General features: G+C 45.9%; 3 protein-coding genes across 4 annotated transcripts; all 3 read left to right on the top strand.

Annotated features, from left to right (window-relative positions):
• The first annotated feature begins 4,311 nt into the window (after positions 1–4,311).
• On the top strand, positions 4,312–33,286 carry KANK1 (KN motif and ankyrin repeat domains 1). Of its 2 annotated transcripts, none has more exons than XM_082497764.1 (10): positions 4,312–6,884; positions 16,741–16,959; positions 17,783–17,891; positions 20,134–20,343; positions 22,415–22,502; positions 25,284–25,503; positions 28,159–28,301; positions 28,846–29,046; positions 31,556–31,654; positions 32,306–33,286. In XM_082497764.1, exons 1-10 carry the CDS (start codon positions 4,661–4,663, stop codon positions 32,366–32,368), a joined length of 3,576 nt encoding a protein of 1,191 aa, XP_082353890.1. In that variant the 5' UTR covers positions 4,312–4,660; the 3' UTR covers positions 32,369–33,286. The 2 variants fall into 2 exon arrangements, with proteins under 2 accessions (XP_082353890.1, XP_082353889.1); XM_082497763.1 differs by having other exon boundaries at positions 4,586–6,884; positions 31,849–32,366.
• Positions 33,287–50,718: 17,432 nt separating this feature from the next.
• Positions 50,719–110,650, top strand: DMRT1 (doublesex and mab-3 related transcription factor 1; the record flags this gene model as incomplete). Its single annotated transcript, XM_082497445.1, has 5 exons — positions 50,719–51,012; positions 53,703–53,883; positions 74,435–74,718; positions 84,261–84,423; positions 110,511–110,650. The coding sequence occupies 5 exons, from the start codon at positions 50,719–50,721 to the stop codon at positions 110,648–110,650; spliced, it is 1,062 nt and encodes a 353-aa protein (XP_082353571.1).
• A 5,491-nt stretch (positions 110,651–116,141) lies between these two features.
• On the top strand, positions 116,142–124,457 carry DMRT3 (doublesex and mab-3 related transcription factor 3; the record flags this gene model as incomplete). Its single annotated transcript, XM_082497051.1, has 2 exons — positions 116,142–116,580; positions 123,493–124,457. 2 exons carry the CDS (start codon positions 116,142–116,144, stop codon positions 124,455–124,457), a joined length of 1,404 nt encoding a protein of 467 aa, XP_082353177.1.
• Between the last annotated feature and the right edge of the window lie 18,466 nt (positions 124,458–142,923).

Genomic DNA, 142,923 nt, shown 5'->3' with positions numbered 1-142,923 from the left:
ATTTTCAGTGCTTTTCCATCCCTCAGAAGTCTTGAAGCACATCAACTAATTGGTCAATTTTTTTCCAGTTCTCCTTGTCTGGGAGCAGTCATGATTAGTGTGGACTCGAATAGGGCTGACTCAATATTTTAATATACTGATGTTCTTGTGTAGTGCATCAGATAGCATATAATTTAATAGAAATTGGCAAGACTGGAATATTTGGGCAGAGCCAGTCCCAGCAGTGCAGGAGGTGAGAACTGAAGAATGCATTTTTTAAATGCTGCTTGTGTCCTGCCTGTGGTTATCCTGCAGCAGGGAGAGGGAAATGAAGTCTTTGCATACTTCTGGAGAAGTGCATTAATAACGATACAATGGGGCCTCTGTGCTTCACAGAGTGTTTTACTTCACCGGTACTGGCCTATCGGCATGATCTGTTTGTGTCTTGTTGCATTTAAAGACATTGCAGAAGAAAACAGGAGTGTCCGCAGCGTCTTCACAGAAAAAAAAAGTGGATGAGTTTATGCGTCTGCACATACTGTCTTAGTGTAACTCAATGACGTGATTAATATTTGCCTGAGCTACTACAGAGACGGGAGAATAGTTCTTCTAATTTTGGCAGTGCCCATGATCAGCTGGCCAAGGATGAGACAAGATGCCTACCACGAGTGTTTGTACCGCCCAGTGTTTGCTGCAGTACTTCTCTGTGTGTTGGGATGAATGGGGTAGGAATCTTTTGCTCAGTGGAGGTCTCTGGGCACAAAGGCTTGCCTTTCTGGCTGAAGGGCAAATAGATACAGCTTCCTCCAAGGTTAACCCGAGGTACCTGCTTGTGTAGCACTTGGTACTCACCCACCAAAGCTAGGGAGGAAGGGCATCCATGGTTCATCCAGGACCTAAGGGCCGAAAGGATGAAGGGCTGCACTCTTATCAGGTGTTTGTCCGTTTCCTTTTTATTAGATTTTTTTTTTCCTTTGCAACAAACAAAACCATTTTTATTGCTTGAAAACAGCCACCCATTTTGCTTTGTTCCATGCTTAACAGGCACACCCATTTTGGCCCTTTCTCTGAGACAGCAAAATGCACAAAGGCTTGGCGCAGCTCCTGCACGCAGCATCGCAGTGCTGTGTTGTTGTTGGTAGATTGCATGCCTGATCCTCATTTGTCTTAAAGTTTGTAGAAACGTCTCCAGAGATCAACTCATAATACTGGGATTGTGTTGGTGGAGCGCTCACTGTGCTGTTTTAAGGAGACGTAACAGGCAGTCAGCTCTGCACACAGTCTCATGCTTGTGGAGTGGCAGATGCGAACGGTGTCCTGGTAGTGCTGCCAGGTTAAGCTGAGGACCAGATGGGGTTCATTGTGAAGACACTGAGCTGCCCACAGGTGTTGTGGAGAGGTTTAGTGAGGGATTCAGTGTCAGTGTGGTTATTTTTTTATTATTTATTTTTGATAGGTTTCTGTTGAGCAATCTTAATACCATTCCATGAAGAAGAAAATGTATCTGAGATTCCGGTTTGGCTCTCATGACTTAACATGAGATTTGCATGTCTTTTTAGAGGTTTTATGAATATTTTTCCAAAGATGCATTAATTCTTAAGTGCTGGGACTTCCAAAGAGTCTGTTCCTCCCTCCCCTATCCAACACTTATGCATTGTGCCCAAGGACAGCTTAGAGGAGCTGCCTGACTTCACTGGTGTAGTGATGGGAGAATCGGAGATGTTGCTGGGTAGGAAGACAAGGACCAAGACAAGCAGAGGAAAGGAACTGGGAAAAATGGGAGAACAGGTAAAATTGGTGGAGCTTGAATTTAAATGGGCTGGGTGAAGTGATTAGAACCAAGCTTAGGACGAGGGGCCACAGCATAACCAGATTTTGGCTTAGATTTGGTGGAGCAAAAAAACGGAGGTAAGCAAGGAAAATGGGTGAGCAATCCAAAGTGTGGGAAGAAGACAGAAAGAGACCAGAAGACTACGGGGGATGAGGGCCAGTGTGAGAGTAGGGACACAGCCTAGGGCGCAGGCGGAAAGGAAGGGTGACCAACCTAGGGTGAGGAGCTGTGGGGTGTGAAAAGGAGAGTTGTCTGTCTGCGGGGAACGGAGCCAGGATGAGAATCTGGGAACAGAGCACTGAATTTGGGGAGGAAGAGGAGTAATTCGGAGAGTATGCTCTGTCTCATCCTCTCCCTGTCAGTGGGAGTCCTGGAGACTTTTTCTTCCCCTGACATTGAGGCAATCCTGCTGGAAGGAGCTGTGTGTGCTTATGTGTTTAAAGTATGTGTGTATGCGTGTATTTTTGCTTCCACTCTGGTATTTAGATGGCTATTTTGGGTGCATCTATAAGTAAATACCACAGCATACTGAGACTCTGGTCTTTCAGCACAGAAACATGTGGGCTGGGGGGTTGTTTGTGTCTGCCGAACAGTCTGTCCACACTGCAGGACCGAGATACCGATGTGCTCAGGTCAGCCCCACTTTTGTCGTTCTCACATGTGCCTGGCTATGTCCCCGTCTCCGTCCGTTTCTTTTCCCGTGCTGGGGAACGTAGGTTTTTTTTGGGGTTGTTTTTTTTTTTTTTTTTTTTACCCTGAGCAGCATCCTCCTACTGTCTACTGCTTGGTGTCCTGTGGTAGCCACAAGCATAAAGCAGTTACACTGTCTGTAGACACAGCTTTTCTTAGGCATGCCAAGGAAACTGGAAAAACTGGAGTGTTTTTAGTTTGGTGTTGTTTGGTGTTGTTTGGTTTTTTTTTTTTTTTTCTTTTTTTTTTTCCCTAAAACCTTTTCAGTACATTAAGTCACTTCCTGTAGTTGCAGTTAAGTAGACAGTTTCTCTCGTGTGTTTTTTAACTCCCTCCGCGCTCCCCTCCCCCCGCCCCCCGCCCCCCCCCCCCCCCCCCCCTTCGTCTCCCTCCTGAGGCTTATATTCCTTTAAGAGGACGCGGCTTCCAAACCTCGCCTTTTAAAAACGAAAACAGCGAGCTTAAAATTCGCTTCCAGCCACGGTAGCAGCCTGGGCCGGGCGGCGGGGAGGGGGCCAGCGGGCAGCGCCGGGGGGCGGTGGGGGGTACGCGGGCGGCGGAGGCGGCGGTGTGCGCGGCCGCGCGGGGCTTGCGCGGGTGCGGGCGGCTCTTCCTTATGGGGTGAAGGAGGAGAAAGCCGCGGAGGGAGGCCGGGCCTGGGCGGGTGACACACGGGGCTGGGGCTGCCCTACGCGGCTGGAAAACTTGCGGTGTGGGGGCAGAGGTAATTCTGTGTGGCTAATTCAGGTAACCGGAAAGCTGGCTTTTGTTATTCCTCCAGCTCATAATTAGCAACAGTTGTTTCTCCCCCCCCCCCCCCCCTTTTTTTTTTTTTCTTTTTCCTTTTCTTACTCCTCCCCCCCTCCCCAAAGTGGGGCGGGAGGAGCAGGTTGTATAGCCGCGCTGCGTACGTATAAATACTCAGCCCAAGGAAAGCCCAGGGGATCGGGTGAAGTTTAATTTAGGTTGCTGTGGGGACGGGCGAGTCCTGCGGCGGGAAAGGCAGGCGGGTGTCGCCTCGCATGCCAGGCGGCAGCGGGGTTCGGGACCCGGCTGGGAGGGGGTCGGTCGCGCTGCCCGTCTCGGTGCTGGGGGGCTCCGCGCGGGTTGGAACGGAAGGGGCACCGCTGGGAGTAACCCTGAGCTGAGGTGGGAGCCAACCGGTGTTGCCGCACTTGCGGCAGCGGTTCCCAAAAGCTGGTTAAAACGGCTGCGGGTCTGCGTGAAGTCTAATGGCACCGGTTGCATAAGGAGCGGGGTCGGAGTTTCCGTCGCCTGCTCAAGTGCGCCCGGCGGAGGAACCGGTCTCCGGAGGATCCGTGCGGTACGTTGTAATCCTCCGGTCTTTACGTGACAGCACCATGTGTGTGAAGGCTCGGTGTGACACGGGAAGGCGGGAGGGATCTGGGGAAGGACAGCTTTGAGCTACTGGCAATGCCGCTTTTGCGCCCCTTTGCCGACAGGCGTTGTCTGTGCGTGTGTACGCATCCATGTGGGTATGCCCTTCTCAGCGTTTGAAAACCTACTGATTAACTTTTTAAAAGTTAATCGGGATTCAGTGTTGAGGGTCAGTCAGCGGAAAGCTGGTCTGCTCGCTGAGCTGCAGCAGCAGTTTCTGCCTCCGGCGTGCTGTGGGCACCCGTCTTTCTGCGCTTGTGTTTCAGCACGTAGTTTACTGAGGCATAGTTTCTTTTCCAATGCTGATTTTTTATTTTTTTTTCTTTTCCAGAAAAAGAGGAAGTTGTTATAAATGGAGAAGATGAAAAAGAACGGAAAGACCCCTATTTTGTGGAAACACCTTACGGCTACCAGCTAGACTTGGATTTTCTGAAGTACGTGGATGATATACAAAAGGGGAATACCATTAAGAAACTAAACATCCGAAAGAAGAGGAAAGCTGTGCCGGCCTTGGCGGGTACCAAGAACTCTGGTGGCCAGTGCAGCGGCTGGACTTCCACAGAGTCTCTCTCTTCGTCGAACAGTGATGAGAACAAGCAGTCTTGTTTGGCAGCGAGGAGTCAAGTAACCTTGTCCGTCGCTGCGAGACCCTCAGTTTCCTTTGAAGCATCTCCTTCCTACTTAACCGTCCCCGAGAGTAAGCACCTTCCTCCTCCCTCCCCTCAGCCTCCTCGGCACAACCTCCATGTAACAAAAACCCTCATGGAAACACGGAGGCGACTTGAGCAGGAGAGGATGATGCAGGTCACATCTGGAGATATCCGCAGGCCCCGGCTTTCCAGCTTTGGAGGCATGGGCTCCACGAGCTCCCTCCCCTCTTTTGTGGGATCCAGCGGGTATGGTCACATGTCTCAGCAGCTGCAGAATGGGTATCAGGGGAATGGCGACTACGGCGCCTGCTTCAGCTCCTCCTTGGGCAGTTCCATTCGTCACAGCCCCATGAGCTCAGGAATATCCACGCCGGTCACCAATGTGAGCCCGGTGCATCTGCAGCACATCAGGGAGCAAATGGCTGTTGCCCTCAAGCGTCTCAAGGAGCTCGAGGAGCAAGTCAAGACCATTCCTGTGCTGCAGGTCAAAATTTCAGTGTTACAGGAAGAGAAGAGGCACATGATGGCCGAACTCAAAAACCAGAGGAAAGCCACTCAAAATGACACGTACGGTTTCAGAAAGAGATCCTACAGTGCAGGAAATGCCGAGCAGTGGGAACACATGTCTCAGGTGAGAAGAGGTGGAGAACTGTATATAGATTGTGAGGAAGAAGTGGAGAGCGTGGAGCAGAGCTCTCAGAGGATAGAGGAGTTCAGGCAGCTGACTGCTGAGATGCAAGCCCTGGAGAAAAAAATCCAGGATAGCAACTATGAAAGTCCAGCAAACCTTCGGGTGAACAGAGAAAGCCTGACCAAAGAAGCCCGATCTGTTGCTGTGGGTGCTGATGAGAACATGAACGATGTGGTTATATACAACAGATCTGCAAGGCAACACAAAGAAGTAGCTGTGGGGACAGAGAAAGAAATGAGAGAGTCTGGGGTTGGGGTGACGGAGGCCATGCTTGGCTTGTCTACAGAGGTCGAGAAAGAGATAGAGCTTCAGCAGCAGACCATCGAAGCCCTCAAGGAGAAAATTTACAGACTAGAGGTTCAGTTAAAGGAAACGACCCATGACAGGGAAATGACCAAATTAAAACAGGAGCTGCAGGCGGCTGGGTCTAGGAAAAAAGTAGATAAAGCCGTGATGGCTCAGCCCCGTGTCATCAGCAGGATGGTGGAGGCCATCATACAAACAAGAGACCAAATGGTGGGAGACCATGTGGACGTCACTGATTCGTCAGTAGGAAACCACCTGCAGACCAGCAGCGTCGGCACCTCCTGCAGACCTGCCATGCGGAGCACGGCTGCGGGCCCTGAGCTGCTGATGAGCCGGTGGCTGGTGAGGGAGAGGGCAGAGGTGCAAGACCAGGGCACAGGGAGGTCCCTTGAGCTGCGTGATAAGGCAGTGGGCACAGAGACAAGCGTCTGTGAGACGGGCATCAACACGGAGGAGCCGGCAGGCGTGCCGAGCCCCTTCCGGACAGCACAGGCGGTCGGAGCAGTGAGGTCTGTGGGCTGCGGGGACTGCTCGGTGGACGTGGTGGTTTGTACCCCTAAAGAACACGTGTCCCGCGAAACGGCCACAGAGGCTGTGCCCAGGGCAGAGGCAACGGTGATGGCCGTGCCTTCTACAGCTAGCAGGCAAACCAGCACCGCTTTGGAGATGGTCAGCCAGTGCACCGGCACGGAGACAGCCTCCCTGGCAGACTGTGGGACAAACACTGCTCTGAGCAGCTGCGATAAACAGACCAATACGGAGAGCGTGGAGACACGGAGTGTGGCAGTGGGAGATGGCCGGGTGAAGGACATACACGCGTCTGCTAAAACGCGCTCGGTTGGGGTGGGCACCGTGCTCTCCAGCCACCCTGGCTTGGAAAAACCCTCTGCAATAAAAACCAAAGACTGTGGCGTTGGGCAGATAAACGTTCATGAGAACTACCTGGTTGGTCTTAAAATGAGGAGCATTGCCTGCGGACCTCCTCCGTTACCGGTTGTGCCAGCTGGCACCAGGAGCATTGGTGTTGGTGGAGAGTCTGTGTGCGAGCCGGTGAGTGGTCTGTTGGAAAGCCCTCTGCCGCCATCTGAGCTGAGGACGGGCTTGGATCACTACATCGAGCGCGTGCAGAAGCTGCTGCAGGAACAGCAGATGCTGCTTGCTGAAAATTACAGTGAATTGGCAGAAGCCTTTGGGGAGCCCCATTCCCAGATTGGATCTCTCAATTCGCAGCTCATCAGCACGCTCACCTCCATCAACTCCGTCATGAAATACGCCAGCACAGAGGAGCTGCGGAGCCTGGATCTTCAGAAGCAGTGCGTGGAGAGAAGCACCACGTCAGGTAAGCCCAGCGTCCGGGCACACGCTTGGTTGGTCTCCTCCTTGCCAGAGCTGCAGGTCAGGCACCTGTCAGGCTCTCGCTTGGTCTGGAAGCAAGCATGTAATACTCCTGGATGAAATGCAGAACATAACGCTGTTGCTGGATGTGCCCGTTGGGTATTGTCTCCAGCCCACTGCCGGGAACTGAAAAATACAGAGGTGGTTTTATATCTCCCAGTTCAGCAGACCCCGAAGTGCCTGATGGTGATGGCTCTGACCATGCAAGAACGGTATCTAAAAAGCATGCAGGGTTTGACTGCCGTGCAAGATCTTGACTCCGTTTTATAACTTTAAAAGAGCGTTCGAGGGTAATGCCAGTGGGTTTGGAATTTTGTCCTTCCTTTAAACGTGGCGTGCAATTTTTGAAAGCTAATGTGTCAGATTTGTCAAGAGTGGAAAGTCACATTCAACGTCTGTATCAAACCGACTTGTTTCCACAGACGTTTCCCTGGATTTCGTAGTGTTTCTTCCATTGCCTTCGTTCCTTGTGCCTCTCAGCCAGAGAGCTGCAGGGTGCTTTCCCCATTCCAGCAGGGCTGATGGCTTTATAATAGGCATCTCCAGAGCGCTTCACAGAAACCACATCTTGCATCTTCCCTGTTCCAATAACTGTTTGTCCTAATCCCTAATTGCAGCCTCATGTTTGAAAGGCGTAAGTTGTAATTACTGCTGGAGGTTCTGGTGAAACTCGGGAAAGGCAAGAACTGAGATTTAAATACTCCTCGTGTTTTATTTAATAACTTTAAAATCTGTACAATTAATTGGAGGGATTTCTTTATTCCCTGGGATAAAGTTGCTTACTTTTTTTTAATTATTATTGTTATTGGGTGTCTGATAGTCTAGTTTAAAACTTAGCCATTTTTTTCTAATACCTTATTGGTGAATCCAACCACACTACTACCACATTTATAAATGTTGGCTTACTGGAAACCAATATGTAATGCCTAGCAGTGACTGTTAGATATCGCCTTCTTGGTCCTGCCATACAGTGACTAAAACAGGAGGTTAAGGAAATGGGAAAAAAATGTGCAAATTCATCTGTATCGTGGGTGCTGAATTGGAAAAAAAATCCTGAGTAAATACCATTTAAGGTCGGCATAATATTATTGGCTAATGCACTGCTATATAAAGCTCTTGCTCTTATTTACCGTCTCTTCAAATTTACCTATTTTTGTTAAAAGACAGCTTGGTAAATCTGATTCTTTTCAATGTTCATGCACTAAATGGAACCATCCATTAAATGAGCTGAAGTAAAAATTTTAGCTTCCCATAGTAAAGCAATAAACAACATTTATGTAGTGGTAAAGAAAATGTATGATATCCTGTCTGCATACATGCAATATGATACTTTATATGCAATATTATTATCTTTCTGGTAGGCACTTTATATTTTGGGCTTCTTACAAGTAATGATACTATAATAATAAGAGTATCTAGCAGACGCCAGAAGTGTCCTTAAAAACAGCGAACCAGAAATTTTTACTAGCTACAAATCCTCAATTGCTTTCCCTGCTTTTACTGCACGGTATCAAATGTGTAGTCTAGAGACTTGAAATTATTTAGACACAGGTGGAGCAGTGGATCATATTTTATTAAAGATGTTCTTGCTCGGATTCAGATTTCACATTCTTCACAAAATTATTCTGGAATAATTTTATTTTAACTCCTAATGCCATTATCTTTAGCTGTGGATGCAGAGTGTAAAATCTTTTTATTTTTAGTCCCTGGTGAGAACTATGTGCCAGGACTGCATGCATAAATCAAGTTCTGGGCAATAACAGTTTAGACCCATGGAGAATTGGAGTGGGAAGGAGGTCATAAGCCTGAAGTGTTTCCCCTTCTCTTTCTATTAATTTCAAAAATACTGTCTTTACTACATTCATCTGCTGATCCTGCTGCCTGTTCCTGTGGTTTTACAGATTGTAACTTCTTTCTGTAGAAGGATTTTTTGCTGAATGAAGCACACAAATAAATCTGTAAGCACTGGAACTAATCAAGCCTTTTTTTTTTTTTTTTCCATGCGTCAGTATCACATGATAGCTTGTGAGCTCTTAATAAGTCTTGTCTCACATTTAGGTCTCTTGAATGTAGCTTTTCAAGTGTCTTCTGTGTGAACTCAACCAGCACCACTTACTCCAGGCCTGGCATCTCAGCCTGGTTTCTCTAAAGCTTCTATAGGTACGAAAATCCTTCAGAGCACTGAGTCTCTAGTCCGTTTTGGTTAAAATGAGCAATCAGGTTTTCAGTTATTGAAAGAACTATGACCTCGCGAGCCTCGGTTTCTTAGAAAAACAGGCTGAAAATAGAGGCAGAAGTGTACGGTTTCAGATTAGCAGCAGTAGTGCCGTCTTTAATATTTTATTCAAAGAGCATCCTTAGGAAGCGCCTCTTAGAGGCCAGGTACTTTGGCTTTGAGGCGTGTGTGATTTGGGTACCAGTTTGCCATGTTTTAAAGGGTCCATACTGTTTCCGACACCTGAGGTAGCATGTCGGTCAAGTTCTCAGCTTCACAGATTTTTCTCCCTGCCAGTGTTGGGGAGACGGGGGTGTGCTGTGGGGGCGTCTGCCGTTGACACAGCCCCCAACACAGCCTGTGGCAGGCGATGGAGATGCAGGCGTGAGAGCTGGAGCCCGCTGAGGGGGACACGGACTGACTCTGCAGCTGGCATCCCTAGACGCGAGCCAAGCGGACCTCTGAGATGATCTCTGAACCAGGTCTGTTAGCAATTAGTATATTGCTTGTTGCAAAATAAACACCTTCACTTCCGTAACTAAGCAACTCCTGTTTACATAGGCACTGTCTTTCAGAAGCCCTAGTGACATCGTGGAAATCAAACCCTCTGGCCAGACAAGCCAATTTCCGCTCCGCGGTCACATTAGCCAGTGTTGGCACCCTGTCTGCGTCCAGCGTGTTTGTATGGACTTGGGTGACAAACCTAGACGCTAACTGATCCTTATTCTCGGACCAGACAGCACATAGGAGAACTAAGAGAGGCGAGCGCCTTCAGGTTGGCCATTTATTGTGACAGAATCTTTGAGAGGTTTCAGAAAGTTACATTTGAGTGCGCATGCAGTGTCTTTTGCAAAGTGTCGGCCAGAGGCCTGATGTCACTTGTAGGGGTTTTAATTACATGGGCTTTTCACAAGTCTTGTAGATGGATGCCTTTCACAGGCAAGGAGTTTGCAAGGGAGGTATTTAGAAACAACAGCTTTACTGTTGCCCTGAAAAATTACCTGGGCATATTTGACCTGAAAATGCATGGTTATTTTGCCTCAGTGATCTTTGGAGTATCAGTTTTATGGTCACTTTTTGGAGCAATCCTGACTGAGCACTCTGGTTGGAAGCACTACACTAATCATCCCGAGGAAGGAGGCAACTTCTTGAATTAAGGCTTGAAGGAGCAAAAGGAAGCGGAAGCAAGTGGTGTCGGAAAGTCTCAGGGGTTGGGAAAACATGATGTGCCATCTGGTGGAAAGATCTTTTAAGGTTTTTCTACTCTTCACTTTAATCCAGGGCTGGGGAGGCAGGCTGAGGGATGATGGAAAGACCGAAGGAATGATGGTGGTGCGAGATGCCCCTGGTTGTCCAAAGCTGGTGTGTAGGACTAAGGAGGTATTGTGACCATGATTGTCTCTCTCTGTGTTGTCATTCATGATGAAAAACCAGCAGGGAGTTGGAGAAAGCTGTTTTCTCTTTGCAGCTCTTCTGTTTGACACAGTTTGTAGCCTTTTCTCTCAAACACTGTGTAGCTTGATGGGTTGGTAGCCCCCCTCCTGGCAGCATGGACCACACTAGGGCGGTTGAAGACTTGAGGCTTGCCTGATGCTCAGGAGCTGGTGCTATTCGAGGCACAGGCATGTCGATGGACCCTCCAAAGCTGTGGGCTTCTACAAATTGCACTGGTTGTCTATGTCTAGGCAAGTGAATAAAGGCCTCAGCGTCAACTTTGCCACAGATCCAATCCGTAATCACCAGGTTAAGTTTCTGTACAGATGTGCTTGTTTGTGTAACAGACAGGACCCGTCTGTCCCTCTGCCAGGGAGAGGATGACTGACATTCATGAAGCACTTTTTGTATTCCCTGGATGATGCAAAACGGTCATGCAGATGGTCCCATCTGTGTGCCAGATGAGTGCTGTTTATTCACGTGTGTTTGGCTGGCATCGCACAGAATACAGTGCCTCCTCTGCGCTTTTCATGTGGCAGGTGGTATCTGTTGACCGGCTAGTTGTGATAACATACAAAGCTCAAATGCCTGTGTCGTTCGAAAATGGATACCAGCCTCAGTATTAGGAGCTGAGACATTTTCTGGGGTTTTGTTGTTGTTTTTTTTTCTGTTTTAAATTCGCATCCAATTGTATCAGAAGAAAAGCAGAGACCTGGTCAGAAATTGTCCTATGAAGACATTATTCGAGTGAAACTCCATAAACCTCTTTAAAGAGGCTTGATGTACCTTCCGTGGTCATGTGTTGACAAGCTTATTACTATTGTTGTTATTATCGTTAGAATATTTGCTGGTTTTATGCTGTGACAGCACTACAGAGAGTGTTTGAATCTGAAAGCTGCTCTGTCTCCTCATTTCTGCTTCAGTTAATAAGGAGTATAATTTGCCACGGTATAAATATTTTTTTCTTTCAAATCTTTTACTGCTTAGAGAGTGGCAAGCTCCAGCTGCTAACCTGTTTGTTGGAGTGACTTGGTAAAACCCCAGTTCTGTCATGTCACAGGGACATGATGTTCAGGCACTGAGCTTGGTCCAGAGTTCAACTCCCATGGTAACAGGCACATCTGTGAATAGTTAATGTCGGGAGATTCCCGTTTTTCCAAGGAAATGTTGTCCTATTTCAGCAACAGTAAAGCATCAGCTGAGATCAACTCCTCATAAATGAGAAAGCAGGAAAAGCTCTGGGATGACCTTTCTGCTGTGCCCAGCATCATGAGATGCTTTGATCCGCCACTCATCAGGGAAATTAAGGATGGCTTTCACCGAGCTTCACAGGCATTTGTCTCAGGAAAGAGCATTTCATAAATAAGATGATTAGCTGCTTCACAGACGCGTCATTTTTTGTGTTCAATCTTGTTCAATTAAAGGAGTTGGGTTTGACTTCCAGTTTCAACAGACTGGCTTCACAAGCTAGTTTGGGGATGGAAAGCAGTTTCTGAACGTAAAGAAAATGGTTAAAGCGAGAGTGAAAATGAAATTGAGACTGTTCTTGCAGTCCTATTAAAGGAGTCGTCCTGTTAGAAGGAGCATCTTCCCTGGAGCCAAATGGTAGCTGCAACATTTGCTTACACTGGAGCCCCAAGTGAATCCGGCTTCTGTCAGTTTATCATATTAAAAGTTCACATGTGGCAATTTTTTGTTCTGAAATTTTAAATTCACTGACTTTTAACCTGGAATGGCTCAAAATTACCTTTTAAAGTGAAACTATGCTTAGTCTTCTGAAGGTAACACATTTATGAGGTGGATGGGTTAATAGCAATTGTTAAAATGTTTAAACATAACATGTTTGCTCACCACTGCCTTTTTATTTAACTTAGTAGAATGAGGTTTTTTCTTCAGTACTTCTGATGCGTAGACCAAATGGAAAGTGGTTATTTATATGAAAAAATAACTATTTAAGGATAAAACAAATTAATGAGATTTAAGACCACAGGAGAAGACTTTCTGTTCTTCAGTTACAATAATTTCATAGGGACCTTATTGCTACTGTGAAGAAATCATGCAGTGTGAAAGAGAAGTATTTCCTTGCTGTATATGCTCCACACAACCTTTATGCACTGTCTTTAATAGGGAGTGTATAAGTTGTATCATTGGCTGTTATAAACATATTGGCTGTTACAAACGTATTGTGCACATCAATGTTTGCACTGATCAACAGGTTAAAAATAAAATTACTGTGTGGCTACCACATAGGCAGCAAGCTCGTGCCCTCTTTTTAGCTAGAAGCCTGTGATGTTCCAGCCAGAGAACTACGTTCTCATCCAGATGGCATTTAATTCTCCTGGCCTCGTTTGCACTTCTCTTGATTTCCAGTGGTATGAAAGTATTGTCAAGCTAAATTGTTTTTATAGTAACAGTTAGGTTTGCTTCCATCAGACTAAATAGAATTTTTCAAAAGCAGGTAAAGGCCAGACTTCTGTTATCACAAGTGTGGCACAAATTAAGGGGGGAAAGTAGTGTTTAAAACTGACCCAGTGAGTTCCCTGAACCAGCTTACTACAGGACTACTCATGCTCTCATAAATGGGAGGGAAGGTCTGCGGTTACAAAGGGAAATAACAGCTTAATAACAACAAATAGATTTTATAGGTGCCAGAAATGGCATGGATCATCTGCTGCTGATGTGTAGTAGTTTTACTGTCACCCTGGTTTAAATTGGTGAGATTTTCAAAAGAAGCACAAGTGATTTAGGAAAGGAGGTTCCCTCTAAAAAAGTAAAAGCAGGTTCTCCCATTCCCTCAAACCGCTGGGGCTAAACCAGTGAAGATGCTTCACTCACTTGTACAGCTTTCTGTGGAAGGGTTTATGAACAGTTGAAGTCTGTATGTTTTTTGTTTTGTCTTACCATACTTCTGCTTCTAAAATACTGGTGCACTTTTCCAAGCTCCCCTATTATATTGCAAAAAAACATTTAGAAATTCCTGGTGGCTCTGTGCTGTGGTTAGCCTTGCTATATCGACACTTAGAAACTTATATCAAGGTTGCATTATTTGCCTGCAACAGTAAATTAACAAAAATCAGGAGGGCAAGTCGAGCCAGGTGGCTGTCTGTGGATGATGTACTGTCAGCGTTGTACTACTGTCTCGAGCATACCTGAGATCTGCACGAGTTGAGATGAAGAGCCTTTGCTGAGGTCTGTGTAGAGAGGTGGTGATCTCCAGCCAGGGTTTCTCTTCCACCCATGTGAAGCGTGTGGTGGTGCCTCCAGCCCTGATGGCCACCCTGCGGCCTTGTTGGAGGAGGAGGGAGCTTGGCTCATTCAGCTTGTTGGTTCGGGCAGCAGTTGATTAGTCTGTTAAATCATTGACCGTAGTTGGGTAGCACAGCTGCTCCCTTCATCCATTTTTCCAAGTGATAGGGTGCTGCTCTCCGAGCACCTTTATGTTGGCTGTCTTGTAAAGGGCAAGGCCTGAGAGCTGATGTTAAGTGCTAATTAACGGCTCGCAGCATTAATGCTGTGTTGGGCCCAATGCTGTCTTTCCTTGAATCGTGGGTGCTGTAGATGCAGTAAATGTAGACATGGAACAGCTGTGTTGGGGGAATGGGTGTACTGGCCAGTTTATCTAAGGCACGCTTACTCGTTGCATGTGTGTCCTCAAGCCTGGATGTCACCCTCTTTTGCCAGGTGCTGGGGGCCCATCAGCACACCTTTTCTGCTTCGTTTGAAGGCATGGACAACATGCCCTGGATCCTGAACTCAGTGTGGTGCTTCTCAGCCACTGAGGGATGAACCAGAAGAGGGAACCTACTGAGATCTTGTTGCCTTGGTGGCAGGTTGAGCTGGGAGAGAGGCTGTGAGGTGGCTACTGTCCTTATCCTTTCCCTCTGTCCTACTCTATGGCTCCCTCCCAGCCGTGTCCAGGGCCAGAAGGGAGAGGCCTGAGGAAGTCCAGACTCTGGCGTTGGGGTGGCTGAGCATTGCTGAGGAGGGATGACAGGGTGCACCAAGGTGCTGCTGGTTCACTTCAAGCAGGACCCCTGCTCTGCCCTGCTGGAGCTCTGCTGGCTGCCCTCAGCCCCAGCACGCACAAGCCCACCCATGTCCCCAGGACACGCTGCGGTTGTTGCAGCTGCCTCCGGAGGAGGGCTGTGAAGAGATGGAGAGACTTCAGCTGACAGTAAACCTGGGTGGCTTAGGAGGGTTTGCATATCTCTGCTGCTTCAGAGCAGGTCCCCTCGGCTCCCTCACCGCGTCCTTGGTGGCGAGGCTGGAGCAGAAGGGGAGACCTGGTAAAACCAGCTGAGGCAGCCACCACCAGCTGCAGTTGGAAGCAGTTATTCCATTCGGTGCTCTCTAATTGTAGCTGTCACCACTCCAAGCAAGTGGAGGGAGAGGCGGTTTCCTTGTTTTTCAACTACAGGAGTTTAAAAATCATTGGTTTTGGCTCGGGGCTCCATCGTCTTGGCAGCCCTCTTCTCGCTGGCGGATGAGGGATGATGCTCGCTGTCGGGAAGAGACATGACCGAAGTCGGTCATCATTGCAAAGAAGCCAGGAGAGGTAGGGGAGCAAGGGCAGGACTTCCCTGTTCATTTCCGTGGGTGCCCATTTTGTCCCAAGTATGCAGGCACGTCTCTAGAGGGGTTCCTTCTGCATTGGGGGAGCACTGGGGTGGCTGCCGCCTTCACCTCCCACTTTCCTGAGAGGACAGAAGCTTTTTGGCTATGCCTGAAGTGACATGTCTGCTGATACCCTGCCCTGTGCCTTTCCTGGCAGGCGGCTTCCCCCTGTAGCATGGAGAAACTATAAGCAGTGGTGGGAGTGGGCAGTAGGTCTCCTTGCTGGAGAAGGCGCCTTGGAAATGCATGTGGGCTGAGACTCGGATGGGAACTCTGAGACTTGGGTGAGAACAGGAGCAAGGAGGAAGGAGCTGCTGGGAAGTGACAATGTCTGGAAAAATTCACTTTGTTATGTCCTATTATAGGGGAAAAAAACCCACAACTGAGGTGACGCAAGAAGAGGGGAAGGCAGCCTAGCAAGAGCAATAAAGATGTCAGCTGTATTTCTGAAAGTGAATATTTGGAATTTACGTTACTGCAGTATGTTAGCATCCTGTACAGTGCCACTCATCTGTTTGAATAAGGACGCTGTGGCTTAATTCTTGATAAGTACAAAGGCAAAAAACTGGAGTGATTGAAGCAAGCTTTGAAAGAAAGAAGTGATCATGTTTAAAGTAAATTAAACCCTGTCTTTTTTTTTTTCCCTTGAAATGCTAGCAAGATTATTTAAGGAAGAATGTGTGTGTAAAAAACCAGCGTGTTCCACCAACAAAAGCATTTGTGCAGCTTTATAGAGCAGTCGTAATAGCGCAGCTGGAGGAAATCCAGGGGAATCTGTAAGTCTGTGCGTAATTAGCGCTGCCTTTTAAACACACAAAGGGAAAAAATGAGTGGATGCCAGCAAATCAGGGGAAAAAAAAGTAACCCAAACATTTGGAATTTGATTCTACTAGCTTGATTGTACTACTAGTTCAGTACAATCCTGAAAAGAAAAAGAAAAAATATAGAAAGAATTGCAGTGGGTGGGAGTTTATTGCAGTTGTCTTAGTAACTGGATAAAGTGTATAACTTTCAGAATTAGTGGAATGCTGGCAAAAAGGAAACTTTCCTGAAAAGTTTCTGCTTTCATGGAAAAGGCCGTTTCTTTAAAAAAGTAAGATAAATAGGGCACTGTTCTTGCAGAAGGAACCTGCAAAGCTCATGAGCATGTTCTTCAGGCATGTCAGCAAGGAGCAGCTTGGTGAGACCGCCCTGAGTCAGGGTGGCAGGAGTTGGGGTCACTGCATGTACTGAAGGAGAAGTAAAAGAAAGGAGCACTCCTTTGGTCCATTTTAAAGCCAGTACCTTCATAGTTTGTATTGTATGTTTTCATGGAAAGAAAAACTCAGCTTTTTTTTTTTTTTTTTATTTTCAGAAAGCGATCACACCCTTTTCCTATTGAATCCTCAGAAAAGCATATGGTAGAGCATTAAGTGTTGCCCTTTTTTTTTTTTTTTTTTTTTTCCCCAGTTTGTTTTTTCTTCCCCCTGTTGATCACAGCGTTGACAGAAATGTTTTGGTCTGACTCCTCCTTGATGCCTACTGTCTTCTCTGGCAGGTGCTACTTTGGAGTACATCCCCCATGGCCAGCTTGCAAACACCCACTTAACTTCAAATTTGCGAACACTGAAATTGGAGCAGGACATTGTGCCTGCTCAGGAGGAGAGGAAGACCCCCCTGGTGGAAGCTGTTCGGGGAAGGAAGTCCTTTTCTTCTCAGGACAAAACTCTCGCTCCGATTAACCTGACAGATGACCAGCTTGCCTCTGGCCTGTATGGTAATAACTGGCTCACATTCACCTTTCATCGTACTGATGGAGTTTGAATATGAAATACAGTTAAAGGAGGTTTTCCAGGTTCTCAAAATTGTGAAAGCAGGGGAAGATGCGGCTATGGGGAAAGTCACCCTGTGAGACCCCGTGTCTGCAGATAGTGGATAGTTTTTAAATAGCAGATTGCTGCGCATCAATGAAATGCCATTTAGTGTCTTCATAAGAAGAATGTGCTGAGAAAGAAGGGGTTAATAAAATAATTTTTTTTAAACTTAAATTTGTACGAGTGTTTTACCTGTCTTATGCTTAGAGATTGGCTTAGAAGTTGTTTCAGTGAATACTAAAATTTAAAGAAACAGCCTTGATTGAACCTCCCCACCCTGATGAATAGGTTATTGTTAAATGTGGTGTCTATACTAATGCGTTAGTTCTGGCAATGAGCTGTTGTCATCTGACACCAAGAATTAAGATTTTCGCAACAGAGGAGAGTAACCCATTTCAATGTTGGAAGTCTTTCACAAATAGCAAAATTTTAAAAAAAGTGTCTTTTCTTTAAGTTTCCTAAAGCATCCTAAAGATTAGCAGCACGTTGGAAGATGGGAAAGTTACGTGAAGCTAGTTTTCGGTTTCCAGAGTTGTTTTTAGAAATCTTCTATATTTCCAATGTGTATCTCACACCATGACTGTAGGTATAAAAAGATTAGAAAGCCCAGCTTCAGTTGGTAAATGAAACAGAAAGCTGTTTGTTTTGAAAAATGTGAGTGCTGCTGCAGTCAAAGCTGGTTACAGATTTGTACTGATATGTGTGCTTTTTCTCCCCTTTCAACAGTATGTGCTAATAATGAAAACACACTCAAATCTATCATGAAGAAAAGGGATGGGAAAAAGGATTTGAGCAACACCAAGAAGAACCTGCAGTTTGTCGGCATTAATGGCGGGTAAGAGACCTGTCTACAAAAAATCTGTCATTGTAACACTTTCACTGTGGGAAGGGAAGGAAAGGAGGAACCTGGGACCTTATGCATGGCTTTGGCCTGTCGTAAAATCATAAAATGGTTAGCGTTGGAAGGGACCTTACAGATCATCTAGTTCCGTCCCTTCTGCCATGGGCAGGGACACCTCCCACTAGACCAGGTTGCTCAAAGCCCCATCCAACCTGGCCTTGAACGCTTCCAGGGATGAGTCATCCACAATGTCTCTGGGCAGCCTGTTCCTGTGTCTCACCACCCTCACAGTGAAGAATTTTTTCCTAATATCTAATGTAAATCTACCCTCTTGCAGTTTAAAACTGTTACCCTCCCATCATATCACTACACTCCCTGATACAAAGTCCCTCCCCATCTTTACTGGAGGCCCCTTTAAGTACTGGAAGGCTGCTATAAGTTGAGCTCATCTTAATTTTCTGTGGACCTTTTGTGCTTGCAAGTCATATGTGGCTGTCCCTGGTTTGAGATAGAACAAAACCAATTTTCTTTACAGTAATTTTACTTTTCAGTTAAGTCTCTTCTAACTAACTGCACTCTCTGCAATTAACAGTGTGTTTATCAGGCTGTGTCTGCTTCCAGAATGATAATGTCTGATGTTTATAGGTGATGCCAAGGCATGGTATACAGAGAGGGTCTTGCTTATAACACCCAAGGCCAGATAATTTATTTGCCCCGTTGGAGGGTCAGGAGCGGAAGAGTGTAGAGGGGTCGCACCTGTGGGGAGGAGCGGAGAGGACAGATGACCCAAAGCTGACCAACAGGGTATTCCATGCCATTTCCCTCATTCTCAGTATAAAAGCTGAGGGATCAAAGGGGTCAGCCTCTTTCTTCAATGGCCGGCGTCCATTCTTCTGCCTGTGATCCTGATGCCCGCATTCCTGAATCCAGTTCCCGTCTGCTGCGAAGTCCAGTCTGGGACTTTCCCAGTGCCTACTGGTGACACGATTGTCATCCTGGGAGCTCAATACTGGTTTTGTATATATTGTATATGTTTCATTATTTTCTTATTAATGTTATTATCTTTTCTTTTTATTGTTAATAGTTTTAGTTTCATATTTCATTAAAGTAGTTTAGTATCTTTTCAACCCATAAGTCTCTCCCTTATTCTCTCTCTCAGACAGAGGTTAAGAGAGCATCTGTCATTCATTTAGTGGCCAGCCCAGCCTAGGCCACTAGCATCAGTCTCAAGTAACTGTAGATGAGATTGCTGCCAAATTTAACACAGGAAGATGAAACAAACTCAAAGAGCCATGGCAAAGTCTATCAGGCAATATCTTAGCAAGGAAAGCTTTAATACATATTTGACAGCTGACAAGAGCAGCATTGGGCTATTGAACAATACAGCAAGAGATGGCATTGCCTAAGAATTAAATTTCCTTGCTTTGCACTCGATAAATACAGAAACTTTGCTCCACAAATACGGAAAACACTGTGGAAAACTATCTTCTTCTAAAATACTACTTACTCTTGCAGAAAGTTGCGAAGAACTTGAAAATGGTTTCACTGGATTGTTTTTCTGTAGTTTTTCTAGCCCTTTCCTCAGATTAGTTTTTCTTTAGTACAAATGCCTTGTGTAGTATGTAACCTAGGTATCGCAATTAATTAATTTCATATGTATGTATTGGCTAAAAGTATTATTACTTGTAGTGGGGGAATGTTGTCACTCGTAAATCACTGTTGTACATTGGAAGAATAGGCTTAGTACATTAATTCTTCAGCTGTTGGGGTTGGTGAGATAAGACATTTCATTGGAATCAGCATTATAATTGTCCAAATCACTTATACTCAACTTAAAATGTCAAAATGTTTTGCATTGTCACAGGAAAAAGTGTTAAAATTGTGACTGTTATCCTTAGGTAGGTTTGTTAGCTTCCCTGCTTGTATCTGCCTAGTAAGGCAACAACACAATTTACTGTGAACAAAGTAATCTCATTTTAGGGTGAAAGCAGGGTCTGACAGAGTGTTATGACTTCTGTTTAAAAAAGGTCGTTGTTCTTTTCTTATACACTGTACGCATAATAATCACAGCGTCAGTTGGCAGTGACGCTCAGTTTGGTGAGTAGAAGAGGTCTCTGAGTAGAAAACAGGAGGACGGAGCCTTTGCAAGACATTTTCCAACTTGCACCAGCGCAGGCGAGTACTGACTGCTGCTGAGTGGTGCTGACCCGAGCACCCCTGCCCATTCTCCCTCCAGGTACGAGACGACGTCCAGTGATGAGTCCAGCTCCGAGGAGAGCTCCTCCTCAGATTCAGAGGAAGAGTGCGATGGCCATGAGTACCCCCATGGCCAGCACACAGAGGAGAGGCAGCCTGTGCCCTGTGCCCCAGAGGTCTGCGCCGTCGGGGCAGAGAAGGACAGCCTCCCCCCGGAGTGTGAGGCTGAGGAGGTGGAAATCAGAGAAAGGTAGGCTGCTCACCCTCTCCTCAGCACCTCTGAGGGGGTCACTGCCGCCTCATTGCATGGGGTGAGCTGCATGCTGCTCCTGCACTGTTGGAGAAGGTGCCAGCCCCCATCGCTGCTTGACTGCTGCCTGCTTCCCTCTTCCTCGAGTGGGTAACCAGAGGTGGTTTCATGGCAAAACAACCATGCTTAAGCAGGGAGAAAGCGTTGGAGGGTGTCCTTTCCAGCAGCTGACCTCAGTGGCTTTAAATGGTCTGCTTATAGTGAGACTCAGGTGGCTCCTGTCCACCAGCAGAGGCTCTCCCAGGTCACAATCGGCACTTGTTTGGGAGCAGGCAATGCCTTGTTAACAGCCTGGTCTGTAAAACAATAAGTAAGCAAGCAAATGAGTCCTGAACCGTGCACACCAGGTCAGCAGCCTGCTGGGAGCTCATCTTGCATGTGCACCTTCCACAGCATCTCAGCCGTGGCTGGTACTGCTCGGTAGGAAAACGGGGTGCAGCAGCAAGGAAGTAACCCAGCCCTGAGATCATATCCTTCCTATAAGGTCATATACTATCATACACTTTAAGGCCATTGTCACACGCTTGTTCAGCATTTCACATCTAAGTTATTTTTCAAGTTGCTGGTAATGAGCTATGTAAGGTAGCGTTTGGCAAGCGAGGCTTCTTTTATTTTTTTTGGCACATGGAAAGCAGTAGTGTGGTGAGTTTTTACTGATTCTTGATTAGGGAACGGACAAAAGCAAGTAAAAAATAGACACTGAAGGGGTATTTTATAGCTACAGGGTTTGCCAGATGTTTACAAGTGTGCTAGCTTGGAAAATTATGTAAGTGGAGGAATAACAGTAAAAGAGCTAAGACAAAACTATATGTCGTGTTTCACTGGAGATATAGCTTAGCATCAAACTTATCTGTAATTATCAACTGCTAATTAAAAGAGATGCAGAAATTCATAATTAAGAGCTATTTGCAGGCCTTGGAGCTGTGAGTTTTTAAGTGCCCTGAGCTTTATTCATACAGTAGTGCAGGATGGTCTGTTATTTTACAGGTGGCATAAAAAGATGGGTAATTTCTCAAAGGAGCTCACTTAATTTATATTTACCTTAGCCAGGGGTGATGGTGAAGAGGGGGGGCAGGACAGTGTAGATAGCCACGTGTATTTGAGGAGCATGTTCTTTGCAAGCTGGCTGCCCTGGCAATGCCCTTTGAGGGGAAGGGGCAGGACATGTGACCACGTGGGACCGAGCATGGTCCATGCGACGGTGTGGAGCATTTAATTGCTCTGGAAGCACCAGCAGCTGTCTTGTAACCCTGGAGGGCTGAAATGCCCACCTTACACACAAGTGTGTTAGCCTTGCCACTTTTGGGAAGAATTTTCCTATAAAATTTCTATTATCCTCTGTGGCAGGTTGTAGGCAGAGATGGATGGTGGCCTGGCATGCCATGTGGCACAGGCATGAGCCTTCTGATTTTCAGCTGTTCCCTGAGTTTTGAAATTTGTGATGGAAAGCGGGCAGAAGTGAAAACATGAAGGGGGACTGGAGAAAGAAAGTAAATTTCCAGAGTGGACAGGATGAGAAAGTCTGGTTCTGGTGAACAGGATAAAACGTGAGCCAGCAGGGAGGCACCGCCTGTGCCCTTTCCCACCGGTTAATTCTGTTTCCATCACAACTATCGGCATTTCCTCTTGTTAATCAAGTAATCAAAGCTCAGAGTATGTAATACATGCTCTGCTGTCGTACAGCAGTAGGTGAGAATTTCCACTAGAAGGGCTGCCAAGTCTAAAGCACAGAAGCGATGCATCGCCTGCTCTGTTCCCGCTGCTCCTGCTGCGTGCATCTGGGAAACACATTTTTCCTCCTCGCGGAGATCCCTGGCCCCACCAGCGGCTCCGCTTGCCCCAGAGGGAGTCCCTGCGGAGAAGCGCTGCCAGCGCACCTTCTGGGTTGCAGCAGCTGATGGCTTGTCTGGAAACATTCACTTCCGCGCGACTTTCAGAAAGGTAAATGTTTCTATGCTGAACCATCGAGAGAAAAATTTAAATGTGCCATGTATTCTGCTGTCTCCCTCAGATACGAACTAAGTGAAAAGATGCTTTCTGCCTGTCACCTGCTGAAAAACAACATTGATGACCCCAAGGCATTGACCAACAAAGATGTGGTAAGCAATGCAGGGAAAATGCTCTCTGAGCTGCAACAGAAAAACTTTAGAGAGGGATAACTTCTGGTTTGGCAGGACCAGCGCTGCAGTGGCGAGGCAGAAGAGGATTTCATCTTTCCTGGAAGAGTCACAAAGTGCTTTTCTATCAGGATACTTTTGTCCAGAGAATGTGCTTGTGCTTTGCGTGCTGGGGTGTTGTCTTCCCAAGGCACACACATAAAAATAGTAACATGAAAGCGCAGTTTCAACACATCCATGCATTCCTGTGTTATTTTTGTAAGTGTCGCTTTAGCACTGCTGTGGACGGCTCTCAGGCCTCGCATTAAGAGACAGCACAGGGTGGGGACTCTGTTTCTGCCCGTGGTAAAAGCTCAGAGTCTGTTCTAAAACTGAACATGCTCTGCCTCCTTCTAAGCACAGGAATACTGTTTCTGTCTTGCTTGCTCTGCTGGTAGCGTTTATCAGTGCGGCAGGGAATAAGGAGGGTTCATATTCGGTCTCAATAAAGAAGATTGTATTTACTTCATATAGGAATTGCCTATATGCCTCATATAGGAATTGCCTGTGCTACTTTGTGAGGGCAGTCTGAAAGCAGAGGAACACTGCTTAGTGATAATGAAATTCAATTTTGCATTTGTAACAGTTGTGCGGTGATGTAAAAGGCAACAATCCAGTGCCAGTCTCCTCTACCACAGAGCATCTGCAGCTTCTTAAAGACAATAATATTGTCTGTAAGACACAGACACAAATATTGTCTTGTGTCCCGCTCTGGTATTTGTGATCCAGGGAATGTTTTGAAAGGTTGTTTAATACAGTTGTGAGGGGTAGTTTTTAATCCTTTGTCAGTCCTTAGGGAGTAGTTTAGGCATTCAAACAACTAATTCTTCAGGCCCAGTTGGAGCTGAAAGTATCAAAAACGGCATAACCAGGTGACAACTCTGTCTTGGAAGTGTAATTTGAATTTACATGTTTCTTTCCTGTGCTTAAAGTGTTTGCCAGCACAAGTGGTGCTTTGTATCTGGAAACTGCAGACTAATGAGCTCGTGTTCTCTCTCTGTCTGCTGATAAAGAAGTCTTGTCCAAAAAGGGTAAACTTCAGCACAGCTAGGAATCCGTATAAATTATCTCAACCTCTTACAGCATACTCTGATCTTGTCGCTGCTGTTAATGCCAGAAAGAGATGCAGACTGCTCCTTTTGGGATGTGATGGGTTACTTGAATGAAAAAAGTGGGCCATTTACTTTATAACGTGTGACGCTGTGACTGAAAAAATAATTTCTTAGTTGTATTTTGCCCTCAGTAGTGCCTAAAATAAAAAAAAAAAAATTGTGTCATTTTATGACCACTTTGTGTTCCAACTCTGTATGTTCACGGTACACATGTTCTCTTAATTCAAATGGTTGGACCTTGTAAGTTTTTATTATAGTAGTACTGATGTAGAATATTCTGTATATGTAGCACAGATAAATAGGTAGTACTGACATGTATAAAATATTGTCCCTTTACCAGACATGGACCCACTCTAGCACTACTGGTACAGGTCCTCTGCCTTTTCCTGAGAGGCTAGAGAAGCGTGCTGAGTGTCTTTTCTGCAAAATTGTCCTTGAACTTGCTGGCCACCTTGCAGGTTGGGGTTTATGAGAAGAGAAGGACATGGTAGTCCTTCCAGGTTAGAGAAATTGTCTCAGAAAGTCAGAGCTGGCGGTGACAGCAGGAGCCCGCTTGGCTTACACCTAGATCTGCTAGCTGTTGTTGTCAACAGACAGTTATTTGGCCTAAGAGGCTCCTACCCCTCCATCCCCATTCCATACCAATGGGAAAGTTGATCCTGAATATCTAACCTGCATCTTCTCATTGTAGCTAAAATCTCTTACTACTATAGTGACCCATCCTGCAGGTGAAGAACAGGTTCTTTCTTTGCTCACTGCAACAGCCTTTTGCACTGTGAAAATGTTACGGTGTTCCTTTCCCCAGCTGTTCTTTCAGGAGAGAACCCCCGGTCCTTCCTGTCTGTCCCATAGGTCAGATTTCCTTGACTTCTCATTGTTCTCACTGCTCACCTTTGAAACTGTTTCATCTGGATCTTTTCTGTCATTCCATGATGGGAGCAGACAAGGTAGTCCAGGTGTTGCCTTCACAGTGCTAGGCAGAGAGAAGAGACTGCATCACATGCCGTGCAAGCTACAAATCTGTTTATTCACCCCAAAACAGTATTTGCCTTTTTCATTACAGTGTGATGTCTCAGGTTTAGCTTGTGGTTCTCTGTAATGCCCTGCTTTTCTCCTGCAGAACTGCTGCCCTGCCAGTTCTCCAATACTTCGTACTTTTGATAATTCATGCCTCAAGATTGGACCTACTTGACTTAGCATGCTGTTGTTTTAAGTCCCTGAGAAATGTGCGTTCCACTGCTCTTAGCCTTGGCTTCATCAATGATTTATGAACTTAGTTATGTATTTAATGGAAATGGTTACTCCAACTCTTTTTTCTGTTCACCAGTATTTGATACCCATTAATTCTGGGGGTAATCTCATCCTAAAATTCTGTGCCCTCAGAGGTGAACCGTTCCTGAATTTAGGTGAAATGAGAGGAGGTAAAACAAAGGTTTTAAAGAGGTGTTTAGTCAGAGGGAAGCTTTAGTCCATATATCTTGTTTGTGAGCTGAATACTTTCTTCCCACATTGGACTAAAAAAGGCTTGACCTCCTTCATGGCTAACTTGTGGGATGGAAAATCCTTTAAATAGATTGCCCATATGTAAATTTTTGTGTCTTGGTTTTGGCAGAGGTTTTGTTTAAATACCATCCAGCACGAGTGGTTTCGTGTCTCAAGTCAGAAGTCGGCTGTCCCTGAAATGGTTGGAGACTACATAACTGCTTTCGAAGAGATTTCTCCTGCTGTCCTCAGACATATCATCAATATGGCAGATGGAAATGGAAACACTGCTCTGCATTACAGTGTCTCACATTCTAACTTTGAAATTGTAAAGCTTCTTCTGGATGCAAGTAGGTTGACTTGTTTGCATATTTTTTTTAATTATCTTTGGCTTTTGAAGTCCACAGGTGGAATTCTTGATGAGTGAGAGGTCAAGTTTGGGCTTCCTCAGCAGCTGTTTTAACTTGTTACATGGTGGCTCACTTTGGGTAGTCTAGAATCCATGGTTTTAGTGCTAGCTTCGGAGGTGATGGTGATGGCTCTTGAAGAAGTTACAAAAACACTCAAGTAAATTATATACAGAGTTGACAGGTGTTTGGGACAGGTAGATAGATCCCTGATTCTTGGACTGTAGTTCAGGTTCAGCAGCACCAGCCTCCAGCAGTTTTCTCTGGAGGCGGTGCAGCTGCTGCTCAGCCAAAGGTAGGGTGCTGGTGGAGGAAGATTCATTCAGGTATAAACATCTGTGTTAAACACTTAAGATAGTCTAGCTTTATCTTATTAGAGCAGTACAGAAGCTTTTTCTGGCCACCGCCTTGACAGATCTGTTTCTCTCCTGAGAAACTGGAACAATGTGGCATTCTGCTATACAGGAGCATTTCCCTGATGCATGAGCAATGTGGTGACGCTTCGTTTAGTTGCTTTTGTTGCTGCTTTCTTCTCTCAATCCCCTTGCCACACACATGCAGAGAGGTTAGTGGCAGAGGGGAGACTCCAGAGCATCTGCTCCTTACGTGTGCTAAGCCAGAAGGCAGAAGTTGTCACATGTTGGAGCTGGTCCCAGGCAGGATGTGATGTGTTTAAGCCTAGTTTACTCCCTGACTGAGGTTTCTTTCCATAAACTATTTAAAAAACCTGTCACGGTTGGTTGTGAAGCTTGACTAGGCCAGCGACATGGCTGGCGTGTAAGCCTAGCAATATTTATAAATCCAGAAGGGCAACATCAGATGAACAAGGATATTAATGATACAAATCTCAGCTTTGATAACCTGGCACCTCTGTGACTGCAAAGGCTTCCTCGGCAGGAAAGCGGGTGCTTTGAAATCTCTGGTGCTGTTTGAAGGCAGCCTGTTGGGAAGAGTGAGTCACAGCGGGGGAATGCGGGGAATGTCAGGAGCACAGTGAAATGCAGCAGGCTGGCTCTGCAGCCCAGCGGTGGGAGGAAGCTGCCCCTCCGCTTCCCTGGGTGTCTCAGGGTAGCATGAGCGCGCTCATCTGCTGCTGGAAGTCAGGTGTGTTCCTACAAAGACAGTGGGTTTTGACTGTAAAACCCAACAACCGTGGCTAGTGCCAGGTGTGCGGGAGCGCGCTGCGCGTGCCAGCGCTTGGCAGATATTTGCAAACAGGCAAATTCCTTCAGGTTTAGACAGTCTCCCTCTGGACCGTGTCTAAATGGTCACTACAATCAGCTTTGCGATGTGGTTATATCACAGGCAGATTCTTGGTCCAAGAACTCCATGTCTGTGTGTTTGGTGGGAAGAGCAGATGAGACAAGAGGCTCCTCTTTATCACCGTGCAGTGTTATGAAGAGGACAAATAGGAAAACAGCTCTGCTCGTTAGCCATATAGAAAAGAAGCTAAAGTGTGACCTCAGAAAACACACCTCTGCTGAACTAGTCTAGTCCGCACAGGAGAGCATCACTTCCGATAATTAGTCATTACTCATGAAGTAATGCATGTAGCAGAGTGTCACGGTCTGTGGCTTCCCAGAAGTGACTTCTGAAAGTAAGGTTGGGCTACAGGTAGCTATGAGGTAGCACAGGTGATGTCTATGGAACATGAAAAAATGTATGTTTTCTTACATCTGCACTCGTACTGCTTCTGTAATGTTCGTTTCGCTTAATGAAAAAAAAAAAGCCTTTGGCAACAAATCTGAGAAGAATTTCCTGAAATACTTTTGCTTGTTAAGATATTTGTGGTGCAATTTAACCCCAAATCTAGAGACATTGTTTATGCAAGTCTGAGTCCTTGCTTTCCAATACGATGAGCACACTGAAGGCCCTGCTGCCTGGTAAACTAATAAGCCCAGCTGGATTTCTGCAGAATTTTGGGAACAGAGACAGATTGCAGGTTAGACATGAATGAAAAGGAGAACTCTGGTCAGCTGCTGCACTAGTCAGAGGACTCGACTGTATTTGTTCCCAGAGTACTTTTGTTCACAGTCAGATACTCCAGAGAGCTGGAAACAGTCTTTTAATTGAAAGGGTTTTTTCTGCAGCTCCAAAACATGTCAAAGTACGCTTCAAAATAACACCAATTACAGGAAACTGTGCTGAGGAGAAACAGCTTTTCCACTGTCAGTGTTGCTGAGCCATTTTTGTTTTGCGGGGTGGATTCCCTCAGGAGAGGAGCTTAAAGACTCTCCGGATGGTATTCCTGGGGTTCGGACCCATGACCCCAATGGTCATGTCAAATTTCAGACCGCTTTCCACAAAAGAAAAAAAAAGCGCACAAAGAAGGCCCTAAATGATGACATACAAAATGGCTTTGTGCTCTCCCTTGTGTTGCACGCATAGTAGAAGAGAATCCTTTTCTTCCTCAGGCTCAAGAGCACCCCTGTTTATTTTTTTTTCTTCTCCACTTTCCCTTGAATTGCTTCCATTATGACAGCAATTGCTGCCTTTTCTTTTTATAGGCTGCTCTACTAACAGTTTATTCAGTTCATTAGCACAATTGCTGCTTTTTGGGTTCCTGCTTTCCAAAGAAATTATCTCATCCCTCTGCAGATGTCTGTAATGTAAATCATCAGAACAAGGCCGGCTATACCCCCATCATGCTTGCTGCGCTTGCAGCTGTGGAAGCGGAGAAGGACATGAGGATAGTGGAGGAACTGTTCAGCTGTGGGGACGTGAATGCTAAAGCCAGCCAGGTCAGTCAAACGGTTCATGAGACACCATTCCCACTCCTGTGGCTTTTTATCTTTCCTTCCACATTCCCACCCCTGCTCCGTCGGTTCAGCTTTTCACTCGTTCACTCTCACCCGCTGCGGTCTTTGGTGTTTGTGTGTATGTTTTTGATTGCTGTGCACAAAATGGAGCCGTGGAAGAACAGTTGAGCCTCAGGTCTGAGTCTCTTCTAAAAATGAAGATTGAATATTATATGAAAGAACCGTTACTGAATTTTAGGAGGCATTTACAAATTCTTTACCATTTGGCTCCTTCCAAGGAACTCCAGATGTCTGGAAATAGATCCGTTATCTTCCCTTAATTTAATAAATAGCTATGTGAATGTGGGATGTATTATGCCTAAAAGGTATTTAAGTAATGGCAAGCAGAGCTTTGAGAGTGCTGTATAAAATAACAATCTTTTTTTTTCCCACCCCAGAAGCAGCACAGTGCCAAAAAAATAAGTGTGCATGCCTCGTCACTGATTGTCTGTGTGGTGATTTAGGTTTTCTTCTTCTTTCCATACAGGCTGGTCAGACCGCACTGATGCTAGCTGTGAGTCATGGGCGGATAGACATGGTTAAAGCTTTACTGGCCTGTGGTGCTGACGTCAATATCCAGGATGACGAAGGCTCTACAGCACTGATGTGCGCTAGTGAACACGGACATGTAGAGATTGTCAAACTTCTGCTGGCTCAGCCTGGGTGTAATGGCACCCTGGAGGACAATGTGAGTTGCCTTTCCAAATAGCGTTTCATCCGACACCTTCTCCACTCCGGAATGTTTTTCTAATTTTTTTATTGCAGTGGAAAGCTACTGAAGTCTGCTTACATGAATCTCTGACTCACAGCGCCAAAGTACCAAATGCATGAATCCTCTGCTTAGTGGTACCAAGCGCTGTGATTATTTGGCTAGTATCTCTGCTTTTCTAACAGACGTAGCCAGTAGCTATTTTTGTGGTTAGCTGTAGGTGTGCAGTGGCCAGAAGAGAGAAACCATTTGCTAGCTCATGGTGAAACAACTTCCCTTCTCACATTCCTTCCCCCTTTCCCAGGATTCTTCCAGTTTTCAGTTAGGACCTTGTCAGGTGACTTAACAGCATTGCTGTGTGCATGTCTTTGTCCGTGGCAAACAGCCCCACAGTTCTCTTCACGGGGTGTTCACATGGTATCTACACCAGGACTTTTGAGAGTACAGGTTTGGTCTTGGGCATTAAGCTACGTTGTCCGGACAATAAATGGATACAGGCTGTGACTTCAGTGCCAAGCAAGACACTTGCGTATTTCTTGTTTGCAGGGATTGTTGCAGCCTACGCTGTCAGCAGACAATTCGATCTGTAGACTTCTCAAGCTTGAAAAGGTTGACTTAGCTGGTTTCTTGCCAGTACTGCGTTCTTGTTAACGACATCGGTTATTGGTTACATTCCCTATTCTTGTTGCTTGCACCTACTGAGCACTGAAATGGAGCCTGGGGTTGGGATTTGGGAGGGCAGTGGGTGGTGATTTGTTGAAGCTCTGCAGAAAGGCAGAGACATCATTTCTGTTCATTCGCTCACCTGCTGCAGGAGCCGGCTCCGTTGCCCGATGGTGCCAGCGGTGTGTAACAGCTGGCCTGAGGGGAAAACATAAGAAGGCCTCAGTGTAACAAACCCTTTGGGAGCCAATCTAGGTTACTGCAGCCTGGATGCTGTTAGCGCTATTAATCACCAAGTCAATAATTAAAGTCTTTATGGGGACATGGCACTTAACTGTTCCTGTAGGCACTTTGATATTGTTTGCCAAGCACAGCTTGTCTGCTGCTTACTGATTCTATAACGGGTTTGTCTGTGTTGTGAGATTATGAGATTTTTAGTGTTCCCCTAGTTATTCTGAATGTGACAGTGATGCTTTTCCAGTCAGCATGGTCAGTAGAAGCTGAGCTTCATCCTACTGATACGTGCCACTCTGAGAGTGATTGAGCACCTCTCTTTAAGAACTTGGCTTTTTTTGGTGTTGACCGTGGAGTATTTTTTGTTCATTTGTAGTGCATTATGTTGCACTGTAGTGGACAGCTCTTCTAGCTCCCTGTCTGCTCAGGACAATTAAGATTTATGTCTAATTGCTCTCTGTAGTCTCATAAGAAGACTTTTCACTTGGATGCTGTCCATTGCGTCCCATGCTGGAAAAAGGGTTTACAGTTTCCTTAAACTGGTGCCGATGTCTCTAATACCAGTGCAACAACAGCAGCTGGAAAACGTGCACGATTCAGAGAGCCAACATAAGAGGCGATCCCTATAAGAGGACATATCAAATAACAGCATTATTGTGGAAACTTCTGTGCCTAAGAGCCAAAAGCCAGGCAGTGGACCAGCAAGCCACTGTGAGATTTGTGCCAAGATTGTAGCTGCCTGCCTTGTACTTCAGACACCACCGGAGAGCAGGGCCTTGTAGCCATGTGATGCATCGTTTTCAGGAAAGGAAAGAAGCAAGGAAGGCAGAGTTGGGGATGTGGCAGCTTCACACAAGTGTGCACCTCTGACAGCTCAGAGGTTCGCATCACAGGTTGTCTGACATCTGCGTCTTCCTGGACCAAGCAGAGTCTAAAGGGAAAACAGCAGGTCAATATATTACCCTTTAGGCAAAAGCAGTCTTTGCTTCTAGCAGCCTCTACAGCTATGGTTTCTGAAAGCAGTTATCTTCTGAGAAACGGAGGTGACAGTATTCGACCAGGAAGGTCCCATTTGGTTGTAGTTAGGCTTCCATCAAGGAGCATTTGGAATTATGAATGCAACTGCTCTTAGTGTTAATGGGAGCTATAACACAACAATTATCATTATAACACAGCAATTATCATAATATCTGATTAGCATTTATCCCTCCCTTATGTTCTCTTCCACTCCTTACTGACATTGTAGTTTCTCTCAGACAGACCAATCTTCTGAAATCACTGGTCTTACACAGCACTACATGTAACGTTATAGTGATAACGGCGTGCTCATTCTTCCTCAGCAATAATCAAGACTCCTCATTGAGAGAAATTATGAGGCCTCTGACAATTGGACTGCCTCATAAAACAGCAGTGCAAGGCTTATTGTCACTTAATTATAATAAAAGAAATTAAACAAGACTCTAAATTAACCCAACTGAGCAGTGGGGCCTCCACTTCGTAACTTCCCTTCTCAGTGGGCTGATGGGGCTTTTAAGAGGTCTGTTAATGCTCATAAGCACTAATTCTCTTATTCCTTCCTTTCTCCTCTCAGGATGGCAGCACAGCACTTTCGATAGCCCTGGAAGCTGGACATAAGGACATAGCGGTTCTCCTTTATGCCCATGTCAACTTTTCCAAAACTCAGTCACCGGTTAGTACACAACCTCCTTCATTTTACATTTTAACTTGCTGCTATTTAACATAATATTTAACATAATAGTAAAACATGAAAAAAAAAGATACCACCACCCCTGGCAGCTGTACGGCTGTAGAGCCCATGAATTTTCAAGTTTATTCACGGGATAATTTTTATGCTGATAAGTGGAATGTACATTTTAAATACAGGTTATCTACAGAAGGCTGAAGTCTGGCTGAAGGATATCTCCTCCCTTTTATCTAGGGGTGAAGATAGCACACTAGCAAGGTTCACTGACTGGCTAGTGTGCAGAGGTGCTGTTGCATCATCGTAATGCTAATTATTGACCTGGTCACCAAAACACAGCTGTTTCTGGGGTTACAGCTGTCCTAGGCATTCTGGCAAATATCCACCATCAAGCCCCGACTCACCCTTTTGATAAACTGCTGCTAAACATTTCACTGTCTAAACAACATGCACTCTCAGTAGGCTGTATGATAGCTGGCACTGTTCTTCCTAAAAAGAACAAAAAAAAAAAAAAAAAAAGAAAGATTAATCTGTGCAATTAAAGGCAAGGGATTGAACAGAGTGCCTCTGAGTGCTGTGTTCTCGTTCGGCTGGCTGGAATAATTTCCCTTGGATTAATTGTTCTTTCCTCTATTCTAGGGCACTCCTAGGCTTAGCAGAAAGACATCTCCTGGTCCCACCCACAGAGCCACATTTGAGTAGTAGTGCATGAATATCTGTAAAAATCTCTATGCCATCTTTAAGCTGCTAAATGTTACTGTTTTACTGAGACAGATACTGAATGTAATTGTCTTGTGCCTGAACTCACCAGCAAAGTGAAAGCAGAGATCTAGTGCTAAAGATAGAAAACTGTAAACTTGAAGCAAGCGTATAGTTAAGTAGTGCTCAGCTGAGAACCTTAGCCAGAACTGTTCTTTTGCTCACCTGCTCGTCTTTCCGTACACTGGCATACATCCTGTTTTTCTTTGCTGTAGATTATCCTTTCCTATGTTATGTGCAGCCTCAGACTTCTAAAGCTAGCCATGAAGGGGTGTCCCGGTAGCTTGTTTTTAGTCATTCTAAAACGTACTTATATTTACTGTGCCTAGACTTTATCACAGTAACCTTTTCGTAAATTTCATTCCAACATGATTTTGATGTTTTTAATTACGTTGAAATTCAGAAGTTGCAGTTGCTTTATATAGTCAGCTCCGTGGATCTTGAGCTGGTGGGTGAGTGGGTAGGTATTGGGGATAGAGTCTCTTGTCAGGTCTGACGTTCGCTAAATAAGTTGTTGCTAATTGGGGATAATGTATAACTTTTTATATGAAAGATACTAGTATCTATAAAATTAACTCGCACAGTATTTTCAACATTTTATATTCCTTAATAATTAAAAACTACATGAAGAATTACATGTCCTGTTACCATATTTTTATTAACTGTGTCAGTCTATAAGCTCCATACATGTTTATTGGAGAGTAAAATTAGAGGTACCAGCTGTATATTCCCCTTGAGTGGAACTGAGCGTAGTTCTTGGTGCATATTTATGGAATGCTATTACCTTGTCACATTCACTTTAGTCATGTGTATTGAAATGTTTGAAGTGCCTTAGACTCTTGCCATATTTTCAGAATAAAATTTCATTATGCTGTTTTACTCCTCTCCTGTTTTACGTGTGATTTGTCATCACCCAGATAATGCTGGAGGTTACAACTGCAGAGGCAAAACAGGACAGATTGGTAAGTCAAGGCAGGGAGGACCAAATAGCTCAACCCTTGGGGGCTGCTCATGCAAACAGCATCAGTGCCCAGACTAGCTTTTCCCTGCTGAGTGGCAGAGTAAAAAGCTTTGCCCGGGATGGTCAGCCTTCGCTGGTCTTGCACTTGCTGCAAAGGTTGGACCCTGCTGTGTGGGAGAGAAGTGGCCTCTCCCTCAGCCATGTGCAGCATCACGGGGAGGCACCAAAGGGTGGTGGTTCCAGCAGTCTGACCTACCTCTCTTCAAAGTGGTTACCAACTGAAACACAAAAGCCTTTGAGCTTTATCTTCCAAACAAGCCTGGCAACTTGGTGAAGGGGGTGCTTTTTTAGACAGCACTGTAGCAAGTCCTAAGCTAGTGCCTCTGTGTCCTTGTCAGTTCGAGACCTACCTGATGAGACAGAGAAACACTTCAGTGCCTTCCTTCAAGGGACCTATACACTTCCTTTCCTCTGTGTCCTTCTTCCTTCCCTCCCTAAATCCTTATCAAACAGCTTTTCCTTCATAGTCCCTTGGCCTACGTGGACTTGGTGGCTTGGACTGCGTGAAGTTACTGTAAGCTCTGTCAGGTATGGGGTGATACCAGAGCCAGGCTGGAACCCCAGCACTACGCAGTGTCCCCTGGGCAAAGGGCAGGTGGAGTCTCTGTGCTGGGGCGACACATGTCTTCACATAGCAGTTCTGAAGAAGTCCCCAGCCTTGAGGTCAGTCAGTTTTTACTATTGCACACCTCTGGCCAACTTTTCCTCTCAGTCTTCAGTTGGCATCTAATTTTGTGTGGATGCTGTCTCATCTGGGTCCTACCTACTAGTTTAAGAGGTAAGTCACCAACTTGCCAAATTACTGTGAAAATAAGGTGATACCAGACTGATGGCAAGCAGCAGCAGTAGCTGTAAAAAATTAAACAGAAGGAAAGCGTCACTTTGCCAGCCGTGCTCAGTCAGAGAGGGTGGGTGCAGGCTGTCCTGTGTAGGAGGGAGCAGAGCTGTTACCCACACGCGCATCCACCTGATGACCTGAGACGTAGTCACACGCAGTGCCTGACACCAGCACAGGCTTCCCAATAAATTCCTCATTCACTCAGGAGCTGTGTGGGTTTCTCGCTCAGCAGAATTGGTGCAAGTTGGATCTCCTCACCTTAGGCATGGCAAGAGTGGCTTTTGTTTCATTTTCAGATTTGTTGATTTGCCACCTCTTGCCGCAGTTCAAACAACTGTCTGGAAAGCAAAGTCATGATAATCTGTTCTTGTCTTTATGAGTTTAAAATACGCACAGTGCTGGAGTTAAACAAATCAAGCTGATGAAATGGAGAAAAAGGATGACTGATTTAATCTCCCTCCAGAACTTGTTCTAATTTTACAGGAAATCTGGTTCACTTACTTATACATGCTTGCCTGTATCTAATGGAATAAATTCTTGTCTAGTGGAGAGACATCATATCACCAGCAGAGAATTTGGGCCATGGACATGTTTCTACTTTCAGTTTTACCAAGAATGTAACTTTTATTTAGCACTGGTTTAACCAAAAACAGTCTAGTTGTGCTTTCTTAAGGAAGTTATTAATCATACCTTTAACTCTGGTTTAAATCTCATGGCAGTGGTTTCTGGTAGTCCTGCAAGAAGCAGGGAGTGGTACTTGATGATCATTATGGGTCCTTTCCAACTTGAGATATTGTGTGATTCTATTTAAAACAGCAGTTTTAAAGCCTGTAGATTGTGTTCCAAAGTCTGACTTTTTTAAAGACTATGCTGAGCTGTCTGGTAATGTCCTCTTCAGTACTGCCACTGTATTGCTGTAGGAGATATCTTAATTAGTAACATGTCCAATGGATCTTTGCCCCAAGAATAGTTTTTTAAACAGTGATCTTTGTTGCTGTACTACTGCCTAGCTGCTGTGCTTCATTTGCACACGTGTATTTGTACATACTTGTAGCTTGAGGGGGGAAAAAAAAAAAAGTGAAACGCCTGTGAATTAAGCTTTTCAGAGCAGAGAGCCGTGACTGTTATTTTCTGGGTTGGCACAGGTCCCTGTCTCTCCCTCCACAAATCAATGGGAGTCCTGGGTGCCATGGGAGTCCTGGCTGTGCAACTATTGCAGAAAGGATTAAAAAAACTAGTCCAGTGGTTTAAGTGACTAATGACACATGGAGAGTCACCAAATGTACTTTAATACCTTGTTGGTTTTTGGGGTTTTTTTTGTTTGGTTTTTTTTTTTTTAACCTGGAAAAAAGCATAGGAAGAGGAATGTGGAAATAAACATTCCTTCCTTTTTTTCTTCTTTTTTTTTTTTTTTTTTATTTTCTCCTGTAGGGAATATTAGAAACCAACACATCAGGGGTTAACACTTTCTAAGGGATCGCATTTCTCTCTAGGGGCCTTGACTGGCAGAAGTCTGGGGAGGAACCTGACCCTTCCAACAGCATGCAAGAGTCAGGTTATGCAACTCAGAGTTCATGGATTTATTTAGGTACCATTTTCCTGGTAAGCAAAAGGGTTGACCCAGAACTGGCCTCCTAGAGTTCAGAAAATATTAGATGAAGCTGCGAACTCAGCATTTCTGTGCAATGTTCAGTTTCTTCCCAAAAGCTCATTGTCCTCTGTTAAAATGCCTAATAAAGCAAAGTGCCCCCAGTTTTAGCTGTATGGTGAAGTAGGCCATTGTGGTATGCCATGTCAGGAAGATCGCCAAAAGCAACCAAAACTTTGCATGTGTTAGTGGATGTAGGTGAAAAGTACAGAACAAAGTGACTTTTTTACCCAAGTCAGTGAATGTCATTTCTGGCCTAAAATTCTATTAGGGAAGACTTAATGAATTGAGCAGTTAAAAAAAAAAAAAAAAAAGAAGAAGAATTACTTCCTTAGCATTTAGTTCTCTTGGACAGCCCTCCTGTCTCTGAGAGGTTGACACCTGAAGCAGTTCACACTGGAAGTCAGGCCCTTCCCCAGGAAATAGTTAAGAGGTTCCCAAAAGCGTTTGTACCCACCAATGCCCTCTGCAAGCCAAGTTTAATTCCACCTGCTAATGCTGGATAGCATTTATCACAGGTGCTGGGATTAAGGGGTTTACCATGCATACCAGCTCTGAACTGAGCTCCCCCTACACACTCTCCCCGGCATTTGTTTTTCAGTTCAGATCAGGTAATGATTGACTCTCAGTATATCCGAGCATGATATTGTCGTCACTCTGAACTCCGACTGTCAGTGAATATATAGAAGCTCTGGCACTTTTTCAAGATTGTAAAATACGTCACTGTCTTTTTCCAGTTACGCTGTCATACATTAAGTGAAGCTGCCACTTATGATCACCCTTAAGAGATAAGAGGCGAGGGTTACTGGTACCGAGTTTTAAAATTATGGAAACTAGCCAACACAATATTGATCTAAATGCAATGACTGAAGACGGCATTTTTGCAAGATGTATTTTCAGAGGTTTTATCTTCTTGATACAGCTGGAAGAACTCAAGTTATTCTTGAAATAACTTTTATGTCTGTTTCTCCTGGTGTCTCATGCTTTTGGCTGAGAAGTCTGGCTGCTCTGGGTCCAGTTCAGCCATGGTGTGACTAATGCAAGCCTTGGCGTCGATCCCTGACACATGGGACGGGCTCTGTTTGCTGGGATGGAAGTGGCCCAAAGGCTACAGATGTCCTCCTGCCTTTGAAAGGCAGCAGCAGAGCTGGCTGAAACAGCATTCGCACTCCTGCTGCGGCAGCGAGCAGCCCTCTTCACTGGGCTCTGTGTCTGCATGTGGGTCTGCAAACTTCATCCCTTCCTAGGAGCTCTTGTGCCTGCATCCAAGTCCATCGAATGAAAGATTAAGAGCAAGCATTTCTTCGCTAAAAAGAGAGGCTTTTAGATGTTCAGTTCACACAGGGATGCTTGAGCCCGACGTGGGACAAGGGACAGAGGTAGGAGGTCAAGGAACAACGCTGGAAAACATGCAAGGAGGATTTTGCGTTAAATACGCTCAGAAATGGCCTCAATGAGATTAGAGGAAAGGGGTACCCACATTCATGTTTGTTTCATATTTCAGTTGGGAACTTATTAGTTTATGGTGAAATTATTAGCCTTCACTACTCACAGCCTGATGCAATGGCTAGGGAAGTCAATTAAAAAGTTCCTGCCTGTTGCACTTCATTTTGGCTGCTGTGTCTCTGTGTGTGCATACACTGAACAGAAGTGCCTGGTTAGAGCTGAACGAGCTGGTTGCTCTCTTTTTGCATCAGTTCTCCACTTCCTGTTTGGTTAATATGACATCATCCAACATATCAGTACCTCATCTCTCAACAAGTACCACTCGACAGCAGAGTGCTGTTAAGGAGTTGCAGAACTGCATGCTACCTGCAAGAATATTTGGGAACCTCTGTATAAGATACTATGCAGAAAATGCTACAAGATTATTTTTTTTTTTCCAAAGATGATTGTAACAACTTCTTAAAGTTCATAGAAACATAGAATGGTTTAGGTTGGAAGGGACCTTGACGATCATCTAGTTCCACCCCCCTGCCATGGGCAGGGACATCTCCCACTAGACCAGGTTGCTCAAAGGCCCATCCAGCCTGGCCTTGAACACCTCCAGGGATGGGGCTTCCACAGCTTCTCTGGGCAACCTGTTCTAGTGCCTCACCACCCTCACAGTGAAAAACTTCTTCCTAATATCTAATCTAAATCTCCGCTCTTCCAGTTTGAAGCCAGTTTGAAGTTGTTTGTGGCATGCCTGTTTTCCTGCCAGATTTTTAGGCAATGGGAACAAAGCACGTGAGTAAATCATGCTGGAAGTAGTACTACCTTTCGGCTGTATGTATACATTGGTCAATATATCAGACGGTTCTTTATTATAGGTGATTAATTATTTCAGTGACTCAAAACCTCTGTTGTAAGTGTTCTGCTTCTTTAATGGCATGCACTTTCAGCTTTTCCTGCTAAAAGAAAAAGATAAGCATGTTTCCTCCCACCCACCCACCCCATGCATGATCCCTGAAGAGATCTCAGGAATGAGATAATCAGGGAAAACGGGAACCTTCAGGCAATTGGTACCTCCTGTGGGCACTTCAGCTGGGGCCTTCAATGGGGTGGCAGGGAGCATGGGAGACAAGCGTGATGGACCTTTTTTTTCCCCTTTATCATTTTACCCACCTGTGCTTTGTTTGTTTGCCCTGTGCCACTCGATGTGTGGTAGTCTTTCCGCTTGGCCACTTCTCACTGGGACCCACGTCGGTGCATTTTCTGTTTGGGTAGCCAACATAGCCAGCACCAGCAAAGATAAATTGCCTTTTAAATAATTCTTGCTAAACAACACTGCCCTTCAACGACCTCTACAGTATAGACCTGTAAATAAGGGCATCATTACACTCTTAAGCAGAATATTATTAAATACATTCAGCCATGAATAGATGAAGTCAATGTCCATGTCCTCTGAACGCCACTACAGCCGTTTGCAGGATTATTGCTTAGATAACATACGGGGTAACATTTTTTCAAAGCAGTGTGCGTGCTTTTGTATGATCTGTAAGTGCTAATCTCAATGGAAGTAGCAAAGAGAGATTTCTAGGAGACATACTGGTATTTTTTTTCTTTAGTTTTTCACTTAATGGCTTTAGCCACTGCCGCAGAAACAGCCCTTGCTGCGTTCTTAAGAGCTTCGGCTCGCCGCAGAGCTGAAAGGGGAGCTTATGTTCCCCTAGTCATACTGTCCTTCACCACTCAGCCACATTAACTTCACTGAGATGAAGATATGCCTTTTCTTTTGTGTGCCATAGCGAAGAGGCAGCTTAATAAAGATCCTTCTCTACTTCCTGGCCATGGTATCACACCTTTCTTTGAGGCATGAAAAGCCACCTGCTGTCTCCTGCGGTGCTCCTGCATTGCTCTTGGGCATTTTCTGGGGCCAGAAGAGCAACTTTTCTCCAGTCCCAGGGGTGAGCGAGACTTAGAGCCAGCTAGCCATTAGAAGTGGTGGTGTTTTTATCAGGGTAGGTTAACGGTTGGACTTGATGATCTTAAAGGTCCCTTCCAACCTCACTAATTCTATGATTCTATGATTTACAACCCCTTGTTATTGGGGAGGTGGGAGCAGGCAGGGGCTAGCCCAGGAGATGGCTCCCCCCGCACCGTGTACTTGTTCTTGCAAATTTATCTTGAGAATTTTCCAGTCCAACCACATACATCTGCACAGAAGCCCTTTATTGTGGTGATTTAATCTGCATCACTAGCCTAGCAGGAGGAGCAAGAAGCATGTTAATGCCTTCTGCAGTGGATGCTGATTTGGGAGGAGTGTGAGCGGAACAGCTGCACAAAGAGATTGAGAGAGATTAGAAACACAGGATGATAATAAAATGAGATTTGGTTTAGGAAAATCAGACTGAAACAACTGAGGAAAAATAAGATAAGTTTGTGGGAGTGAGAGAAAGTTAGAAATCCGTAATGTAAGAGAACTTGCTAGAGAGTGAATTAAACAAGAGTTGGCAGTGCAATGAGAGCAAAAACGGACCAGAGCCAGCAGTGTGATGAGAGCAAAAAACGGTCAGTGTATTTCTTTTTCCGTCCGCTTCAGATGGAGCAGAGAGGCACCTGACCCTGAAGATGCAATGCAACTTGATACCATTCACAGTCAGCGTGTCCGCAAGGAGACAGCTCCAAAGACTGCCACCATCAACCTAGCAACAACAGCTCTTCGTAAGCTGGAAGCTGAAGATAAGGAAGAAGTTTAAAAGGATACTTCTGTTTTGCTAAGAGACAAATCCTGTGTATAAGGAATTGAAAAGATCCCACAGTACGTGACTGCTGAAATAATAAGCTGTACAGATGATTTGCAAAGGGGCAGTAAAACAAAGAAATATAGCTGAAGGTGAGAAAGTTCTTCAGGTTAGTTCTGCAAAAAAAATGGGGGTTTAGTTCTCGGGAAGCCTAGGTGAGTTTTTTAAATGCATATGAGCTTGTCACCACCTCTGTGTGTTGTGTCACAAGCTAATTGCCCATTCTGGCCCTCGTACAACAACTCATATTTGGTCAGAATTGGGTCAAGAGTTGGAGACGAGATACACGTAGCTATATGAACAGGTAAGTGTGTGTGTAAGTTTCTGAAAACATGCTACAGATAAGGCTGTGCAAACAAAACCACCCAGTGACTTCCCACCGCGCCCCGTGGATCTGCTGGAGAGCTCAGCCCACCTCAGCAAGGTCCAGGCTCTCCTCCCTCCACTGCTCTGTGGAACGGGGAGACCTCTACAGACAGGATAAACCCAACACAGCTGCGAGCAAGCAGCGCAGAATAACCAGACTCTGACAGAGCAGTTAGTTACTGGGGTTTGTTGTGGTTTTTTTGTTTGGTTGGTTTCGGTTTGTTTTGTTGTTGTTTTTTTTTTTAGTATTCTGGTATTCATTTTCTTCCTCTTTTAATAACCCCCTTCCAGCTGCTGACATTTCAGGGCAGGGCATAGTACAAGCCAACGTATGCAACTCTTGGTCTTAGATAGCTATTTTCTCTAACTAACAACATCGAATTAGTAGCCCACTGCTTTCAACCCAAGTTTTGTGCTTACAAGGAGGCCCAGCAGTATTCTCCTGAGATCTGGGGTCAGGAGATGAAAAACGCTGTGGCCTGTGCCATAGCACTGCCTTTGGAAGAAGTGATGAGCACTGCAAAACAACTGCTGACAGAAATGTAAGCTCCATAGACAGAGAAAGGATCCTCACCATGTAAACCTGTGCTAAACTTCAAAACCCCTACAGGTCTTCTACCACGTCAGCATGGAAGAAGTTCAGGAGCCTGACACTACCTTCTAGGAAATCTCTATGGGTAGCATTTTTTGGCTTGTGAGGAACTGGTCTACCCCAGAGTGAAAGGTATTAGGATGGCCACCCAGGCTCTGAAATCTACCTCTGCTCCAGGAATTAAAGCTTCCTTTGAATTACAGGATGATTTTCTTGAGGATGCTAACAGAGTCACCTGCCATGCATCCTGGCGCAGGAGACATGTTTCAGGTGTCCAGGTGTGCCGTTTCCAGCTAAAGTGTGATACACACACACACACACCAGCAGCCAAATCAAAAGGGACACTTGCCCTAACACACACACACACCCCCCTGCAGCCAAATCAAAAGGGACACTTGCCCTAACTTACAGCAGCTGAGGATTAAGGCCAAAACTCTCTTCCAACTGCAGAAAGGTTTGTGTATTATTTTCTTCAAACCTAAAAGGAAAGGTTCTTCAAAGGCAGGTCCAAACCTGGAAAATACGCTGTCATCTACCATGGGCCTGCCCAGGGGATCCCACAGTCTGCTGCTGGCATGCATTATTACTGAGGGGCATGAAAACAAGCTGGGTTGGACACACTGCTCCAGCACAGAAATACTTGAGCTGAGGAACTAGCTGTCCTGAAGACTTTCACCTGAAAGGTAAGACAGACTGCCTGAAAGTACCTGAAATAGCTGATTGCCTTCCACAGGCAGGAAACTTGATCCTCTTTGTGGCTGAGCAGAGCTGAGTGTGTTGATCTCAATGTTAAACAAAAACACAGCACAAGGACGCCTAAGTTGCCATCCTGAACTGCCGCATGTCTTCTTCTTGAGATGCTGATGGGGCAAAGGTGGAGAGGAGGCTGCATGTGGAAATTTAGCCTTGGCTTTAAATGAAGCTTTGGGGAGTCCACATTTGCAAGGAGAAAGGGCAACTCTTCTATCCTTCTGTCCCCGCTTCCTATACTTCTCTCCAGTGTTTCCGATTGTGAGTAACCTAATGAGTCCCTCACCGTAATGAGGTTGTGTTTCCCACTGCTTTGATTACATCAAAACACACTGCAGTGAGTAGAAGTCACTTTTCCTGCCCCCTGCCAGAAGGAGGGTTGTACTAACCAGCATTTTGAGGTCAGGGCACTCCTAAATCCCAGTGCTGGAACCCACACTGTCTCCCTCTAACCACCACCACCTTCATTGGTCCACTTATAAACTATGATTAACAGTGCAATCTCGTATGACTTGGTCTGGGACATCAGTTATTTTAACCATCTTTCATGAGTGGTCAAGTGGTGCCCCCTAGAACTTAATATTGATAATAGCAATGCTTTGAGAGACCGTCTTTGAATAGGACGAAAAGGTAATTGCAAGATATTCGTTGTAACAACATTGCCAGGGTCCATAACAGCTACTATTTTAAGAAAGGGGGATGTCATGATGTGACCAGGTGAGTACTGGGTTTTCTTTTTTTTTTTTTTTTTTTTTTAAATGGGGGTGTGGGTGTGATTTTCATTTTGTTCCCGAAGTTTGCTTTAAAAAAATGATAATAGGAGGCACCTCACTGAAGCGCGTAAGAGTAAATAGCTACTGGAAGGTATTTAAGGCATGTGTTCTTCACCCAGTGGATGAGAACATCACCAGGGTGATGGGTGATCTGGTAAGTGAGCATCCAAGCAGGTATTTAAGGTATGTATCATTCAGCTGGTAGAACACAGTAAATGCCTACAGAGAGGAGTTGTGGGCTACTGTGTTAATACACCCTTGGGCAATTTTAGAAATGTACGCTGCTTACCTTCAGGTGCCTAATGAACAGTCTTCTAAGACGTCGTCATTATGAATTCACAGAAACTGCCTTCCAGTAGTGAAAAGGCAATCTCCATGCCTTAATTTCTTAAAAACAGATGAGAGAAAATAATAGCTTAAACAACTATGCAGCACAGCTACTCTGTTCTCAACCTTACCGTGTGTTATCTGTTACAATTTCAAACTCTGAGGGTATTTTAAAGGATTTTACTCAGTCAATGTGAATATTTCGCTGGGATGGCTGAGCTGGGCTCAAAACATCTTTATTCTGGCATCTCCACAAGACACTGTTTGCATAGAGATGACAGAAAATTAAGCTGCCTGACTAATTAGTTTCCACACAATGTTCCCATCACCTGACAAGGCATCTCAGTGTCTAGACAAAGCCAGCCTAATTATAATTAACAGCCTGACAGTTTAAATAATTTGCAACAGTGTGTCATCTTCCTTAGCACCTTCTAGCCAATAGAATTCCAGGAACTCAATTACTCCTAATCAACCAATGTGCAAATAAGATGTACAGAGATCATCAACCTGACACTGCTGACCGACGTGCAAGTGAGAGAAGAAAACTGTTACCTAAGGAGGCCAACTAAGTGCTCTAATTATCTGTACCTTGACAGGACTAAGCAAAGCCATATTTGAGAGCTGTAGGTCTCCTGAGACCCAGATCTCCCAGGTCCTTACTCCGAACTGGATTCTTGGCATGAAAAAGGGATGAGCCCATGAAGCCCAGGAAGATGAGGAGACCCAATACTCTGTCTGCAGCATTTGGGGACCACCTCTGGACTACCCAATTACTCTGGGGGCTCCGGGGCACTGGAGGGAAACGGGAGAGCTTTCGGTGGAAGGGAGTCAGGCCAGCAGGGAAAAGAAACCCTCTTTCTCAGCCTAGGAGATGGGAAAGGTCAGCGGCTCACATCAAGTCATTTCACAGCATGGCTGATTAAGTAACAGTCATTTGATTTTGATTAAAACACTTGGAAGAGCTCAGCTGCTGCTGGAGGCAATTCTGACACCCCTGCCCCCCTTGCCCTGCACCTCCTCAGTGGATCTGCAAGACTTCACACGGGAAGGGGGAAGAAATAGGGGAAGAGCAGCACGAAACTTCGCTCTTAGACACGTGTGCTACACTGACTGATTTTAATGGGAAGTCCCACAAAATGAAATGTACACCCCTGGGAGCAGAATATTCTGTACTTTCCATTTATTAGTACTTTCTATTTATTTAGGCTCAAATAAAAAAGAAAAAAATAAATTCAGAAGGAGCTGTTGTAACCATACAATACGTAACAAAACAATATCAAGCATTGGAATTAGGAGTAACAAATAATAATGCACAAATAGCTAAATAAATTGTATAGCCAATAAATCGACACAACAACAACTGCCCCTTCAGTTACCTCAGTCAAAACTGTCCCTTACGATCATGGAGCTCCAGCAGTTTCAGGTTACTGAAGATTAAGAATGTAAAATAATAAAAACTTGCAAAATTTAAAAGACAGCCTAAGTAATAAAACAAGTGCTTTATAATTTGAAATGATCTATTTGTTCCTTTAAATACCAATGGGCTTGCTCAATGAAGTGAGAATTTAACTGTATCCATTAAAAGATTAAAGACCATAAATAAAAAAGTAGCAATTAATTGTGTTGCCTGTTTTTAAGAGGCTGGAGCTTAGTTTTTCACACTCTGGCAGTCTATCAAACTCAGCTCCATTACAGATGTCTTGGAGCTGAATTGATGATGATATTCAAAACTAAGGGCATTCTCTGCAGTAGTCCTACCCTGATGAAGGAGCTCGAACGTATGGATGGCTTATGTGATTCTATCATTCTTACAGTATGAATTACAAATGTTAGAAATGTCAGCTTAATGAGTCATGCAAGAGGCTTCAATGTTCTAAGTCACTGGATCCAATTAATTTTTAAGTGTGCCTAAAATGAACAATGAAGACTGAGAAGAAGCAATCCAGTGGTTTCCCCATACTCACTTTTTTACTTCTATTTTATAAGTCGGGCCTAATAATGCTTCCAAATAGCTATCGAGGTCAATTATTAACAATGATTGAAATTTCTGAGGAGCTGAGAGCGTGTTCTCTTCAGCCTTTAAATCTGTAATGAAATTATTCCGACTTCAGTGAACAAATGAGGAAATGGAGAATGTAGCTGTTAGTGAAAAAATGGTAATTTTTTCTTTTATTTATCCCTGTTACTAGTAAAACTAGTCACAGCGGTGACATGACAAACGCGTTTTTTTTAAATATCTCCATTCTATATGTGCTTCATTGTACTTGAAAACTGCTTTGGTTTTGGACTGTACTTGGCATGACGTAACAGAGTGAATTTTGTTTCCAGTGAATTGTGTTTGTATTGAGCACTGGAGGCCAGCACCAGTGGCTGGGCTTACAACCATGAAGGGGAAGAGCCAACTGTTGTTACAGGCAGGTTTGTCCTGATTTTTACATAATTTTTACCATAACCCAGACATTTGAACCGTTAAACTCTAGATTATGACTAGTTTGTATCTTGCTAACAAACATGCGTTTGCTCAGGCAAGAATCTCTAGTGGCTGTTCTCAGCTGTAGCTCATCTGAAGTTACTGAAGTGGAGGCTCCCGTTCCACACGTCAGGAGAACACCAGCAAGCACAGGGTGAATCAAACTCCCACTTCAATGGCCATTAAGGCGTGTCACTTGCTGTGGCAGGCCTGATCTCTAATTTGGGATACAGCTGACGCTGTTTCCTGCCCCCTGACAACATCCCTTCTTGCACCCTTTAGAGAAGGGTCCCCTGGATGGGTGTCACACTTTAACTTCCCAGCGGGTCTTGATTTGCACCAAGAGAAGCGAATGTGAACTGGGGGTGCTGAAGAGCATACACATTTTGACCCACCTTGCCAACAACCAGTGGCCTTTTCAAGTGGAGCTGGGCACAGCAGCTTTTCAGACTGATGCAGAAAAATGCCCCTGAGCTCAGGTGGGAGGCTGTGGACCCTCTCTCGCCCCAGGGACTCTCCTAACTCTCACTGAGGACTAGCAGCAAGCCAAGTGGTGGCAGTGCTATAAACTGCTTCAGTTGTTCACTCTGAATATGAGCCCCCGAGACCAAGACAGCAAAGGAAAAAGGAGTTTGAGGAGAACAGGAGCAAGTAGCACATCGGGGCTCCCTAAAGGCCCCCATGCCCTAGAAACATTTTTTGCAGCAAGGAAGAATGAAGCACTTGAAATCTTACATCTGAATGAAAGATTTCAGCTTGATTGAATGGACGTTTAGCAAAAGCTGTCAGTGGCTTACCATATTTCATTGATCTTGAGTAATGCTGCTGATGCCAACACTTTATTACAGTATCACAGAGAAGTGTTCAAGACGGCATCACTAGGGCTGATTTTAAACTCTTGTAAATACTGGGCATTTCAAGGCAAGATTTGGGTTCAGATCTGCCCCTCCTAAGAACAAACCCTTACCTTTTGCTGTGGTGCAAGCAGTTCTAGGAGTATAATCCGAAAACAGAAACTGTCAAAGCATGAATACCAAAATAAACAAAAAGAAGCAATCAAGAAAAAAAAGCTATACGCTGCCAGAAAGCGTCAAGAAAATCGCCTAGTTGGAATACAAAACTTTGCCTGTGGAGCTGTGTTTTAAGAGCCGAGGGACAAAACTTCAGCTTTCCTGTAAGTTAAAGGAGGTTTAAAATAAGGAATGAATGAAGGGAAGAGGAGAATGGCATAAGTATACAAGTGAAACTGCAAAAAATGCACGGCTTATTTATGCCACCTACTGGATTTTTCCTGAAATATCTTTTCAATCAGTTTAGCTGTCACGATCATGTCTGTCGTTCCAGGAAACACTTATGTTTGCATGGGGGGCTACTTGCCCAAGTAGACCAGATGATATCAAGACAATGACTCACATAAATAAATGACATGTGTGGACTAGCGTAGCTCCACGCCTGGAGATGGGGGAAGCTTTACAACTGTTTTTTCTGCTAACTTGATGACTGTAGGGCAGCCAAGACACCCAAAGCTGCAGGCAAGCTTCAAAGTCCAGCACTGAGGAGTTTCCCAGCCCCTGCCAGTGCCTCAGGGGAACGCACTGGCACCTTTTCCCTCCTTTGCTTGACTCCAACTGTCTTTGATATTTCATTCTAAATGTCCAGAGTGTTTATGGACACATCGATGTTTTAATAGAATCATAGAATGGTCTGGGTTGGAAGGGACCTTAAAGATCGTCTAGTTCCAACCCCACTGCTGTGGGCAGGGACACATTGTTTTCAAACAATGCAGACTACCAGTGTGAATGCTTTATCTTCTGTCCCTCACCAATCCTGCTGCTGAGGTTCTGTTGGGAATCCACAACCAGCCCTGGTGATACAGTCTGTAAAATGACCTGGGAAAGCCCAAAAGATCTGCTGTGACAGAGGGGGAAAACCCTCCCGCTTGACCCACTGACAGAAAAAAAAAAAGAAAAGAAAAAATTAAACAGAATCAGATCTAGCAGATCTCTAGTATGTACTTACTAAATGCACTCAACCCTGCTGACTTCTGTGAAACTAAATGTCTTCACTTTCCAGGCAATGGTGACAGAATCAAGTCCTCTTTAATTTGTGACCTCTCTACTGAGATGCTCAGACATGCCAAATGTGATGGTGGGGACACAGTTCGTTCACATCTGTCCCTTAAAATAATGATCTTGTTAGCAAATAAACATTTTTTGCAAGGTTGAAGGGATCAGTCAAAAGCATGCACTGGCAAAGGACAGACTGTCACTAACAGATGATGTTTTGTACTTTAAAGACTTATGCAAAAAAGTAAAAGCTAAAGGATAACTATCAGCTACCTATGGGGGAAAAAAGAAAAAAGTAATTTCGGTCTTCTGATGTTTGGTTTGGTTTTGTTTTGTTTTCACCAGAAACATTAATGACAGTTATTTCCAAAGGTGCTGGCAAACTGTAGTAATGTTTAGTCACTGACATCATCACTGGATTCAAATCAGAGACACCCAGACTTACATTAAATGAACGACTACCATTTCCTCAAGACTTGCAGTGAGATTGCTCTGATTCGTGTTAGAACTTCTGGCAGTTTATAACCATCTCTTATTCCTTCAAGACTTCAATGGATGTCAAATCCAGTAATGTGTTGTCATCCTCAGCAGACATCCATTAAAAAAATTTCAGACAAACATTACATGTTAAAGACATACTGCAAAGTGCGACTTAAGTTAGCAAAACCAAAGCAGTTCATCATTAAAGGATTGACCATGTACATGTATTCACTATGCGTCTAGGTATTTCGGGTATTCACCCAGAACTCAAAATACTAGACAGGTACTAACAACATTAATATTTTGTTCCTCACCAGTTGGTTCTGTAACATTATGGATAATACAGACCCTGTGTGGTTAGCCTGAAAAGAAGTAGTAGAAAATAATAGTTACGTGAAAGACAGCTGAATTAATGTTCTTCTTGGAACTGTTGCATTTTTTGCAACTTGTGATTCATCTCTGAGCTTGGCGGTCCCACTTAGTTTCTAGCAAAAAGTCATACATAAGCAGCTGGTGACTGCAATTATTTCTCCTTTGTCTGTCTTAGCCTGCTGTGCTCCTCTTTTCTCTTTTTTCCCTCCTTCCAGTTTTTCTCTTCCTTCTCCTGTCATTACTGATGAGCTTTTTCTTCTACCTTTTCATACCTCAGTTCATTGGGGTTTACTCTATTTTGCCTTTCTTGTTCTTTTGATTTAGCCTTGATTAGATTAAAATTGCCTTTTTAATTTGCATTTTCAATTGATTTCAAGAGAATTTTGCATTTGACCACTGGAAAACATGCCTGCAGGCTGCTCAACCATGCACAGAACTTCACAAACTGGAGTTGCACTTTTAATACTCACTTCTAGACAGCAGCTTTGGAGTCTGGTCAATGCCCCTATGACTTGAGAAGATCTCAACTGATTTTGTTCAGGGAGGAATTTCATACTCCAACACAGGAGGCTAAGCATGCCTGGCTGAATTGTTCACGACCTTAAGTATTAGTGATAGACACCGCTAGGTGTATAGGCAAATCATATTTTTGTTCCGCTTAACACTGTATTCACCTTCTCCTCTTTTGCAGGAAAATGTGCAGTTATTGACGTCAGAAATGCCAATCCCAGCAAGGCGACGCAAGAGAAAAATTCCAGTTTCTGCGAGTCGAATGCTTGTCACATCACAGCACCAAGCTTGTGCTGGTTGCCTCACTTGAGGACCATCTGACTGCTCCAGGTGGGGGCTTAACAGGAGTGTTCTAACGTGGTCTCTCTGGAGGACAGAAAGAGCCATAAATGTCTCCTATGCTGTATCCTGGAGGAAAAAGTTCTTCAAATGTAATTTAGTGAATGCTAATGGAAAGCATCAAGCAGCAAGCATCTGGAGCTTTCTTCAGACTGGGATAGGCACTGATTGTTTCCGGCAGGGAGGCTCAGTCTGAGCAGAATTAGCTGGGAGATAGCTGATCTCAAAGAGGGAGAAGCTTTCCTTGGCTTCTTCTAGCAGAAATAAATTTCTACCTACTGTAACTTATTACCTTCTGATATGCTGAGTCATGAAGCTGGGGTTATAGAAATCTTTATGCAATCTTTATAAATCAGCCTCACATAATCTCAGGCGCTTTCTGCTTCATCTCTGTTGAGTCACTCATTTGACAGTTGTCATTCATCTTAGATTGAGATGTAATTTAATAGTTTCATTTCAGCATGAAGATAGCGTCATCTAAAGTTGAGCCTGGAAAGATTTAAAGGTGTAACAGAGGAAATATTAATACTGTAAATAATATCTGTAGAGCTGCACGGGTCTATAAATCACATAGTGCCACGTTGGAAGGGAAGCCTATGTAAAAAAGAAAAGAAAAAGCATCTTGCCCTGCCTTCCTCCGCAGAGGAGCATACCTGCTTCAGCCACCCAGGCCTGCTGGTCACCGGCTTGTCACTGCAGTGTCACCGCCTGCATTTTTTGGGATCACCTGCCCACGCAGGTACTGACCGAAGTGTGCTCATACCCATTTAGGGGTGTGAAGCATAAGGCGACCGTGCGGCAGGAGGCACAGTCCGGCCGGGTGCCAGCAGCCGCACCGAGGAGGGCGGCCGACCTGCAGCAACGCGGGTGTCCTGTTTGGGGGTCACACCTCTCCCTGGCACATGCCATGTCGGCCGCCAAACCACACCCGGCCCACCCAACCCAGGGCAACGCGGGGCTTAACGACGGCCTCGCTGCCTCCCGCCTCGTTCCCTCACACCAGGGCCGCCCTCACCGCCACGGCCGCCGCCCGGGGCCGGCCCCTGCCCCCGGCAGGGAGGGAGGGCAGAGCGGCCGCCGGGCGGCCGCGGGGCTGCGGGGCGGCCGCGGAACCACCGCGGCCGCCGAGCGGGACGAGGGGCGCGTTGTGGAGCGGGGCCTGCGGGCAGCGCGGCCCGGCGGGCACCGCCAGCACCCAGCCGGGGGCCCGGGCCCGCCCTGGGCCAGCACCCACCGCCCCGCCGACGGCCGGGCTGGGCGGGAGGGAGGGAGGAGCGGGGAGAGAGGGGTGGCCGCTCCCCCACCCCCGACGCCAACCCCGCGGGGGAGCGACGGTTTCGCGGCCCCACGGACCGGCCCGGGGGGTGGGGGGGTGGGGGGGGGGGGTGGAGAGGCCGCGGCGGGAGGGGCGACACCGCCCGCCAAAACGCGCGGGGTGGTGGGACGGGACGGGACGGGACGGGGCAGGGCAGAGCCGCGCCGACGCCTCGCCCGGGAGCCCCCCATCCCGCCGCGATGCCCAGTGACACCCCGGCCTTCAGCAAGCCCCCGGACGCCGCGGGGCCGGGGGACAAGGCGGGCGGCTTCGGGAAGGCGGCGGCCCTTATGGCGGCCGCCCCGGCGGACGGGGTCGCCGCCGGCGGCGGCGCGGTGGGGAAGAAGCCGCCGCGTCTGCCCAAGTGTGCCCGCTGCCGCAACCACGGCTACTCCTCGCCGCTGAAGGGGCACAAGCGGTTCTGCATGTGGCGGGACTGCCAGTGCAAGAAGTGCAGCCTGATCGCCGAGCGGCAGCGGGTGATGGCAGCGCAGGTGAGCCCCGGCGGGGCGGCCGACCCCCGACCGCCGCCGCCGCCGCCTCGACGGGGTTTTGCCCGGGGCCGGGTGTAGGCCGTCGGCCCCGGCGGTGGGGACCCGGAGGGGTCGGGTGCCCGCAGGAGCCCGGTGGTCGCGGGGGCAGTGCGGCCGCGGGGGAGCCTCGCCCCGGGCATGGAGCTACACCGCCGCCTTCCTAAGTAATTCAGGCTTTGCGCTATGTTATATATAATTTATTATTATTATTATTATTATTATTATTTTTGTATCGGAATAGGAGGTGCCCCGGAGGAGTGTAGCGTGCCGGTGGGCTAGCGGCGGGCGGCGGCGAGAAGCGCTGGCCGCGGGGCTGAGAGCCCGTCGGGGGGCACCGCCGCCGGGGCACCGGCGAAGCCCCAACCTGCGGCCCGTCCCGCAGTGCGCGGGTCGGGTTTACAGCCTTCCGGAGGTGAAGACTGCTATTCAACGGCGGAGTGCCGCCTTTTTTTTTTTTTTTTTTTTTTTTATTTTCCCGGTTGTTTTTGACGAGGCGATGGATAATCTAGCCGGCTAGTTGGTTAGTGAGAATATTTTCCACTGGTGGTTTCAGATTCGGTCTGTCTGCTTTTGCTGATGCTCAGTGGTGGCTTTAGTTGAGTGCATTTCTAAAAATACTTTCTTTTTTTTTTTTTTTTAAACGGCGTTGTTCCTGATTTTTTATAGAGCGGCTCTGTAAGTAGCAGGGTCATCTTAAATCTAAACGAGGACTCCGTGGCATTCGCTAAGAAACCAAACTGCAACTGGTTCTGTGTAGGAATAAAATTTTTCCGTTAGAAAGTCCCGCTGAAGTTACAGCTCGTTGGCATGTAAATTACCTCCGCGTTAGCCATTGTGATACTTATCTCTAAAACCTTGTTAAGAGGAGTCCTGGGAGCGGGGTGGGTACGAGCAGCTTGAGCTGTGTGAGTGGGTTCCACCTTCTCGTTCCTGCAAACAGTCTCTGACAGGCAAATTAATTGGAAGACGTTCGGGTACCGGTGCAAGTAGAGGCAGCGATACTGGAACCACCAACCCAGTTTGCAACTAACGTGCACTTAGAGCTTCGAGGTCCTGCATGAAATCAGTGTCCCGCTGACAGACTTTGAACACCATAGCAGCACCGGATTAAATCCTTCCCCACTTTTCGTATTTATTTATTTATTTATTTATTTTTTTATTTATTCAATGCAGGTACACTAAACTTAGTCCTCTGAACCTCATAGGAGCTTTCGTTCATTTAACTAATTCCTCCTTGTTGGTGCCACGGCACTCCAGACGTTGCTATTATGCCCAAGTTATGCGGTACTTTCTCTGCCTGGTGTGAACCACGGAATAATAAATGTGAATCCTTTTGCTGCCTGCCTCGGTGATGGTAGTGTGAAGTGGGGTGTTGCCTGTGCCTTCTGCACAGACTGTGCTTCTGCTGCCCGGCAGCTTCTGTCAGGCGGTGAATGCCTCCTGTTAGCAGGTCCTGGTGGTGGCCCTCCTGGGGGGGGTTTCTCTTCCCTGCCTGGTGTTTGAAAGTGGCTTTGAAAGCCTCCCTGACTGAGCCTTATCTGCGTGGGAGTTACACATTGAAAGTCTGTCTTTACCCCTTTTGATATATTTCTGCAGTGAGCCCCTTGGCGCTGGTGGAATTTTGCAGGTCAAGGTTATTGGCTTGTGAAGTCAAAGTTGCCTGTGGTGTTTGCAAGTCTACAACCCCCTGTTTGGGATGTCTCTATTGCAAGAGCTATTATTATTTTCTCTAACAGTATTAACGTGTTGGTATTAGAAAAATGTTGCTGTTGAGCATGGAAATGGAGGGAAATCCTGCCCAAGTTAACCAGGAGAATTTCCAGCAAGGAAAAGCCCATGGTCGCAGTCTGTAATCTAGGACAGACTCTGTAATCTAGGACAGACTTCCAGGGTGCAAATACAGATGTAAATCAGTCGCTTGGCAAGTTGCAAGGTAAGTAGCTGTAAGGCCCCAGTCTGCATGTTTACTGCCTGGGCAACATGTCATATTTGGCATGGGAGGACGGCTGTGCAAAATTGATCTGCCAGTTCAGGTGAAGCAGAAGGGGCCCTTTGCATCTTCAATAAGCAGGGGATGGGGTTTGTTTGCACCTGTGTGCAGACTGCATTAGTGCCTGTGGGTTTTGCCAGGGATAGATTTCCAGCAAAGAGCCATCAGGGGCGCCTGGCAGGCTTGGACAGAGCAGATTGCGGGTATGAGCCCTCATAAAGAGCTGCTTTATTTTGGTGAGGAGGTGCAGCAGAGACTTGCAAGCAGTTGAATTTCTTATCCCCAGCAGCTGTGCATCAGCAGCAAGGAGGTTAGTGACTCGATGCTTTTCATGGTATGCTTTGCCTAGCGGTAACTGTGTTGGGTGAATACAGTCTGCCTTAACGTCTTCATGTGGCCGTGCTGGAGGGAGGTGTATGTGGCACCAGCATTTCATAGGTTTGTTCCTATATGTTTGGACAGAAAAGGGATTGGTTTTAAATAGCTTTGTCACCTCCTTTATATCGTCCTCTGCCCGCTGGCTGGATCAAGATGTCAACACCATAGAGAGTACCTACCAAGAGGAAAAAAAAATAGCCTTGCATTTGAGTTTTGCACTGTTGCCATTAAAAATTGTGCTCACGCTAGAGAGCGTGCCCGACGTCTGTCGTCTTGTTCACAGGTTGCGCTGAGAAGGCAGCAAGCTCAGGAAGAGGAACTGGGAATCAGCCACCCGGTGCCCCTGCCCAGCGCCCCTGAGACATTCGTGAAGAAGAACAGTGGTGGCAGCTCTTGTCTCTTGTTGGAAAACAGCAGCCCCACGCACTCAAGTACAGCCACAACGGCAGCTAGCACACCATCAGGTAAAGTGGTGGGAGGGGGGTGCGAGCTGCCTGGGGCAAGGGCTGACGTTGCTTACACCTGCCCTGCTGGAGGGTCCCTGCTCCAGGAACTGTGTTGCTCTGTTGGGACGGTTAGCAAAAGGGAAGAGCCTAGCATCAGGTTTTTTTCATATTTTAATTATTATTTTTACTTGAAAATCAAAATTCATTTGGTGTAGACTGGCGCTGTAATTGAATTCAGTAGGGTGTATACCTGCAAGTAGAGATGTATGAGGAGCTTTTCTCCTTTCTCCCAAAATATGTGCTCCTGCCTCAGTCCTGGCAACAGCATGTTGTCTGGCTGCGTATCTTCTTCAAAACTGGAGAGTTTTCAGCATTGTGTAGGAGCCAAGTATGTAGGTAGTGTCATTGACCCCCGCAGCAGAGAGCTGCCCACCTTACGTGACTTGATGTGACTCGATGTGTCTCCTCTGTGTGGCCAGGTGTGATGAGCTACGAAAGGCTGACACAGTCCTTCCACTATACTACACCTTACTGTATTGCATTTAACCCTCATAGAACAAAACAAAACAAAACAAAACAAAACAAAACAAAACAACCAAATCCCAAACAATATGTGTCTGCGGATTCAGTAAAACCAGCGCTAAGCACAGCCGGGACTTAAAGGCACTGAAGTGAAGACGCTAGTCGAAATGGTTTTTCCTAAGCAGAGCTTAAACCTGACAGATACAGCAATTGAATGTGTATAAAAACAAAACTGATGTTCCATATAAACGTGAGGAGGAACTTCTTTCCTTTGAGGGTGGCAGAGCACTGGAACAGGCTGCCCAGAGAGGTTGTGGAGTCTCCCACTCTGGAGACATTCAAAACCCGCCTGGACACCGTCCTGTGCAACCTGCTGTAGGTGACCCTGCTCTGGTGGGAGGGTTGGACTAGCTGATCTCCAGAGGTCCCTTCCAACCCTGACCATTCTGTGATTCTGTGTAATTGACTTCTGCTGTAGTGAAAGAAAATAAGAAAAAAGCAAACAAACACAGGAAAGAAAAAGGAAATTTCATTCATTTTGAATCATCTGTGGTGATGGCAATAATACAGGTGAATATACTTCCTGGTTAAAAAGGTGCTTCTGAAGTGGGCAGCACCTTGCATAAACTAATAAAAGGACAGCACGTATGTGTGTCTGCCAAATGTCATCACTCTGTTTGCAGGCCATTTAAAGCCTTGTCAGGTGGATTTGTTGCATCCGTTGCAGACGGGCAGTTTCAGGCAGATGTGGAGGAATTTCTTTGGGAAGCATTTAGAAGAACTGGTTGATAAAACAATAAATAGCTTTTTATTAGCTTTTTTGTTTTCATTATTGCAGTCATGTAAGTGTCACCCTTGAATCGACGCAATTGCTCCTTTCGTATTTGGATTACTGCATGCTCTGCCTATAGGCATGGAAAAAGCTGGCTAAAGATTAAAGTAATATATTCAGTAATGTATAGAGATTGTGTGTAACTCAGGAGAACAAGAAAACCCTTGCTTATACAGAAAGGCCAAAAATGAAATTGTCTTACTGTCAACAAAATTTGCATAGGCTTTGATCTTAATGTTTTTTAAATGTCAGTGGAGGCATTTAATTTATTAGTCCCACTTTAATAATTTCTTATTAATTGAATTAAATTACGGTCTTTTAATGAAAAACATTCATTAAACAAGCTTAAGGCAATTCACATGCTTGCATAAAGACTTGAAAACATGAAAATGCCTAATTTTAAAGTACTTTGAATTGTTTGAAAATTTTTGGTCAAAGCAATTGTAAATGGTTTGCAGTCATCTTTCTTACAGTGGATTTTTCTTTGTGAGCAATTCAAATACATTGTTTCTCAAGCATTTTACTAAATAACTGTGTGTGGATGACAACATTTAAAATACACAGCTTCATCTCCAGAGAGAAGATGTGATTCCAGCCAAGAATCAAGACAGGGTCAGCTTTGTTTGCCAGAAACGGAAGAATCGGGGAATGAATAGAAAATTGGGGTTCGTAATTTTGTTTTTTCGGCAGCTAAGTAGCAACAGAAATTCATGCTTAGCTCAAAAGCAACTGCAGTGCATAAAGTTCTGTCCCAACTAATTTTGGTAGGCTCATCTGTTGAAAGCAGTGTACGTGGTCGTGGGTATGGCTTTAATGCCACTGGTGGCTGTGTGCGCTCTCTGAAGCTGCAGAAGGTGCTCCATGTTCGGACAGACCTGTAGGGCGGATTCATCAGATGTCAGAATACAGGCTGCCCCCTGCAAAGTCTGATTTTTCAGTGAGGAATACTGCTTAAATATTCTGATGCTTTCTCTTTTTAGCCTATGAAGGTCTTTTGTTGAATAAGAAGCTGGGAGGTGTGATGCGACATGAAGTTCTTGTTTTAAGGGTCAGGTTGTTTCAGGAGCAGGTACTCAAAGGATTCTTGCGTTGCTGTTTTATCATTTTGCTGGTACCCTCAACTGCAAGCAAAATTAGACCCTGTCAGACCAAGTGTCACGGTGTCTCAGTTTGGTAGGCTGAGGGTGCTGATTTTGCAAGAATTTACAGTAATCATTATGGCAGAGAGAGTGAAACCCTTTGTGGCCGGGGAAGTCAGCAGGTCCCTGCAAGCTCCAGGGGAGCCAGTGGCTCCTGGTGGCACAGTGTGCCCTGTACGACACGTGTTTGCCTGGGCAAGAGATGGCTTTGACAGTGGTAATTCTGTTCCTCCTGTAAGTTTTCGTCTTCACAAGAGCAGTTCTGCTTTTGGACTCCCATCACGCAGAGCTTTGTTTGCCAGCAGAGGAGTGATGTGCGAAGGAGTCACACAAATCAGACATAGTGCCAGAGAGAGAGTCTTTCCTCGCTGTATCCATTTTATCGGCAGATCAGAAATATTGTGACACCTGGAGAGACCAGAGACAATTTTTCAGATCCCTTCATGACATGCTGTTTTTGAAAAGGGGAAAAATGAATTATCATGGTCATAGCGTAGGGGTTTGTGCATTTACCATCTTGAGCTTGGGAACCGTGTTTACTTTGGATGGAGTGTATCTTCCCCACTCAAAAGCAAACTGGGAATTCGCAGGGTAGTTGGAAGGGAGCAGACCGTGGTCGCAGGGCATTAGGAGAACCTCTTGCAAACAGATTTTGTAGTTTCTGCGCATTTTCCCTTAAAAAGTTGCAGGTTGCTGAGAGCGAGGACCATTTAATTGTACAGAGCAGCAAAAAGTCGTGATCCCAGAGCATCTAAAGTAATTGTCCTTCCTTCTGTAGGGTAAGTACCTCTTGTTAACTAGTGTGCAAAACTCAGGAAAAAGGCCTGAGACAGTGAGGCATTTAAAATGTGCTTTTCAGACATATTCATTTTTTAAAACCTGTGTTTTTCCCTGTTCTGTGTCAGTTTGGTACCTCTGCCATTTTAATACTTAGACATCATTTGTGGGGGGGAAGCGTGATGGTGGAGCACCTTTGAGTGAGAGCTGTTCACACTAAGGGAAGGAGACAGCACGTTTCACCTTTCCTCCATTTTATTTGGTCCTCGTCACAGACTAAGGGTCGTGCTTGGCATTTGGCGGATGGGAGGGGGTGGTGGCTGCAACATCTATCACTTGGTGCCTGGAAGGTGCTGGAAAGCACCCCTTCTTTTTGCTGCTCTGTGCTCATGTTGGCCCAATTTAGAAATATCCAATGTGGACGGGATTACTGTATGGTGTTAAATGCCAGCTCCTGCTCCTGTGCTCTGCAGTGGTTGATTTCCCATTGACTTTGCGATGACCATCAAAAATGGGATTGTTCAAGTGTCTTGGTAGTAGCGCTGGTTGACAAATTAAACATTTAATTATTAACAATTGTGGGTAATAAGCTTGCAGTTGTTATTTCCCTTTGCTACATTTATTATGTGTGACGGAAACAAAATAGTGTTCTTTTTACATTTCTCTCAGTAGGTGCTGTCTTCACTTTGAAACTTTTTGAGGAACAGATGAGTTTTTATCTACTTGTAAATACAGACTGTAGTGGTATGAGCAAGTAATCCCGTGCCTAATGAATGATGGTACTGAAATCCCTTTGAACTTGTAGTGCCCTAGATGCCTCTGAAAACCCTACCTTGCCTTCTTTACTCTTCCTTTGCTTTTTTTGATGTTTTGTCTTGACCTTTTCAATGGCACTGTATTGTGATTTCAAAAATTGATGCTGTGAACTTGCAGATATTGTGCTGCATAGGTAATGAGGTAAAAAAAAAGTTATTGTAATTGGAAGATATCATGGCCTGGTTTTAAAAAAAAGTGAGAAATTTTCTTTTTGAAAGAAAGTCCTTTTAAGTCTTTATAGTATAATGTCATATGCTGTCAAAATTTCCATTTTGTCAAAAAAGTCTCATTTTAGTCAACTGATGGGCAACATGAGGAAGCTGCCATGGACATTTCACCGTCAGAGTTGCCCAGAGAGGTTTTGGAGCCTCCATCAGTGGGGAGACTCAATACTCAGCTGGATGGTGCCTGAGCAATACGATCCAACTGGGAGGCTGTCACTGCTTTGAGCGGAGTTTGGGCCAGCTGGCCTCCAGAGGTCCTTTCCAGACTAAACTATTCTCTGAATCTGTGAAATGCCTACTTTTTTGTATTTACAATTAGGTCAATGTATTGAAATGTGAAATTCAGCCAGCCTCGATACTAATCAGCGTTTGCAAGCCTGGGAAAGAAATCCTGACTCTTTTGACCTAAAAACACTTGATGACTAAATCTACGGTAGATTTCAACATGAGAATGAGCATCACAGTGGTTGACAGGTGGTGAAGGGGAGTGGCAGCAGCCTCAGCAGGGCTGAGCAGTAAGGGGAAGGAGGCATTAGCCGCTTTGCCTGCCTGTGCCAGGGCTAACATGATGGCTGCACATCCTCAGAGGTCTTGGTGGGTCTGCAGCGCTTACTGATCCATCGTCCTGCTCTTCCCTTTTGTGGTTGTCTCCTCATTACTGTCCAGCGATGATTTTCTCCTGCTGTGCCTGCTAGTAGCTCTTCACCAGTTGTAGTTGCTGGCTGCCTCCTGGTCCTGCCAACTGTCCTTCGATACCAAGAGCCAAGCAGCCCCATCCATTGCTTCCTGGTGCTTTTCCCTAGCTTCTCCCACAGCCAACAAATCTCTTTTCAAAAGGAAAGAGCGTCGTTGAACATGATGTGCCTTTACTGGATTGTAACAGCTGGCAAAGAAATAAGCTTTGAATCCTTCACCAGTGAATAACTAGTACCTTTCTCCAGTTGGCAGCAGTTAAAATGAGATAAAAAGAATTACATTTGCCTGTGTCTCTTGTGAGAGTTTGTGAACTGCCTTACCTGTCTTGCATTGACGTTATTTCCACAGCTCGAGTTAGACTTTGTCTTGGGAAGCAGTTGCTGGAGATGGTCTTCTGCCTGTATGGTGTTCTTCTCAGTTGCTGAATCTCTTTCAAGCTGGACTAAGTAAACATTCAGGGAGTGTTTCTCTTTGAACAGTCTTTCCTTGGTTTAGGATAAAACTTGCCCCTACCCCAATAGGCTCTTTTAATTTCTGACTGATACGGCTATGTGATGAGTGAAGCTGTTCGCAGTGTGGTGCCCATGGCTTTGTAATTTTCAGTTCCTACTAAAATCACATGCGTATTGCTTGGAGTTGTTTAGAAAGGCATTGTTTGTGAAACAAGGGGGGGTCGTTTCTGCCTCTCTCCGCTGCTTTGGTTTTGCCATACTTGGGAATGCTGCAAAGGAGTTTTGAGCATCTCATTATAAAAGGACATAGATAAATCTGAAAGGATAGAGGGAAGGGTGACAAAAATGATGTATGGCTTGTAGAAAAGGAGACTAAGGGTGGATATAACAGTCTATAAATATTTGAGAGGTAATAATATGGAAGAGGGGGAGGGATTATTTACAGTGCTTGAGACAGCATAACAAGGAGCAACGGCTTGAAACTAAAAAAGACAAAATTAAATTAGACAGTAGACACTTTTTCTCCTAACTAGAAGTGCAATTAGCAGCGGAGTGACCTGCATAAGGACAAGGGGGTAAGTGAAGCATAATCAGGAGAGGTGTTTAAGAGTGTGTTAGATTACGATCTCAAGTGATTAATATGGGGGTAAACTCTGATCAATGTGCAGGTTAAACTAGATGACGGAAATCTCCTGCAGCTTTGTCATCTCCTGTGTGATTCATTGCCTCTGGCCATTGTTTGACTGTGTTAAATAAATCATAATGTTACAGGGTTCTGCATCCCTGGTTAGATGTTTCCAGTTAATTCTCCAGTTCTGGAGAATGCAGCTTGCAAAGCTTGCACTTTCCCTGCTCCTCCTTTCAAGCAGTAGTCGTTTGTTGTCTTAGCGGCTCTGTGTGTGTGTATGTATGTGTGTGTGTCTGAAATAGGCAGAACTGGCGGCAATTTTCAGAGTCTCTAAATGAAGCAGTTTTCCTTTCAGGCTTTTGATCCTGTCTGAAGTTTCAGTGAAAGTGTAAAAAGATTGCTTTTCCTTTTCTGTGCAAGTATTACTGCGGGGCTCGTCTGGGGCTGTCTCCAGCAGGGGCAGGGGCTGGGGAGAGCTTTCTGCAGCGCGTTGCGGAGGCAGGGTGCCCCGGGGACCAGCCGTCACCCACCCAGACCTGCTTATTTCAGGAGGGAAGGGCTGCCCAGCCCCAGGGCTTCTGTGACCGCCTTTTGGTTGGAGGGGTGCAGGTGAAAGCTCACAAGTAGCTTAGCAGGTTATTTCCATCCTTCTTTCATGTTTCAGAAGAGCTTTTTTCCCCCTAAAGAACTGGGAATAGATTTTTTTTTTTTTTTCCAAAATGTGTCACTCTAGGGCTTTCTCTGTTTGCAGCATTTTTCTGTCCAACTTTTCTCACACCAGGTGAGGTTTCCAGTTATAGAGCAAGTAGTTAGAACAAGGTCCCTGCCGAGCGGTGTTTGCTGTGCGCTGAATGGACTTCACTGTATACGCAGTCCCAGCACCCGAGTGCTGGGGATTTCTCTTCCCACCCAAGGCCAGCGGGGCTGGTGGGCAGCCCCTATTGTTCTTTGTGCCTTGGAAGCTCTTTCTCTATCACGTTGGCATTTGCATATGTGCATTCATGTTTAGAGAGTTACTGTGCTGGCTTATGCTTTCCATTTGTCATTATGAACGCTGAGATAAGGAATGGAGCAGGAGCAGAAGACGTACTAAGAATTTTCTATCCGTGGGCACATTATTACAGTATCTGCAGCTAACCTCTTGTTCCTTTCTGTGTCCTTGAAACAGTTATTATGACTTATCTGAATGTGTGGGGCTTTCTTTTTGTTTTTAGAAAAGATATAAGTGGGGAGTGAAGGAGTACTGCACACTTCCTTAACTGAACACTGGTGTGATTTCTTGCTTTGTCTTTTTTTTTCACGTGCTTTCTTGTGCCTTGAAGACTGCTTTCGTTTGCTTTGTTTACCAACTAACTTCCTAATTCAGCCTGTTGGCCCATTTTCCATTTTCAGTAGATTTGTCAATTAATGACGGAGGGACTAAACTGCAGTTTTGAAGATTTCTTTTGTAGGAATGCTTTTTCACGTGCTTCTTCTAATTCCTCTTCTATTTTCTTATTCTGAACTTTGCTAAACTTTCTCCTGAGTTTGAGTACCTGCTAATCTTAGAGTTGTGAATAGCTGAGTTTATAAGTACAAGCATCGTTCACTTATGCCCGGTGTTTTCTTGAAGAGCTTGGGGAGAGTCTATTAAGCCCTGAGCTTCTCTTCCTTTGCAATGAGATTGGAGGCCTAATTATTTTATTATTTCTTTTTTTTTTTCAATTCCTGTCTCTATTCATACTATTTCTGTTGCCTAGAGCGTAGGCCACCGTTTGCTGACTTGGATGCCTATAGTCATGGGCACAACTGAACCTCGGCTGGTGTAAGCCACTGTAGTTCCAGTCTCTGTGCATTTCTGTCTATTGGCTGTGCACGAACAAAATTCGTTAGTGATCAATATGCATTTTCATGGAAGCAGATTTTATGAGTGCAAGTGTTGTTGCATGCATGCAACACTGGCAATCATGTACAAAAATGATGCACATACATGTGATTTTTGCTCGCTTGCCCAGGCCCAGTGGATGTCTATGGTGGTTCTCTACTAGTCCTGATACTAGTTTTTCCATCACATATTAGGTCGACAGAGTGAAAGAGCCCCCCTGTTGTTTCCACTTGGTCTTTTTTAGAAACCTTTTGGGTTTCTGTCATCATATAGCTTATAACCAAGCACAGACTCTAGCTAATTCCGAACATCGCCTTACTCCCTTTATTATTTTTAGTGTGAGCCATAGTGATTTTATCCCAGTCGTATTTCCTCCAAGGTCTCCTATCTCAGACACTTGTAAAGCCTTCCCTCCCTTCTAATGTTCTCTTTGATCTCTTGTTAATGACTTAAATCCCTTTACATTTAATCCACACTGAGTTTCTTTCTCCTCCTCTCAGTTTGCTTCTTTGCGCCTGCAGGTGTCTGGGCTGTTTTCCATCACTGTCTAGAAATCTGTTTTTCTTTCCTAATTTCTTTTCTCTTTCAATTTCTGCCTCTATTATTTTAAAGTTGTCTTGATTTTAAGTTTTGCTCCCGGTACACACTTTTGTAGTGTTGGATGTCTGGATGCAACAAGTTAAATATTTGTCAATTTCTTTCTCAAATCGGGTATCTCAAGATGAGTAATAACATGCGTACATAGGTATGCACGCATGGTAGTTGTACTCCTGGCTGTTATACTGAAGATTGAAAATGGCACTTGTTTCTCATGCTCCTGATTTTCTGAAGCGCTAATTGTATTGGTCCTGATCCGGTTAGCTGTCATGCATGCTAATAATTTTAGATATGTAAATAATCCTGCTTAGTTCAGTGTAAACAAATGTATGTTGGAGCGTTAAAATAGTGCCTAGCATTCAATCTTCAGATTCAAAGGCATGTTAAAAGATTTTGAATGCTTTTTCTTTACTGAAGCCATTCTGGTTTTGCCGATGAAGATTTGAATACAATCACTACAGCTGTATTATGAAGACCAAAAGTACAAGTAAAGAAAGAACAAGGGTTGCCCCCCAGTTCACATAGAAGGATCAACTGCTCTGCTCTAGTGAGCAGCAGAAGATGTTGAAGGTGGAATTTGCTGCTGTAGACATCTTATTGAGGGCCTGAAGCTTGCATTAAGTGTGGAAATAAAAGTTATTTTCTGTAGGTTTATATCTTCAGCTGTATTAGGAGGATTTTTAAGTTGCATGCTAAATGTTTGCAGCAGATCATTTTTATTAAGCGCACACTAAATGTGAACAAAATGTGCCCTCTCCAATTCTGCTGAAATCAATGGTGGTATTTCAGCTCTTCTTAGCTGGAGCTAGATTGGGGCTGTGTGTATCACAGGGAAACTTATTATGCCGAGCTGCAGCCTTCTGGCTGGGATTTCTGCTTCCTTGTTTTTTCCTCCCCATTCACATTTTCCTTTGAAAAAAATTGTTTTGTGTTAAGTTTAAAATTAACTAAATGTCTTAAATTTTTTAGTTGTATTTAGGAGTGTGCACACGCAGGGTTAACCATCATTTGACCCATTATGGGATAGTATTTCTACATGTGGAAGAGACAAAGAAATGCTCAATATTTTTTTCTGATTTTTGCTTTGAAGAAAGGCAGATGGTATTGCTGTATATGGAGATTGTGACATTCTGCTTCCATTTCCAGCAGTAGCTGAAATCAGCAGGATTGTATTACTTGCATGCAGTATTTAAAAAAAAAACACCCAAAACAACAGAAGACTTGGCTGAGGATTTCTCTGGTCCATTAATGTTGATTTCCAGTAAGGCTTTTAACACTGGGGAGATTCCTAAGGCCTGGAACAAAGCTGATGTCATGCCAGTGTTTAAGAAAAGTGAGTGTGGTAGGATGGGAGGGTACAAATCCGTCAGTGTGACATCAGTTTATGTGAAAACAGCGGAACAGTCCACAGCAGACCAAAATGTGCAGGAGGAGGAGAAATGCAAACGTTAAAGGATGCTCACGCAATATGAATTAACAGAAGTTTACGGGTAAAAGATTCTGTCAAGTTAGTAGTCTTTTATTGTCACAAAATTCTTGAGGAAGTGACACACTGATGCAATCAAATTCTGCAAAACATTTGAGTTTTGTGTCCTGTGACATCTTGATTAGGAAACTGAATTGACAGAAAATCAATATTGTATGCGTTAGATGGTTTTAAGAAGGATCCTGTCAGTCTGAAAATGTGGGTCTGAGTGGGGAATCTAATGCAGTGGTGATTCTGGCGAAGTCTGACAGGGACCTGCTCTTGGCTGTAAGCTGTGTGGTCTTCCCATTGGTATCTTGGAAGCAAGCCTGGAATCGCCACAAGTCGTCTTGGTAGGTGATGGAAAGGTGCATGGGCTACCAAGCAGTGGAGAAGACAGATGTGCACTGTGGGAGGGCTTGGCTAGATGGTTGGTCACATGCAAGCAAGAGCCGCTTGAACCCATACCAGCAGTTAAATACAGAGGAGTCTGTCCCTGAGAAACATTGTCACTGCCGGGGAGCTGGTGGCCACAAGGGTACTATGCTAAATGTTAGTGGTTCCTGGTAGGAAAGGATGACCAAGGACTGGTACAGCCCTTTCAGACAGACCTGTGATGATGGGAAGGAGGCATGGTGTCTTCTGTGCCTGAAACTGGTGAGGTTCCTGTGGGACTAGTGGGACTCCTTCCCTGGTGGCATCATACGTACAGGAGAGTGGGCTCTCAACAGATATTGGAAGGGAGATCATTGATGGCTATTAAATAAGCATACCACACCAGGCTCAGGAACACCACTAGGCCAAAAATGATCGCAGGCTGGGGGGGGGGGGGGTGAGGGAGGTTTCACGTTTGTTTGCCCTGTTTGTACTGTTCCCTAGGTTTCTCTGTATAGCTGGTGGTGGGGATAAAGCCGTGGTCTGAACCAGCACACCTGGGCTTGAACTTGGAAGGGCTCAGGCAGGAGATACAGGAATGATAAAAAGACCAGAAAACACATCCTGAGGTGAGAGATGGCAGTTTATTTTGCCCTTTAGTGACCCCCTCATCTAAGATTTAATTAATCCCCATATGATTGTTCCGAATTCCTTGTGCGTTTGCCAGACTAGACCAGCTCAAGTTGAAGTTTTCTGTGTCATTTCATGGGATGGGTTTTGATGTTGTGAACGGAAGCATCATGTGGATGCAGAATCCCATGAAAAGCTTGTGTGTTGGGTGCATCCACTGTAGGGCTCAAGCAAGATGATAGCAAACAGCCTCAGTTCTGGGACCTCACAGATTTTCTTGAATTGTGCTGTCCTTCCTGCTTAGCTTTTATCCTAGAGTGCCTCTTCCTGGTGAATGTTCTTCTTGGTAAGCTCTGCTGTCCCACTGAGGACTGGTTTATCCCTGTATAGGTGGAACTGGAAAAACTTATTCCACTTGGCTCAAATGACGACTCCAGCATAATTCCTAGAGGGAGGAAAAAAGTAATACTCATGCCTTTGGGGTGAAAATGAGTATTGTTCTGGCAGTCAAGTGAACCTGGAGAAGCAGGAGAGCATAGCCGTTGACATCTTCATGGATAAAGCCATCTCCTGCCTCCAGGACGCTGGCAGACGCTGCTGCCATTACACCTGCTCCTTGACGGTAGCGCTGGCTGAACCCACAGTCTGGCTGCTTCATCCATTGAGGGGTGTTGCAGGACACCCTGACTCTCCCCTATCTGTCAGGGAGCCACTGCAGGGAAGGTGCAGTGACTGGTTTTGTTGTTTTGGGGCGGTGGGAGGAGATGAGAAGCGTGATGGGAGTTGGCAGCTGATAAGTGCCCAGGTGAGACACAGCCGTGGTAAGAAGGTGGGGTAGATTAGTCCCTGTGAGCTTCAGTGCCAGGGGAGAGACCAGGAGCCTGCAAGAGGCTCAGAGTTGTTGGACCATGCATTTTTTCCTTCTTTTTTTTTTTTTTTCTTTTAAACATGTATTTGTGCTTTGAGAAGAAAGGCTGAGCAACTATGTTCCCCAGGTACAGTCAGAGAGGTACCTATGGGCTGCTGTGGCAATAAGCTGTTTTGGCTATGATTTATTCTCTTTAGCCTGGAGAAACAGCTGCTTTTAGCCCCCGCGTCTGATATGGCTGATAATAGATTTTTCGACCTCTCCCTCTAATAGATGTTAGTTAGAGCACAGCTGGGCATCCAGGGCTGTTGGGGCAGGCAATCCCCAACAAGGAGGAAAAAGAACCACTGGATTTGGCGTTTGAGCTCCAGATGGGGTTGTAGAGTTGTTGGCAATTGGGGGAGGGAGGAAAAAACATGCTTTTCTTGCAGGCTTCCCAGTCAAAACAACTGGGAGGACTGCAGAGGCGGTTTTCCATAGGTGAATGAGAGTAGGACAGCCCCGTACATCTCAGAAAACAGGCTTCAAGACAGGGGTACGACCACAAGCTACGCTGCTGCTCTTCGCCTGTATTTGCTGCTCATCTCGAACACAGGGTGACTCTCTCTTCCTCGTACCGCTGTTAAGGTCTCCACCTCACCATTGCTTAAGAGCAACCACAGAGCGATGGGCCAGAGGTCTGGAAACTGTGGAGAAACGCAGAGAAAGGTTTTGTCTTCACAGCAGTGGCTCGAGTAGCTCTCTCTTAGGGCCTGAATTCAGGGATGCTTTTGGGAGTCCGGGGTCTCTGTTTTTTCACTGTGCTTTTAGGGAGAAGGCAGACACACTTACCACAGAGAGTGGCAGATCTGAAAGGCCTGATTCTGCATACCTTGTGCTACAGTGAATACCCGGTCCTTGATGTTTCCTTTTATTTGTCATGATGGCAGAAGAGTATCTCAGATTTTATTGTATTTAGGAAGCTTATTTAATCACAGAGTTCAAAAGCGCCAAGATTATTTTTTACTTAAGTCTCCTAAATGATAAATTCTTAAATATCTCTTTTCAGATAGGGATGTGGGTTGAGAGTTTATGCATATAAGCACCTGAAAGAGAGGTTTTAAGATAAAGCACTTTCTCGAGTATATTGATAAAAAGAGGACAAAGGGGAGAAAAAAAAGAAAAGGATGGAGGGAGTCAGCTCTCTTGTTTTTTTGAGAGCCCTGCTTCCCTGTAGGGTCTGATTCCAGTGTCCTTACGAAGAAGACAGATGTAAGTGTGTGGACTCATAATGCAGTGAGACTTATCTGAAGGAAATGGTACTACTGAGGTGCAGGTCAGTGTCCGGTCCTTCGCTGGGAGCTTTGAGAGCAGTGGAGACAAAATCCTGTTCCTTTGCACACCCATGCCAACATCCATAAAGGACAATCCCGGTGAGTGTCATATTGGACCAGATTTGTCTCTTAAGAACCCGCATTGCAATGCCAGAAGGTGTAAGTTATGGAGGAGTGTGTTGTGTTTAAAGCCCCCTCTCTGCTTACTGAAGGAGCAGTAAATGAGCTTCTGTGTGAAGGAGTAGGGCTCAGCAGAGTTACACAGGTGTGAAAAGAAGCTGAAATGGTGAAACTGGATTCTGGGGAGGGAGATGAGAAAGAGAAAAGGTGGGACTAGCTGGGACCTTCTCCGGAGCCTGATGTTCAGGCTAAGCCCTGTGTTGCTGTTGTGTTCCTCAAATTCCCATTGAGGCACTTCAGCCTCTCCATTCCCTTCCTTCTCTTCCTGAAGAGGTTTCCTTTCCTCTTCTCATTTTAACTAAAACAGGGAGAGGGAATAGGGAAGGTGTTAGTGTGTAATATTTTGTATGGTATCACTATGTGGGGTACAAATAATAAATCACACACTACATGCTTAGAGAATTTACTGCCAGCTTTTGTATGTGCTGTGACAAGTGCTCAAAAGGTCAAAAAAGCTTCCTTAACAAATTTGATAAGATAATGCAGTGAGCTGTAACAGCATAAAGTCCTGGGGGCCATAGACCAGAATAGAAGAAATAATTATGCTTGGTAATGGGTAATTACAGATAATGGCCTTTTTTGGGGGTGGCAGAAAATACACAGCCCCACAGCCTTGCCTGGAATGAACATTGCTTAGCACATTAACTTTATAGCAAGCTGAAAGTTCAACGCTGGAACCGAAGATAATCCGCAACTTCTAATGGGAAGAGAACAGAAATACTCTTCTCAAAGGCAGAGCGACTGCAGGTTTTGTTCCTTGGGAGGCAGAGTGTCTCAGCAGAAAGTAAGTGATGGTGCCAGATTTCTTTGACATCTGAAATAGCTCTGTGATGATTGTCTGGTGGGAGAAACGTACTGTTCCAGTGTTTCTGATTATGATGTTAGGGAGTGATTTCATACCGGCCCCATTCAAGGCTACTGTCCGACCTCAAAGCCAGCTATGAATTGAACTAATGCGTTGCCAGACTTAATATTGCCAAACAAGTTAATGGGAGTGTGCTGATGCGTTGTATACTGAGCAAGGGGAAATATCAGGTGCGGATTCAGGACTCTCTTAAGGTCTGAAGGCAAGTGTTTCCTGACCGAATAATTAATATTTGATGTTTTAATGACTTAGCTGTCTCCAGCCGGAGAGGCTGACTTGCAGGAAGATATTAACACTGTGGTGATGAGAACAGTCACTCTGAATTGAAAACTACAGGAAATGTAAACTACCAGAAGCTGAACTCTGTTCACTGGGCAGTGGATATGCCATTCTGCTCCTCGAGTAAATGTGTTACTTGGGTAGTCACAGTTCTTATGCATTTCCAGCAGTGTGTCTGTGTATGTGTAGAGTCTCTGTAGGCATAAAAGAAATAAAAACTGCTAACCACAGGTGTATGTAAGAACTCACGTCAATAAATGCAGGCAGTGATATTCTCTTAACTGCCGCACTGCATAGACATAATCCCTCTTCTGAAATATACAATCAGATGGAGACTAATCGGCTGTTATGGCCACATGAATAAATTGAACTGTGCCATTGGGTGCTCCCAGACATTGAAATGTGACTGTATGTACTGTCCTGATTTTTAAAACAGTTCCTGGTGTGCATCTGTCCCAAGCTGACTAATGTTGTCCCCCAGATTCCTAAGTGTGGTCCAGTAACCATTTCCAGTAGGCAATTTGGTGCTACCACCCTGTTGTAGATGCTGAGAAAGTCTAATAGGATGGACTCTGTGCCATTTGGCCTCAGCATCAGAGGCTTGCCCAGGCATGTGTAAATTACTATTATTAGTGTATAATAAGATACATAACTGGCCCTTAACAGTACCGGTAGGAATAGGAAATACTCCATGCTTATACACATGAGTAAATGTTACAGGCAGAATTTCAGTGTTTCCATTTCTCAGTGTGTATGCTTAAAAACACATTTGCATCTGTGAGATAGAGATGATGATAGAAGTTCCTGTAAATTCCCTGGAATTTCTCCTCTGTCCTCCCAAAAAGTAAGAAGGGAAAGAATGATCTATATACTGGCTTCTGCGTTGATTTTGCCATGCATATCCGCAATTCGTGTAAATTGCCATAGCTTTATTGAAGTAAATGGTCTGAGACTGGTTTACATTAACTGAGGACTGGACCACTGTTTTTCACTGTGCTCTGCTCAGTGAAGGCAAGAGCCCCTCATAGGTTACTGAATGTATAAGACCCATATGTGTAACTGACCCCGAGAGCTCACCTTCCTTAAAAGAAAATCCCAGCCATCCTGAAATGAATTACTGGTTAACTACTATTAATATGCCATAGAGCTGGAGAGTCGTCTACAACACTGCAAGATCAATAACAGTATTTATCGTGCATCATATTGATCTTCTATGAAAGAGTGGGCCATATTTCACACCGTGTACACAGTGCAAAAAAAGTAGCATCAGTTCTCTACAGACATAGAAAAGAACTTAGAGATCCAAGGGCACAACTGCATGAAGGGATGCCATTCTCTCACTGCAAGAGCATTGCTCGCACATGGAGAGCATCTGACAGCCCTACATTGTAGATTTGGTGTTCCAAAAACTGAGCGAGAATTCTAACCACTCTTTTTTTTTGTTTGCTCTTCTAATTTCTGTTCCTTCTTGTACACATTCAGTCCCAGATTTTTAATCGTGTCCTGTTTGCAACTTCCAAAGTGTTAAAAATTTGTGGCTAGCGGCAGGGGAAAGATCCAGGAGCCCAGTTTTTCTGTGGAGAGGGTGAAGACCGCCAAGGTGTGAGCCCAGTTCCTGCCGCAGCCCTCTTGTTCTAAAGGGCAGGTGGAGGGGCAGAGTGGGAGTCTGATGGTGCAGGAGCAGTTGCCTTGTTGAGAGCTTACTTCCTCTTGAAAATTGCTCCCTTTAGAGCAATGAATCTCAGGGCTGCCCCTCATGTGCAGGTGTTGTAATGTGGCAGGCTCTGAGGCAGGGGAGGACCCTCTCCTTGCTAGCAGGGCCATTCAGCTGTGCTGCTGGGAAAAAAAACAAAACAAAACACAAAAACAACATCTGAAAGCTTTCTTAACGTGTGTATTCTCTCTTTGCTGGCAGAAAACGCAGCCACAGGCTGACGGCCTCCCTTGAGGTGGACACCTTGTTTGCTGAGCGTCCAGAGGCGAGGCTGTGGGAAGGTTCAGCCTGTAGGTAGGAGTTGAGAATTACAAGTACAGGCTGAAGACCAACCAGAGGAACCCCAGTTAGTTAAAGTTTAGTTGCAGTCATTACTTCCAATAGATCTGCCCTATTCTGCAAACGGTGGCCATGCCTGAGGGTGCTGCAGCCCAGAAGCAGCCTCCTTGCTCGCCAGCTGGCTGGCAGACTTCAGCTGGAGAGAACTTGCATGGGCAGGGCAAAAACTCTCCTGAGCATATGTTAAACATGAAATTTTCTTTGGGCAGATCTCCAAGTGCCTTCTTATCCCTAGGGCAGTTTAGCAGGGTTCTGTGGCCTTTAATTCTTCTCTCCTTGGCACTTAGCACTTCTGTGAAGGTACCCCATGTAGGTACTGGCTGGTCTGACCTGCTTCTCTTCCTGAGCTTTCATTGCTCAGAAAAAAAAAGTCAAGACTTTCAGGGCTTTCTCCATTAATAACAAAGCTCTTTCCCCTTAATGTATTTACAGTTGTGTATGTTCTGTACGTGTTGTATATGTATGATGTATGCATTAGTAGTAGGAGATTACATGATTCAGCCAGGCTGGATGGGGTAAGAGTGTAGAGCTGGACTGCAGACCTGCCCTTGACCCATTGTATGCCTGAGTTGCTGAAGACCTGCAAGAGCTCAGCTCTCCAAAGGCATCCTTCCCTCAGTCTGGCTGATTCAAGACTGCGAGTTTAGACTAACCTGTGGAGTGCTTTGACCTGATCTGACCTGACGTCCACCCACAGTCCGGATGGCACAAGGCTATGTCTTGTGTGAGGTGTCTTCCTTTGGTGAAGCACCAAATTTCCTCCAGATGCTACAGAAAAAAATGAGAGACTTGTACCAAAGCATGACATCAAAGAAAAACTAATCTCTTAATTTTGGGGGAAAGTGTGAGTTGTAGCATGTGGCAGCTTTCCTCTGCTCTTTGTGAGATGTTGCTGGTCCTTTTGTCTTCAGAAGCGTGATGTGGATCGGGATTTAGGGAAAATTAACTCTTCTAGCTGTCTTTCCATCACGGTCGTAGGAGTCCTAATTCTGTATGGAGTTGGGTGTGTCTGTCCCTTCACTTGAACTTTCCCCTTCCCCGTGGCTCCTGTTTTTTCTGCTAATCTGCTGGGGCACATCCCTGTCCTGTGGCCGGTGCTCAGAAGGGTTGTATGCCAGAGATGTTATGAGGACCATGGATTCCATAATTTGGCGTTCATAAAAGAAAAATGCCCCAGCCTGGTGATGCCTGGGGATTTGTGTATGGGTACCTGGGTGGCTGATTGAGCAGGTGACCAGCTCTACAGACTCAATATTGAGTCTTGAGAGGGCAGCTGATAGTACTTTAGAGGCTATTGGAGAGTAGAGGGGCAGCAGAAGGAAAGCAGAGGACAGTGCTGGTGAAATCATAACAGCCTTGCGCACTGAACCACCAGTGGCTTTTGTGCAGCTAGATAAAGGAAAAACAGGTGGCAGCAGGTCAACCCTTTTGCACGTCTGGTGGCAAATGATGGTAGCCTCAACCACAGATAGGTAGAAAGAGAAAAGAAAGGGCAAAAAGCATATTTTTTTCTCTTAATGCAGCAGAAGACAGCTACCACTGCTCTTTCTTCAGGAAGAAGCTGTAGCATTATCAGCCCTGGAACATCAGAGACATCAAGGATGCTTGTATGAGTTTGTGGATAGCTATGGACAGGTCTCTGTTCCAGCCTAGCCCATCTTCTGCCATGTTCGGAAGTGAGTGCATGAGATTTTTCTGAAAGTTGCAGCAAAGCCTGCTACTTTCTCCTAGTCTTCCTTTTAGCTGCTGACATCTCAGGGTGGCTCACCTTTTGTGTGTAGGTGTGAAGAGGCCTCATCTCCTGGTGCTAGTATTCTTAGCAGAAAGTATTATCCCTTCTTAAAATGCACTGCAAGTGGAAAGACACTGCAGAGCTTTCAGAAGAAATTGCGTATCTGTGCAACATAGCATAGCCCTGCCAGAAGTTCTGCGGCCAGCTGCCTTGCATATCTGTCTCGTGTGAAATCTGTATCCCAGCAGGGAAAGTGTTGGAGGATTTTGCTTTTGGCTTCTATTCTACAGCATGAAAAGCAGAACAGTGGGACCACAGCTTTATTTTGGGGAGGGGAGTCAGGCCTGTGCTGCGATTTATTGGAATTGTTGGCTTTTCAGTGCCAGTGGTCCAAGTTCAGATTTCATCAAAGACATGGACAAAAGGACTTGAAGAGAGGCCTGCCCAAAAGCAGAATAGTATCAATAATAAAATTTCATAAAAATGTGAAATTGCGAAAACTGTGAAGGGTCTTTTGTGGCATTGCAGACTTCTCTGTTCGGTGTGCAAATGTGAGAGGTATTCCCAGTGAAAAAGGCCAACTGGCTTGATTCTTGCTTGCATAGGTCTGAGGGGCAGAAAAATCAGATGCAGGAGGCATAAAACACTCTGTTTACTATATAAATGGGTACAGTTCATTGAGGTCAACAAAATCTCAGCAAGAGCTGAATGGAGGCACTGTATAATTTAGTGACCTGGAAGGACATTATCCATGATTACAGAGAGCTTTCATTACAGCTAAAGAAGTGAAACAGAATTGCATTGTAAATGGCAGTATTTGGTAAAACTGATCATTAGATCTAGCATGCAGCTAGTGTATAGTACATTGGAAGTTGTTACCATGACTCTGAGAGGCTGGTAAATGCCACCATATTAATTTTGCAGGTAAGTAACCAAGGTACAGATATACCAAGAGAAAGACGCAAAACAAACTAGGGAGTGCCTGCCTGACATCTCTCTTGGGGCTGTTATTTCACGTGTGCGTATTGTCCATGCTTCTTCATCTCCATACCGATAGCCCTCAAGAGCTCATCAGTGTGCTTTAAGCCACATCCTTTTCTGCTCCACGGTGGAGTTGGAGAACATCATGGGAAGAGCAGAGGCTCCTTGCAGGAGGGATCTTCAGGCTGCAAACATTGCAGAGGTTGGTGCAGGGCAGGGTTACAGGGATGCGAGCTAGAACCAGAGCTGCGGGATGGTGGGATTTACAGTTGAAAATGTACGTTCACCATGTGGTTAGGCTTTCTAAGGTTGTGGTGGTTTTTTGCTGTATCTGGCTCGGCCGGGTAGCTGATGCAGCATGTCAGAGAGAGCTTGGCTGAGAAACAGCACCGACAAGCACCTTCCTTTTTCATCCTTGCAAATACCTCAAGGCACTTATTGACACTGGAGTGAGGAAAATGGAGTTTAAAACATCCCCTGAGAAGCACCTCCCCATCTTAGGGAACAGCAGGAGAGGCAGACCTTTTCGAGGACAGCCTGTGGGGAGTGCAGCCGCTCTCCTCTGGTCCGGAGGCACTCCATAGCGCAGGCAGCAAGCCATGAGCAACACCTTCCTCCTCCTGCTCTTTTGCCGGTGGTGTGGGAGCTTGTTCTGCTCCATGATTCTGTAGGTAAACAGGAGCTAAATTTGAGCGCGGCGGCTGGGCAAGGATTGAGGGCCTCGTGGCTCAGAGGTGGCATGTGAGTTTCTGAGACACCTTGGCTGATTATGCGGTGCTTTCCCTGCCGCAGCTTTTCCTGGCCTTGGGGATGTTTGCCCTTTCTAGAGGCATGTTCAGAAGGTGTCCTGTCTCCTGTCACCTGCAGGACACTGGCTGGAGAGGGCTCATCCTGTAGCTGGAGTGTTTCTGCTTCCAGGGTGTTAAAAGAGACTTGGCACACTGTTAAAATTTAAAAATAATGGGGCCCTGATGTAAATCACCATCAGATCAACTGATGCTGCTTGAGGACTCAGAGTGTTGTCTTAACCTGCAGTTGGTTTTGTCTACTGTTTTGCAGTCTGTGGTGTGTGTAGGTGGTGGTCTCGGGCTCTGAGTGGACACTAGTCCACTTGAGTTTGCACAAAACATCCAGACGTGTTTCCCCTTCAGTTCCCACCTCTTCCTATTTACTAGTCTCCGTCCAGCCTTCAGGAGAAGTAGTAGCTCATCAGAAGGTGAAAGGTAATGGTCTTCATGGAGCCTCCTGTTTCATAATGGCTTGTTTTTTTTCTTTTTCCAGAGGGACGGATGCTCATTCAGGACATCCCTTCCATCCCCAGCAGAGGGCACTTGGAGAGCACGTCTGATTTGGTTGTGGACTCCACCTACTACAGCAGTTTTTACCAGCCGTCCCTGTATCCTTACTATAACAACCTGTACAACTACTCCCAGTACCAAATGGCTGTGGCCAGTGAGGCTTCCTCGAGTGAGACGGGGGGTACGGTTGTAGGGTCGGCCATGAAAAACAGCCTCCGAAGCCTCCCAGCAGCGTACATGCCAAGCCAGTCAGGAAAACAGTGGCAGGTATGATGTTACGGAAGTGTTGCACGGAAGAGTGAGGTGGACAGTAATAAGCTGTTTCTTGTGCCTGATTCTGACCTTCTGTTTGCTGGCTTCATGGCAGTGCAAAACCAGAACCAGATTCCAGGGTGGGATTAGGACCCGTGTTAGGAGAGTTAGACAAAATGGGTGGTTATCATGCAGCACAATGAAAGCAATGATACAGGTATAGGTAGGTTGCCGCAAGCACAGATAAAGGGCACCCACTCCCACTTGATTTTATCTTCTGATTTACGTCATAGTAGATTATGGGCTGTTTTCCAGAAAAAGAGTCCAACTAAATTACCAAACATAGTGTCCTGGGAGCTTCGGGTGCCATTTCTGAGAGGCTTTGCTCTTCAGGAACCTGTTTTTTTCTCTTCCACCTTTCGCATCCAAGGCTGTTGTGCAGTGGTTGGTGGCAGTCAGCTGAATGTGACAGGGCGTGTTGCTAATGGTGCGTTTTGGCAGTGTCAGCTCCAAGGCTTGCAGTTGTGGCTTGGGTAGCTGAAGTTACAGGCTGTGCCTAAGAGGTTCTCACCAGAGCTCTGTGTACTTCAATAGTTATGACATAAAGCCAGCCGAGCCCTCTCACTTTAGGACTTGATAATTGCAGCTTCCAACTCAGTACGTGTTGTAGGCTGGAAAAAGGGGAAATCTGCCAAGGCAGGGGATTTGTGGCAAAGTGCAGCCATTTCAGTGACCCTGAGGCTGTTTTGTCTTGGGCTGCAGTGGTGCTTTTCTGTCTGAGGTTGAACTCAGGAGGCTGCACCGTCTGAGTCTGCGTATGCCCATGTCCCTTGTCCACGGGCAGGAAAGAGTAGACCTCTTTTGTAGAGCATCAGGAGAAGGCAGGCTGCCTTCTGCACAGGCTCTGTTGTGAAACCACTCAACGACAAAAGATTAAATGTCCACCAAAAGCTCCTTTCTGAAGAGAACAGGTGAGTCGTCCCCTTTGCTGGCAGAATTCCTCTAGCAATTCTGGTGCAGGGACCAAGTCTGAAAGGGCATTTTAATTTCTGATACCAAAGAGCTGGAACTAAGATCGGGCTGATCACAAACACTGCAGCAGTCCATGTCACCTTCAGTGAAGCTTTCTTATCATTAGACACTTTTTTTCATGGATGGGTCCTTCTGGAAATGTGGGAGCCTCCTGGGGCAACAGCTGGCAGGTCCGTAAATTTTAAGATCATGGCTTTACAGCAGTCAGCATTTAGTACTGTTCCATGTCCCTTCTTCACCATGAGTACAGCTGTATGGGTAAAAGAGCTGACTCCCTTCCTTCTGCTGTGTGAGCCCACACCATGAGAGCTTTCTTCTCTCAGTGTGTTGATAGGCTTCTCCACAATCACCATCAAATACATGGAGGTACACCTTTTCAGTTAAATTAGGTAATAGCATCCTCTCTAGCTGCTGAACTTCATCACCAGACCGGGGGAAAATTAGTCAAGGCAAACTGGGGATAGGATTTTGTGCGTGGTAACGAGGTGAGGTGCCAATGCTTTTTTAGCTTTTTCATTTTGGTTGATTCGGTTAGTCTGGTACGTCGTAGCAGAGTACTTCAGAGAGAAAGTTACTTCTTCTGAAGCTTTTGCAGTACCTAGCTTGTAAGAGCCTACTGCAGAGCTGAAGCTTGGAGACACCATCACAATGCAAATGAGGGGCAGCAACATTCGACTTGTGAAAATAATGTTCTTGCAGGCTGCTAATCCCACACTTCACCGTTCCTCCAGCCAGTAGAGACTTCTGTGATTTTACTTGCTTGGGAAAAAGGAGAGTAAGTTACAGATATTGACTATCCTAGCACATAGTGTTTGAGGAAGAGATACATGAAGGTATGTTAAAATACATTAAACTTTGGAATGATGGTGGTGTCCTCTCAGTTCTGTTGTCATGTACTGTCATTTGAAACTAGACTGTATGTGTAAGAAGTCTTGGCCTAGAGGGTCCGTTGTCTCACTGTGAGATTTCCTGTTTCTCGTAGGACCTTTGACACCCCTTAAAGAAATAAAAGCAAAAGTGTTTTCCATGGATTTTTCTCTTGAAGCCCTGCAGAATCTGTAACTAACTTCTGCTTAAGTGCCCCTCAAATTAGTGAGATACCAAAGAGGTGGTTAAGGAAAGAAGAGGTGGTTGTTGTCAAAAAGGACCGTTTTCCTTCCACCAGCAGGCTCCAAGCACTGGGTGTTCATTCCCAGCTTGTGGAATGTATTGCGTGGTTCCATTCACCTCCATGAGAATTTAGTGATTTGCCTTGCCTAAGATTTTAATTTCTCCCAGCCGAACCTTTTGGTATCTCTCGGTGTTGTTCTGGTGAGATGTCTGTGTAGAGAGAATAGAGGTAGTGCTTTCTGCCTGCAGAAGTGACATCTCCCCAGCTTCTAAATGGGCTAAAACCAGGACCCACCTCTCCTGTTCAGCAGGGCAGAGTGTAGTTCAAGGTCAGCATCACGTAACTTACAAGCTGTTTTCTCAGGGGCTGATCTGCAAGAAGGATTGTTATTGCTGGAAGAGTTACGAATCATGGGGTTTGCATACTGTTATGGCAGCATAACATTGCACAAATAATCATAAAAAATTTTACAGTGAGAGCTAGGCTAGATAATGCTTGATGGCAGTGGGTGCAGTGATGCTGAGGTTGTAAAACACTGTGTGGCACTGAAGATGGGTTTGTTGTGAGGGGAATGAACTCTCAGCTGCTGCATGTGGTTAAGCATCGATTCTGCTCGTGGAAGGTTAGCAGCAAGGGAAGATCACCAAAATACAGTGTTAAATGGAGAAGGATGAATGAGTTTCTCTGTCACTCATGGTGAGGAGCTACAGGAGATTTTCAAAGCGTGATCCACAAGGAGGAATCGGACCTTGCTCACACCTACAGGGAGTTTTGCTGGCAGACTTAATGCAGGCTGATTCTCTCCAAAGGAAACAAGTAGCTATGTCTACACTAGGGATTTTTGTTGGACTGCCTATACTTGACTGGGTTTAATTTTTACATGCATGGGCTTTCTTAAATAGTCTTCCAGTACAAGCGAGTCTGCTCATGTGACTGGTAGTGCTTATAAGTGTTTTGACCAAGGTTTTATGGTTTTGCTTCTTTATCAAAATGATAGGTATGCAATGCCCACTGTGACCAAATCAGGGCAGTTTGCTAAGCTGTGGGCCCACAGGAGGGTTTCTTTGTTGGTATAAGCCGTCGGTGCGCTCACTGTAAGGTATCCTAGTTTCAGCAGTGTAGACAAGACTCCTGCCTTTTCCAGGCTCCGGTGGTGGAGGCTGGCTTGTCCTGGAACAACTGTAACCACGCAAGGAGAATTGCATACTTAAAGATAACTTCTGGATGCAGACAAGGCCTTGAGCAGCCCAGCTGTCTGCTGTTTCAGAATTTAGGGAGCAAGGGAGAAAAGCCAGGGAGGAAACATGTGAGTGTGTGTGGGATGGGATGAGGATTAATGCATCATTGAGCCTTGGCAAATAAACTGAATCACTGAATCTTTAATGTAGATTAATGTCAGATTTCATTAGTCTTTGTTCTTTGCAGAGGCTCGCGTACTTGAGTGGATTTGTAGAGGTGCAATTTTTTTCGGTATTTCTGTGTAGGTTTTGTTCATTTGTATACAGTTATCTCAGAAGCTGTATCCATCATTATTTGATAGGCATAATGAAGATGATAGTTGTGGTCCAGACCCCTTCAGTCATTTATATTCTGCTGCTTTTGCCAGCTCTAAGGCAGATAATCAGGTATGTCTGGTGTTGTGCCTGAAAAAAAGACAAGCTTAGGTCGGAGAGGAAACATAGCAGATGTGGTGGTGACCATGCATCTCCTTTCACTCCAGTTCTGTGTGAGCATCTGGACCCTCCCTTGAAGCTCTCATAATTGTTCATTACACTGGCAATTTATGTGCATTCAATCCAATTAACAGTTGAATGAGTTTGCCAATGTTAGTACTGCAAGTCAGAGCATGTTGGTATACAGTGGAAGTTGGTGCTTCTGAAACTGGTCTCATTGCGACCGGCTTAGGGACAGCAACTGGAAAATGATGGGGTGACCGCGGTCTTTTCTACCACAACAAAAGTAAAACCTGGATGGACACGTCTGAATGTAATCAAGTGTAATTTTCCAGGCTGGCAATGAAACTGCTGGCGTGTGACCCACAGCATAAGGATAATCGGGACTCCTTGTGAGTCGTCATCCTCCCCCAAAAGTGTTAGAACTCTTCTGGTTCCTACAGCCCTACCATTAAAAATCTGCAAAATGCAGAATGTGCCCCCACGTCTGGGGACCAGTGGCTGCGTTTCCTTTGTTACTCTAACTCCAGGGATCCTGCTCTGGAGAAAGGTTAAGGCTGGTCAGGAGGTTTTGGATAAATTAAAATTTCAGAATTTCATGTAATTTCTGTTTCATGCTCCAAGGGGGGTTTGCTCTTTCTTTCTGTCTTTCTTTCTATGCAGCTTGGCAAACCAGTATTCTCACTTCCAAACCCTCAACTTTTTGTTCTTTCCTGAAGCCAGTTTAGAGCAAAAACCTGAAATAAGTATTGGTGAGAGTCAGACTGAGAAATTTTAACTAATTTTCTAATATGGGAATTACATTTGCCATTTGGAAGTGAATATTTAACATTGCTGAGGTAGGAAGCTGGTTTTTAAGAATTTCTTAAAAAGTAGCAAACATACAAAACTGTCTTTTACTAAATCCAGAAAAGTGTGGCCATGATGGGCCAGCTAACAGTTTGAACTCTTAAGAATAACTGCTTGCTAGTGAAAAAGATTGCTCTTTTCAACTTCCACAACCTGTTTCTAGTTTCTGGCACAGTTTTCCTCCAGTAGTTTCTCCTCCAATAAGCCTGGCCTTCTTACAGAAATGTGCAGTCTAACTCTCCAGAAGTAGGTGTAAAATGTGTAAAATATATGTGTGGCTCTGTGTGTGTTTGTGTGCAAATACATACACATTGTGCAAGTCACCCGACACAATCCCAATTTTATGTGTAAGCAGTGTATTATATACTGTATTCATAACATACCCTTCACACTACAGATTTATGCTAAAAGTATCCTAATGTTTCTGACAGCTCATGTGTGACATGAATGCAATCCATATTTCTTGGAGGAGCTAATCTAAGCGGTTTATTTTCCGATACTGCTGATAGGGCTATATCTCTAGGTGTCACCGCAGTTGAGATTCTGATGGTAACATATTGTTTATGGGTCACTGCCTTTGTCTAAAAGAATAGGTTGGAACAGAATAGCAAAGGTTAATTAAGTTTGTCTATCAAGGAGGGACAGATATAGATGTCTCTTGTATTTTCAGTGCTAGAATCAAAGTCAAGGCAGGGTATCATAGACTCGTTTTTCCCTCGTGCTGGAAAATATGCTTAGCTGGTTTTAGGAATGAAACAAAGCCACCTCGGGCAGCACGAGTGCAGCAGTAGTTGTGAGGGGTCAGCTCATCGGCAGTAGCGTTGCAATATGGGAGAGTTGCTTCAGCCCTGCTTTACAGCTGGGGAAACTGAGGCAGGGAAGTGTTAAATAACTTGCCCGTGGTCACACAGCACACAGGTGAAAGAGCAGAGATTCCTGATGTCTGGATTTCCACTCTGGTGCCAACCAGGTTGGCAGCGAGACTATGTGCTGAGAGAGAGTGGTGGCTGTTTACAGGAAGAAAAGCGCACCTCTGCCCATCTTCTGATGGCAGCACAGTTCCACATATTTGCACATGTATTGAGGGTCTGGTAGGACACGCTTTTAGCCTGTGAAAGTACGAGTTCTTCTGTTATAAATTAAAGCAATGCTCATAAGGTGATTTTTCTACCATCTGCACCCTCTGTGTGCAGAAAAAGGCCAACAGGCACCAAAGTTTCATCCGTGATAAGTAGTAAATTGCTCTTAAAAAAAAAAATTTAATGTGCCATCCCAGGGAATCCTGAACTCGAAAAAGACACTGACGTCCCCTCTGCTGTTCTGAAAAAGGGCAGTCTCCCCTGGGAAACAGACATCTGTGCTCTGCACAGACTCCCTCAACAAAACCCAGGCTGCCTCTGCCCTGGAATTACAGATTGGCAATACAAACTGTCCAAAAGCTCAGTCCGAAGACCGTGTTGAATCTGCACATCCACAAAGCTCAACAGCTTTAGAAGTACTGCGGGAAAAAAAGTTAGCAAACTCTTCTCTGCCTGCTGTTTCACACACATCATCTTCCTTCCCTTGGTGGGGCAGCATCTGCGGTCCTCATATCTCCACCTCTCCCTTCTGCAAGTGCACACGTACACGCCTGCAATAGAGAAAAGGGCGCCTGCGAGAGACAGCACTATTTCAACTGTACCAAAATGGGGAGATCAACTCCCCAGCACCGAAATGACCACGTGTATGTTTCCTCTCCCTGTAGAGTGGATGCAGTGACCTGTTTCCCTTCAAACCTTTTCTTAGGGTTTTTCCTCCGTTTCTTAAAAAAACAGCTCACCTAAAATCTCTGGATGCAATGAATTATTACCGCTATTATTATTAGTGTGTGGTAGCTGGCTAGCAAGAGACATGTTTTATAATCTTATTACCCACACCACGTCTATGAACCACAGTTCGACCAACAGCCAAAGACTTGGCTCTGCAAAGAATATGCTGTGTATTAATCGCTGAAGAAAATCTAAAAGCTTTTGGGTTTGTTTTATTAAACTGTTTAGAATACACACCGCAGTAAATCTGAACCATAAGGTTTCCTTTTTATAGTGCTTAGCAATCCTATTTTACAGTAACAATAAAAAAACAACCAGTCATAAAAATTGTTGACCTTAGCGCTGCATTAAAAAGGGGGCTCAGGGGATCATTACCCCATGAGAAAGGGCATTTGCTCCTGCAGCTCTGGAGACTCCTTCCACATTTTTGGGTGCCAGAAAGGGTGACAAAAACAGGCCTGGGGAGGCCCTGGAATATTCAGGTTATTTCTAATCCGGGGCAGTCCGGCCTTCCAAATGCTGCAGCCAGGTAGCAGGTTCAGGATCTTTCCCTGGGTCCTGTCCTGGGGGAATGCTGGGGCTATGCAGGCATCGCCTGCCCCTTTGGTGTCTCCTCCTGCCTCCCTCGCCCCTTCCAGCCCTACAGCGAGGCCAAGACAAGCATAGGGCTGGGACAGTCCCACAAGCCACTCTGGTCTATATCACTGCAGGATACGCGCCATAAGAACAAAGCATGTTTTGGGGTGAGGGAGTGCTGTGGAAGGGAAGGACACGCACTTGCTCTCTGCGGAGAGCAAGTTGAGCTCCCGAGTGGAACACCTGAGTTGCTCACTTACAGTGCATCCCCACACAGTGGAAATTCTTCCCCTGCTCCCTTGTAAAGCCAATAGAGGGAATCAAGAGGCAGCTACAGCTCATCCCCAAACAGGCAAGCTGGAAGCAGGATTTGTCCGTTGCTGAGCACAACAGTCAGTGCAGCCCTACAGCAGTGCCCAACAGTGACAGAGTATGCAGCAAAAGCCAGGGAAGCATCAAGAAAATGCTCTTGCATCAATTCAGACCACCCATGCAAAAAAACTTTCCCAACAGCTGGTGGAAGAGCAATGTAAAGCCCAGCGCCTCCTGCCACGCTCCTGGCATCATCTGCATAACCTCTACACATCTTCTTCATGGAGGAAGAGCCGAGGAGAGGAGGTGGCCAAACCAAAGACAGAAGAGAGGCAAGGCAGACACAAGTAGTGGCTCACTCCTCCTTCCAGCCTCAAAGACTAGAAAATGGTCCTGCCCTTCCCAGATGATTTATTCAGGCAAAACATCACCTGGGTAGTTCTTTTATTTGCAGAAGCTGCCAACCGCAAGGTCCCTGCGAGCAAGCCAGCATTACTCTTAGCAGCACCGTCACATTTTGCAGCTGATCCTGACTATGGGGCTTATTCCCACCTAGGAGGAGGCTGCGGATGCTAATCCTGGGTGACAAGGGCTGCAAAAAATTCAGAGCAAGAGAAGCAATCAAAGTACTGTCCTTTGGCTCTGCCACTGGTGTGCCACCTGATCTTGGCCAAATCACTTCACCCAGGCTTTCCATCTACCTCACCCACAGCTGCCTTAAAACAAAACCAGTAACTATGGAAACACCAGAGAAACACTAAGTTTTAACATAACCTCCTCATTCCGCCTTGATCTAAAAAATAAAGCCAGCTTCAGGGGGCATCAAACTGCATTTACGTGTTTTGTTTGTGAACAACAGAATTCACAGGTTATTTTTTTGGCCTGAGGCGAGAAGGCATCCAGAGGGCATCAGCAGAATTTTATGCAACTCAGGCCACGTTATTTCCAGCTAAGTGTACTAAAATGAATATCCAATTACTAAGGGGGGGACCCTTGGAAGACAAGGAGTGACTGCATTCTGGCGGCTTTGCTGGGAGGTGCCAGTGGCTCCTTCTGCCAGGACCAGAACCTGGCGGGGGTCTACTGGTGCGGAGTGGCCATCTGGGACAGCTGGTTCACCCCCTGCCTCTGCTGCTCGCTGGGTGTGAGCATTGCAGCCGGGGAAGGGTCGAGGAGCGGGGCTCCACGCGTGGCTAGCTGGGACTGGAGGGGACCACAATGCAGCAGGTAGAGCTCCTCAAACCAAGGTGAGACATGGCTGAAAAGGCTGTCAGGCACTTCTGCTTGTGAAGACGATGTCTGATGGCATAGCTGGGGACGTGCATTTCTGTTGGCGTTGATGCCTTTAATACCTGATGCAAAACTTCTCTTCCTGGACACCAGGTGATGTTACCCGTCCTGCTGAAGGTCCTAATCCTGTGAAGTGTTTGTCTGCATTTTTTGGAGCACTGTGGCCACGTTAGATTGTAGGGCTTTGGAACAAATAATAGTAGGTGGTGGTTCTTTCGGAAAACAAAAATTTTAAAAAAGCGTTACTGCCTCTCTGAGGAGGTCAGTTTGGATGGTTTCAGGGCATTGGAGTAGGATAAACTTTGATTTCTGAGTGCTGCCAACTTCGCTGAAGGCTGTGGGAGGGAGAAGGGGTTGTCTGGTGGACACCGTGCTGACACAGCAGACCTGCTGGCTGGTGTCCAGCTGTGGCTCCTCTACAGGCTTCCCGTGTAGTCTGTCCGCAACTTGGTTTCTTGGGGTAAATCAGGAGAATATTCTTCCATATTACTGGGTTGTAAAAGCATAGCGTTTGTGTGCATGTGTCACTGCTCAGATACCATGGAGCGTGTCCCGAGTGAGTCAGGTCTGTAGGACTGTCCTTCTTAGCCACCCTGTAGGTCCCCTGGCAGAGCAGTTACCACCAGTCTGAGATGGGTTAGTCTCTGGGGGGGGTGTAGGGACTGGATGGACACTTTACCCCTGACGCTGGTCAGATGCATGCAGTTGAAGGGGTCTGGAAAGCTTGCCGTGCTGTTCTCTGTGCCGTAAGTGGAGAACTTGCCAGGAAACTCCTTGCAGTGAAGGGTACGTGCTTGTGTGCCAGACGTGGCTTCACCTGGGGTAGCATAAACCGGCCACAGGGAGGCCAGGCTGGATCCGGAGCTCAGCTTTCACAGGCTGCTGTTGCACTTCTCTCTCTGACAGGTGAAGGGCATGGAGGGCCGCCACGCCGTCAGCTCCCAGTACCGCATGTGCTCCTACTACCCACCCGCTTCCTACCTGGGGCAGGGGGTTGGCGCTCCCACCTGCCTCCCCCAAATCCTGACCTCTGAGGACATCCCCTCCTACTCAGAGTCGAAAGCGAGAGGTAAGTGGGTGGACACTGGGGTGTCTGGGACCGCCTTGCCTTGGGGCAGGCACCCAGGAGGTATGGGTTGCTGTTGGGAAGGAACCCTGGCATCGGAAAGTAGGTGTTTACAAGATGATGGCTGTTTTTTGGAAGGCTTGTCCTGGGGTGGCAGTGTAGGGCTGCTGCTGTGCAGTAGTGCAGGCTCATACTCCAGAAGTCTCGTGGTTCAGGAGCACAGTTAGCCATACCTTTCTGCTCCAGTGCGTGTCTCTATGTTGTACAAAGGGTCACTTGAGGTGCCGTCATCGGTGCTCATCACCTGGCTCCCTCACAGGAACAAAAAATTATCTTGGCCCTGACCACAGAATTATCTTTCCTGTATTCTCAGAAATACTGTCTGTGTTTTTTTCCACAAGCCTCCCACTTATGCTTTGCTGTCCTTTCTGAACCGTGTGCAGGAACTATTCCTCCATCACAGCCATGTTGTGAAGTCCTTTGCAGACTTGCTTTCTTGTTTGCTTTCAAACTCATCACACCACGTTACTTTATTTACAAGTACTGCAGATACATTCTTCTTTTCCTATCCAGTGTTTCTTGGGTCTCCTAAGGATTGCTATAATCTGCAGTAATTTCCAGGAACGCGTTGGTGAATTTACCCTGTGGTTTTGACGTTTCTCTCGCTTCCTTATTCACTTGCTCTGGTAGCAGGTGGAGTGCACATACAGGTGTTAACATGGCCCTCCTGGAGTGGACCAATTCCACTGAGCTGCTTTGCTGTCCCTGGAACAGGACAGTAACCAATGTTAGAAAACAAGAAGAGAAACAGAGAAAGAGTAGTGTGATCCTGCTTTGTACGTCCAAAATCCTCACACTCCTACAGCATTCAAAGGTGTCCTGAGCTGTTAATTGCCTCTGAACCATCGCTCCAGTTACAAGCAGTAGACATGCACTCTGTGAATTGAGCTAACCCTTCCATAAGCTTTTCACACTTTTTGTCTCTCTGTAGCAATCAGTGAATTTGGCAGTTGAACTTTTTGTCATCTGTAGCAAGTATTTCTTTTTGTTTACTTTACACCTGCCAAATTTTTGTGTGTTTTTTTTAGGTTTGCACAGAGTCACACCACTGGCAACAGCATCCACCCTCATTTGCTTCTTCTGATGCACCTATACGTTGAAATTAATCTTCTTCTCTTTATATCTGATGGAAGTATGTATGTTGCATAGGTTCCATAATTGTTTTCAGTCATGGACTTTCTGTGGCTGATGTCCTGGTGTCTGTTGCATTTGCGTTGTGGTGAAGACTATGGTGGTTGTGTCATGACAGGACCTTAAGGACTTAAATGAAGGTTTGGAAGGTGAGGTGTGTATAAAGTCATACCTGTGGCTGGTGTAAATCAGCACTGAGCCCTTGAATTCGGTAACTCCAGGGTGCTTCATGCTAAGGAGGTGGCTGCTCTTTCAGAGCGGCTGTTTTCTGTAAGTCTTCCAACTAATTGTGGCCTATCAGATAGATGAAGAAACAACACATGGTGTGATGAAACCTTAGACTTTTCCTCCTTCTCCAGTAGTTCTAAATGGCCTAGAGAAATCAGTGATCCGTGGTTCATTCTCCTGCTCTTTTCTTCAGTTTTATTTTCTTCCCTCTTCTCTGACCACCACTGAACAGTGACGTCTTCCTTTCTGCTCATTGGTTGGAGAAGCAGTTGGCTTTATGCTCAACTGCAGTTGACACTTTTTCTTGCATCCATCACTACTAACTCACTAAGAAGTCTTACCAGTCGAGTGTTCTTACAAATAGACAAAAGACCTTATACCCTTTGTTCCCAAATGCACTTCAGTAATTTTTCATCACTCCAGAAAAAAGTTGTGCGTAATGTGCCACTGATTTTTAAACTGCATAAATACTGTATTTTCAATAATCCCTGACTGCTTCTCCAGACAGTATTCCACACACAGATATTGTTCCCTAAGTTACACCATCAATCAGAAACCGACAAGCAGTGAGATGTAATTTACTGAGATCAAACAGCATTTTCCAGACTCTGAAGAAGTGTTTTTCCATAGCAGGGAGCTAGTGGGTGAAAGAGGCACCAATATTTTTGTGAGAAACTTGAACATGTGGGCAGGACCGTACCCATTTAGTGGGCTGCTTAGAAGCATCTTTTTCGTTATGCGTGTTCTTGGAGGAGATGACTGCTTTTACTTTTTCCATCTACAGACAAAACGATACTCTTAGGCTGTTAGTGGATGATTTACACTCCCATGACATTTTTCTTCTGGTGCTTTTCACAGTTCCTCAGAAGGTTTGAGGTTTTTTGCCTCTTTATTGTCATCTGTGTGGGTGCTGAGTCAGCCAGTAGGCTATGAGTGGTGGACCCTGCCTGTCCATTCCCCTGAAGTACTGACTGCCCGTGCCGCACGTGCAGTCTCATACAAAAGACACGTTCTTATGCATTTCTTCATTGCTTATTGGGCTGAACTTTCTGTACAATGCCTGACTGCTTTGTATGAAGCCTGGTGACGTGTTTCTGCAGGGTTAGGGGTTGCCACTTACTAAAGACAGCACTAGTGCATGTTTTAAATAAAAAAATTCATATTTTACTCCTTCCTTTTTTGCGGTTGAAGGGGTAACCATTCTGAGACTTGTTTTCTTTCTAAGAATACATGTTCATAGATTTTAGGTCTAGAAGGGAACATTAAGATCATCTAATCTTACTTGCTATATAATGCAGACTGTAAAACTTCACTTAATAACTCCTGGAGCAAGCCCATAACTAATTTTTTAAAGATCTGTGTGAAGACTTACGTATTGTTAATCCAGAAATTTCACAGGAAGGTAACAGTGCGTATAGAAGAGCAACAGGTCAAAGTAAAAAACTCATTTTGCAGCCAAATTTTCAAAACATTGGAAACACGTATCTTTAACAAAAATAGTTATTAAATTCCCAAGCACAAATCTGAGATGGTCTTACAACTCATGCAGTCTGTCACCCACAATTCAGTTGTAACTTCAGCTTTATAGAAATTTTGCCAGTTCATATATTATCTCTGTTAGTATTTCAGTCAGACTATTTCATTAATTTTGTTCTGCTAAGTTAACTGCCTGCTTAGACAAGTTATATGGACAGGGAGGAGAGATGAGCTAGCAGACCACTGATTTACACTTTCTATGTTTTTATGAATGATGCGAAGTTCTCAGCAAGCTTCTGACATTTGTACATGAGGTCATACCAGTGTGTTGCATATAGCAGTGGACTGACATTTTCTGAATAGCAAAACACCATCAGTCAACATCCTTGCAATTTGAAGAGGTTCTAAGTAAAATGGTTTTGCTTCCAACTAAGCACAGCTGCTGCCCTTCCAGCTGAAACTGGAAAAAAATGGGGAGAAAAAGAAGATAAAATGGGGAGAAAAAGAAGATAAACCAGTGAGAAATGGCAAAAGGGTGTTTTCAGAGCGCCCTCTCAAATCACCAGGTTGTGAGTTTTATATAATAATTGCTAGGTAGGAGAGGGATTTTGTACTCTGTACTTTCAAAAGATTTTTCCTCTCCTTTTTCTGCAAGAGCAATGAGAGGAAAAAATGCATGAATGTGTGAGAGGTTGTCCCTGTCCATGCAAAGCATACTTTGAAACATGTCTTTTTTTTGGAAGCTGAGAGATCCTTATGCAAGAAGTGGAGGAATTAGAATGGGTCACAACAGGGTATTTCATCTGCAAAAGTTGAGTGCCTTATTCCCATTGATTTCTGTGGGGCAGTTGCTTTTTTTTTTTTTTTTCTTAAATGAGGCTTTTTCAGGATTGGATCACTGCCCAGAGCTGGATGACACCTTCCACTGATTTTCAATCAGCCCCTCCTACACTTAGATTTATGAAATACCTGCAGAAGACCTTGGTTTGAGAGAGCAGGAACGCACGTGCTTGGATAAGGACTGGGTGCCTCACTCTGGGTCCTGTTTCCACTGAGTAGAAGTTGAGTATTTCCTTATTGGTATGGGAGTGTTTCCAGATTTGGGACAATGGCAGAAAAATTTAACATTCAAATAGAAGGATGCAAAGGAGAAACATCCCTTTATTTGCAGGCACCTTTGATTGTCTTAGAGTTGGTATGGAATAAAACCCCCTCTTTGTTGTTATTATGTGAAATGTTGAGATAATTATTCTGTGTGTCTGTGCTCGTGGTGAAGGAGACGCCTTGCATTTAAAATGTTGCTCTAGTTGCTGAGTGGATTTGAATTTTTATTTTTCTGTCCAAGTGTCAGGATAGTGGGAAACACAAGTAATGAAGCACTGGAGCAGTGCTGTATTTGTAGCTTGAGCATAAAGCAGGAGCCTGACACTCCTCCCAAACACAAATAAGAAAAACTGATCATTTTAATCATTTTCTGATCATTTGATCCAGAAAAGGTCAACAGTTTTGTATAAATCCTCAAACACCATTTTATGAAGGAGAACATTTCTGATAACAGTTTTTTTTTTTTTTGTCAGCAGAACAGCTTTCAACACTTTCAAAACACTTTTTCACAGTCCTTTCTAGAAGTTGAATAACTGGTATCCCCAGTTTTATAGTTGTGGAAATCAAGGCAGCACAGACTTTTCCAGGGTCTGCATTTAAGACTCACCCTTGCATCTCTCTGCTTGGATGCTGTATGGAGAACAGTGCTGAGCTATTGGAGAAGACCGCCCAAACTGGAGCTGCTCTGCAAAGAGCCCCTTCCAGTGGTTTCACAATAAAGAGTATGTTGGAAACAGTCCCCCGGCTTAAGACGAAAAGTTTCATTTTGGCAAAAGCATCGCTGGAATGCGAGGAATGCTGCATGCGATAGAAACACACGCAAGAGGTCGGATGTTTCTTTCAGACCGGGTTACTGTGCGCCAAAGTTGCACTCCTTTTTGAGGTTTCCTACATACAGTATTTTTGCATGAACCTGAGCCCTTGAAATGCCATGCAAGGGAAGAGTAACGCTCCAGAGCCACAGGTGGCACCTGGCTGCGGGATCAGAGAGGTCTTGGTATGCAAAAGGTCTTTGAGACCATGTCCTCAAACCTGAACTGCCTTCTGCAAGTGTTCAAGCTGCACGGATGGCACTGCAACAAAGCAGGTTGGTTTGGTATGGCTAAGAAATTATCCCAAAGAGCAGAAAAAAGTTTTCCTCCCATCAGTGTAAGCTGAAGAGTTACTGCTGGAGTCCTTTGGGGTCTGGGCATTGTCAAGCCTGAGAGGTATCACTTCCACTCCTTTTCTACACACCTCTTCAGTAGAGCACCAGCAGAAATACATCTTGAATTTGAGGGGGTTTCAGCAGTAGAATATGTGGGGAGCATATACTTTTCCTCCTAGAACTGATAAGAGTTCAGCAATACTTAGCTTGTGTGTTTTGTGTGTGTGTGTCTATCTGTGCATCTTCTGCTTAAAAAGTGACCTTTTTTCAGGAGTAGGCTATCCTGAGTGAGGAAGGAGCAAGCAGTGTTTGCTGAAACTCCAGATGGTGTTTTCCACTATCTCTCTTACATAAAACCTCCACAAGTAAATTTTTAAGTAAGATAAGAAAGTAAAGGGTAATCATCTAAATCTGGAGATCTTGAACAGTCAGTTCCAGTGAGTCACTTGATCTTTGCACAACTGTTTAATCTTTTTTTGTGCATTCTCATTGCTGCTGTACAGTCCCCGATGCTGAGGCTGTGTGTACCTTCCCTCAGGCACTCATGAGGATGGCGAGCAGATGTTAAACTGCCTTTTTCTGGGCCTTGGTTTCCACTGCTGGTTGTGCATGGGCATTGCAACATTTTACAGACCTTTTTAGGCAAGTGCCCTTTTAACATGCCCTTTTAATTTTGAATAAAAAGTTGAATTTTGGGCTTAGCAGACTAGGCGGTTGTTGGGCTTGGGGGTTTGTTTATCTTTTAAAGCAAGCAAGTTGCTAATCCTGATTTGTGACATTCATACTTCATCGTTTCATTAGCTGTAACAGTAGCTATCGAAATACATTTGAGAATGTGAGGCGTATTCAGTATTAGCTCTAGCAGCTCATTTTTCTGTGTCTTGAAGCCTTTTTGTAAATTATTGGTCTGTGTTCTAAATGAGGTTGGATTGCTGACGATTTGACCAATATTAAAATAACTTTATGAGGTTTGATTGATACAGAAGGGAATTCCTGAAAAGAAATTAATGTAAGCATTTGCTTACATCCCATTTTGCTTCAGTTTATTCCTTATTAAAAGGCTTATTTTCATAGTTTCTTCACTAAGTGCAACCTTTATGTTACACTCACTCAGAAGCGCACAGAAATAAAATAATAGGTGCAGCAAAGTGACTTGTCAGTCGGCAATTGCAGAATTATGCATTTGATTCATGAGTTGCGCTGATTCATGCCAGGACGGCTGATGAGCCCTTGCTGTTTGCTCTGGGGGAAGCTGCTGGTCCTGCCGCAGGAGCTGAACAAGCTGTATTTCTGCTGGTTTTCCCCCAAGCCTGTTTTTGTAGAAACAGAGACATTTTTGGAGTGAGGCTTTAGTGTCCTCTAGGAGGAATGCTATTATGAAAACTACTTGTGAATGATTTTGTTTGTTGGTGCCCTAGCAAGAGAGAGCGGGATGGCCTGAAGCCTCAGGAGGTGCTGTGGGATCCCATCCACCCACACCAGCAAAACCATGTCCACCCAGAAGGGGGTCAGCCCATGCAGTTGTTGAGCAGTGGAAGAAAGATTTTTGCCATGGCCTGTATTTATCCACGCTATGATATTTTGTGTGGATCAAAGGGTGCAGGGTTTTTAAAATTCAAGGCAATGTTTCAGGCTTGCAGGCATTGATTGGTTTGGGAAAACAAGGATTTAAGGAAGGTCCTTCTGTTCTGGGCAAAATCAAGATCACTGATCAGATCAGATCAAATCACAGGATACAGTGAGCCACAGCAGCTGCGGATCCAAGACAATAAATTTAAGCCCACAGCCAAAATCTTTACTTTTCTAAGTTTTCTTCTATGAAAAGAAGTTTTTGGTGTCCCATCAACTCAGCTGTGAAAACAGCGGGTTTTGACGTGCACCCTTCACTCTCACTGGCCCTCGCTGAGGGTGCAGCAACAAGCAGGGGCCACGGCAAGTGGTGCCACCTTGACGGCACGCTGCAGAGCGCACATGGCCGTGCTGGGTCCCATGCCAGGCATCAGCATCTCTCTGCAAGCCCCTGCTGGCGTGTTGTTCTGGGAAAAGTAATGGCTCTGTTTGATTGCTTTCCCCAGACACCTTCTCTTTTTTCCTTTACCTTTTTTAGAAGGAGGTTTCTTCTCAGTCCCTCTTGCAGTTGGGAGCATTTTAGAGCCACATGTCAGAGACCAGTGGTTTATACCCACTGTGACCCTGGACTTATTTTCTGCTTGTTTGAGCTGCTCTTTGTGTGGGATGGAGGATGTTACTTCAGCTGGTGAGGGTGTGTGGGTTTTTTCCTCACACTTTAAAGGATGTTGGATTCTCCGCTGAAAAAATCCACAACATCAGTTGAGGTACTTCCTTTTACACGTGGTGTGGGTTTGACACTCTGGCTTTATTACCTCTAGATATGGAACTTTTCCTACTGCAAGCGGAAATTGATAGAAATAGTAAAACAAACCTCAGCATAAAATGATAAAACAAACGAAGGCATCTTGTCAGGAAAGTGGTGGTGATAACGGTGTGCTTACCCGGGCATGATTTGCAATTGTAACAAACCAGTGGTACTGCTCACCTCTTTGCTTTGCATTAATGTGCAGTTGCATCCTCGTAGCTTGACTGGTTAAGAGCAGAGAGAACTCACTCCGTATTCAGCACATTTTGTGCGTGAGGGTCTGTGTAGAGCATCTTGTAGGTCATGCCAGCTTTGCAGCTCGGGCGAGAGTCTCCAGCAGAGCTAAGGCTTCTGCAGCCCCTTCTGCCTATAAAAGGCATTCCCATTACCAACCCTTTGCAGATCATGAGAAACTCTAGCAAAAGAAGGCTTTGCTACTGGTCCCTAAAGAAAAGCAGATAAAAGATAAATGGAAAGAAAAAGGCAGTATTTCTAAGGCTGTGTAGTGCAGGGCGTTGTGGACTGGCTTCGCCTCGAGCCGGGAGGCGATGAGCCAAATGGTGACTCTTTGCAAGAGGGTGTTGCAGTCCGTGGTGCTGCCCCACGCCAGAATGATCTCAGGGAACACAAGGAAGGGTAACATCTCTCCCCACTGCCGTGGTCGCGTGCCGTGAGTAGTTTCCTTTCTCTGTGCATTGCACCCTGTCGCAAGGGTAAACTCCTGACAGAAGAGAACAGAAGTGGCTCTCCTACAAGCGGTGGGCAAAGGAGCTGGGGGACGGTCGAGCGCTGTGTAACTGCAGCAGATACAGTGGAACCGTGTTGTGCGCGCAGACAGCCCATCATTCATTCGTCCCCGTTTTATAAATATGCATATTTATATTGCATGTGTAAATAATACCAGGGTATGTCGCCTGAGCGTGATGTATGTAACCCTGCAGGGCAGGGTGGGGGGTGGGTACCAAGGCTACTTCATGGGCTTTCTTAATTTACCAGCCATTAGCATGCCTGCCCGCCAAATGTTTTTTTTTAATTCTATGCTTCAGTGTAACCGATGAGTTTATTTCCAGTGCTCCTCGCAGGCATAGCTTAGGCCAAGTACAAGTTGAATAACCTTCAGGAAAGCTGTGCTGTCCTTCTGTCGGCCGCTGTCTTTGAAAATTGCCTGCAGAGTTAGTGAGCAGGAACAGTTAAGATTTACAAACAATGATGAAGCTTGTCATGCATCTTTCACCATTCATCATCTGGGTGCCGTGGCTGGGCGGTGAAGTGTTCTTCATAAAAACCAGCTCAGTGTGAAATACACCTCGCAGCAATGTTTACTGCTCTGAAACTCGTCAGCAGCCCTTTATAGTAAATCCAGATTGCGATGTGACATTACAGTATATCATTGCAGAGCGCGCTGGGGTTTACACTAGGAATGAGTGCAGTTCACACCAGATGAGATGTCGAAATTGAGTTATGTAGGAATTTGGCTGTTATATGGGGATAGCTTTTGTTTTCTGAGGACTGAAAGTTAGCTTTATATATATAATATATATAATCTACACATACCTGTACTTGTGTGTGGGTGCCTATATCGATAGAGAGATATATATACATGGATATATGGATACACACATGCTATGCGCACATTCTGTATACAAACACTGTATATGGTCAAATACAGATTTCAGTGATGGGACCCTGTCTTATTTTTATGCTATTTCTTAAAAGTATTTCAGTATTTCCTTAAGTGCTGCATTTTAGCGTTGGCTTTTCAGCGAAGTAGCCTTTTATTTTCAAAAAAATACCGTTGAAATACAGAATACAGTTCTTAGAATATCGAATTTTTATGATTCCCAGCTAGAAATATAGAGTGGGAATTTTCTTAAGGAATTTTGGGTTTAGGTTAATTGGATGTTTGGTAGGGTTGCTAGAGGAGATGCTAACATTGAATTTCTCAGTAGCAATGCCGGGGGACCTGTGAGGTGAGTGTGTCCCACACAGCTGATGTGCTGCCTGTGGGAGAACGGGGCTGTGCGTGGGTGCACCCTGTGGGCAGCCGAGCTCCGGTGAGGCAGAGCGCTCCGGCAGCAGCTCAGCTGGAGAAGGTTGCTTCTGAGATGTAGAGATGATGCAGCTGACTGGTGACCACCGAAACAGAGCTAAGGCTCGTTGCTGGGTTTTGGTTTGGATGGGTTTGTTTGTTTGTTTTATTTTTGCTTTTTGGGTGTGAATGTCCCCGGAGCTGGGGAGATGCAACTCTGAGCAGAAGATTTGGAGCACATTTACTCAGAAAGCTTAAAATAAAAAAAAAATTCAAAAGTTACTGGTACGTCTGGCTGTGTGCTGGAATGAAAGATGTTCTCCCTGCTTGTTTGAGTCCCTTCAGCTGCAGTGTGGACATGAGGTCATTGAGAATAAGACAAAATAGTAGGTGCCTTTGTCCAATTACATAAGTAGGGAGTCAGTGCAAAATATAACCAAGACATTTTTGGTATGAGTAAATAGAGGATGAGTCTTTGAAGATAAATCTGGTCTCTTGGGGATTTGGTAGTCTGAGAAATATCCCTGGATTAAACAGTAATAACCACATGAAGTAGAAGGCATGCTGTGTTTGTTGGCCCACAGACAAGGAAGGTAACTTGCTTTAGTGGACGTTAGGTTCTTTGGTGGCAGTTAACTGATTAAAAAGGAATGAAAGAAAAGATTGGAGATAGACTGGCAAAGTTTTTAAGTGCTTCCTGTGGTGTTGTTATTTCAGTGCTGTACTGCAAAACCTGGAAATTAAGTTCTATTTCACTGTCTTTAGTGCTGTGACTGCTTTGTCCTCTGTGTTTGAAACAGAACCGGCATGTCCTGGACTCTTCACCAAAGTCTTTTGGTTTTATTATTACCTGGCTTTTCAGCCAGAGGGAGAGATGGGATGTTTGAAATACTGTTATATTTAATTTTAGATTTCTCAGACCTGTGCTCAGATATTAAATATAGTTCAGAAGTGGAAAAAGGAGTGGGACTGCAGTTGGTACTACCAGAGAGGAGAGATAACTATACTTCATTTGTCCTCCTCAGCTGTTTTCAGGTCCTGTAATTGTTTTTGCTTTGAGTGCTAATCTTGCAGTAAAACCGTACTTTTCTAACTCAGAACAGTTTCCACAATGTTTTTATTGTTACTGATTTAGTTGATTTATTATGGTTTTCTAAAAAAACCCTAACACTGTCAAGTTTACCTTTCAGTCTGCTGCAGGCAGTATGAAGGTAAAGCTTCAGATCCACTCATCACGTAAATAAGGAGGCTTCCAGGCATACGAGTAGCATTCTAGATTTGTTCCTATTCATAATTATCTTAATGATACGGTATTAATCTCACTTGCTTCTTTACCAGAGGCTTTATAAAGGATCCAGTGAGGTTTCTTAGGGATGATGTGGGGTGAGAGGGTAGATGCGTTGAGCGTTATTTATGAAATTAGTTTTTACTTTCTCCTTTTATTTTGAGAGGGGAAAGTTTGGGCATCTTTTATGTTACTCTTGTGGCTTGAATTAGAGGGGTGGAGAGTAAAGCTGTCACTTATAACATAGTGGTTTCAGGCGCCAGAATGTTGCATATAAAATCAAAGGGACGTATTTCACAACCTTGACTGCTTTATGTACCTGTTCGGTTTCTAGTAACTAAGCTGCAGTCTTCAGATGTGTATAGTAAGTGGTGCCTTGACACAGGGGTGCTGTACTAGCCCTAGGAAGCCTGAGGCCTATTCAGAACGCTATCGTAGAGTGTGTCATTTAATTTCCCACTCTTGCAGGTGACTTGTTCCTCTTGCAGTGTCTGCTGTTTGTAGATCGAAAGAAAATTCCAGGAGTCAGGGCAGAAATTGGCAAAAATACTCCAGAAAGGTGCCATATTAACAGCATTTAGTGTAGTGCTAGCATCCAGTTGTTGCTGTTCAGACGTCTCCAAATTTGAGTTAAATGGGTAAGTGCTGGCCAGGACTAAAGGAAAAAAAAAAAAAAGGGCTCTTGTATGCCAAGTTGAGTGACTTAATTTTAGTTACTTTCCCACACATATATGAAGGTCTTGTGGTGGGGGTGGCGTTTTGTTACGGTGACCCTGCAAGGAATCAAAGCAAACGTATCTATGGAGCACTGTAAAAATAGTCCAGGAGGAAATTGCTCAGAATAGAGGGGAAAAAAAAACAAAACCACACGACAAATAAGCTAACTCTGTGTGTTGGCTGATTATTATGACTGTCTTACAGGATCCAGGAGTTGTCAATCATACCTTAATGTTTATAGAAGCGAAAAGTCAATGTGTAGTTGTTTAATTTGACATGACTCTCAGGTTGAGAAAGTGTAATCGCTGGAGGGGACAGTTAAGTAGCTGTGCTCCGTGTCAGCCTGTCTCGCTCCGACTACTGCACTAAACGCTTTCCTGATGAGCGATAGATTTGGTTAAATACCAGGGTAATTGCTAGCTGCAGCATCCAGCACTGTTTTAATGCCTTGTACTACATCTGTATTAGCTCTTGCCTGAGGGTGTTTGAGGTTTCTGCAGGGAAGAAGGCATGTACGTTCAATTACATTGTTCTCCTTCGGGTTTTGAAGGGCAATTGTTGCAGAGCTAAATAGGCTATAATAAATTATATTTCGCTTCTTCCCAAACCTGTTGAAGTAGTTCAGACATGGAAGTGTTGCAGCTGCTTTCTGGTTGTAAATGACATTTTGTTGGTCTGCTCTACCGAGAACACACAATGAACCATTTAGACAAAGTGTTTTTTCACTTGGAAAATGGAAAAATACCAGACTTGTGTTGCACTGGTGGAAGCATGTTTTGCATGCTGTGAAAGTATTTGCTTCCCCTCCCTGCTTCCCCACGTGTAAATAAGATCATATACAAATGCATATGCATTGCACATTGTGCATAATTAGAATAGGAGAGGGACAACACTCTCCCCTCTGTAATTAGGAAGGTGTCAGCATTTTCGTTAATCTTTTGGTGCTGTTGGTGTTTTAAGGGGAAGATGTGAAGTGGCTCAGTGGTTTCTGCCAGGGTGGTGGCCCACTGATTCCCCTGGACGGTGGCACCACCGGTGTGCAGTGATGCTGCCATGGGCTGGTGTTATTTCACACTTGCGAAGCACATTCCCGTTGTATCACAGCACATGCGCACGGTGGCATGGCATGAGGGACATGCCAGCAGCTCCCGATAGCCTTTCTCTGCAGTCTACCCTACCTCTGCTACGAAAGGGTCTACCCTGCTTGGCACCGACGGGTCGGACAAGATGCGAGCACAGATCCGGGCACAGACGGGTGTATCACCGGTCACTTTAAAAACCTTTGAAAAACTTTGGGGGATGAGGGGGGGGCATTTATTTTTGAAATATGCTTGTCTTAAAAATCTGTAGAGATCTGGAGATTAGTTTTTAAGTATCTTCAGAATCGAACACTTCATTTGCTGGGATTCATTTTCATACATGATCCAGAAAGAATGAGAGCCAAGTTAAACCATGTAGGACTCCCTGTGGGTCATTTAGAAATAAAACAAAAAATTGTGGGTTTGTTTCTTCTTTAAGATTGGTGTTTAACATCATTGCATTTATTTCCTGCTTTTCTGTAATTTTACAATGGCAGTTTTAAAGCTCTATGCCTGATGTTTATCTCACCGTATCTGCTAAATCAGTTAAGCTTCACGAGTAGAAGGTTTGCATAAGGTCTGAATCAGACCCCATATGCTGTGCGTAGCATGTTTATTTACCCCAAGCATGGCACTAATCATGTCTTAGACAGCTGAAAGTAAAAGAATGTTTTTAGTCCAGTTTGTCACTAGTTTTGTTTCCTTTCTGGACATGAAAGAAAAAGAAAAATCAATGAGCTCTCTCTCCTGTTCATTTATAAATCATTTTCCCTTTCAAGTTCTGTCTCAGAGCAGTTGCAGACACTGCAAGGAGTGTTTTACTTTCCCACCCTGAAACAACTGTTTACACTAGATGTTTTTTAGCAGATTTTTGTATTGGCGTTTGGCTATATAAAACACATTTTGATAAATTCCAGTCTAAGCCAGATTTGAGCCACCTGTGTACCCTTAAATACAGTTTAAAGCCTCCTAAATACTCTAAATCAGAACTTAGCTCGTCTCAGTTTTTCCTGTCCCCTCTCTTGGGTAAATACAAACTTCTGGTTCATAAAGCTATCTCTGCCGGCTGTGTCCAACACATCTTGCCCCTGCTCTTCCCTGAGTCACAGGTCTTGCCAGGGACTTTAATTTTGTGGATGGAGTCTCTTAATTTTTCCAAGGCATAAATGCTATGTGTGGGTTTGTGCAAAGAGTCTACACTGGGGTGAAACAACGCTGGCTTGTTGAGAGGGGTCTGTTGTATTCCTGTTACATGGATACTTTTGCGGGGACTAACCCAAATGAAGCTGTAACTGCCTGAACTGTACTTAGAAAGGACCGAGGAGAGAGGAATGTGAGTTGGCCCCTAGTTTGAAAGTAATAACCCCTCCTCAGCTGCGGGGCTGACCTCTGTACCTCTGACTCTTAACTGTCCAGCCTGGATCACTTCATCTGCTTTTCTTGCTGCATTCAGCTGCTGTGCCTGTCTGCTACATGTATGGAGGGAGACAGAGATGCCTGCCTGCCCCATCCTTCAAGGGAGGGAAAAAGCCTGCCTTGACCCTGAACAGCACCAGGTACTCAGTTATTCTGCGTGCTGCAAGCTCCTGCAGCCCCTGCCCTCTGCCCGCTTCATCACCCTGTGCCTGCGGTGGGTGAGAGCAGGGCTGTGTGATGCAGCGGAGGATGAGCTCCGCTTTTTGCTTCCCTTCTCTCCTCCCTGCCTTTTGCCCTTACGGCATTGAGTCAGTTTTGTATTGACCAGAGCTGCATCCAGTGCTGGTGAAATTAACTGAGACACAGCGTTGGAGTGGTCCTCTTGAAGGCAGGCAGTCTTCAACACAACCACCAGTGTCTGGATTGGCCAACTAGAACCAAGGAACCTGTCTTAAAATTTTCTCTACAACAGATGACAATAATAAAACTTGGATCTATTCCTTTATTTTTTTATTTAAGACCTTTTCTGCCACTTAAACATGATTTAAAGTTCACCTTCTGACTTCAGACTGTGGCAAGCAAGGGCAAGAGATGTTGGATACACTCAACACCATTCCAGTTAGCCTTAGTAAAGAAAGGTGGCACAAGGGCGCTGCAGTGACCTAGTTCCCTTGTAGGAGACTAAAACAACCAAGGTTTTTAGGCCCTATTGACACACAGCTTGTAGACCGTTGTGATCTCAGGGGAGTTTGGCCCTTCCTGGCAAGGCTGCTGCTGTCAGGATCCTGAAGACCATCCCCGTCAGGTCTGCATCGCCATGGCTGTGGGAAGTCTGCAGGACCTCCTGGGCCTGAGGAGATGCCGCTGGCAGCACCAGCAGCATCATTGGGTGTCGCCGGTGCCCTCCGGCTGATGGCACACAGGCAATCAGAGGCTGGTCCTTCACCTCAGGGCAGGACCAGCCTCTGCTGCACCAGCATTTCACAGGCTGCATTTAATACTAATGCTATTGTGTTCGTGGAAATAAATATAAATATAACGCAGCGGGTCTGTCTTAAGCCTAATGTTGTGTGAAACTTCATTTAACTTATTTGACTACCTCAAAAATGTTGTGTGTTCTGTTTTTGTCCCTGTTTTCTCAAGTATTGTGACTTATTGCAGTGAGGTTCCTAAACTTTGGAGGGCATCAATCTCACTTTAAAATAAGTAGCAACGTTTTTAGTCTGTTCATGCATATACCCATCTTGTGCTGCGTATTTCATCAATACTTGTTGAACCATTTTACTGCAAATCTACTTGACTTGCTTCCAAATTGAAATTAATATTTAAAATGGTAATGCCGTGGTAATATTAAGTCACCTTAAAGCCTTCTGGGCCTTTTAAACTGCAGATTCGCTTAAATTGTAAGATGTAAATGATAAGGCTTCTTCTTTCTTCCCTCTAGTTCAATTTTGAGCACAGTTGTCGGTGAGTACAGTCTTGCTTATGCTGAAGTCAGTGACAAACCTGCTGCTGCTTTTGCTAGTGTGGTGTGAGTGGTGGGTCCTTGTTTATTCCCTTCCCAGCAGAGAAGCTTGTATGATGAGAGCATTAAAAAAACCCCAAACTGTTCTTTGCAAGTGAAAAATCTATTGTATCTACCATAAAAGATCACTTTCATTAGACTTAGAGTTTTCTCTGATTGTTTAGTAACCTCTTGATTTCCAAAAGCTTGCAAATCATGTCCAAAAAAAATCTTTTAAGCTGTATGATATGGCACTTCTGCACTGAGCCAGTATTTTCTAAAATTAAGACTGTCATTAAACCTGAAAGAGCTGAGGTCATCATTGTTAGCTATTTGGTTACTCTTTGAGCATTATGACTGATGACAATGGGCATGGATTTCATCCTTGTTTTATAGATTGAAGGTGACATTGGCAACAATAAAAATGTAAAGAGGGGGAACCAGAATTAACATGTACATTTATATAGCTAGTCATGGTGTTGTGCAAACTGTGATATACTCCTTTTTTTCCTGATGTGCTAATGAAGATTAACAGCCTTTTTGACCCAAGAACAGAGAGACATTCAGCCAAAATACTGTTATGTTTGGATTTCTGTGCTGAACACCAAGAAGTTATACGTGATTATTAAAGCTCTTAGGATCCTATTTCCTTCCTTCAGTATAGCTACACAATGGACAAACCTTGTGCCTTTTTTTTGTCTCTCCACATATTCTGCTGCTTGATAACATTATCCTGAACCTTGAATGCACTCTTTCCTTTTAAGTTACCATTGCTTTTCAAAAAACATTTTCTTCCCAGAGCTATTGCAAATAGCAATGCATTTTCTAGGTAGGACAATTGAAACTTCTAAAGGTAGTTATTCATAGAATCATAGAATGGTTTAAGTTGGAAGGGACCTTGAAGATCATCGAGCTCCAACCCTCCTGCCATGGGCAGGGACACCTCCCACTAGACCAGGTTGCCCAAGGCCACATCCAGCCTGGCCTTGAACACCTCCAGGGATGGGGCCTCAACAACCTCTCTGGGCAACCTGTTCCAGTGCCTTACCACCTTCACAGTGAAAAATTTCTTCTTAATGTTTAATCTAAACCTGCCCTCTTCCAGTTTAAAGCCATTCCCCCTCGTCCTGTCACTACACGCCCTAGTAAAAAGTCCTTCCCTAGCTATCCTTATTCACAAGGAACTTCTTGTTTAGACAGGTTTTAAATATATATACACCAACCAAAACAAAGGCAACTGTATTGTAGTGATGCTCAGAGGCAGATGAGGAGTTGGGGGTCACTAGCTGTCTCTTGTGTTGCACTAGCACGTAAACGAGTTAATGGCAACTGGGGATGTCCATTTCAGTCGCCTCTGTGTGGCATCGTCTGTGGGCTAGATGGTGCTGGGGATGTATGGAAAAGCCTGTGTCAGTATACAAGAAAGTGCAGACCACAAAGGAAATGGACAGCAAGCAGTCTCCATAAAATCTGCATGAGGTCCCCAAATTACACCTGACGGGACTGTAGGATGCAGAGAGATGAGACCATATTCTCTTCTTTAGAGCTAGCTGGAAGTTGTTCTGATAAAAACTTCTGCTTTGGAGAAAGTCCAGCCCACTGTTTTTTGCTGAAACCACATGTTTCTGAAAACTCACAGCGGGACAAGTGGAGGATTCAGCTGGACACCTGCCTTCTTCCCTCAACAGGCTCACATGAATGGTGAGCCTGGAGAATAGCCTTTGTTAACCTGGAGAAGAGAAGGCTCTGGGAAGATCTTCTTGTGGCCTTTCAACACTTAAAGGGGGCTTAGAAGAAAGATGGAGATGAACTTTTTAGCAGGGCCTGTTGAGATAAGACAAGGGGTAATGGCTTTAAACTAAAAGGGGGTAGATTCAGACTAGATATAAGGAAGAAATTTTTTATGATGAGGGTGGTGAACCACTGGACCAGGTTGCCCAGAAAGGTAGTAGATGCCCCATCCCTGGAAACATTCAAGGTCAGGTTGGATGGGGCTCTGAGCAACCTGATCTAGTTGGAGATGTCCGTGTTCATTGCAGGGGGGGTTGGACTACATGACCTTTAAAGGTCCCTTCCAACACAAACTATTTTATGATTCTATGATTCCTGTCCCTAGATTTGGAGTTGTAGGCAGCCTGTTGCTGTTTTTGCCTTGCCACCGGAGGTTGCTGCCTGTTCACATGGTTGTGTGGCCTCGTCTGACACGGATCTGTGGAATGGTTTGTTTTCTTTTTCACATGAAAAAAAGGTCGTCTTTTTCAAAAAATGCAGTTCATTTCATGGATCTGGCTTCGAAGGTGGCTGCACAAGGAGGAGCACGTGGGGTGCTGAGATCCCTGCCTTGCTGCTGCACACAGCGATAGGAGAGCCTAGGGAGTCCCAAGCTTTCTGGCCCCATAGCACAGCAACTTTGTGCAAAACCAGTCCTGCCAGGATAAAATGCCCAGAATAGACATTTCGGCATGCACACCAGCAGCTGACAAGATAATTAGGTGTTTCTCATGAGAAATTATTGACATGTGTGTGTTTTAATCTTGTTGTTAGAACAGTTCTTAATTACTGTAGGAATAAGAAAAACGGTCCAAAAAGTGGATTTGAAGTCCATTTTATTCCTCAGAGTTGCCTCTGTCTTTTGCCAGTCTTGTGAGTACAGCATGCACCAGGGACATCTTTGTTTGATGGAGAATCAGTCTGCGGCATTGTGTGTGGAATAGAGTAGTACCCGACCTCCAGGAATAAAGAGATGAAAGGTCCCAGCTTTGTCACAGCCTTGTTACGTGATGAAGCAAATCACTTCATTCGCCTGAGATTCCTTGCTGCTCCTCAGCTGGTGGCAGATCTCCAAATACCCCCATCTCTCACAGTCACTTTTTTATACACCTTTCCTGGAAATTTATGCCTCCTCATATGTTTCCATGGCTGCTGTCTAATCTTGACTCTTGAAATGGTTTGTTGGGCTGTTTTGGTTTTTTTTTGAGATATTGTTGGTCTATGGTTTAGAGCCCAACCATGCAAACCATTTGGTTTGCCCTGCCACGGCGAACTATGGATGTCTGAGGGAAGCAGGGATCACCAAAAGTAGGTCTGCTGGTAGTGGTAAGACAGAGTCGGAGCCTGAAGGAGAGGCGTGTGCATCCTTCTAGTACTGGCAATTCAAAACCAAAGAGTCTGCGTTTTCAGCAGCAGAACCGGTTCTCTGGTGTAATTCCCCGTGTTGCTGCACAAATGTGTGCACAGGACAGCACTGGTTTTAAATAAGTGACTGGAGAATGGTAGGGAAAGAAAAGAAAGGTGCCTTTGATATTATATCATGGTGCCTTTTGTTTGTAGTGTTACTTCCAGGTAACAGTATATAAATAATATATATTTATTTATAATACATAAAAATAACCTCAAATCTGTGACCTCGTCTCAGCTCTCTTGTGATGCTGAGGTTGTCATAAGAAGTATGAGCCTGCAGCAGTGGCTTAGTGACATCAAGTTAGCCGCAGACTGTAGCACTGGTGATAGCAGAGGGTGTTGGTCCTTCAGTACTGCTGTGCTCCAGATTGTGTCTACAAGCATCTAGGGCCACTGCTTTGTAATGAGTTGGTATAGTTTCAAGGTAGGTTTTGGAGTCTCACAAAAAAAAAAGCCTATGCTTCCCACATGTCGTCTTTGCGCCCTCGCTGTCTAACTGGTGGTGGCTGAGAAGTGGAAAGCCTTGTTTGATTGTTTCACATATTATTGTAAGAGAATTTAAAGCCAGAGGTGAGGGAATCAGCAGGAGGATATTTTCTTCAGCTTCTGGTTTCTAATTACATCAGTTACAGCCCTGCCTTCTTAGTTGCTAAAAGTACAAGCATGAACTGGAAAAGAATGAGATAATCCGTGGTAAAGCATGCTGAATAAAGATCTCCATTCAGATCTTTACCTTTTATCCCAAGTTCCTAATGCCAAGAATTAATGCTATTTGAAAATACACAATGAATGTGCCCTACTGTGGGCATCCAAGATAATCCTAATTGCTTTAAATGTTAGTGAGAAGGGTAGGTGTTTGAGAAGGGGGAAAGGGCTGTACTGTGAAATAGTATATCTGTGTTAAGAGACACAGACAGGACATGGTTTTGATTGCAGATCCTTAGGCTTGTTTTTATTTTTGCATTGAAAAGCAACTCTGCTCATTGCTCTTGAAACTTGTCAGCGGGAAAATATCCACAGACATACATTTCTAGAACCGGAGTGGTTGCCCTTGTGTTAATAACGTCCAAAGCAGAAAAGGAGCACCACTCCCATTTTCTCCTAAGTTGGTCTGCATTACGGTTGGCACAAAACAGTCCACAACATACTGATAAAAGCAAAAATTGCAGACATTTCAGCTGGTATATGTAATACATGGAAATCAGTTTTAAGGCAGATCTATAGCTGAGTTTTCATTAGCCCCTTGTAGCTATTTGTTACCCACCTCCCTGTTAGACTTATGTCTCGTCTTACTCTCTGCTGTACATAACTGCTTCTAAGAAGGCTGTACACGTGCTATGTTGTGGTGACCAGCTGCAGTGAGCAGAAACCCTCAGCTTCAGGTGGGCTTCCAGAATTTGTCTCTGTGGGAGCCATCACCTGGTCCTCATCTGTGATGAGGCCCAAGGGGTAGGAGGAGAAGGTCAGTCAATATGGAACATTTTTAGCACATCTATGCGCTTGCAGGTGTTGGCAGGAATTCTCAGTCAGTAGGAACCATTTCATCCCAGCATTCATCCTGAGCAAGAGAGATGTGAAGAAGGAGATGGCAATGTGTTTTTTAGGTTAGTTCGCACAGAGTAGAAGCAAAAGAATTAAAAGATGTTGGGGATTCCCCAAGTGTGAACATCCTTCAAAAACATGAGCTACTGCAGCTTTACAAAACACGAATCTTTGTGTTAGAAGGAAATCTTGAAAACACAGCTGATGAAAGTTTGTCTCTTAATTTTCTTACGGTTTTGCAGCTTCTCTGTGGCCTTCTGGCAGGAGCTCATCAAGCCATAGGCTCCTGACCGCTGGTGACTTAGATGTTGACAGAGCAGAATACAAGAGTATGAGACTGATTCCCTTGCGTGGTTTATGAAGAACAGCCTGCCATTAATGCTGGTTTCTTCACCCTAGTGTAAGCCAGTAGTCCTCCATCTTTTCGAATAGTGCATTCACACAGGAATAAATCTCATGAGAGGTTTGGTGGAGATAGATTTTCATTTTGACCTTTTGTTAATTAACTCTGTGCATTAAGAGTTCAGCACTCCAAAGGTGAGAGGCAACTGAATGGAGATTGCTTAGGATAACTTAACTTGGCCTTTCTGCATGTGTTTGCATCGAGATTTCATCTTGCCCATCTTATGATGATCTACAGTAAAGTCAGGACAGACCCTGAATTTTTTTCACCACTCTAATGCTTTCCCACAATATGAAAACTTTGTTTTTCTCTTGCTCTCTTTTTTTGTATTTCTTCTTCTTGGTTGCTGAGCCAGCAACTGTGATGATTCTGACGGTTCGCTGATTCTGAGTGCCTGGTCTTGCAGTGGTAACTGGTGGGTTTGGTTTTTTTTTTGGTTGGTTAGCTGATTTGGTTTGCGTTTTTTGACCTGATGCTTTCTCAGGCAGTCGCCATGTGTGTTATGGTAGTTGCCGTAGTGTGGCAGGCTGTTTGCTGGCAGTGGGTGGTAGAGGCAGCCCTCCGGGGTCAATCTGAGCAGTGGAGTGGCGGAGTACCATTGACTTGGGTGGAAACTGGGCAGTGTTTTCAAAGTGAATTTGGCCCATGGTATTTCCAAGCCACCAAGCCAGCCTATATTCAGAGCATTGCCAGTCACCCCACTGTGTCTGATAGCGGCACCAAGACTGGTGCCAGTCCTTGAGGTGGTAACCCGGTGAGAGTGCCAACGCCATTCTTTCTTGTTCCACCTTTCGCACAGGTAGCATGGCTTGCTTCTTGGTTTGGTTGCCACCAGTTTCCCAAGCCTGTTTGTTTTTTGAGACACTTCATATGGGATCTGTGGAGCCTGGCGTGGAAGTTGCTGCGTGCTTAGACAGCATCCATTTCCAGTGGTATTTACAAAAGGAGAGTGCTTTTGCTGCAGGGGAGAAGGTACCGCGAAAAGCAGTTCCTGTCCACCCTCACACCGAAAACCCAGGCACACTTTAGTGATGCTCTGGTACCCTCAAGCTGCCAGCAGCAGTCTGGTTCTGCTCCCCTTCATCCCACACACGTGGTTGTGCTCACACACGTATGTGTGCACACCAGGAAGAAGTGCATGGGCCTTAGCAGCATGTGGAACTGGCTTACTTACTTATTTTCCTTTTCCCTGAAAAAGAAGGTGAAAGAGTTTTAAAAAAATGGTTCATACCTCTCAACTTTAAATCTTTAAAAATTGCTCCTTGTTGAGAGTTTAATAGGTTTTTAAATGTAAACTCGAGAAAATATTTACTTTTCCTTCTGCTTTCTCACACCACTGAAAGTGTATTGTTTTTTTCAGTCCATTGAATTCCAGGGATCACTCATGTTAAAAGTCAATGCGGTTTCCAGTGTCACAAGACGTAAGGTTTTGTGTTTATGGTTGGAATCCCTTCTCGCTTCTTTTCCTGTGTGATATTAGCCAAATTTTTTTCGGATTCATATAGCCCAAAACTATTCAGGTGCTTTCCCAAGGATAAAAGGTAATTAGATTAAGGAATGTTTTTTAAAAACTGTCACAGACCCAATTCTGGTGCTGTTATTTACACAGATAAGGGCTGTGTAACAACAGTGGGAGGATCAGCCGCAAACCTCAAACAGATGAAACTCATACACTTAAATCAAAAGGAACATGGGTTTTGTTTCTTTGAACTTGGAATTTCTACGTTTTATTGCTGTGTGATTAAAACACTGGAACAGAATTGCTCATTTCCTTTTTGCTGCCTTTTTATAGCTACAAGTCCCAATCGGAGTATCTTGCTCTTATTACCAGCATTGCACCTACTCACTGCTCCTTGCTTGACTTCAGTGATTCCCATTCACTGCTGTGGAAGTCTATCTGAGTAAGAAGTGCAGGTTTGGATACAGGAGTAGCACCCTCATCTGCTAGAGAGAATATCTCAGTAGTGCAAGGTTATTTTTAAAATCTATGTGACTGTCATTACATACCCCTATGCACCTTCAGAAACCAGCATCTATAGCCCAAATTGCCTAACCATCAAAAATGTGATCAGTTTGGAAGTCAGTGGAAAAAAAAATCCATGTTATTTAGATCAATGCTTCAGACCCTGAGGTGGTTTGTAAGTCCAACCAGTTGGTGACTGGAACTGTTCCCATGTAGTGACACTTTTCCATTTGAAGTTCGGTCGGGATGTCTGATGCCCCATGAGAACTGTTGGGAGACTGGTGGAGCTCCACTGGTCAAGAAGGCTTAGGAGCCTCCACTTGAGCTCCTAAGAAACAGATGTGGGTGTCCGTCTGCCAAAAAAGTTGCCCTCTGTGTTATTTCCCAGGTTTATAACCTAGAGTTGCTGGAAAAATATAAAACAAAGTGGCAGTTTTGCTGTGGCAGGGTTTTAACATCCATGCATGTTGGGTGGGTTTTCTTTCCATTTAGGAAAAAATATTTCTGTAAGTTTGTCACAGAGATTTATAGATCTCAGTATTTAAAAGTGGGCCTTTCCATCACTCCAGGCACATGCACACTAAAAATATTAACAAATCCTTTAAAATAAATAAGCCTCTTGCCCATTTGGCTACTCAGGAGTAAACAAAAAAATATCCCCTTTCAACCCCAGTCGCTTCCTTCGTGCTTCTGCCCTGGAGCCTGGGAACACAAAGATTCCTTACAGCATGTCCTAAATCTTAACACACTGGACTTTGCTAAATCAGAGCAGAATGAGGTTTCAGAGTCAGGGAGCTGAGCCCTTGAGCCAGCCAGCCCCGTTGAAGCGACACTACTGTTCATTTACTGCATAATGCAAGGCACCTCGTGGAGAAAGAGACGGTTCCTGATGCTAGATAAGGCCAGATCAAACCAAAGCTTGTGTTGTTAGCAGGGAAAAACTAAGGCCCTGAACGACCTTTGAGGACCTGGTCTCCAGCACACGTCAGGAGAGGTGCTGATTGCTGCATTTTCTGCAGGTGATTTCCCCTTTGCTATTGGGGTGTGGACCTACAGAGCATTTCTGTTCTGTCATTTTGCAGTAGTCAAAGCATGAGCCACTCCAACAAGTTACTCGCCTGAAATAATGTATGGTGTGTGCTTCAGATCATGGGAGTGTGGTGCAGACAGGGCCACCCGATGAGTATGCTTGTGCTGCAGGCCTGTCTCAACGGGTGAGACAGCTTCACTTCCACAGGAGCAGAAGTGTTCCTCCTCTCATTTTCCCTAACCCACATGTTTGCATCTGGGTCAAGTCCTAGGAGCTCATAGGCAGTGATGAAATCTCAAGCACAGTCTTAGCGGAGGAAGTGAAGTGGAAAGACAAGTTGCATACTCATCCAGACACTGAGGAGATATGACTTCTCCTTGGACTCCACCATCAACCCCACTTATATGCTGAAAAGCGGAGGTGGGAAATACAGCATCAGGAGTTACTTGGTATGTTCTCATGGCAGAAGAGAGCTTGGCTCTTGCAGCCTGCAAGGAGCGTTTCTGATCCTGCGGCGCCTCTGGGTTTCGGGATTGGTGGGCTAAAAAAAATGAAAATCTACAAAAGTTGTTCCCAACTGGAGGTTACCCAACGTGCTAGAACAGCACGTTCTAGCCTGCTCTAGTTGCAAATCGGTGCCCTCCTCCAGCAGTCCAATGGTTATTCGGGCCCACAGAGCAGAGGAATACGTGGTGCTCCAGACCCAGATTCCTCATTCTGTGTCATTAAACCATTAGCAGCATTTGCTGGGTGTCTAAAAACTGCTGTAAGTTGCCTTGACTACGTTATTACTCCTTCGTACCTAAGCGCTGCATTCTTTTCTTTGTCTTTTAGCTAGGAGAAAATGTAGTATTGGGGCTAATATCCCGTTCATCAGGTTAAAAAAAGAAAAGTTTTATGTCAGGTCTAAAAGACAAGAGTAGAGTCTGCTTTGGCAGGGTGATGTTAAAGCCTTACTTGTCCCTTACATCCATCAAAGGAGAGACTTGTATGAAATCAAGGAGCCAGGTTCTGCAATGTCAAAAAAAGGACAAAACTCTGAAAGTAACAGAAATTGCCGTTTTATCTAGTCACAGGAAAAGTACGTGAAAATGATACATGAGACCTCAACTCCATAATGTCTTTTCCATCTTGTGGTAGCCAGTGTCATGTTTAAAATAAGAACAAATCAGGAAGCTGAACTGCAAATGGAAGTTACTGCAGAAACATATGATACTACAGAAATAGGACCTTGGTGTTTTTTTAAGAGTGTTTCTCATTTTCCTAGTGATGGGGTAAACCCAGATGGCTGCTGTTTACTTTCCTTGAATCCAGTTGGATTTGGCTGGCAGTGAAAGTCAAGCCAGACCTTTTCTTTCTCATTGAACTTCAGATGTGCTGGAAGTCCCCAGAGCCTGCAAGCACCCAGGGCTCAAGTGTGGAGGAGCTGCTCACTTAACCACAGCGGTGCAGTTTGGGGACAGACTTTAAGCCTCAACTCTGCATTCCTTGTTCTTGCACACTTCTACTAGATTCATCATGGCTTCTAAAAAAAAAAGCAATGGTTGTAAACAATATTCTCTTTTAAAAGATCACAGCCTGGTAATATTCTCTACTAAACAGTAAAATCCAGAACATAATAACTATTGATGATTAAGGTGTCAGGGGCCCATGGAGCTACCGCCATGATTTAGTTCCCTCCGACTGCCTCAACTACCAATGCATTTTGCTAATTACATCATAGATTTTCCTATTGATGAACAGAATCTGAATTAACACGGGAAGCACTAATGTTACCCTTTCACTATTATTGTTGTACAAGAAGCCGTGGCAGATGCTGGCAGTTAGTTACACAAACATTAGTATTAACGATTGGCCATTTGGAATTGGTGACAAACTGCCGCCCGCCGGAATCCTGAGCCTGAAACCAATCAGGAAGTTAATGAGGAGAGAAATTACCACTGCAGCTTCCCCTTAATTATATTCACGGTAGGCAGGAAGGGAGTGTTGGGGGTGGATCTCAACTCATCTAAGGTTAGGAAGGTCAGAGACCCTTTTACTTGGTTTTTGTATCTACTGCAAATTGCAATGTTGCAACCGTTCCTAGCGCTATATTATTTTTAAATTCTTTAATATTTGGCCTTAACCTCGGGCTGCCCGAGGCAGGGCCTTAGGTCTGTAGGCTGGTTAGTTTCTGGGGGGTCAGAGGGGTAGCGCCCCCTACTCCTGAGGTTGTTTCACCCCTTCATTGCTCCTGCTGCGTTCACCATGGCTGGAGGAGGGATGCCGGCGCCCCACCATGCGGCGGGACGGACACCCCCTCGCCCCTTTTCCCGAGGAGGGAAGACCCGCGTGGGTTCCCCTCTGGTCGGGGTGTGGGAGATGATCTCAGGCGCTGTGTTTTTTCTCTCTTTCTGTTTCCCCCTCCCCCAACTCGCAGTGTTTTCGCCGCCCAGCAGCCAAGACTCCGGCCTGGGGTGCCTGTCCAGCAGCGAGAGCACCAAGGGGGAGCTGGAGTGCGAGCACCCCCCGGAGCCCGGCGCCTTCGCGGTGAGCCCCGTCCTGGAGGGCGGCGAGTAGGCACGGCTCGGCGCGGCGCGGCGGTCCTGGCCCGGGGCAGGGCGGTGCAGCAGCGTTCACACAGTTCTGCTTGTTCTGCTTGGGGGTTGCCGGGGGGTAGGGGGTAGGGGCGGGGAGGGGGGCGGGGGGGGATGGAGGAGGTGGTGGTATGGGGGGGGTCGTTTGGTTTCTTCTTTCCAGGTGCGGGGCGGGATGGCGGCTTCCCTGTGGCCGTCGGGGTGGTCTCCCCGCCGCCCGGGCCGGTGCCGGTTTCGCCGTCGGGGCGAAGGCAGAGGCGGAGAGAGCGTCGCCGAGATGCGGGCCAGGGGCTCGGGGGAGCGGGAGCCCAGATAACCCGAGTGTCCTGCGCCCGCCCCTCTTCGTAGAGGGAGGGGAAGGGGTGGGTGGTGGGTGGGGGTGCGCTGATAAACCATCTCTGGGAAACATCATCCCGTTATGTATTTTTAATGGTTCCTTTTAGGCTAATGCTGCTGCTCGGCTCCGGGCATTTTCTTCTCATGTCGCCAAATTAACATATTTTGCATATTACAGTTGAGTGCCTTGCCTTAGATTGCAATCTAAACTGCGAGTAAATAAGTCTCTGAAAAGTTACTGCGAATTTCCGTGTTTGTTATTTTGTTAAAAATGGCTTACGGTGTTCTTTTCTTGCGTTACAGAAGCCGACCCGAAATGAAACTAGTCTAGAAAAATTCATTGTTCTCTGTAGTTGCGGCTGTACCTGAAATAAAAATGTTATTGATGACTGAATTTTCTTGTGTGTATATTTGGTGAGCTGTATTAAAACAGAAAAAAAGAAATTACTTGTATTTTCTTCGCTCTGTGCTTTGAAAACATCTATTTGATTTCACCCCCATCTGTTGTAATCAATAACCTGACCATCTTGTTTTTTATTAAATGCACTTACTCTTAATTTCATCCACCAGTGGTTTTAGAGAGAATAATGTGGAGTTACCTATATAGGTTTGACATTATAAATCACTTCTTGAGGCTGAATCGTATAGCGGTATCGATTGATCCTGATATATCACAGAAATTTACTGTCACTTCTGTTTTCAATTAAAGATACAATCAGTCAGATAATGACTTAATTGGATTTTACAGAAGATTGAGTTTTATTGCCCAGTGCTTTACGAGTTTAGTTAAGGAAGATCATTTTATCACACTTGTCAGCCCGCTCCCGCGGCTCTGTGCCCTTCTGCCGCTGCCGTCGCCGTGCCAGCGCTCGGCGCGCCGGGAGGGCACGGGGAGACGGTACCGGGACGGAGGCGGCGGGCGCGCCACTACCCCCCCTTCCCTGTCAGCCCTTGGGCGTTATTAAAATCTAGTTTCATAATTTACGGGGGGCGTTTCACGGTTCCCTGCCCCCCCCCTCCCGCTCCCCTTGGGTGCAGGGGAATACCGAGGGATGTACGAGCATCACCCCGGTCGGTGCTCCCAGCCGTTTCTGCTTTCTTCGAGCCCGGCCTCGGTGCAAGGCAGGAGGAACGGGTCTGTTCCCGTCCCCCGGTGCACCCTCCGGGGGGGGACACGCCACGCTGCCCCGGTGGAGACGGCCGCGGCCAGGCGGGGTGCGCTGCCGGGGGGCATGGGCGACACTGGGGGCTCCGCGCCCCTCGGGATGATGCCTACAAGCCGACGACGACGACGGCCTGAGCCCGATGCTGCCCGCCGTGCCCCGTGGGGAGCAGCCCTTGGAGCAAGCGAGGCGGGTGTTGCCCCGCTGCGGCTCCCGGGGGGTGGCTGGGGGGTTGAAAGATAAAACAAAAAGTGATGCGCGTCCCACTGCGGCTTTATCTCGACCGTTGTGGGGCCCGGTTTGTGGCCGGGGCGGGGGCAATAAGTCGTGAGGAGGACAAGAATCATCCTTCAGAGGGCAGGGGAGTGAATCCCCACCTGCCTGGAGCGCGAAGTTTTGAGTAAAAAATCAGATCCAGCGTAGAGGGAACTTGCGGGGGAAAACGGGGGGGACGATCGCCGAGAGGCACATGCCCGCATGACCCGGCCCGCCAGGAGTGGGGAAATGTGGGGTGCTCCCCTCTCGGAAAGCTCTCTCCTTCGGGGAGGCAGCGTCTCCAGCCGGGAGCGCCGGCCCGAGGTGGGTGGGTGGGTGGCCCGGCTGCCCCGAGGGGGGGACGCGGACCCTGGCGTGGCCGTGGGGGCTCTCTGCCTACCCCCGCAGGACAGTCAGCCTTTCCCCTTCTGGGGATCTTCCGAGCAGGGCTGGCGAGGTGTGCAGGGAGCCCGCGAGAGTTTTCACGGGCTTTTTTGTTTGGTTTTTTTTTGTTGTTGTTGTGTTGTATTTTTTGTTTGGGGTTTTTTGTTGGTTTCTTTTTTGTTTGGGTGAGGTTTGGGGTTTTTTTGGCTTGTTTCTTTTCCACCGCACTGCAAGTCACCCTCTTCGCAAGTACCTCTAGCTGGCTGGTAACCAGTGACCTTTATGAATGCTATTCCTCTCAAAAAACGCGTTCTCGCTGCTCGCCGGGCAGCTTTTATTGATGGTTTGCGTGACCCTGTGCGGAATCCGCATCCTTCCCCGAAGTCTGCCGTGAAGTTTCGGCCCCCTCCAGGGCGATGCCCGGCCACGCAGCCCAGCGCGGCGGGCATGTGCTACTCTCCCTCCTTATTATGTGACAACACGGACGTTCAGAGCCACCCGGAATAACTCTCCGACTGGCAAATCGTGGATAAGTTGCTCCCTTGCCTTTTCTCTGTAACGCGGGCATTGCCTAAAAGCAGTTTTGACGAGCTGTAACTGGAACCCATCCCGCAACTCGCCCCACCCGCAACGGTAACCCAGTTTTCCGCGAACGCCCCCTCCCTAAATGCTGATTTTAGAGCAGTGCAGGCATCAGCAAACCCGCGGCTCCCGGCGGGTCCCGGCATCTGGGCGGCAGCGCCGCGTTCCCCCCAGAAGACTCCGCATCGAAAAGGAGCGAAAGGCCGGCGGATTCGGGCCGATTTTGGCTTTCCAGCGCTCCCCCCCGCTTCTGCCCGGTCCGTCGGCGTTTCTTTCTCGGAAAGCCCGGCTCTTTAGCGGAGCCAGGCTCTTTCCGCTAAATGTTATTTGGAGCATATGTTTCGCACATTCATTCTCTTCCAGTCTATTCTTCTGGGCGCTAACTGCTAACACGTTATAGTCACCTTGAAATTTCCTCTGCTATTTTCCAATTAAAAGCTTAATAGCCCTGGAAACGGAGTTCATGTGGTGCAGTTTACCATAGCCCCTTCTTCTGAAAAGCTTTCTGCTGGGATCCCATTATGTGCTTGAATAAACCTTTTCTGCGAGCAGAAATGGGAACCGGGGTTGTCAGGTGTTGGGTTACAATAGACTTTCAGGCAGGGGACGTTTTGCTAACATAAATGCGAACCTGGCCCTGTGGGGAGATGTTGTCAAATACTAGGACGTGGAAAACATTCCCATCAAATATGAGAAAAGGATTACCGCACTATATCAAACGAGTATTTCAGCCTGAACGCCCGGTGTGCAGCCAAGCGAGAGAGGGGCCCCCGGCCCCAAGCTAGCCCGCCGCCGCGGCGGAGCAGCCCAGACCGGGAGCAGGCAGCCGCCCGCCCGCCCGCCCGCGGTGGCGGAGCGCCCCGCGGGCCCCGCTCTTGCTGCGGGGGGAGGAGGGCTTTCCACACACCCACACCCTCCACACGCCGCCACTTGCACCCCGCTTTCTTCGTTTTGGGGGAACGGATTCCCGAGGGCGGCTGCGCATCGCCTTTTACGCGCCCCAGGCAATTTTGAGGTAGTTGAATATTTATTTGGTCCGCGGAGGATGCGCCGCCGGTTTGTGTCGTGTCGTCCCCCCCGTCCGTCCCCTCCGCCCCCCCCTCCCCCCCCGTTTCCCCGACGGGGACCCACGAGTGTGTAAGATGCCCCGCGGGGGAGGCCAGTTCGCGGTACGGCGGCTGCTGGGCTGGCCGGGCGCGGTGCACGCACGGCGGCAGGGGAGAAACGGAGACCCCCACCGCCGCTGCGAGAAAACGGACGATTCCCCGCACCCGACCCGATTCACCTCCCAGCTTCGGTCCGGTTAACTGGCACCGAAGGGTGTTTCCGACGGGACGCTCATCCTCCCTCACAGCCCCGGGGTGAAAGACTTCCCTGAGTCCCTCTTCCCCTAGAAGTAGAAGAGTAATTAAGGAGACAGCCAAGTGATGAATATATAAACTTCGTAGCACGCGCTGTGCTTTTATTCTCTCCGGCGAAATACTTCCCGAGTTTTAAACCTGATTTTCTAATTACGTACCCTCGTTAAATGGTTTATTTCGTGTAGCGGTTACAGTGGGGAGGTGCCTGAGAAGAGACCTGAGGGCAGCGAAACGGGTTCAAGTGCAAGCAGCAACTCCTGCCTGCCCGCGGGCAGATAAACGATTGCAGTGAATTTGTTTTCCCCGAGCCGATATTCCTATACCTTCTTTCACTAATATATTACATTTGGGTTTAAACTTCTCGCTGCCATATTGGAAATATCGGTGTTTCAGCGAGAAACCTCCCCGATGCCGGAGATACAGAAAATTACTGCCCCGCCGCATCAGACACGTCAAACAGGTTGCAAGAAATTTGTCTCCCCCTGAATTGCACGTGCCTTTCTATAGCCACCGTTTGTATTTAAGTAGCTGCTTTGGCCGGGGAAGCAAGAGAGGCCGCGGGAAGGGGGGGATCGGGCAGCCACCCACCCCCAGCTGCCCGGCACGATCCCGCGGGGACGTGGGCGCAGATCGGCTCCGCGCAGCTGCTCCCGGGCAGCTTCTGGCGGCTTCAAAACTTTGATAAAACTTTGGGCTCAGAAACCCCCGCAGCGCTGGGCCACAGGCGGTTTTGCGGAGCAGCCACACGCCGTGCCGCCGCCGCTCGTAGTGTCCCGTGGGGCTTCCGAAGGGCTCCAGCGCGGGGTCCAAACGCCCCCTTTCTGGACTCTCGTCCGGAGCCCCGGGAGACCTCCCACAGCCCGCTCGCACCGAGCCCCGGACGCTTTCGCGGGGTAAGCAGTGCGGGGGGCGTGGGTGGGCGGGTGGCATCAGCCCCGGTCCCGGCCCGCTGGGGAACGGGCCCCCCTCGGTACGGCGCGGGCAGTCCCGCCACCCCCGACGGCGAGGCAGAAGGACCCCCCCCAACTTACTTCCCTCCTCCCTCCCCCCCTCCCTCCTTCTCTCTCTCCATCCCCCCCGGCGGCGGCGGGGACGGTGGGTGGCGGAGGGGGGCGGGCGGGGGGCGGGGGCGGGCGGAGGGGCGCTGGGCTCGGCGGGGCGGCGCGGCCGGCGGCAGTGTCGCTCCGGCCGGCGGCAGTGCTCTGCCCGCCGGTGCCACCGCGGCGGGCGGCGGCTACCCCCGCCGGTCTGGTGCCGGGGCCGTGCCCCCCGCAGAGCCCACGGGCAGAGCCTCCCGCCTTCCTCTCCTCTCCTCTCCTCCGCCGCCCCGGCCTCCTCCCGCCCCCGCTGCCCCCTTCTCCGCCCCGCAGCCGGCCGGGCTCCTCCCGCGGGCATGAACGGCTACGGCTCCCCGTACCTCTACATGGGCGGCCCGGTGTCGCAGCCGCCGCGGGCTCCGCTGCAGCGGACGCCCAAGTGCGCCCGGTGCCGCAACCACGGCGTGCTGTCCTGGCTGAAGGGCCACAAGCGCTACTGCCGCTTCAAGGACTGCACCTGCGAGAAGTGCATCCTCATCATCGAGCGGCAGCGGGTGATGGCCGCGCAGGTGGCGCTGCGCCGGCAGCAGGCCAACGAGAGCCTGGAGAGCCTCCTCCCGGACTCCCTGCGCGCCCTCCCGGGGCCGCCGGGCAGCGCCGAGCCCCCCGCACCCCAGCCGGGGCCGCCGCCTTGCGCCGCACCGCCGCGGGCCCCCGCCGAGCTGGCCGCCGCCGCCGCCCTGCGCTGGGCCACCGAGCCGCCCCCCGCGCTGCCGGGGACGCTCCCCAAAGCAGGTGAGGCCGGACCGGGCGCCGCGGGGCCGGGAGGAGAGGCGGGGATGCGCGGAGGGTGTCCCCGGGGAGGGGGAGAAGGGAGGGCAGCGCCCGGGCCGGGACCTCGACGGGCGGGTGTCGGGGGATGGAAGGCGATGGATTTCCCTTCCTCCCGACGGGACGGGCGCCGTGGGAAGGGGAAGGCGGGTGAGCTTGGTCGCTTTTAAAAAGCGGGGAGCCGCGAAGTGCCCGGCCCGCTCCTCATCCGGGCTGGCAGCCGCCCAGAGCAGCGGAGGGGACCGGCAAACGCAGTCGCTGCCAACCGGCCCCCCGACGTGCTGCTTCTGGGCCCGTTCCCCCACGCCGGCCGGGAAGCGGCCGCATCTCGCGTGGATCGCACCCGCACGTCCCGCTGCCGCTATGCCGGCTGGAGCCGCTCCCCGGCTTCCCGCACCCAGGGAGGCCATAGGGCTGCGGGACCTGGTCCAGGGCAAAACCTCGACGGGGAACTTCGGGGCAAAAGCGGCTCCGGGAGCCGGAGGATTTCTGAGGAGCAAGGCGCCGGGGGGGGGCAGCAGGGGAAGAGCGAGGCGACCCGGTTGTTTCGGGTTCCCGCCGGGCCGCCTCTGGGCCGGCTTTCGGCAGGTCGAGGATGCTGACCCGCAACCGGCACCTTGTAAGGGCGACCTACCGGTAACACGCATTTCTGGACGCAAAGCTAACGCTCTGATGCCGCCGTCCCCTTCCCCGCCCCGCACCTGAGCGGGAGCCGACTGCCTTACCCGACGGGGACGCCCGGCAGCCCGCTCCGCTGACAAGCGGCGACTGCGGCGAAATTTTACCCGGTGCCCCGGGGCGGGGAATGGCAAATCCCGGGGTTCCCGCGCGGATCGGCTCTTTACAGCTCTCTGCCGGGCGGCCGGAGCCCGCGGGGCCATGTGCGGGAGCGGGACCAGGCGGTCTCTCTCCGAAGGCGTGGAGCTGGCCCGGCCCGAGGGGCGTCCGTCGGGGCCCCGGCACGGGGCTCTGCTCCTCCCGCCCTGGGGAAGGCACAACGCCGGGCCCGAGGCGGCGGCACGGCCGGGTCCGTCGGTGTGGGCAGGTTGCCGGTGGTCTGGAACCCTCTTCCCCTTGGCCTGTCCTCGGCACCGCCCGCCCGCTGTCCCTCCCCGTGTCCCCCGCATCCCCGCCCTGTTCCGCCGGCCGTTCTGCGGGGCCGCGGCTTTGTCGTCCGCCCCCCAAATTTCCCCCTGGCCGCAGCTTCCCGGCCGCGCGGAGCCTTTCCTCCCCCCGCACCTCGGCGGCGCTTGTCCGGGGCAGGGACCGCGTGGAAGTGGTGTGTGTGTGTGATGGGGGAGAGGAAGGCCGGGCAAAAGTAGGAGGGAAAAAAAAAAGCCGCCTTGACTCCTTCCAGAAAGTGAAACAAATAAACTTCGCCAGCAGGATATAAATCTGGCGGATAAGAGCGGTATTGACTTGCACGCCCAACTTTTCTTCCCCCTCTGATATATGAACTTCCCAGCTTAAAAGATTACAGTAATCACGGGAGGACAGTGTAAATCGAATCTGATAGCAATAACTTTTGGGGAAGGTCAGGCTCAAGTGAAATGTTACCAAGCAACAGGCATTTTGTTTGCAAAATACAATCAAAGTGTATTGATGAGAAATTCTTCCTTGCCAGCCAGTCAGCACTTTTTGCGAACAGCTTTACGGGGGGTGGGGGGGGAAGAACGGAGGAGATCTTCATAAATCAAGGCCCGCGGCGCCGCGCCGACCCCCGCCCCCGCCTGCGGTGAGGCCGGGATGGGGGTGGGGGTGGGGTGTCGTTGCACCCCGGGACCGGGACTGGAGGTGCCGGGAAGCAGCCCCGATTGCACAGACCTCACCCTCGCGGTCCCCGGTCTCCGATTGTTACAGAGGATTTTTTAATTTTTTTATTTTTCGCCCCCGCTTTTTTGTGAACATGGGAATGTGTGAGAGCAAAGCGGAAAACTATCTCCTCGGGGGGTCCGCCAGTCAGCTGCCGTCAGACACCGTTTAACCAGATAACTTGTCTTATTTCCAACCATCCTGAGTCCTCTGAACAGAGCGGCTTTCTCTTTCTCTTGCCCCTCTTCCCGCTACCTGTATTAAAACCGTCGTCTGAACGGAGAATGTAATTATTTGCTCCCCCAGCCCGCCCTGTTTCTAATTCTCCCCCAGAACATGAATGTCCTGGAAGGTATTTTTCAGTACGGAGGGAGTGTTTCCCGATACACGGTAGAATCAGGTCCGTTTGTTTTTATTTCTGCCAGAACTGGTCATTTCGGTGGGACAGTTGCAAAGTTCTGTTCTGTGCAAATAACGCGCCGAGAAACTACCCCTGTTGCGACTGCCTGCGGTAACCCGGAAAAATTCCTCCTCCTCATACTGTGCTCATGAACTTTCATCTCCATCATGAGCACGTGTTACATTTCTCTGTCTTAGTATTAGTTATCAAGGCTTGCAAACAGTTAATATAACGCTATATTGAGTCTTCCGTAATTTCCAAGCCAGCTTCTTAATGCAACACAGCAGTCTCTGTGTTAGTTTGGGAACACGGACTAGTCTCCTACAAAGCACCTTAGACCTTTGAAGATAGGGAAGAAAGTCAGGAGTGAAAGTAATTTAAAATCACATGCAAGCAGTAAGGAAAAAAAAAAAAAAAAAAAAAACAACCAAAACAAAACACAAAACCCACCAAACAAAAACCAAACAAAACCCAACCACCAACAAAACCAACCAACCAACCACCCCCCCCAAAAAAAAAAACCAACAACCCCCCCTAAAAACCAAACCTCACCACAAAAACCTCTGTAAGTTTTACACGACCTTAGTTTTACGAGGCTTTATGCTAGTTCTGGTATCAGTCCATTCTAATAATAGAAATAGGGAAAATAGCAGATGTTTTGGGGATCCAAGAAAAGCTATACTGCAGAAAGAGCTGTCCTAACAATCGAAGTGCAAGCTGTTTTAACAGAGAGTCAGCGGTGGGAATATCAAGGAAGTAAATTTGGTTCCAAAGTATTAGACCAAGTTTTCCAGACGAGTTATTAACTTGAGGAGAACAGCTTCTCTCTCTCACCCGTTTTACTTTTATTTGGCCCCTTTAATAATATTTGACTCACGATCTTTAATGTATAAATAGGCAAGGAAAAATTCGGGTATACATTGGTCCAAATTCGTAGCAGCTTTATTTATTGATGTAGATTTTACCGTGAGTGCATGCACGGTTCTCCAGCTGTACTTTGTTTCATGCGTATCTGTATTTGCACTGCACCTCTGTAGATCTGGATATGTATCTGTCTCTGCGTGCATATTATGTGATGAATACGCCCCATTGTTTGTATCAGTAAGAAAACAATTTCCCTAGTTTCTTCAGGGGCGGCAAAGTGAATACTTGAATGCAGGCAATTTGAAATAGAAGGTGTGGGGGAAAACATCCACGTCAAAACACAACACCCAAATAAAAAATGTCATAAAAACTGTCTGAGGACGAGATTTCTTTCTTAAAGCCTAGAACATCCTCATGTGAAGCTTACGAGTGGTGCAAAAAACACCTTTAGCTAAGAGCAGAGGGGTGTATATTCTGAACACAAAAAGAATGTTTTTGTACTTGAAAATATAGGTATTTGGGATTAGTACATGCGTGCAATATTCCTACAATTCGGTGTCCGCATAAGGACATTTATAATGTATCTATCTTCCCAAATTTTCGTTTATTTAACGATTTCTGTTTTGTGCCTTTTTTAAACCAACGAAAAACCCGATCTTGGCCATTGCCACGAAGAGGTGGGGACAGTCCCCGCAGCGCGCTTTCTGCCTGGCCCTCCCCGCGCCGTGAACCCGGTGGGGAAGTGATGTTCAGAGGAGGAAAAAAAAAAAAAAAGCATAGTCGGAACACGACCTGCCAGGCTGGAAACCCCGGGGAACACGTCCGGTAAGCCGGCAGCGCCCGGAGCCCCCGGTGTGGGGCACCGGGGCCGTGGTGACACCGCCGCCGCCCGGGGCTGGGGCACACTGAGAGACATCTCCCGGCACCCACAAGGGCTCTCAAAAAGGCAGATAATAACAACAATAACAGCAATAACAATAATAATAGCATCCAAACTCAGTGTTTACCAAGGGGAGGATAGCTGTGTTAAAAGCAGGGTTTGATTTAAATCGCCGAAATCTCGTTTTACGGGTCCGACCCCATGAGCCGAGCGGTCTGATGAGACGCACCGCTGTGATCTGTGCTGTACGAGGAGGCTGTCCCCGTGCAAGGCTAAGGGTCGGGATCTCTGCAGGTTGCTCGTCATGATAAAGATGCAAACTTCAGCGGGGTGAGTTTTCAGAACATGAAGAAAATTTTCAGCCCAGCCTCACAAGGATGCTTTTAAGGGGACTGAAAACTAAACAAACCTGAAATACCCTGAAAATAATAATCTGTAAGGATCAGGGAGTGTATTAGGGAGATCTAATCTGATTTTTTTTTTTTTTCCTTTTGGCATATATTTGCTCCCCAGTGGTACTTGTTATCAGCCTACAGAGATACGCTGGAAAAGCGCAGTAGTTCTGAAATACACTCTACCTGCATGTGGTCCATTTTGTAATATTGGGTAAGACAGTGCAATCTATTTATGTGGAAATTAGGACCATCGTCTCTTTTAAACGCCTCTCTTATCTCTGGTAAAACAGGGACAGAGGTAATTAGCTGTCCTCAGACTGCCCTGTATATGCTCGATGTATAAATTGCCCATTCACTCAGATGTGAATTATTCTTAACATGTTGTCCTCTGCAATAAATGCATCATTATGAACATGCAAAGGGATTAGGAGGGAAAGGCATTGTGAGCCTCACGCTTTTTTTTTTTTTTTTTCAAATAATGGATGAGCTATTCGGAGGTTTTGCCACCTCCTCAAAAGGATACACGTTCCCAGTTTGCTACCAGCAAACATTTCCTACGTTCTGCTTTGGCTGCTAAGGCAAGACTGATGCACTGAGTGTATAACGAAGAGCATTACATACATTGCCTTCCTTGTAAGATACCTACATGAAGAGTTATTGCCTTTCCTTTTGCACTGGACAGAGAGCGTAACCAATATAAAAATAGGTACCCAAAACAGCTCATCCCGCTAAAAGAGAATGGCAAGATCTTCAGAAGCACACCTGTATTGCTCAGCTCCACTCCCATGCTCCAATCCCATGCTAGTTTTGGCTGCAGCGTCCCACAGCTCTGTAGGATGGCCCATCACTTCTGCCTGGCAAAGCCATCCTTAACAGGAGGACCTCCCTTTGCCACAGTGACAGGCTGTGCTCTGCCAGGGCCTCGTATTTATTTATAGCTCCCATTCTAGAGAGCGTAGTGGTTCTTGTTCAGCACAGGCTAGCTCAGACCCTGCCTCCTTTCTCAAGGTGGGTAAATTGCACTAATAGAGTTTGTCTTGAGCTGATCTGTTCAACACTAAACTTAGCCTGCTTGTGTGGGGAAATGCCCTCCCCATTCCTGGGCTGAGAGGGAGGCAGGACTGTCTGTGGTGAGGCTCAGGCGCTTGCATGCCTTCAACTTGTTCCATCTTGATTGGGCAGGCACAGTCATCAGCACATTTTGGGAGCCTTTGCTCTTGTAGTTTCTTCAGCTAGTTGGGCTGATCACCAGGAGCTTGGGAAACCAAGAAAATAGTTGCATTGGTTTCTACAGGTAGTCTTTGACATATGTATGTTCAAAAGCACTGCCCTGTGCAGTTACAGAAGGCTCTGTCAGCCGCAGCTTGGACAACAAGCCTGTCCCCAGAGACTGATGCTTCCCGGGGAGAACATCATGGTGCTGTATGAGAGAGGCCAGCATAACAACGCCCTTGGTAGATAACTGTGAAACAATCTCAAGCAAATGCATTGCCCCCCTTGTGCATAAATTGTGAAAGCTGTCAATCTTTCTTCTTCTTCACTTCTTTCTGACAAGCAGTCTTATTTCAAAGGTTTCCATACTCTTGCCAGGTGTTACCAAAGTAACCAGAGACTTGGGGTACCCCCATTTTTGAGTGTCCATCTAGAGATGGTGTGGTCAAAGGACTTGTTTTCAGCCCTGTAGTCAGCTTTTGCCCTTCTTAGTTTAGCACACAAAAAGCAAAGTACCTGGAACAAGTGCCAAGAGGGGTTGTGGAGTCTCCATCATTGGAATTATTTAAAACTCAGCTGAGCAGGGACGTGAGCAACCTGGTCTATATTTTAGGTTAGCCCTGCTTTGAACAGGATGTTGGACCAGATGCCTTCCAGAGGTCCTCTCCAAACCAGATTTTTCTAGACTCTGTGCTCTAATGAGCCAAGGCATCAGCTGTGCTCCAGGGATTGGAGGAAGAGCCTGTGATTCTTGCTGGGCTAGAACTAGAATACACTGATTTATTTGAAGATTTCTCTAACCTTTAGCCAGTAGCCATGATAGAGTGGTTCCAGCAACACTGTTGGACTTGCAGAGGGCATTTTGATCTCCCAAGTGCCCTCTGGATATCGTCAGCTCACAGTCAGTGAGATGGTGCTAGTGAGGAATTATGATGTGGAAGTGCTGAAGTTCCTCTGAGAAAGCTCTTACTCGGGTGGTGTGTTGCTGCCTTGTAACCAGTGAGGAAGGATTGATGTAGCATATTTGACGCAGCAGAAAAATGATCACTGCTTCTTTTCTTTTACATGGGAGAATGAGACAGATATCTATAAGGCAGCATAAAATGCCTAGACCAGGTCACATTACTCTTTTGCAGTTTTGTTCTCATGAGATGCTGCAAACAGACATTAACTTTAGCAGGATCTCTGTGAATAATGCTTTTTTTTTCCTCCTAGGTTCCTGCTCTGTTCACTTGAAGAAGACTGTATCCTCAAAAGTCTGTAAAAGCTTTTGACCTCAGTTTTTCATTAACTTCTCTGCCTTCTCTTTGCAGACATGAACGAGGAACGGTTGGGTGATGCCAGTGGAGCAGACAACGCTGAGACCTACAGTGACAAAGACACAGACCAAAGGAGTTCCCCAGACATGACTAAAGCCAAAAGTTGCTTCACCCCTGAAAGCCCTGAAATTGTTTCAGTGGATGAGGTCGGTTATGCAGTTCAGAAAAATGGTGGGAGCACAGAGAGCCGTCCAGACAGCCCCAAGTACCACCCAGAGCAGAACCACCTCCTGATAGAAGGTCCTTCCGGGACAGTCTCTTTACCTTTCAGTTTGAAAGCCAACAGACCTCCACTTGAAGTCTTGAAGAAGATCTTCCCTAACCAAAAGCCAACTGTGCTGGAGTTGATCCTGAAGGGGTGCGGCGGTGATCTGGTGAGTGCTGTAGAGGTTCTCCTGTCCAGTCGGTCTTCAGTGGCCAGTGGGGAGAGAACTTCTGCGGAATCTGATGGTCTTGTTTTGCCCTCCAATGGGCACATTTTTGAACACACGCTAAGTTCGTACCCTATTTCCTCTTCCAAGTGGTCTGTGGGCTCAGCATTTAGGGTTCCTGACACACTGAGGTTCTCTGCTGATTCCAGTAATGTCGTGCCAAATCCTCTGGCCGTACCTTTACAGCACCCTTTCCCTCAGCCACCACGCTACCCACTGATGTTGAGGAACACTTTGGCAAGAAACCAGTCCAGCCCATTCCTGCCCAACGATGTCACCCTGTGGAACACCATGACGCTGCAGCAGCAATACCAGCTGCGGTCCCAATATGTCAGTCCTTTCTCTAGCAACTCAGCCAGCGTTTTCCGAAGCTCGCCTGTCCTTCCTTCCCGCTCGTCAGAAGATCCTAGGATCTCAATCCCTGATGACGGGTGTCCTATTGTGTCTAAGCAACCAATTTACACAGAAGATGAGTATGATGAAAGGTCTGATTCTTCAGACTCAAGAATACTCAACACATCTTCTTAGACTGACATTCAACATGTGATAGCTAAGTGATACTTGCAGTGCAGCTGAACTACTGGGCTCTAAGAGGAGGGACACGTACTCTATGAAACCCTTGCAATTGTATTAAAAAGTGACTTTGCTTGGTGTAGCAATAAAGACATAACTTATTTAATTTCTTGCACTTCACTGAATAATGCCAAATAGCAATACTCTGGCTTTAGTGCTGAGTGTGTGTTACAAAGGATGACTTTATGGCTATCAGTTATGGGACTCTGGAAGACTCGTAACAGAAACAGAAGCCCAAGGTCTACTTTGTTCCTTAACTCAGAAAAAAATGGGGATGTTAAACTAGAATACTTGAATGCTGTTTTATAAGAGAGAACTCCTCAGGACGTAAGAAATCAAACAAACGTAGTTCAATTGCAAATGGACTAAAACAAGGACCTTACAATCTTATGCCAGTGATCATCCTTGCAGTGAAAGAAAAGGCAGAAGAAAGAAATATGCACATGAAACTAGCATGAGCTGCTTCTGTGCTGCTTGAGCTTGGACACTTTTCAGAGAAATAATATTTAGAGTTATTCTTTTCCTATGGCTAGGTTGAAACGTGTAATGTCAGTGTAAAACCAATTACAGCTGTGAATTGCATGAAGTGTATTGTGAAATGAACACAAGATTAAACATTGTCAGGTTAATGTAGCATGCTAAGGACTCTAGAAAAATAAACTAAGATGATGATCTTGGTTTATGTCATTTATACTGGGCAAATAACATTTCTGAAGATAGAGAGCTGATTAATCCTCAGTCGGGGTTAAAATGTCCAGCTCCAGCAACTGCAGTCAAGGGAAGCCTCTTTTTCCAAGTTCAGGTTCTGCTTCCCTGCCTTGTAGCTTGCAACTGAGATTAGGCAAATGTTGTCATCAGGGAAGCTAAGGTCTCTTGAGTATGTACTGCAGACACTTCCAAGCTCAGCTGAGTAAAGCAGAGCTTGCTACAATCACAGCAAGCAGAAAGAAAAGGCTCTACTGATGCTTCAGTAGCGTCTTTTTTCCTATACTGTAGAAGTAGAAAAAAGGAGATAGGATGTAATAGCAGGCATTTCTTTAAAATAATGTTTAGACAAATGGCAACTTCCCTAAATCTAGAAAAGTAATGGTTTGAACAATTTATTGCATGTTTGCATGCATTGATTACACTGCATATCTTACGTGTGTCAGAGTAACATTAGCAATTACTTCTGATGAGGAATGCCACTAAATTAATTGTCCACTTAGAAGTTTGTTAAGGTTTTAGTGCTATTTTTTTCAACCATTCGCAAGTGACTGCATCTGCTTGACAGCTGGCTTTTCCAAAACACACCTCTGAATGCAGATGAAACGGCTGTCAGACCTGTCAGGTGTACGGATTAGTCCCACACCTCAAAAACAATTGAGGTTGCCCTGAAGTTGGACTCTAAAGCAGATGGGCTTTAAAAATGTAATATATGTCAGGCGTGTTATCTGGTATCATTGCTGATAGGAATGCCTATCTTCTCATTTGGCATTTCATATTTCGTAAGGTTTGTGCACCCAGTGAATCTTGCATATCATAAGATTACCGAACACACACAAAAAGGAGAATAAAATAAATAATTTTATTTTCCTTAGGGGATAAATGAACAGAAAAATACCTTTTCTTGCATAATTTTCCAACCTGTTCAGAAAAGCAATTTTTTGGTAGTGCTACAGAGCAAAGACATAAAGGCAGGGGGAGGGAGGAAAGAAAATAAATTGCTTCCCTTATGGAAATGTAAATGTGAAAACGTCTGGAATTTTCATAAATGCAGAATTACAGATTTGTACTGACAGATTTGCTTGCACTCACATGGCACTTGTAAACAAATTCATCTTCCAGCCACTCCAGAGAGAAAAGTAATAGGTAAAGTAGGCTTGATCTTGCAAACAGAAAGGGATGAGGTAGTGAAATGCTGTGCTCCGACGTCATGGACAAATTAAGTGTCAAAGTCTAGGTAAGAGCAGATATGTTCAGGAGCTCTGGTTTTGAGCTCACACACCAAGCAGGTTTCCCTCCAACAGAAACCTTTGTATAGGCATCCCTGTACATTGAATTAATGAGTTTTGTTTGTTTGTTTGTTCATTTGTTTGCTACAGAGGACAAATAATCTCCATCAGAAAGACCAGACAGTGGTGCCTGCAGCAGCTCGTAGTGACCTTAAACACTACAGCCTGTGGGTTTTCAGAGAACAGACTCTTGGCATCTTGGAGTTGGGACGCATTTTTCAAAGAAACATGACCCTTCACTAAACTGGAGTGAACTATTATCACTCTAAATACTTGTGGTGAAAAATGCAGTTCGGCACCATGATTTTTAATTAGATCTCTTTTGAGAAACTGTTTTCTGAAAAAGTAAACAAGTTAAAATAATCCTTGTCTGGTATTATAAAATATCTTTTGACTCAATTCACAATTTTCTGTCTTTTTTTTTTTTTAATAAAATAAATCTAAACGTGTTCAAAATCAAAAATGCAAATTTTGATGTTGAACAACAATTTTTGTTTGACCACAAAATATTTTGGCTGTCTGGAAGATTAATTTTACAAATAATATGGATTGGCCTGCAATGATATCTTTGAGAAATTACTTTATTCACCCAGTTGAATTTTCCGGGCTGGCACTACAGGCAAATACAATTTTTGACTTCTGACCACCACACAGCAAAGAAGGATACCTTGGCGCATTGGCAGGACACCTTGGTGCGTTGGCAGGACCCTTCTCTGCCTGCACAGTGCTGGGACCAGTTCCTGTGACCCTCGCCGTGCTGTTTGGAGTCGCCCGCCCACTCTCACCCTCGTGGCGTGGGCAACCGCGGGGTGAGGAAGCCCTTTTTCTGCAGGAGCCCTGGGTGCCCCGTCTAGCCGGGGCCCTTGGTGGCCACCCCAGAGCTGGTGGTCCCCATTCTGGCTCAGATCGTGCTTTTGCCGGGGTCGGTGACAGCTGTGTCACCGCAGCTGGCAGCAGCCCGGAGCGCGCAGGGCGCCCGCGGCGGTGCAGCATCCTTTCCCACGGCTCTCGGGTCCCGGGAAAGGGCTTCGGGTACGGCACCCAAACCCTGCGTTTTCCAGCTCCATCTTGTGGTAAAAAAGGGTATTTCCATGTTGGAGCAAGTCCTTCACGCTGTGGAAGGCAGAAGAACGTGTAGGTGAGGAGGGGTAAAGCTGGAGGCATTGATGCTCAGAAACCCCTAGTGGAAAAAATGAATTTAAGCGTCAGGAAAGATGGCTTGAGCCTGGCGAGGTCTCTGCTGAAGCTCAGAAAGCAAGGAGTCTCCCCCCGCCTTTTTTTTTTTTTTTTTTTTTTTTTGTGGGTGCTAGAGCAGCTTTATTCAAGCAAGAGAGGTTCATCCCTTGCCCTCTGCACAGTTCCTGGTCCTGGTTGAGCAGCTGCCCCGGGTTCCTCTCCGGGGTGCCCTGGAGCTACTTTATCTCCTGTCAGGCAAGTGGTCTCACTGTCAACTCTCTGTGGGGGCACATAAAACCAAGGGGCAATGCCACGGGAAGCTGTCTGCCCACAGCTCTGCTTGTCATCAGCAGTGGTGCAGACCCATCAGAGACCAGAGCCGTGCGCTCCACAGAGGCTGGCTGCTGCCCCAGAGGCACGTTGCTTAATCTCTTCTCCTTAACCTCTAGCTGTGACAAGGTGGATAAGGCAAACGGTGACGTAAACAATAACAATAATTTCTCCATCAGAGGAGTGCTGTGGACACCCCTAATGTGATGCTTATGTTCTCCAGCGGCTCACATACCTGCAGACTGGGGAAGAGTCAGGGTACAGGATAAGCACAGTGCAATGAGTCTGTTCTCCCCCAAATTCCTCCCTGCCTTGCCTTTGCTGGTGGTTGTGCTGCTCCCCCTGGGGGTCTTGGACTTGTCCTCCTTATGGGCCCGAAGGGCCACCCCTACAACATTTGTTGGATGCTTGGTGAACAGGCTCACCTCACATTTGTGCTGACACCTTTGAAAAATGACTTTGATTCTCTCAGTATACTGTTTCAGTGATTCATTCTTTATGTGCATTTACTCAGCGGACGTGAGTGGGGAAATAAGATTGATGCTAAATTTATATGTTAATTTTAATATTGAAGCTATCCTGTATTTGAAGAATAAGATCAATTCTTCAATTTCATTTCTTACGTGATATTGCATATTGTCATTACTGGAAAATAAAATTATTTCTGAATGCACACTATCCAAACTTCAATTTTAGTGGACATATAACTCTGAAGCATCATTCTTCTCCCTTCCCTATAACAACAGACTTAATACAGTATTTTAACATTCTCGCACTAGTCTGCCACTGGAAGATAACAAAGACAAGTCTTTTCTCCCTGAGTGGTGTTTCGTTAATGCGCTCCCTGCAGCATTCTGCACTGTCACAGGCAGATGTGGTCCATGACTCAGCAACTCCCTGCAGGCTATGTGGAAACTCGGTTAAGAGTTGTGTCCCTCACTAGAGACTAGTTCCATTAACTTCCACAGTAACGGCAGTGCTCAAGAGCCATAGCCACAGCTATACGCCCAGCACGCCTGCAACACAGGATGAATCCTGACCTTAAGTGGAGGACCAAACCCTTAAAGCACTACCAGGAAGCAGATCCTGTATAAGATGGGTACAGAACATCACATACACAGAAAGATTTGGCATCTACAGAGGGAGATGCATTTTAAGGAGGTCTGCTGCCAGAGACCAGGCTCTCCTGAAGCTGCAAGAGAAAGAAAATATTTACAGCATCTTTGGGAGCGTGGTTTGCTATTTTTTGTATTTGTAAGCTGTGCAGGAGATTAAGCTGAGGGATGGATAGCAGGAACCATTGCAAGGTGACATCCTTGCTCTGCCCACTAACCTGCAGAAGATCACATTGGCCAGTTTAAATTTCAGGTGTCTCTTTTTCCTGCTCCATAAGATAAAAACTGCTACAATGATTTAATGGTTATTACCTGAAAATTCTTAAAAAAACTTAAGTGCTCTGCAAATATCAGAGCAGAGCATGGTATTTAGCAGAGCATGTAGTATATTTTTTTTTTCTATTTTTTTCTCTCCCAGACAGAGAGAGGCTATAACTTTCCAATAGGTGAACAGTGCCTGCCTTCAGCAGGAGAGTTCCCCTGAAAAGCTAAGGTCAGGATAATCCTGAGATGATCTTGAGTCAGCCACTGTCATACAATGGCTAAAAGGTGCAAGACCTGACTCAAACACTGCTTGCCTTCTTCCCATCTGTCATATTTCTGAGCCTATAGACTTCATACATTCCAACTTTCTCCTCTGCTACAACCAGGTTAAACCAGAAACCTGGGGTAAAATGATACTAATTGACCTTCTTTTCCCTAAAGGAGTGAACACATGAGTCAGCAAAAGGTTGAAGGAAAGCGAGGAAGCAGAACTTAACACACAGAAGTCTATTCTTTCTTCTAAGCCCCCACAGCCCCACATGGGCAGCTCAGGAAGGGAGGACTGCAGGCTCAGGAGGAGCTGGTCTCCTGATCTCTCCAGGGAAGGTGAGCATGCACTGGGACTTCTCCCAGCACTACACATCTCAGCGTGGGGGCTGCAGCCCCCTCGGGAGCGGGTGTGTGTTGCAGGAGAAAGGCAGTGTGAGAATGAGTCGTGTGGCAGCAATGTGATTGTGATTATGAAGGCACTTGTGGTAACCAATGGAAGAAGTTACTTTCCTGCTTTGTTGCATGCGGTGAAGCTCAAATCCCCTTTCAGAAACATCTTTCTTTGGAGCCTGGTCCCCCTGCCTTGCTGCACATTGCTCAGGTTTCTCTTGCCACTGTGAATATAAACCAGAAAGACTGAGATAAAACTCAACATATACAGAGAAATATAAAAGAGACACTGAAATACACAGAAATACAGAGATGTACTTCCTTGGTACTTGTCAAATCTAGATGTTTTTAACATTTGTAAGGGCTACATGACTGAGGTGACAAAGGATGCAGAAGCAATACTGATGGGCCCTTATACCTGAGGGAGTAAAAATTACCTGAAGTAAAAATTGAGGTTCCTGTTCTGCTGCCTCTGCATGTTAATCTCTTGTCTCACTTACTAGAAGCAGGCTCCTGGAGGGTGCTCCAGGATGTTCACACAGCACAGCTAGCGTCTTCCCTGGGAACAGTTCTCACCTTCATCATGCCTCGTTCTCCAGTAAAATAAGGGCAATGCTTAATATCCAGTACAGCTACATATTATACATATTGAAAAGAAACGCTTTCTCAAGAAGAACAGTTCCTAAGCTACAGAAAATTATTCATGGCTCCATACTTAATGTAAAACTCTTTCCAGGAAACTTTAACACCCTTTATAGATTTGGCCCAACTCACAGCTATCTATTACATTTTAAACTATGTAGCTTAGTTACTAGTACACTTACGGTTAGCTACGTGTAAGTTACAAATTTTCTTCCTTGCTCTTTCCTCTGTAATTTCTTTTTTTCGAAGAGTCTGCAGAGGTAGAAACAAGAGGAACATTTGGACACGTGTATTTTGCTTCTTTTAGCTCCATTGCCAAATAATTCATACTGAGGGACAGAGGGATGGTGGGGAGAAGAAGTTAATTTATTTTGAATTTTTGTTGAAAACATAAATACTTCAAAACATAGGTGATAACACTTCTGAGGGTCCAAAGGGAGGAGGGGATTTGTTTGTCTTACTTACCCGTACCTCTTTCTGCTATTCTCACCTATGCTGGGTGGGCACAGAACAGGCATCCGTCATCACTGCAGTCTTTGTGGGCGAGCGGGGATTGGGCTGGATTTGGGGTTGCTTTGCAGAACTTTGAAACAAGCGAGGAGTGAGGGAGGGGGTAATTTCTGACCTTCGATGACTTCTGGGGAGCAGTCCTTTCCCAGGTCCAAGGCTGCACTATCAGAGTCAACGTGCCCATTGCTCTTGCCTGGAAAAGGGAGCAGAGGGATCTGTAGCAGAAGTCAGGAGGTGAGAGGGACTGGTCTCACCACCTGCCTGCGCTCACTCCTCCCTCCCCGCCCCCAGGAAGTCCACCACATGAGGTTTTAGCAGACTTGCGTGATGTATGGATATGGAAAGCTATGACTAATTCCCCAGGTGATTGATATATATTTAACATCCAAAATCTCAAGCAAACATCCTGCTTGTTGAATTATTGTCTGGCATTCACCTATTTCCTGATTTGGCCGTTACTGCTGGCTGCCGTTTTAGCAGATTTTCACTTTTTCTGCTGTCACGTTGGTCTGGCAATAGGAGAAATAACTGTGGTTGTGGGTGTGCTGAGAGGCAATACGATCACCGCCATCCTGCTCGTAGTGGCTGTACTCTGACTCCTCACCTCCTTCATAGCACTGCTTTTCCAGTTTTTTACATACTTTCCGAGGCCTGAAAGCACAGGCCAACACCGAGTTACTGTGACCTGGTTTTAATTCATCTGCAACCAGTTAAAATTGCTCCCCAAAGGAACTTCAATTGCTTTTTTGTTTCACCAGCACCCCAAAAAAATCACTGATGCTGAAGAACTCCAGTCCTTCAGCCCAGGCCTCCCTCCTCCTCCTTCAATTGGCGAAGTAAAAGTTCAGGCGAAAATGCAAACTCTGTGTACATGATATTTGAGAGCTCCTTGGGAAATGGGTTATATTTTTCCCTTCCAAACGTCTGGAATTGCAACTGTCTTTGAATGCATCCCTGAGCCGAGCTTAGAGGAGAAAGAGTCAGTCACAAACGACTGTAACATGTCTTATACAAACATATGGCTAAAGTAAACACTGTCTTGCCCAACGTGACCTGGACATCCAAGGCATGACCTAGTCTTCACATAGAATAAGGCACTCTGGCGGTCTTCCAGCCAAATACTGGGCGGATTTCTAGGAGCTACGGAGTGGTCGTTCACGTGAGACAGGAACCAGAGAGGAAGCGCCTGTACGACCCTGGACACCCCCAGCCCCACCTGCCGTCGGGCTCCATCCTTCTAAGCCGATGGCCCCACCTAGTGTCAGCCCGCTCGCAGCGCGGCCCCGCCGCCCCACGGCGCTCCCCCCCCCCGCTGTCACGCGCCGCCTCGCGTGGGTCGGATGACGTCACAGATGTATGGCGCCATAGCCGGATGACGTCATAGCCAAGCGGGATGGCTCCACCCATCCCCATTTCGGCGTGGCCCCGGCAGCTTGTCCAGGGGTGGATTTGGGGTCTGCTTTGCATGTGAGCTCTGGCCGGTGAGGAGAAGAGCGGCATGTCGGGGGTCCCCAGGACTCCCCTGCTCCCTTGCCATCAGTGCCTGTGGTTGCAAAGCTCAAGGCAGCACCGCAGGTGCCAGCTTATCTGCAGTCACTGCCCTTTCAAGGGGAGCACTGAGCTCTCACTGCTCGGTGGAGAAGTCAAGCCAAGCACATTTCTGAAGCTCTGGTTGCTAGACCAGCAATTTCGCCAAGGGAAATTGCAGAGACAGAGGTTTCCAGGAGGTCAGCATCAGTGTGTCCCCACAGCTGAGCTTCGCTCCTCCCAGGGCTGGCATGGAGGGCCAGCAAAGACAGCCACGCAGTCACTGCACCTATGCAGCACCGGTGCTGTTTGACATAATTTCATTTAAACTGGTGCTGTTTAACATCTTTGTTGGTGACATGGATGTTGGAATGGAGTGCACCCTCAGTGAGTTTGCCAATGACACCAAGCTGTGTGGAGCAGTCAACACGCTGGAGGGGAGGGATGCCATCCAGAGGACCTGGACAGACTTGAGAGGTGGGCTCATGTCAACCTCACGAAGTTCAATAAGGCCAAGTGCAAGGTCCTGCATGTGGGCCAGGGCAATCCTCTGCACAAATACAGGCTGTGTGGTGAATGGATTGAGGGCAGCCTTGAGGAGAAAGACTTGGAGGTGTTTGTTGATGAGAAGCTCAACATCAACCACTAATGTGCAATTGCAGCCCAGATGGCCAACCACATCCTGGGCTACATCAGAAGAAGTGTGGCCAGCAGGTCAAGGGAGCTGATTCTGCCCCTCTACTCCACTCTGGTGAGACCCTGCCTGGAATATCGTGTCCAGCTCTGGAGCCCTCAACATAAGAAGGACATGGACCTGTTAGAGCAACTCCAGAAAAAGGCCACAAAGATGATCAGAGGGCTGAAGCACCTCTCTGTTGAAGACAGGCTGAGAGGGTTGGGGTTGTTCAGCCTGGAGAAGAGAACACTCTGGGAGACCTTATAGCAGCTTTCCAATATCTGAAGGGGGCCTACAAGAAGGCTGGAGAGTGACTTTTTACAGGGGCATGTAGTGATAGGATTGGGCTAATGGCTTCAAACTGGAAGAGGGTAGATTTAGAATGGATATTAGGAAAGAGTTTTTTTATTATGAGGGTGGTGAGGTACTGTAACATACTGCCCAGGGAAGTTGTGGAGGCCCCAGCCCTGGAAGTGCTCAAGGACAGGCTGGATAGAGCTTTGAGCAACCTGATCTAGTGGGACGTGTCCCTGCCTATGGCAGGGGGGTTGGAACTAGATGATCGTAAGGTCCTTCCTAACCTAGACCATTCTATGATGCTATGATTCTGTGATCTCAGTGTCTTAATAAATAGGTCTCGTGCTAAAACTTTTTCTTGTAGCGCTCCAGTTGCCCTCCTTCTTGCTTAATCCCACTGAAATTCCTATATAAGCTAATGTAACCTTGAGGCTGGAACTGCTAAAAAGGTTGTCAAGGAGGCCATTTCAACAGGTTAAGGTCAAGAAAGATGCCATCATGTGCTACCACATGTCAAGCGCTACATTAGTGAAGAATTTAATGGCTTGTATTGCAACCGTACCTAAATCCTGCTCAGGGTCAACAACAACAGCAGCGATGATGATGATGATGATGATGATGATGATGATGATGATGATGATGATGATGATGATGATGATGATGATGATGACGAAGAAGAAGAAGAAGAAGAAAGCTGGGCTGAATGAGGGTAGGATTCTTCTTCCACAGTACCCTCTGCTTCCACTGATAAAAAGAATGGACATGGGAGTAAATAAAGTCCTTGGGTTGAGTTTTCATTGATGAAATTGAGCAAATCAAAGGACAGATCCAAACTATGCAGCCTTGGGGATTCTGCATATGAATCAGTATTATCTGCTGGCTGTACTTATTGGCAGGTTTTACACGGAGACAGAGGTAGATTTGGTGTCACATTTGACACGAGACCCAGACTGTCATACTGTATCTTGGTTACACTCCAGGTAATGCTTAAAGTTCTTCAAGATAGAAGTTGCATATTTCTTATTTTCTAATGTCATCTTCTTTCATTAACGTGTTCCTTGTTGCTTACTAGCCTTTCCATATGTGTGACCTCAAAATCCCAAGGTAGCTTTAGGACAGATCCTCAAGTACCTATACATTGCTTTCTCAGAGCATTGGGCCAGTCTTGGCACATATGTTTCAAGATAAACAGGAAAATTAACTCATAACCAAACACAAACAAATTATTAGCATGACTATCATGCACACAGACACACAACCATTAGTAATGGCATTGGAACACAGCTGCAGCAGGAACTACCAAAGTCACCAAACTCTATCTAGTGGGAGAAAATCAGAAACAAACAAACAAAAAAAAAGGGTGCAGTACCGTCCACTTGCTTGTGCATACATTGGGCATGCATATGCCATGCATACACATACACAACTTCACTTTGAACTCCTCTTTCACTAAAGGTGTAGGATGCCAAAAGTGTTTTGTTTATCCTATTTGACTGGGGGAGAGGGCCCAACAAAATAAAGGAGAAATATTTGAGGAAGCCATATGCCAAATCAAGTGTCTTAGGGTCTCAAGACATCTCATATTGCCTTTCTTCTTTATCATTCAAGAGAATTATTGTTTTTCTCAGCTTGTGCAACCCGTGTTGCCAAAACTTTTTTTGTCGCCACGCAGTAGAACAGTGACAGTGGGGGAAAGTTATCTAGTGTCTGATCAACCCAGCGATGTCTGGCAATGTCAGTAGTCTGTGATATATGTGGGTGACGTGTATGTATCTGAGGTCCTCCCATGCTGGATCACTGGCTGCTAGTTGCTTTTTGATAGGAAGAGGCAAGCCTTTTTCCCAGTTACCTCTATCTTGGATGTATCAAGCCCTTCCTTTGACACTTTTTATTTTGAACTACTCTAAGCGCACTCTACCAGAGGATGAACAGTAAGTCTGCCTGGAGAGTGAAGCCAGTGCCAAATATGGCACTTTGTTTCACATTCTTAAGTGACAAACATTTTGTAGTCAAAACAAAGTATCTCTGTTAATGCCTAGTGTATCTAGTGGAATTAGGATTTTCCTAGGCTATCTTTCTCTTCATGCCAAAAGTCTGTGTTACAAACTGCTTGTGGAGCAGCCCTCTTGGTGGGCTTGAAATTCATCCTCCATGCTTTAAAAATATCCTAACTGCACTTTTACTTGGAACATGCTAAGGTCTTGATTTTGAAGTGAAGGAGAAGTAGTGCAGGTCATCCCCCATGTCTAAATTAGCCTTTATGTTTAGAAATATAACATATTAATACAAGTTGTAGAAATCCAGTTTAGTCACTGCTGTTCTTGGTTGTGGACTTTTGATGCGAGGTGTGCTTGGGTTTAAATATTGAGCCAAATCTCTTGGGTGCACAGAAGCAAATGCAGTCATGTTACCCAACACATGTTAGAATATGATCAAGAATGTAAGCTTTGACATATCCAGTGCATGCCACAAGTGCCGGTACTGGGAGCCAGGACACGATTGAGAAATTCCCAGTGGAAGACAGGTAGTTACAGGGATGGTCTAAAGCTGTCAGGGTGGGAACAGCTAGGAGTTAGCCTGGACTCTCTGTGACACCTCCTCCTCCTCCTCCCCCAAATGATAGCATCTGGTGAAGTAGGATGTAAAGAAAATCTGTGGCATTTGGTTATGTGCTGTACTTTCGATTGTCTCTGTGTCTGGAGCAAGTGTAGAGATCACCCTGCCTAGAGGTAGGAAGCTGTGGGAGCTTTTCTTGTACATCTCTCTTCAGCTAAACCCTCCATTCAAAGAACACAGGAAATTCCCCTTGCCACCGCTCTTCTGCTGATTCCTACTGTAACTCTAGATACTGGAAGGACAAGATGCAGCCAGTTCAGTAACCTTCCTATAATTATGGGAAGAGTATGCGTCGGGACATTTTCCCCCCATTGAAGCAATTAATGTCACGCACTTTGACAAATCATTAGTGTTGGGACAGTTGTCATTAACATCTAATATTTCTGGTCTAATTTGCTCTGGCTCATGCACTTTATTTTTAGGACCTAGGCAGTATGAGATACTCTCAGCGCTCTGCACTGGCCTTGCTGCCTTATTCTAGGGCTTTGATGAACCTCTTTGTGTAGATGTTCAGGACACCAATGTTTTGGGACAGAGTTTGTGTGGAGAAGCTGGTTGCCTGTGTCCAGAGTGGAAGAATTTGAGGATCAATAAGTCATGCAAAGGGCTGTAGGTTGGTTTTCTAAGTTCATATTCGATTCCATCTCAATAGGTCCAAACAGTGCTATTTCTGCATAGAGCTACCTTGCTCTGGCTTGTTTTAAGTTTGAGTAGGATCTTCATTCTTCTGAATGACTGCTTTGCTTTATTTTTGCCTCATTCTGAGGTCTTTGGCTGACCCAGAGACCCATCAAAAGTGTATTTAATAAAACAGCATTGCATTACAGTGAAGTGAGTTCACCATGTAACACTTTTCAGTGGTGCACATAAAACGAAGACTAAACCAAGGTCAGTAATACCTTGGATGTGCCCTCAAGTGAATTTCCTTATGGACTTCACTGACGAGTGTGGTGTTTTCTGATTTTCCCATTAACAATAACATTTTTTGGAACACATCCTCTTTCTCGTTCAGTAGTGATATTGCGCTAACGTACAACACAGAGTGAAGTTTATGTTACCAAAACTCATTCCTCGACATGAGTGTCAGTAGGTTAATATCATTGTAGAGATTTTGTGGAGGACTCCAGTGCAGATTGTTTTACCACAAGAAGCGTTCCTCAAACTTTTCCTTCATGCTGCTTAAAGTATTTATGTTCACATGAAATAAATCCCTTCACCTGTAAGCAGAATACTTTCTTCATAAAAGGTGGCCTGTTCTCGAACTCTTTCCTGTGCCCTGATTTCTGACTCTCTGTCACTTCCCTACAATAAAGCTGTTGCTTTATAATGCTCAGGATACCTTAAAAGGATAGTGCTGTGTTTATGACCGAGCATGGTTTGCACTGGTAAAAGTTCTGATTCTTTGTCATGGGCAACTGAAAATAAAACACTGGAAAATGTAATAAACAGATGTTCTGCCTGCCACAGAAGTTCCCAATTTCTGCAGTATTTATATCCCAGAACTGTCCCTTTCTTCATATGATCAAGGTTTTGGGTTTTTTTTTTTGTTAGAGATGTGCCAAGCCATAAAGACCATTTCAGCCTCTTTAGCTGTGTCTGTTACCTTTACATGTGAGAAGCAGGAAATGACTGCAGAGCACAGCATCCTGCAAAGGATTATGATTGGACTCGCCTGCCTGTATTTTGGCATTGCTCAGAGGCTGCTGTCAGGTTTTAGGGTTGCAGTGTGCAAGGTTGAGTACAAAATGCAAGTTAGTAATCTTGCGCTCCTAATGTTACAGAGCCGAAGGATCACTTGCCCAACTGTGCAAAAACGGCTTTGCCTGAGAGCAGACTGTAAGAAGTGATCATCATACTCCTGGTGTTGATCGTTCTTGGCTGATGTACCAAGAGGTGGCAAAGTAATCTGCGGTGCTAAAGTGCCTTGCCACATGCTGATCTGGCTTCTCTGTAACAATAACCAATTGGTCATTCATACCAGCACATCTGGCTTGTCCTGGGTGTGTTATTTATGGCTATGTGTTATTCAGATGCTGACACGATCTGACAGCTGAAAGGTGGACATGCAATGATGACATGCTGTACATTGTAGGATCTGATGTAGACCTGAAAAATGTCCCTTTAGATGTCATTGTTTTTTTAATTATCCCAGATTGCCTCTTAGCTTTGCAGTTGTCGACAGCAGCACTGTTAAAACTGCTTTCATTCACTAAAAAACTGAAATCACAGCAGTCCTTAAAAGATGGTTGCAGTCAAAACACAGTTAAATTAATATATTTTTTGGTCCCAGCAAGATACGGAGTGGCCTTCTTTAGCTTTCAAATTAATACAGTGTTTATTTTTGCCTGCCAGTATGGCAGTATCAGCAAGACCATGCTTGCTTCACATGGCAATTGAGAATGTGCTGGGCTTGCTTGAGACACTAAACTGTACACAGGAGAAAATGGTTCTGTCCATAGATTAGGTGATATGACTACGAAGACAAGAAAACAAAGTCAGTACATGGATATGCATATATAACCCAAATTGTCTCAGTCAGATTACACAGACATAACTCAGTATAAAAACATGGTCTGTAGAGAGAAAATAACTCAATGACAATATGGAAGTGGTTTTGATGCTTCTTTTCTAATTTTAACCATCCATTTGAGTTTCTGTTTCTGGGATTTGCAACACATACGCTTCAACATGCGAGGGCAACTCAACTTACTGTAATTACGTCAACTACCTGGCTGCACAAATCATTTGTGTTTCTAGCTACTATAAGCCATGCCAAAAAGCAAACAAGAGGAATATCAGGCCACCATCAGGTCCATGGCTCTGCCAAGACCTACTCTGCTAATTATTAATTGATAATGACTGTAATTTGAATGCTGAAGGGTAATCCCATGCATACATTCAGGACAAAAAATCGTTGCAGAATATTCGCCAAAATCAGGGCTACAGAATGGCTGCAGAATTGGTGGCTACTGAAGATGATCACAGCAAGCAACTGATTTGCTGGAAGGTGAAGATGGCATTTTTTTTTGCTTTATTTACATTGCCATTCTTGCAGATTTCTCTGGTGGAATTTTTAAGGCTAATAGCTAGAAGACAAATGTTAGCCTAACAGGCCAGGTGTGAGGTGAAGGGGACAGGGATGGGGAAGAAAGGTGTGTGCAAGGAAGACAGCTGTTCCTGAGAGTCAGGATGTTGCCCGGTAACGAGAGAGGAAGCATGCATCAAAAAAGGAAATAGAGGTGCCATTGTCTTCTAGAGTTCTCAGTACTTCCTGGAAAGAAGTATATGGGATGGGTGGCCTTCTCCCACACCACTGAAGGGCAGGAAACTTCAAAGAATTTCTCCAGGGAGGCACACTGCCAGGGAGCAGAGCTGAGATTTTTATGTTATTTGGTGGAATGAAGGATCAGTGCTCTGGATCTGGCTATGGAAAAAATGTATTCAGCTTCTCTTCTTACCATTTCTCCTTGGCTTTTTGAGAAGAGCTGACGGTCTTTCAGAATTTTGCCCTCCATGCTGATTTGCATCTCCTATTTGCGGAGAGGAGTGTTTCCTTGCTGGCTGGTATGACAGCGTTGCTTGAGGAGAGGCCAGGAGAAGGAAAAGCCCTATCAGTTCCTCCACCTTGTCTTCTGCAGAGGAATTTCAACTGAGAAATGTGTCTTACTCATCTCTCACCAAACTCGCTGATGTTATCTTCTCTACCAGAGAAGCTGTGAAGAAAAAGACCCTGCTTGTCCAGACTGGTCCTTCTTCATCTCTTCATGCCTCGAGAGCTGCTTTGGAGAGACCTTTGATGTGGGACCCAGCGTGACCTGGGGCTGGGCTGGAGCGCAGTCCAGCGGGGTCTGAACTTGGGGCGGGTGTCCCCCACGGCCCCTATCAGGAATGAATTAGAATGTTTCGGTCTTGTAAGTGATACTTTTTTGAGTAAACATCCCTGGGTTCCTGTGATGTGTAACTAATGGAGTGCTAAACTCTCAGGGCTGTTTTAAGACTCAGAAAGTACACGTGTTGCCAATCCATCATGTTCCTAATACTAATTAACATAGCAGGGACACAATAAAGCCCCAGAACCTGCACACATTACCCAGCTCACATTACCACTCTATAACAGGCTCTCTATTGACCCAACAAAAGCACACATTGGAAAAATGAGACGCGGTCTCTTCTGACTCAGCTAGACCTATGCAGCCAAAGAAGAGAGCCGAGAACTCCCATTTATTATTGTCCATTATTATTCTGGTATATCATGGAACAGAGATCTCAAATCATGTACAACAACATTTCTACCTTGCCTGCATTTGTGTGTTACACGCTGCTGGGCAGGCAGTCCTAATGCAGGCAGAGCAGCCACTGACTTGCGGAGAGATGTGGTTGTGTTGGAGGGCATGTTCTGCTCCCACACAAACAAAAGGAGGACCTTATTTGTCGATTTGTATCCCTGTTAGTTGCAATTCAGTTACAATGAAAATCTTATTGCTCTTAGAACTTTACTAAAGTTTCCTCTTTTGTTCCCAGGCTTAAACTAGTTCCCGTGTAGACACATTAAAAAGGTAACAATTTGATTAAAATTCATTCTTGTCTAGGTGAATGTTTCTTTCTAGGTCCCAGAAAATTTTCTTTGTATTGAAACACAATGACATCCCTGTAATATGCTCCTTTTAATGTTTGGTAATTCCACCAATTTTAAAGGGTGCATGGCGTACAGAAAAACTGGAAGGAATCTGAAAAGCAAGAGATTAGCACATTCACGTTGCAGTGATCCCTAGCTGGACACAGTCCGGCTTTGTGGAAGCTGGGGTGAGACATCGTTTACTTCCACAATTTCATGGTTAGGATTTTATTGTGCCTCTGGATGAAATCAGTAGTCTATTCACCAGCACTTGAGGCTGGGGTGTATCTTCTGTTGTTTCGCATCCTTCAGTGGGCTGATTATGGAGAGCAGTAGTTTCATCATTATGGCATGAAATTCTGGTACCTTGTTGAAGTGATGATAAGTTTTGTAAGTCAGTACACCACTACAAACAGGCTAGGTCTTTGGGCAAATTCTCATGTTTCCTTACTTCCTTGTTAAAAATTCTGATGATTTCTTGTTCCTGAACCAGCTGTTAGGGTGTGTCTTGCTATCATAAATGTGTTTTGAAAGAGTTTTCTCATCACTATTTAGAAAAGGGAGCTAGTAATTTATAGCTATATATCCCTCAAATTGTGTATTCCCCAGATCTCTGGTATGTGGATAAACCCAACGGTATCAACTGGTTGGACATTCCAGCTGAGGTGTTGGTGTTTCTGTGCTGAAGTCTGGTATGGGATGGAAAATGTCCCCTGTAGACCAGTAAAGTGGGCCCTAAAGATAAAATCCTTCTGGTGGGAGTCACAGAGGAGATGGAGATGAGCAGTGCCAGACCGATGTCAGCAAGGTGGCACTGCCATAACCCTGTGGCACAGCAGCTCCTCTCACCTTGTCTCTGAGGTGAATAGTCAAAGAAAAACCAGCAAGAAACTCTTCAAGCCCAGTGTTTTGTGCATCGTACCACTGGCAAATGTGTCATGCAGGGCAGGCTGAATCTCTGAACAGCGCATTGTCTTCTCTTTTAAGTCAAAATGAATTAAATGTGGGCCTTACCCCATTTCCCCTACAGTCGACACAGGAGGTTTTCTGTTGACTTCAGCAGAGCTGGTTACAGCCCTTTACTCCTAGAATTGGTTAATTTTATGCACTGAGTGGTTTGACACTTTGTGTAGTTGATATCATATTGGATGGCCAAAGACCGCGAATTACTGAAGTGTCACAGATGTTAAATCATGAAGTAGATGACAGTGCACTCGCTATGTCATATGATCTTAGCACAGTTTGTGGAATAGTCTTTTTTATTATTGCAAGTAATCATAAGTGCTGAAAAAATACCGTAAGTAAAATAGCATTTTTGAGTACAATGCATCCAATGTTCTTAATGTATATACACATCTGCAATATGTTAAACTCAGACTTATGCCCATTTAATCTCAATGATTTCAATGGGGTGTCTGTGTGGAATGAAGGGAAGAGTTTGATCCCAGAATACTGAATGGCTGCACCATTCAGAATGGCTTTATGCCTTAGATTTTTACCCAGATTTGCGTTTATAATAATAAACACAGGATTTATTAAAAATGTATTTATCATACATTCCACACTAGCAATGGTTTATCTAATGTAGAAATCATTTCAGGTACTGTTTGCTTTTTCTTTGATGATTCCAGAAAACAGCCTATCCAGATAAATCTGGCTTGTAGCCATGTGTTGAGCCACAGTGCTAAATGCCTGGTCAGTATCGGCTCTGCCTACAGACATGACCAGGATATCTATTCCAAGAGTCCTATTCAAGCCAGTCAATGAGCAGGTGCACTTGTGAAAGAAAAAGAGTTTGAAGCTGTTACAGCTCCCGTGTTCCCCTTTACAGATGGAAGTCAGAACAAAAATGGATACTTCACTCCTGCTTCCTTCTGCTATGGGACAAATTCACAAGAGGGAGCAAAGGCACCTCTGCCCAACAGGAGTGTTTGCCAAACCACTGCTTAGTGCTGCAATGAAGAGTGAAGCAAGGACAGAGCAAGAGAAGCAGCAAATG

This window comes from Vanellus vanellus (genome assembly GCF_965231255.1).
Source record: "Vanellus vanellus genome assembly, chromosome: Z".
Taxonomy (NCBI): domain Eukaryota; kingdom Metazoa; phylum Chordata; class Aves; order Charadriiformes; family Charadriidae; genus Vanellus; species Vanellus vanellus.
Note: the sequence above shows the minus strand (reverse complement) of the source record. Positions and strands in the feature narration are given on the sequence as shown.

What these genes read in the sequence shown, in the direction of transcription:
- KANK1 (XM_082497764.1), top strand. Translation starts at nt 4,661, where the DNA reads ATGGAAACACGGAGGCGACTTGAGCAGGAGAGGATGATGCAGGTCACA. An exon ending in GGAGAGAAGCACCACGTCAG is followed by an intron (nt 6,885 to 16,740) that starts GTAAGCCCAGCG and finishes CTTCTCTGGCAG; the next exon opens with GTGCTACTTTGGAGTACATC. An exon ending in CATTGACCAACAAAGATGTG is followed by an intron (nt 22,503 to 25,283) that starts GTAAGCAATGCA and finishes TGGTTTTGGCAG; the next exon opens with AGGTTTTGTTTAAATACCAT.